Source organism: Brachypodium distachyon, chromosome 2, assembly GCF_000005505.3.
Source record: "Brachypodium distachyon strain Bd21 chromosome 2, Brachypodium_distachyon_v3.0, whole genome shotgun sequence".
In the NCBI taxonomy this organism is placed as follows: domain Eukaryota; kingdom Viridiplantae; phylum Streptophyta; class Magnoliopsida; order Poales; family Poaceae; genus Brachypodium; species Brachypodium distachyon.
The window spans coordinates 14,756,190-14,894,902 of NC_016132.3; the positions used below are offsets into that span (position 1 = coordinate 14,756,190).

The following is a 138,713-nucleotide window of genomic DNA, read 5'->3' on the forward strand; positions in this document are numbered from 1 at the left end:
GTAGCTTCTTCTAGCCTCGGGACTTTACAATCGAATGCATCAATGCAAGAACATATGCATTGTGATGTACTAACAAGGATCGATAAGTAGAATGAAATCTGTGTCTTGTTCCATTAAATGATGATTATATTTATACAAGAGGAAGGGACACCAATACATGCATTGGTGTCCCAAGTTTTGGGCATTCGCATCCCGACACAGACGGTTACAACATTGACTGCCTAATTAACCATTAATTAACTAATAATTAATTCTAATTGATCATAAATAATTATTCTCAACACTCTCCCTTGATCAATTTGCTCCATTGATTTGTATATTCTTGAATCATCATGAAATCTTGTAATTTCCTCTAAAAACCCTATGGGAAAAATATTGAGGAAATAATAATAATATCGATATGTTATGAAAAACTCCCTTTAAAAATCCAATGGGAAAAATAAGGAGAAAATGGTATAACATATTTTGAATATTGTCTCTTGATAATTCATATTGAATTATATGAACAATAAATATGCCTTGTATATTATCCACAAAAATCCCGGTGGGGAAAATATAAAATATGACATATAATCTTATGTTAATATTGTCTCATTAAAAACCTTTTATGAGAAACTAGTGAGTAAAACTCATAATAGGAAAAGAGTGCAATATGATGTTATGAACAGGTTAAATTCAGGTGAATACTCCCCCTAATGCTTGCAAATTTTTAAGTCGTCGCATACCAATCCCATGTACACATTTTTTAAATGTGGAGTTGGGTAAGGACTTAGTGAACAAATCTGCGAGGTTATCACGTGATTTGGTTTGCAAGATATTTTTCTCCCCATTTTGTTGTAATTCATGAGGATAGAATAGTTTAGGTGCAATATGTTTAGTTATATTGCTTTTTATATAACCTGTTTGCATCTGGGCAACACAAGCAGAATTATCCTCATAGATAATTGTTGGTGATTCAATCAAACCAATACCACATGATTGTTGTATATGGTTAATCATTTTGCATAGCTATACACTTTCACGAGATGCTTCGTATAAAGCTATTATTTCTGAATGATTTGTGGATGTAGCCACTATAGTTTGCTTAGAAGGCTTCCACGATATGACTGTCCCACCGTGTAGGAACACGAAACAGGTCTGGGATCTGGCATTCTGGGGATCAGATAAATAGCCAGCATCAGTGTATCCGATTAATTCAGAGTCTTGGTTTTCCTGTTGGAAATATAGACATAGATCTTTAGTGCCTTGTAGGTAGCGAAAAACTTGCTTGACTCCTACCAATGACGTTTTGTTGGAGCTGCGCTGTGTCTAGCTAGTAAATTTACAGCAAATGCAATATCTGGCCGGGTGCAATTTGCTAGGTACATTAATGCTCCAATGACACTAAGATATGGGAATTCAAATCCTAAAATTTCCTCTCCATCACCTTTTGGTCTGAATGGATCTTTCTCTACGTCTAGAGATCAAACTACCATAGGTGTTTTGCATTGATAGGATTTGTCCATGTTAAATTTCTCTAAGATTTTCTGGATATATGTAGCTTGGTGAACCAATATTCCCGAAGGAAGGTACTCAAATTGTAAACCTAAGCAGAACTTGGTTTTACCCAAATCTTTCATTTTAAATTCCGTCATTAGATAATTACGAGCTTCATCTATATCCTGTTTGTTGCCAATGATGTTTAAATCATCAACATATACAGAGATAATGCAAAATCCTGTTTTGAATTTCTTGATGAATACACATAGGCAGTCATCATTGTTAGAGTAATCCTTTTTAATGAGAAACTCACTTAGTCGGTTGTACCACATTCTACCCGACTGTTTTAAACCATATAAAGATTTATTCAACTTTACACAGTACATGTTGCGTCTTGCGTTAGTATTCGGAATTTGGATCCCATCGGGAACCTTCATGTAAATGTCCGAATCTAATGACCCATAAAGATATGCAGTCACGACGTCCATTAACAGCATAGATAGACGATTTTGAACAGACAATGAGATTAAATATCGGAAAGTAATTCCACTCATAACCGGAGAATATGTTTCATTGAAATCAATGCCGGGTCTCTGCGTGAACCCTTGTGCTACTAGTCTCGCTTTGTATCTCACCACCTCATTGTTTTCGTTCCTTTTCTGGACAAAAAACCCATTTGAATTCCACTGGAAAAACATTTGGAGGTGTAGGTATTATTTCTGTAAATACCTTTCTTTTATTGAGCGAGACTATTTCTGCTTCAATTGCATCCTTCCATTTAGGCCAGTCGGAGCGTTTTTCACACTCAGCTATGGTCTTTGGATCATGATTATTTAGAAGGTTGTTTGCAATCTTAGTAGAGAAATAAGTGTCGACAAACGTAGTCTTTCTGTTGTATATTTCTCCAGTGTCTAAGTAATTTGTGGAAATTTCGTTTATCTTTGGTGACTGTTCGCGATTTCCCGTTGCGGTCAAGTCTAGGTTTTCCGATGTCCCAGCATCAGTAATTGAGTGCACTATTGATCTGAGTTGTGGATGTTGGTTATCCACTGGGTGTCTATTACCCAATTGATCTCGGTCAATTAAATGTTGACTCACATTTGTTGTTGTAGAAGGAGGTTCAGAAGGTTTATTCTTCTGTTTTCTTTGCCGCGGCTCCTTCATTTGTTCCTTTTGTTGCTTGCTGGAAGCTTGATCCTTTTTAGTTGTCGTACCTCTCCCCCTCTTCCTTTGAACGGTAGGTGCAGGAGGTTGAGTAGTTTTTATAGGTACCTCCACTCTTTCGGATACGTTTTGTGCATGATTATAGGATTTAGTTACACCTTTGTAATCAACAAATGCGTTTGGTAAATTGTTTGCAATATGTTGCAAATTTATAATTTTCTGAACTTGTTGTTCAGTTTCTTGAGTACGTGGATCTTGAAAGGGCATTTCTTTCCTAGTTAATTTTGGTGGTGATGACAACGTGTGTTGTGGACTAATCGTGCGTTAAGTATTTCAGATTTGATATCAAATGGCGCAAAACGATTCGATGCCCTCAAGTTAGAAAACAAAGAGTAGTGGAGTTTTCGCGGCTTTTTCGGTTATGGAGTCGTAGGAACTCCGTACTATTAAGAGGGAGTTCACATGGGAAGGTAATGGGTGAATCGCTTTTCACGTACACAAACAAACATCTTGCATCCACATAAAGCCTACCCAAAAAATGAGAGAGAACCAACCCTAGAGCCTAATTGGTGTGCATTTGCCTGCCCAGGTCCGGAAGTTCCGGTGGGGTTCCGGTACACCGGAACTTCCGCCCAACCTCCGGACCAGGTCCGCAACGCTACTGGAATCCATTGTGGATTTCCGGAAGTTGAGCCGGAACAGTGCCGAAACTTCCGGTGACCAGCGGAAGTTCCGCCCCTGGAACTCGCAGTGCATAACGGTTAGATTTTGGGGAGTCCAAATAGATACCCCTTCATCCCCAACGGGTTTCTTGTCCGAGCACGAAGCAAAAAACAGCCACCTCTCTCCCAAGAACTTCCTAAGCTTCATTCTACTAGATCTCCCTCCATAAATTAAGCTTCCCCCTTGTTGATTCTTTGAGAATTGGAGGAGAAGACCTAGATCTAGGGTTCACCAAGTCACAAAGTTGATTCCCCTTGTTTCTCTTGTGGATTTCATTTCTCTTGGGCATTTGGGAGCTCTAGACGGAAGTGGTTGCCTTGAGCTCTTCCCTTAGGGATTGTGGAGCTTGAGGATTGGATTGGGAGCCTCCAATTGAGTTGTGGAGCTAGCCTTGGTCAAGTTTGTAAAGGTTCGGTTTTCGCCTTCAAGGAAGTCATTAGTGGAGCTCACTCACCTTTGTGGTGCCGTGAGAGGAGAATAGAGTGAGCCTTTGTGGCGTCTCTACCTTTGTGGTAGAGCACTCCTCCAAACGGAGACGTACACCTACCCCAATCGGTGGAACTCCGGTGAAATCTTCGTCTCACCTGTGGTATCCATTCTTACCCTTCACATTCTTGTTATCTAGTTGCTTCGGCTGCTATTGCACTTCATCCTAGGGTTGCATTACCTTTAGAGAATTTAGTAAACCCTAGGTTAAGTGTTTGTATCTTTCTAGAAAAAAAAGATTAAAATTTTGTTAGTCGCCTATTCACCCTCCCCTCTAGCCGACCATACCGATCTTTCGGATCTGAGGCTGAAATGCCTTGGACATTCCAGTTGATTTCCTGGCATTCTTGTTTTTGGTACTTTAATTCTCCCCCTAATGCCGGGAAATGATCCTCATTAAAAATACAATCAGTGTACCGGGCAGTGAATAGATCCCCTGTGAGAGGTTCTAGGTACTTTATAATTAACGGTGATTTGTACCCCACATAGATCCCCAATTTTCTATGTCGTCCCATTGATGTACGTTGTGGTGGTGAGATCGGTACGTATGTAGCGCAGCCGAATTTTCGCAGATGGGAAATACTTGGTGGATTTCCATGTACTAATTGAAGGGGAGAAGTAGTATGATATGCAGTTGGTCGCAATTGAATTAAATCAGCGGCATGTATAACCGCATGACCCCAACAAGTTGTTGTTAAATTACAATTCTGTAATAAAGGTCTTGCGATAAATTTAATTCTCTTAATAAAAGATTCAGCCAAACCGTTTTGTGTGTGGACATATGGGACTGAGTGCTGAACTTCGATTCCTAATGCCATGCAATAATCATTGAAGGCGCGTGAGGAGAATTCAGCCGCATTGTCCATTCGAATTATTTTAATTCGATGTTCTGGATAATGAGCTTTTAGTTTAATCACTTGGCTCATTATATTTGCGAATGCATGGCTACGTGTGGAAAGTAGACACACAGTAGACCATCTTGTAGATGCGTCGATTAAGACCATGAAATACCTAAATGGTCCAGACAATGGTTGGATAGGGCCACAAATATCCCCTTGAATTCATTCAAGGAATTGGAGTGGTTCCGCTTGTATTTTAAGATAAGAAGGTCTTAAATGAGCTTGCCTTGTGCACATGCGGTGCATAAAAAATCCTGAGATTTTGGAATTTTGCTTTATTAAGATTATGACCAATGGAATTATTAATAATTTTCCATATCATCCCGATACCGGGGTGACCAAGACGATCATGCCAAGTCTGGAATGTATTGACATTCTGAAAAATTATTTTATACGCAACATGGGCTACAGGTTTTATGTATGTATAGTACAATCCGGACGGTAAAGAAGGAATTTTTTCAAGAATTTGTTTACCATATCTGTTATGTTTTGTAAATAAGAGAAATTCCTCATTGTTGTCATCGTGGGTTTCAATATGAATCCCATTTTGACGGATATCCCTATAACTTATTAGAGTACGAGTTGAATCGGGATACAATAAAGCGTTCTCGATTATTACTTGTGTACCCATAGGAAGTATGATGACGGCACGTTCAGAGCCAACAAGTATCGCGTCCAGCGATTGTCAAAATATTCCCTTGCGTTTTAGTAAGGGTTTGAAAATATTTTTATTCCCTAAGTATATGTTTGTGGTGGCGTTGTCCACAAGGCAAAAGTTTTTCGTCCATTTTGGATTGACTCCCGTAGAAAACTATATATGAAAAATGAAGAATTTTAATATCATTCTTAATAGATATATAGAATACATACAAATTTATTTATGTATGAAATTGATAATACAATATCGTAATTTACAATACATATGTCAAATATGTAGGTACCAAAGTGCTGATACAATAATGTAATATTGCAATATAGATGACAACGGTCACTATAATTTATTTACAACAATATTTAGGAACGTAAATATAGATAATATCTATTTCGGAGATAGGTGAACTAATTTAGGTCTCCAAACATATTATTTGAAGTGAATTCAATGATCATGTTCTCCGTGCTCATTAGATCCTCAGACGATCGGATTGTCGGTTTGTTGCTTGGGTCCTCCTTTATATCATGTGAACAACCGGTTTCCTTGAAATTGTCGGATTGGAAATTGAAGTGTGATTCAAATCTTGGTCCTTGATGAGCAAGTCACTTGCGTCCTACGGATTGGAGGTACAGATCTACCAAATGACGAGGGGTACGGCATTTCTTTGTAATATGCTTGTAGCACCCACATTTCTGACAAACTTTAGATTTGTCGTATTATGGTTTGAAAGTGCCTTTCCCCTTTTCCTGTACACGTGGCTTGTTTTTCTTGTAGCCCTTTTGCTTGCCTTTGAAGTTGTTTGGTCGATTAGTCGATCCATTGAACTTGTTGTTTTTCTGAAAATTAGCATGTACTTCAGGCAAAGGTGCAGCGCCTACAGGACGCTGATGATGGTTCCTCATTAGAAGTTCATCATGCTTTTTGGCTTGAAGTAAAACATGGATAAGATCAAAATATCTATTGAATTGGCGTGCACAATACTGTTGCTGGAGGATCCCATCGAACAGAAGCATAGTGGATAAGTTCTTTTCAATCTTTTCCGCTTCAGAAGGTTCCTTCTCGCAAAATTGCAACTAGTTTGGAGGGCAAGTCATAGTGTGTGTGGATCTTCTTCCATGAGATACTCTAATTTGAGATCAGCATGGATGTGGTTTCTTATAGTATATAAGGCATTATATTTGTATAAATCTGCGATGGGCGGTTGTCCCTCTTGAGGAGGTTGTATGGCGCTGAAAGACCACATGACGCAAGGCTCACTTTTACGTCCATTGCCCAAGTTGGATAGTTTCGACCGTCGAGAGCGAGTTCCTCAAACTCTTTCCCGGTCATTTTGTCCTACATGGGGTTGAAAAACCATAGATTTTGTCAATTACTAGTAGGTAAAGCCAAAATATTGTGGTCATTGTTGTAATAAAATTGCAAGAAAATGCATGAGATTTAATCCATGTTAAATTCATATAGTGTATACCTCAAATAACACTTTGAAGATAATCACCGATTTATTGGTGTAGATCTCTCAGCTCTACGCGAAAAATTCGCTGCTTTCAATAAGGTTTATGTTCCCACGGAACATTCAACGCCATTTAGCATTTTACCGTTATTGAAAGACTGTAGCACCTTGTGTTATTTTTTAATTTAATATTGGAAGAGCACGTTGAAGGTAGTCATTGTGTGTATTCGACACAATGTAGACCTCTCAGCACTACGTGAAATAATTCGCTGCTTTCAATAAGCTGTACGTTCCCACGGAACATTCAACACCATGTAGCATTTTACCGTTATTGAAAGTCTACAGTACCTTGTGTTTCGCATATATTAAATTGAGATAGTCACATGGTGATAATTTTTGCTTATCACTAATGGAGATTTTTCTTGAATCAAGTCTAATTTGGGCTTTTTTTATGCCATTTTGGGACTTAATCGTTGAAGCAAAACTCTCAGATATGCAAGAACTAAGATCTCAATTGCAAAGGAGTAAATATCACATGTAATAGGGGATGTGTATCATACAAACACATTGAACACAACAATATTTACATTGACATTTACATAAGAATATGTCTTTTAATAGGAATCCATCCTAAAACCACTGGAATCTAAATAAATATAAGTGCAGGGACCTATAAGTATGTAAAATACTACTGTTAAATAGATACATGGACCAAATCGCAAATAGCCAGAAGTTCCGGACTTTTCTGCAAAATGGCCGTAGCCAGTGGAGGGGGGGCGCGGGCGTGGTCCTGGGCCTCGGCGGCCTTTCGGCTGGCCCAGGTCGGGCCGAGGGGGGGGGGGGGGCGAAAGGGTACAAAGGGGGGTGGGGCGTGCGGTTAGGGTTAGGGTTACCCCGCCCCAACGCTGCCGCCGCCACTGCTCCCCCCAAATCCCGCCGCTGCCGCCCCGTTGTCGTCGCCGCGATGCCGCTTCCGCCGCTGCTTCCCCTCCCCTGCGTCGCCGTCGTTGTTAGAGAGAGGGTGGCCCCCCCTCGTTGGAGGAGGAGAGACCGAGGGCGGCCGGGTTCCACCCGCCACCGGCCGGTCCGGTACGGTTAGCCGCCATGGCGGCCGCGAACTTGCGGAGAAGCCGCCGGGCTTCGAGATGAACATTGTCCAGCACCTCTCCGACGTCGTCGTCGGTTGATGGAGCGGGATCGGCGGCCGGCGTGGATTGAGTCGGGGAGGAGAGCGGCGGCGCCATGCCATCCCGCGTCGGGCACGGCCTGTGCTCGTGGATTGGGCAGTACAGCGGCGGTGGAGGTGGCGCAAGAGCGAGGACGAAATCATCTTCTTCGCCGAGCATGCGCGGTGCCGGTCCGAACAATATCCAATCCATCGAAGGGGTGTAGTGCGGGGAGGCCGGCGTCGTTGTGTCCGTTGGTGCGGCGGCCGGCGGTGTGGCTGTGGTGGGCATGGCGTGCACCCGAACGGGTCCGACGTCAAGGGGCCCACCGGCGAGTCCAGCGGCGGCGACAACCACGGTAAGCTCCCCGGCAAGGTGCTCCTTTGCCAAAGAACTCGAGAAGGGCAAGAAAAACGAGAGGCAGATCATTGATTGCCATGCTCCTCACCTTTGTGATTGTAGAACAAACGTGGCTGATAACGTGTTAGAATAAAATCTGTGTCTTGTCCCATTGAATGATGATTATATTTATACAAGGGTAAGGAACACCAATACATGCATTGGTGTCCCAAGTTTTGGGCATTCGCATCCCAATTTTCCCAAAATTGGGACGCGAACAGTTACAATATTAACTACCTAATTAACCATTAATTAATCCTAATTGATCCTAAATAATTATTCTCAACAATAAGCTCAGATTGTCCAACCACAACAAGACGGCATGGGATCGTCCGTGGACTAGTAGCGCGAATGAACACTTTAACTTTCACCTATAGCTAGCTTAACTTTCAAAAAATGCTTAAAAGGGAACTAAGGAGCCCCTGGCTGATAAGCTCAACAGAAAAGGATTGGAAAAGGAAGCGATGGTTCGTCCACAGCAGGATTCAGACCAGCGCAATCCCAACAGATTCCGAGCCTGTCTCCTTAACCATTCAAACATATCCACAATCGTGTTAGCTGTGACGTAGTTTTATGTATAAATGAAAACTGTATACAAGATTGAATAGCGGACACAACGCAGCAACAGCAGCGGCAACTTTTATGTTACAGGTATGTCGACTTCAAGGTTGTTCCACAATGACCATCCGGCGGGATAGTTGAGTCGGGGAGGTTCTAAGTTGAAATTCCAGACCATAACTCGGTTGCAATTGTCTGGAAGACCCTCTATCTGACGCTCGCTTTTAACAAGCTTCTCAATAAATCGTGACTCCTGCAACGATTAAATATTCAGGTCAGCCGATCAATTTGATATTGGGTCACAAAAAATAGCCATGATGCAGTTCTATTTTCTTCTGATATACTAATGGACTTAGCTGCTTAAAGAGACTATTGGTGGCAGTTTACATTGATTTTGCCTTCATAACAATTTTATCCATTTGCTAACCAATATTATGTTTCATTTCATGCCACACTGGCCATTTCTCAGATAGAAACTGATTGCAGTTTGCTCCATGGAGATCTTGTAGATAGAAAACCAACCAAGCAGCGACAGAATTACACAGAAATATTTCCATTGAATTATTCTAATGTGCTTGACTATGCACAGCGTTGCGAAACAAAACTCACCTGCAAACCGCCTCTTCCACCAGAGTGGACGATGACAGAATCCAAAGCTGGGCGGTTCCACCTCTGAGGATCCCAGAGCATTGTACTGTTGAAAGCAAACCCAGAAAAACCAATAGGGAACCGACGAGGTGCACCCTTCTTCTGAATTGTGTTCCATCCAGTGATTCGATTACCTTTACACACTGGACCTTCTAAAACAACCCTGTACTTACTTCCATCATGGATTGCTACAGGCCATGTGCCAAAGCGCCTGCAGAAAAAAGAACAAGCTTGTAACAGAGAGAAGGAGATTCCTTTCATCTGAAATTTCTGATAAGCAGTGTAAAGGCAACCAAAAAAGTGAATCTGGATAATCCATTATTGCTTAGGATGATGTTTCACCTCCTACAGCAAATTTACTTCACAGGTTTCACCATTTAAAGACTACTCACAACTAATTAAATTCTTTACAAATTATCGCCATTTTGCATATCTTCTCGAGTTATAGCACCTAATTTGGTACTCTCATCAGTCCTCACTATGCTAAACTGAAAACACAGCATAGATTTATAGTACCTTCTATTATATTTTGGCAGTGAAGATCAAATTCAAAACTGCTTTAAAAATAATTAAAAAGCTACTGGCTGGAACCTCATACTGTTTGCCATAACAATGAGTTGGTTTGGAAACAAAGAACTTCCTAGACCTGATTCAGTATCACTCATTAAGCATCTTGGGCGTAGTCCAAACAACTAGTTTAAAATGAATTAAAACTGCAAGACTTAGATTAGGTCCTGTTCTAAGTGGGATTGTCGATCTTAATAATTTTCATACTCCCTCAGATCCATAATAAGTGTCGCTGATTTAGTACAACTTTGTACTGCATCAATGACACTTATTATGGATCAGAGGGAGTTCTTTTTTTACAAGGTACAGCAGGCCCATTCCACTCACATCATAGTCCATAGATAGGAAAGGTTTTTGTGCCACTGATACTCACCAGTATAAGCTAAGTTCAACCATTCAAAGGTAAGGAACTCTAGGAGAGAGCTTTCTGTTGCAATGCAAATACAGAATACAGACCCAGCACACAACTCTAGGAGCAAAGCTTTCTGTTTTGGCTATGGTTTACTAAAGATACCGCTAATTTCCAGAAATCCAAGTGATGGGTATGCAATTTTGAAACCCACTGTGTTGTCTGTTATCAATATCCAACTGCAGTACAAGTGTACATACTAGAAATGCCCAGAGATTCCTTGAGAAGGAAGTATTTAGCACTCTACTCAATGTTCACTAACTTTGTTAGCAAGGAACATGTAACACCCAACCTAGCACTGACTTTTGTCATAAGCAAGGAAGATGTAACGTTTCACTCACACAATATACATGAGCAAAGGAACAATGTTTCTATAGTTTGATAAGCATAATCCCTTTTTCCTGGCAGGGTAATTCCACAGTTTTATTTATACAACAAAAGGGTTCAAATTCCCGTTTTGAATCATCCATGCATTCATAATTTATTCAATATATTGGTAGAGCAAATGATGTTTTGGTGGAGAATTGTCACCTGATTCTCCGCATTTCTTCAAATACATCACCCATGTATGATCGCTCTTCATCAGCGAAATGCACTATACCATCAAGGTGGTGCTTTTTAATATGATAGATTGCATTATTCCTTTGACAGACAGCAATCTTCCGTACACTGGTAATATTCTTCCTGCAGACAAGATGCCTGTACATAACCCCAGAAGACCTCAGGATTTCTTCTGTCTCAAAGGTAGTACCAGGCCATTCCACCACTAACCATAAAAGAGGAGGTGGCACACCTTTCAAAACATGAGCTAGACGATTCAAGTAATACGCCTGTTGTGGCCGAACAGAAGTGACTGTCACCACTATCAGAAGCTTCCTCACTGGGATGACCAAATCATTAATAGCGGGTATTGCACGTGATGCTTCGACAAAATCAACCTCATCATCCAACATTGGAGGAACCGGAGGACTCTCTTCAACCTCAGGCTCGTCAATCACCTCAACCTCTTTCTGCACTACGATTGCATCCAATTCCTTAACTTTACCATCCACCATTTCCCTCTCAACCACCCCATTATCGAATGGAAGCTCTGAGACTATCTTCTGGGAGACATCAACCGAGAAGAATGGCGTGAACCCAATGAAGATGCCGACCAAGAAACATACAAACAGCCGAAATGCAACTCTCTTGCAGATCAGGCACTTAGATTTTGATCTCTCGGGCGATCGCCATGTGGATCTGAGCCTGCTTGACCACAAAACAAAGTCCAGAGAGGCCAACGAAGCCAGCAGCCCCCTCATCACGACGTACGACTGCGAATATAGCAATTTAGGAGATGGCGAGGGGTCAGCAAACTGGGACCAGTCCTTGGCCTGGCCGTCTCGGTGGAATGCCCCTGTGGAATTCCTTCTGCTAGACACCATTCCAATATCATTATGCATGTATGCCTCCTAAATTTCTCAGAAGCGCTTGCGTTTTAGTCCAGGAACACTGCTCTTACTATCACTTCTGATCATGCGGACAAATGAAGCGGAATTGTACCTGCAAAATAACCAGTTGCAAGAATTGCCTCTGATCAGCTCAAAATAAAACTACATAGGCTCATCCATCCACATAACATGCAAAATTAGAACCTCTTCTACTACAGTAGTTCAGCCAGCGAGATCTGCAAGAGCACCGCAGAGACACAGATAGGAGACATCTCCCCACACCAACCGACTAAATCAACTAGCTACTCCAGATTGCCAAAACCAGGATCACCTACCAGGCTGGGGGCGGAGCTACAGCGGCACAAGGGTGCATACCCACTAGTTTTGGCAAATAAAACTAATTAGGAAATATGCTACTATGAAATACAAAGCAATTCGAAAAGGATTTCAACCAAGCAGCCCACTTTTTATTCACCTCATTTTCGCCCCCAAAATCCCATTCATCCAGCCCAACATGCAAAAAAAAAAAGCACAACCGGCTGCTGCAACTCCAGGAACCCCAATTGGAACGGAAATCAATCGGAGGCAAGCAGCCGTGCGGGTTACAGGTGCGGATCTAGAACGTGTGCACCCGGAAATTGTGAAGAGCAGTGGGAATTATCTATTTGGGGGCGGGCGGAGAGGAGAGGAGAGCGAGGTGAGGTAGGAGAAAGGGGATGAAGCTTGACTTACAGCTTGCAACGGCTGAGGAGATCACTGCCGTCGCGGAAGTCACGGAGCGAGGCGGCCGGCCCTGGCCCCTGGGTTGGCGCTGTAGTGACGCAGCGACGCCAGCCGGGCAGGGTTAGCGCGGCCGTCGAGGGAGAGACAGAGCGGCGGCGCAACCGGCCGGGATTAGCACCGTGGAGGAAGGGAGCGCCGTTGAGGGGAGAGAGCACGGCTAGATCGTGGGGAATTTCGGATCGGGACCTCGGCTGTGCTATGCCGTGGTAGGAGGAAGAGGAACAAGCACGCCCTCCCCCAACGACGGGTGCCTTGTGCAGTGGTTGAAACCAAGCTCCAATGATACCGTTTCCTTCTTCGTGTAAATAGCTATGCATTTTTCAGTAGAACTTTTGAACATTATTTTATGTGTTGAATGAAAAATTTACAGGCAAGGACAAAGGAACAATGATATTAGTACTGTAGTAGAAGTTCTCAAAGGACCATATTTTCTACGCTTACGTGTTCTAGAATCAGAAGACGTGTATACTTGTGACTGATTAATTCTTTTATGACCGGATCTTGACACTTTCTCCAATAAATATAATGGGAAGAAATAGTGAGAACCAGTAGTAATCAGCATGGCAACCTCAAGGTCTCTAGGGTAATCACACACCAGAGCACGACTTTCTGCGATATGACATCAATTAACAGCCCAAGCTTATTGTACTAACGTGTCCCTCTCACCAGAAGCCGATGTTTCTCTCCAAGTGCAACCTGACAACAAGAAAAAACCCAAGAAAATTTAGCCAGGAAAATAGGGTCATTTGTGAGTCAGCGATAACGCACAGCTTAAACCGGTGGCGCAGGACCGGTCGTGAGTCGGGCCTCGATCCTCAAGGTTGCTACGTGGCGCTCATCGGAGACCACCAGATGCCAGATTTAACGGCCTCCGTGTCGCCTGGCGGTAGGTGGTGCATGACGGCTGGGCCCCAGTCAGCAGCGCCCTACCTACCTGCGCAATAGTTGGCCCGGTCGGCGGCGACGGCGAGTCGTTGTAGTGGTTACCACGTCGGCTGATTGTATCCAACGGCAAGAAGCATGGATCATTTGTACTGAGACGGATCGCGAGAAGCATGTGGGTCCCGTATGCAGTGACGTGCACGTGCATTCGGTTGTGCTTACTGCTGGCTTTTCACAACGGAATATTCAGCGACCGGCGGGGACAAAGGGAAGAGTGGCCCACGTGCTCAATTCCTTCCGCTTGTGAGTAACTATAACATAATCGTGTTTTTGTTCTTTAGACAAAATGTAACAACCTAATCATGTTGTGGTTCGGCTGCTTAGTCTTTTAGTCGAAATGGCCGTCCGATTATTCTTCCCCTTTGCCAGCCCCATATGATTGGCGTTGGCGAGAAAGAATGTACTCCCTAAGCATTTTCAGTATTGAACTAGAGTGAAGCGTTACTTTGATTCAAAGGATTTTCATAGGGATTTTGGAGGATTTGAATCCTTAGGATTTTTTTCATATGAGTTGTTTGATTTGTAGGATTGAATCCCATGAATTTTTTTCCTAAGGATTTTATTGCATTACAGTAGGAATTTTTCGATCCACTCCAATCTTTTTTTCAAATTCCTTTGTTTTTCGTGTGCTCAATCAAACAAACATTGGTCTAACCACAATCATGTAGGTTTCGAATGGCCATGACATTGCAATTCTACAGTTTTCGTATTCTTGTATTTTTTTATCCTGCGAATCAAAGAGGCCCGAGACCTTTTTTTTAAAGCTTGTGAGTACTAGTAATTGAGTACATGTGGACTATTGATACGTACAGTACTGCCTAAGCATCTTCAGTATTGAACTAGAGTGAATATCTAGATTTTTAGTCGAGTCGGCCGGATACGATGCATATATAGATTTGGCTTTTTTTTAGAAAATCTATAGCTAGCTAGCTAGGTACGCCCTGCGTTTCCTATCTATCTAGTAATAACAAATCTCAGTTGTTGGAGCGACTACAACAACTGATCAATCGGTCAGCCTCCACACGCAGGTCTACCAGAAACAATGTTGTTGGCGTTTCATGATGCATGTCGTGAATGCTTTGCTTAAAGCTCCTCCTCCAACTAATCCCATTAGCTGATGCTGACACTCGTGTATGCACCAACTACGTTAAGAAAAAGAAAAAAGAATCCTTTACAAAAGAATTGAGAAAGGAACCAGTTCTCAGGACAATTTGCACCGACGACGACCGGTTCGTACATCGATCCTGCTGTCTGGTTCACATTTGCACTGGATTAACTGGTATATACCTTTCCTGTTCCCCATTTCATGTATCTCTCTCGATGTTCGATTAGTCAGCATTTTGTGATGTCTTTGTGTGGGGGGAAAAACTCGAGTCTAAAAAAAAATGCAGGCCTTGTGTTACACTGCAATTAAAGATTACTGTTCGTAATTGGTTCGTTCCCATTCGAATTGATCAAGTGATCATTATATTTAACACTTTTAGTTATCAGTGTCTTCTTCCCCGGCGTGCTTCTATTAATTAACCTGATAAAGCATTCACATGTGCACTTTGTATAACATGACTGCAGAAGAGAGTGTTGTTGCAAACAAACGCGAGATTAGATTACTCTGGTGTTGCCACTAACCAAAGGCATGATGCGGCCATGCAGGTCCAGCATGATTGTCATCAAAAGTGACCGGCCATGTGCTCCCTTTTTTTAAGAACTACAGTAAAACAGATGGCAGATGGGAATGCGGAGGCGGAGAAAATGGCTGGCAAATGTTTCGGTGATACTCGTTGTAAGTCTGGGCCTATTCTTGCTAGGCACTTTCAAACGGGCTCTCTCACCAAAAAAAGAGGGGAAAAAACGGCTTAACGGGCTGTATGCCTAGAAAGCTTAATGGAGTCTACTAACTGGGCTTGGGCCTTCCTCCAAAAAAGGTTTTGGGTGGTCGCGGTGGTGTGTGTGGGGGCGCCTGGTGGTTAAGAAAGTTTAATTAATATAAATTGTGCGCCATGGCTCTTCCTCTTCTGTGACGACACTTTACCGGACGAAGCAGAGATATCTTTCATCCACAGGTTCGATGTGTGTGATCTTGCGAACTTTAGGTTCGTTTCCTCGCAGAACCGCTCATACATATATGATGAGTTGTTGCTAGTGTGTCCTAGTGCTTTTATTGGCATGGTTTTTCTATGGCATTTGAGTCTTTCTTTGATGTTCAGATCAAGACTAGACGGGCCAGCGCGCTTCGCTGCGCCGTCGTTTTATGAGTCTTGAGTTATTAATCTTTGAAATTTTGGATTTTTGCTATATTTATACAAGAGCGGGGCTGCTTAAGCACATAACCAACATCGTTTTTCATGCCTGGACAATAAAAGCATAATAAATTAACCACCTTGCATGTAAGAATGCGTGTCTACAATGATGCGTATAGAACGATAGCATATTTCCAAAATTTTCCGTACTTGTTTGGCTCCAAGGTAATTTCATAGTTCTGCAGGAAAGTAGCAAATTCAATAATTAACACAATTCTAGAGCCAAAATATGTAGTGCCATGTCCTCAAAAACAGAAAAAAAAAATGAAGCTTTGATTTCACAGAGCCACCAACAATATCCAACCAAACAATCAACCAATCGGAAGATCTCCGTAAATTAAAACTTCAGAAAAAATGGTTATCTTAAGGAGCATAGTTAACAGAGAAAACTAACAAACGAAAAAGTCTAACTTCTTGAAGTATTTCCCATACAATCGGTATCATTCTTGACCGAAAAATGGTTATCTTAAGGAGCATAGTTACCAGAGAAAACTAACAAAGAAAAACTGAACAATTCATATAATCTTCTGGATGACCTGTGACCTTCAAGATTCATCAGTTAAAACCGAACAATTCAATAAAAGCTTTTGGATGACCTGTAACCTTCAAGATCATCAGTCAATGCTTTACATAGAAGGAACCAACAAACCTGTCTAATGCTTCACCTGTAAAAAAGAGAAGCACCGGGCATTTTAGGCACTTGTGTTCTATTAAACAAATCTCACAGTATTCCTATGAGAAATCAGAATTTTTCAATCAACATAACAAACTGAAAGAAAGCGCGAACATGATGTATTGATTCTTGACACAAGGAAATGAACTCAAATGATACATGCATATGGAACATTTATAGTTTTATGTGAACTCTAGAAAAATATGTACCAAATTAGCATCATTTTATTTTTCAACTATTACAAAAGAATTGAGAAATTTCTTTGATTCCGTATGATCATGAAGTCAGCACCATTAGGTGTTTCAAATAACAGAAGGAACATGCTTAGTAGAAGGGAACCTCTCAGCACTATCTAGCTTCCTTCCAACACAAATTTTCTCTAGAGCAATTACAGGAGTATCTTTAAGTAACATAAATAACCAATCAAAAGATCTAGGAATTGCAAGTTTGTACAACAACCATTACATGCCATTTGGTTTCAATAGAAAATAATAAGAGGAACAACACAACCGATGAACTTGAATTTCATACTACTAAACGACATATCCATGATACATTGGAGCAGGTTAACAAAAATCCGAAGACGTCGAGAAAAAGAAGATAGCTTTCTCACTACGGGAAGAAACAATATAACATGATCACATCTTTAAATGACATATCTCGGCTCTAAGATAGCGCAAACACAGTAGACAGAAGTTTAGGGAAAATAAAAACCACTAACCTTGGTCAAGTGTAAAGTTAAATCATGTTAATAAACCCTGAACCATGTCGTCCTCGGAACTGTGGAATGCAAAGATGTACTAAGCACAGAAGTGGGGTTTGCTTCAGTCATTGTTACACCACAATAATTTGGAGAGCATGAAATCCAAATCCAAATCTTTCACTATTAAACATACAATAATTACTCACAAGCACACGAACTACATAGGAGCATATTTAGCACCATGATTAGCACTGTCGTAATCAGCGAAAGCGGTTGGGAAAGCTAAGGCAAATATTCCAGCAGGCCAGACTACCAAAGGGCAAGCCCAACTAAGGAGAGAACTAAAAATCAAGCACCACCACCTCAAAATAATCATTTCAGCCCATAAGGTCAGGATGATCTCTAGCTAAAACTGCACCGGAGAGATTAGCATCAGTGCAAGAACAGATTAACAAAATTGCACAAGAAAGGGAAATGGTGTAAGGGCTGAATTTGCTGCACAATTGGAGGAAAAGGTTCTTCTCTCTCCCAACTTTGCATACACATAGCAAATTATAATTTCCTAGCAGCACCATCCATCCATCCATCCAGAACCTTAATTCACAGCCTGCAAATTGCAAGAAGCCTCGAACAAACTTGTCAATTTGTCCTATATACACAGCCTGAAGCACTACAGCGAAATCTAAAACAAGGTTAATGCTGTCCTGTGTACACTGAGATTCAGAATCGAAATTCACCAACAATTTTGACTCTAGCTAGTTCTTTAGGACAGAACAAGAAGTAGGAAAGATCCAACCTGAGAGGTAAGCAATGCATCATCTGGTGGATCCTAATGGCACAAAGGAAAAGAAATAGACCACTGACCAACACGAAAATAACTTGGATCTCAAGGAGAAGAGGAGGAGGGAGATCTTGAGGAGCAATAAGAAACAAATTGGATTGAATCTCAAATGGATGGGATGTAGAACACAAACCGGCGGGTTTGGTCTCTCTCGGGCACCCCTGTGCGCGCTCACTGGTGGCCGGTATCCACGGCCCGCTTGTGGCCCTGCCCTGCGCCGACTCTTTCGCTTTGGCGCCGGCGGCGTCACGCGGCCATCTCGCCTAGCCGACCACGACCACCACCTGAACCTCATCGGCCAGTTCAGCCCTAGAAGAACGCCATGGCCAGAACGGGCGGCTACCAAAGTACAGCAAAACAAAAACAAAAGGAAATGGTTTCTTCAGACCTGGGGCATCAACAAATCCACCAAAGTACATCAAAACAAAAATGAATAGTGGAGTATGCACATCAAACACATCGAAGCATTGGTTCCTAAATTCCTTGGGAAAATAACAGCGGAGACATATCCAAAAATCCATCAGAAAACCCCCCAAAAGAACACGGAACACCTCCTCACCGAATTTCGAAAAGTGGTACACGAATTGAAACACGGTCAGACCAGGAGTGGCGGACGGCAACGTTGGCGATGCAGAGAGAGATGATCAGTGAAGAGAGCGTTCGAGGAAGGCTCGGGAAGGATCGAGAAGGGCTTCGAGGCTGATAGTGGGCCACACGGCGATCGGCCAGAGAAAAAGAAAATCAACCGATGGTAGGGATCGTGACACGCTAACGGCATAGATGCAAACACGTGGATGCAAGAATGAGGCCTCAAATCTTTCGCCTTTAGAGAAGGGAGATTTTATGGTTCGATGGCCTGTATCTTCATGGGACCATCCCATCCAAGTACGTTTAATGCTCATGTCCCATCTTTCTTTACGGGTGACTTGAGAGGGCTTTTTGAAACCTTCAAAGGTAATCGAGTTCGTGTAGGTGTTCGAGTAGCGGCGTCCCTACTACAGTCTAATTGCAACGTCTTTACTGAAGCCCCGATGGCACTCCATGTGGCAAAGATAGATACGATGGAGAAGTTTGCTTTTAAAGACTTCAATGATGTTCTTAGTTCCAAGAGTTGCTTTTTAGTTTCTTGCATTTAATCCAAAACACTGTAATAGATGTCGAGTTTGGATAAAACTACATGTGACTCAAAAAAAGCATGGAGATATTTTTTAAAAGGTGTGGTCATAAGCGTCTGATTTTTAAGAAAAAACTTAAATCTCAGTTGATGCATTGAAGCCATTGGATTAAAATCTGTATGACATCCCCACTCTCTCTCCTGTCACACATGTTGTCATTGGATTGAGATCTGACGGCCAAACACGTTGACTGATCTCTAACTAACTAATTCGCAAAAAAAAGTAAAAATTACTCCATGCGATCCTAAATTGTTGTTGTGAATTTAGTTCTAAATTGTTGTCATGAATTTAGTTCTGAACTAAATTAATGACTCAATTAACGACAACAATTTAGGATCGGAACAAGTTGCTGATTTCTCAACAGCAAAATTTTAAAAAATGTACCTACAGCTGATAAACGGGCTGGCTCACGAAAACAAGCTTAACAGTGTTAACAGAATACATCAACACCGAGACACATAGTATATCACTGGCTTGTAAATTGCGCACAAACTTCTTTAGCGTCCAAAAAAAAGATTGTATACGTCTTGAAAACATTTACAAACTACGATAAAAAAAAAGCAGAACGGTTCATCGAGTCGTAGCTATCACGGGCCAGGACAGGCGCGTACGTATGGCAGGTCCGTCCGTTGACCTGTGAAAGCAGCCCAGTACTCACATGCCATCCAGCAAGAGCAGACTCCGACCGACTCCCCCAGCAGCCCGGCAGCACCCACGCGGCCCTGCAAGTCATTTGCCACGCACGGTCACGGAAAAAACGCAGCAGCGCAATGCCTGGGCACGGCACGGGGCCGGGGGACAAGCAACAAACAATTGATTGCCATGGCGAAGAACTGAAGAAGTCTGGTGATGCACGGATGGATGGGCTCGCCATGCACGGGGGCATGGGGCCGGATGGCTCTCACTCCATGCAGTTTGCTCTTTTGTCCTCGCCGATGGGGCGGGCAGCCGGGGCCGGGCAAACGTTGGAAAGGAACATGGCGGGGCTGGATGGATATGGATCGTCATCATGGCTGCCGCTGCACGGGCCTCGCTTGCCGGCCGGCATGCATGCAAGAGCGCCAGGGTTTTTTTGGACGCGCGGAGCTAGACATCGATCCATCCATCGAGTTTGTTGTTCTGCTGCGGCCAAAATCATCAACCGGTCGTTCTAATTTAAAACCGTGTCAATCTTTCTTTATGTAACGGAGGAAGTAGGCTTTATGCATGATCAACACGGATGATGGATGGAGGAAGATCATTCATTCACGTACGCGGCTACTATTGTGTAATTGTTGACCGGTCTGGCGATTTTTATTTATCAAATCAAAGCGTGTGATTAGGCAGTAGAGCAACAGCTGACATAGACTCGCATAGAGTATACCGAAGTTCCTTCATCCTCTTGCGAGATGTTAAATGCATCGATCCGGTAGGCGCTCCATTACTCCTGGCTCCATATCTCGAGTATAGGCTGCAGCTTCACTGTTCTGGTCATCTGTTGTGCAATTATCCTTGGCAGTTGCAGGAGCGATAGAGCAGTACTACGGGAGGTAGCCAGAGCAGGGGAGGAAGGAAGTTAATGCGGGCGCTCTCGAGCACCTGTGGCAATGTATGATGGCCGGCGAGGTGACCGAGCGGCCGGTGCTGTGATGATGCGCGCGTGGAAGGCCGGCCGGGGAGTACGTGTATCAGCACACAGAGGCCAGTAAATGCACTCGCAGCTGCTTGTACTGGTACGTAGTGCCGATCGATCGATGGTCGATGAGCTATAGAGCAGGGCTGCAGGTGCTGCTGGCCTGCTACGGCGCCGCGCACGCCTGCGCAGGCGCAGCGCAGGCTGCAGGCGATGTCGAGCGCGCGGCACGGCAAATCGATCAGCAAATGCTAGTGGTACACTCGTACTACTCCGGTCGACCGATGAGAAGAAGCCCGGGGCCGGCCCTCGTCGCGCGCCGTGCGGCGCCATCAATTCTCTGAACCACCGAGATGCGTCGATTCTTGGTCGCTAGGTCTGGATTAAATGCAGTGCAACGCTAGGGTTGCAACACTTGCAAACCTTTCGCCGGCGGCCGATCGATCATGGAGGTGCGCGCTAGCTGTTCGGTGAGAATGTGCGGTCGCATTGCATGCATGGCGTTTTGTCCCGGGTTTGGTGGCAGCAGCAGCACCACCTACCTAGTGATGAGATTCGTTCCTCATTGGCCAAACAAGGAAACTGTGTCTGTGGTTCCATGGGGAAGCATTTCTCCGGTTGGCATGGATGGCACAGTGGAGTTTGGTACTCCTACGTAGCTGCTGCACACCACAGCGGAAAAGAATGTCGAATACCCCCCCGATTCGTTCGAGAGACGTCCAAGCATGGTGTGTTGGGCAATTATTCTGGTTGGTGGAGGTGGTGTACCGACCAGCTCGTACCCGGGTGCGTGAACATCTTCCCTTGCTTTTGCCTCCCTCCTCCTTCCCCGTATGTACAGTATATGTGTGCCGAGCGATGATCAGCTAGCGCCGACGCGTGCGGACGAGCTAGCGCGCGCGTGGTGAGGAACCCACCCGCGGAGCACGGCACACGGAATGGCCGTGTGCATGGGTTCCGGATGGGTCGGCCGGGGTCCGGAATTAAGATCGAGAGCGACGTGTCTGCGGGCGCTTGTCGGGTGGACTCGCGCCCCCGTGCCGGTCGGTCCTACCCCAACGGCCATCGCCGTGCTCCTGCCCACCCGGCCGGCCGGCGCCTCTTCTCAAGACACAAGTGCGTAGCGTACACACGCCCCGCCAGCCACACACGAAGGCTCGCACGAGTAACTACCAGCCGTAACGTGGATGGTCGTACTAGTGGGAAGAATAATTATGGCACAAACGGAGAGCATGACTAAAAAGAAACTCAGTTATAGTACGCGTTCCAGGGCCACTGTCAGTGTGTCAATATGGTGCGGGTGCGTGTCCACCGGGTACTAGGAAGGAATACGAGAGAGTGGCGCAGAAGCTGTCTGAAATCCTGGAATATAAAACCGGAAAGGGAAATCCACCCTCAAGATCCTGTCGCTGCAAAGGAAAACCGGCTTTACTTCTTTCTTGGTCAAGGTCGACTCGAGGCTGAGAGATGAAATTTGTCACCTTTTCACTTCCGGTACCTCTGTCAGTGTGTTCAGTGTTTCTTCCGATGTGCTGCACCTGCAAACGTTCTCACGGTTGATTAAACAAACACTGTCACGAGTTCGATCTCCACTTTCCACTAAACCACGAGTCACAGCAAGCACCAAATACATACACATGGACACCTTCAAGATACTACATTAATGACAAGGTCTTGTGCCGTTCAGTGTATTGAGGTAACACGAGATCTTGTAGTTGTAGACATGAAACATCTGAAAACTGTTTATTTAGATTATTAGCAAATGAACTGCAAAAATTCAGGTGCAACTTCTTATTCCGAGTTCTTATTTTTGCGAGGAATTTCTTATTCCAAGTTATTCATGGGCACATCAAGCATTAACACTTTGAACAACATAGTTCTAAGAGTTCTAAACTTCAGCCTTTTGCAAACAAAACAAGTACTCTTGTAGTTTCCAACCATTATTTTCTTACTGACCAGTATTCCGTTGATTCAAATCGTTCTATTTTTTCAGACATGTAAGCTAATGATATCGAGTCTGCAGAGTTTCATACGTTCGGCATCCCCGAATTCACCTTTTGACTTTCAAAATGACCAAACGGGTCAAGTCAGCCACACAGTAAAGCAAAGCAAGCAGCCACACAGCCGCAAGACACACACGTTTTCTTTCCTACTGTACCACGGTCTGTGTCCCCTCCTCCGAGGAAAATCACTAGGCGCACCCCGGGCGGGGAACCCAACCCAGCCAACCCAGCAGGCCCCCAAAACCGCGCCCAAGAAAAGGGGAGCAGAATAAAGAGCCGCCCGAGCGGTCGGCCACTTCGCTGCTTTCTTTAACACACGCCCCCACCTTCCTCCCCAAGCGAACAAAAAGAGAGGTTCCTCCTCATCTCTCCCCCACCCACTTCTCCTCCTCAAATCCTCTCCTCTAGCCCCTGCGCCTGCTTCTCCTCTACGGGTTGGGTTCCAAATGCCGCCGCCGCATCTCGAAGCGCGCGACTACATCGGCCTGGGCGCCGCCGCAACCGCGCCGGCCGCGTCCTCCTCCTGCTCGTCATCCGCCTCCGCTGGCGAGGCGGCGGGCCCGCACCTCGCGCTCCGCCTGGGGCTGCCCGGGTGCGAGTCCCCTGGCCGCGGCGCGGACCCCGCAGTCGACGCCGCGCTCACCCTCGGCCCCGCTCCGGCGACCAACAGGGCTGGCGGCGCTAAGCGCGGGTTCGCCGACTCGCTCGACAGGGGCGCTGCTGCCGCTTCCGCTGCTGCTGCTGCTGGGGGTGTGAGGGAGAAGGAGAAGGGGGTCGCTGAAGCCGCCGCCGGAGCTCCACCCGCTGCCAAGTAAGCGCGCCTCGGTCCGGGTTATGAGCTCGATTGGTTTCGTGTTGCTGCACTTTTTTATGAGCTCGTTGGTTAAATCGGAGCATCTGCTACTACATGAGGTTTTAGTTTGTAGCTTGATGTGTGGTTAATACTTCAGATTTGCGTAGTTGGTTTTGTTTTAGATTGCAGCTTACGCAGTAATGTCCAGTAATACGTACTAGTAATGATTCTCTTCATTTTTCTCGATTTGAGCAACTACTTGTGTCAATTAAAGGCAGAAGAGCAGGTTTCTTGCTAATGTTGCCACTTAACAGGGTCATGTAAGCCTGTGTAGTACGTTCTTGTAACCAGCCGGTTGGTGCTTACTTGCTTCTCTTAATTTTCCACCTGGACTAGTATTAGTGCGGAAGACATAACTGAGCTGTGTGATATGGATATATGGAATTAAGTAGTAATCATGTCATGTAGTCTCTGGGTAATTAAAAAGTTTAAAACCTGAGGTGGATGGCGTTTTAAAAAGTAATCATCCATTTTCAGATCATGTTTGGTCCGGTCTGGTTTAATTTAAAATGTTATGCACCAGGGCGCAAGTTGTTGGATGGCCGCCTGTTCGGAACTACCGTAAGAACACGTTAGCCGCGAGTGCCACAAAGACCAAGGCAGAAGGTGAAGGTAGAAGTGAGGCAGAATGCTGCTATGTTAAGGTCAGCATGGATGGAGCCCCATATTTAAGGAAGGTCGACCTCAAGACTTATTCGAGCTACGAGAATCTTTCACTTGAGCTTGAGAAGATGTTCACCTGCTTCATCACTGGTTAGCTATAGTATTTGATGTTCTATCCCATCTTGTTTTTAGATGCCAACCACTATTATGAAATACTCCCTCCGATCCTAAATTCTTGTCTCAAATTTGTCCAAATATGAACGTATCTATTCTTAAAAAGCGTCTAGATACATGTAATATTTCGTCAACAATTTAGGAACGGAGGTAGTCCAAGTTAATATCTTAGCTGCAGTAAGTATGAAGTAGAAATGAGATTTTCCGTTGCGTTCCCTGCTTAGTTGAGCTCAATCAAGTACTTCAGACTTCAGAGATTGGTAACATTCAGAGAATAATGTGTCGTTACTTGGGAATTCTGCTAGCTGAGCTACGGCTATCAGTTTGTTTTGACTAGTTAATGGTCAGTGACTAGGATCCTTTTCAGAAGATAGAAAATAGAGATGGAGTATATTACTAACTAGATGTGCTAGTCTGTTTTTGTTTCTAAATGGCAGAAACACAAAAGGAGACAATGATACATGCCATTAACTATATAAGGAATTGGAGTGTAAAGTTTATATGGAGAATATTTTCCGTTGAGTTGATTTGAATAGTATTTCGTCCTCTACTAGAAACACTTCTAAGTTTCTAACCTTGCTTATGAACCCTACAGCCTAACTTATTCAAAATATAGATGGAAGTGTTTTCTGGTGTCTCTTCTCTAAAATATAGATGTGTATTTCAAGGAAACTGGTTTATGTTTAAACTCGTGGCATTACAGGCAAAAGCAGTTCCTGCAAAACATCTACAAGAGACAGGCTTACTGATGGTTCTAGGGCTGATGCTCTTCAGGACCAAGAGTACGTCCTTACCTATGAAGACAAGGATGCTGACTGGATGCTCGTTGGTGATCTTCCTTGGGAGTAAGTTCCTAAATTTGTGTAGTTTGTGAGATTCCTGCAGCCTAACTTATTCAAAATTTTGAAGGTCTTATGACATTTCTTTTTCTTTTTCTTTGAATACTTGTGCCATTTGGATAACAATATTCCTCTGGCTGCTGATGTAACTGTGATTTATAACTTTGGAGATCTTTCATAACAGACTGATGGAACCTGATAAAACTTGTAATATGGTAGCCCACACTTTTTCAACTAGTGGTTTATGCTATAGACCAGCCCTTCTAAGATGGTACTTGGAAGCAGCTAAAAAAATCTCAAAATTACACTACTCAGCAACTTACTCAAATGTTGATATGTCCCATTTGTAAAAATGATTTTGAGTAATCGAGTCATTCTAGTTCACCAAAAAGCCTGGCTTGCCCTTTTGTGAATCAGGGTTCCGTCTGGCTGATGTGTGGATAGGTCTTCTGTAAACTTTTGGTTATTTGAGGAAATTGTATGAAGATAAATCTATATGCATCATATGCACCTGATTTTCTTATAGTCGATCTGTATTTGTATGTTATTAGTCTTTCTGTTTACACAAGCTTATGCCATATTCTTAAAAAAAAGCTTATGACATATAAATTGTTTGAATGAGTTGCCGTGCACCCTTTTTCTATGTTTCAGTAGCTATTCACGCATTCTTACTATCCGTCCACCATTTGCAGCTTGTTTACCACTACTTGTCGGAAACTGAGAATCATGAGAGGCTCTGATGCTGCAGGAATGGGTATGTGCACAAACACTAGCAATCTTTAATTGTATGTAATACGTGTTCATCTTTTATTTCTGAAGGCTGTGTTAGACAATTATTTTTCTAGCAAAATTTGTTATTCTCTTATTTGCCATGCATTTTGTTTGTTCCGAGCTTCCTATTGTGTTGGCATTGCTGCTTACTAATCAACCCTTGGTGTTGTGGTATTTCACACAATTACGTCGCATGCTAAAGTTCTTCATCACTGTTGTTCAATAACCTCTGAAATAGACTGTTATGTTTGAAATTGAGCACACTTACAATCGGGCATTGTCCTTTATCTTTTGTCATTTTGTGCTATGGCCCTTATCATATATGTAAAATTAATCACTTGTGATGCCAGACCATTTTGGGGAAAAATCAGAACGATTAAGAACAAATGTAGGTATGCTGTAAAATGTATCCATGGTGTCATTAATCAAGCCGCTAAATTCGCATATATTAAAAACAAATGTGGAATATGCATGAACTAGGAAACTTGGCATTCTTTTATGATTTTTTAGTGCTATCTTATTTGACAGTAACCTCTGTTGTTTTTGCAAGAAGTAACTTTTACATTTAGTTACCATATTGGTCAGTTTCAGTGTGTTTATTCATTTGGTCTGAAGTATATTCAATCTACCTGCAGCCCCGAGATAGCTGGAACAGAAAGGTCAGACCCAATAGGTGACCCAGCCTCCTGAACCACGAAAGTATGGGCCGAGTAACTCGAAAGTGCTGCTGAAGGGTGTGATGGTTTTTCTGAAGTATCTCTGCTGCTAAGTTTATCTACGTGTGTAGTGAAATATGTGTCATGCCGTAGAACACCCATTTTGCCGGCAATGTTTGTCTCACCATTGTAGATGGTCCCTTTTGTTTATGAGAGATCAACTCAGGCAGCCTACTGCTTCCTGTATGATACTTTCCCCGATTGTCTTACGTATATCCTTAAGTCGTATTGTTGCATATGAATCTATCTTGTGTTGCACTGTTGTGCATTGAAGCAATGCTAATCACTGGGATGCTATTATGGTAAGATGGTGTTTTGCTGCCCCCATGCCTTCTATGCTGAAGCTACATAGACGAAGTAGACAGGGGTTATTATATTAGCTAACAGTTTGGATGGACCTTGACTCTGGCTGAATAGCGAATACCTTTGTTGGTGATATTCTCAATGTCAGGTGCCTACGGTAAACTACTAATGCTTCCATTACCTACAGTTTTTTCTTTCGAAAAGGAGTATAATCCGGCCTCTGCATGCCATTTCCTACATGTTCTTCAGAAGCTGAGATAACTGGTGTCGTTCTTTAGCATTTTCAGTCCTGTTCGCCAGTTCAGTTTTCAGAAATACTGCTTGGTCAGTCTCTGTAACGGTCGGTTCAGAGGCGGCTGGAGAGCAGCAATTTTCAGCCCCAGAGGAAAACGCGCACACACAATGCAGCGTCTCGTCTACCGGATTCAGATCAAGAGTGCTGTGTTTGTTGGGGGAACGTGCTAGGCTACGCTAGCACAAAATAAAAATTCTACCGATCCCGTTCGGATCAATGCTGTAGATAATGGATCACGAGATTACCACCAGACGCGCAGACCCGTAGTGGAAGTAGATTCGATGATGCGTGTCGATGCCGAGTAGTCGTTTGGCCTGCTCCTCTTCGCCGATCCCACGAACAGTTCGTCCAAGCGTCGCAGGTGCAGCGCCTCCGAGGTATCCACACATACAGGGAGGAACTTCGTGCGGCGAACTGCTAGAACCGATCACAAGGTTTTGGGCGTGGATGTGTGACGGCCAAATATAACTCGCGTCTAGACTGGTGTAACCCTAGCCGGGTTAGTCTCCTCCATTTATATAGACGTCCCTAGTGGGCTCAACACTTGAGACCCGTTAGGAGTCTAACCCCGATACGAGTTGGATCCGATCCAACTTGGTCCCCACCCCTTAAGCATGTGACCCTTCTTCAGGTTCGCGGTCTGTCGGACACGACTACGAGCTCGGACTGCGGGCCCGAGTAACACCTTACTTGTCCACTAGCACCGACTCAAGTCGATAGTTGGTAGCGGCGTCTAGCAGCACGTGCCAACTCCCGAGTGACCACAAAGTATATTTACGAACCATACAATGTGTCATATGCAACATTCCTTTTGCCTCACGATATGTGTGTCGAGCTCAAGGCGAGCGCTTGTCATCCTTGTGGATAGCTCGACTCTCTTCTCATTACTGTGATACAGATTTCTGAACGGGTTAACACTTAACCCAAGTGGCATGGCCATGCTTTCTGAATCTGATCACTCGAGAGGGTCCAGAGATATCTATCCGAATAGGAGGGGCAAATCCCATCTTGATCAACCATGACTCGCAGCATGCTTTTCACCAAACCCGAAAACTACCTTTATAACCACACAGTTACGGAGTAGCGTTTGGCAACCCCTAAGTAGGCCGATTCACATCCCAAGGTTATGCGATAACCTCAGATCTAGGACTGGCATATACATCGTACTTGAGACTAACAAATGACAATCATCTCGTCGTGTCTCAGTGCGGGTCTGTCCGACTCAACAATCTCATTGTTGAGTCCATGTTATTAGTCGGCAACACCTTGCCCTATGACTTGTGAAACATAGTCATCATACTGATTCACATTGCTAGTTTAGGTTATGTGTCCGCATAACCTCAATGACCAGATATAATTAGAACAACATCATAGAATACATAGTATGATAAACAAATCACGTATTTATGATACATATCAGTGATGATGTTTAAGGACAATAACAATAACTCATGCATACATAGGAAATAACATCATCACATGGTTGCCTCTACGGCATATCTCCAACAGTATTCATTGCTGATTGCTAGCACTAGGAGACATTCAACTGAAAAATCCTTTTGGAGATCTTAAAACAGGATTGGGTGGATCATCGCGAAACAGTTGAAGCCGGTGGCGTTGCCGGTTGTGTGGAGAAAAGAAGACGGGATCAATAATTTACTTGGACATGATAAAACAGTATCTCCCAAAACGTGTGTCCTGGATCCTTATCCCAGTCCTCCAGACGTACGGCATACTTTGATTAGAGCTGCCTAGAAGACCCAAAGAATGTTAAAATTCAGGGGCCGGTCGACTGGAAGAGGCAAGATCTTTCTTCGGAAGCACTGGAGACGGTCGTCGACAAGGGAATCAATGTGAGTGCGGCTGGCGCTTGCCGCTTGATTGGGGAGATCTGGTCGGCCTCTCCCTCTCCACGCGATGTGCATTGCTTGCCTACCAGCAGCTCTAGCTCTCGCAAGTCGCAACAGCTCCTGATCATTCTGCCACGCATGCACTTATGGATGTATATTCTCCTCGTCGGACCTTAATCGGTTGGTAGTGACGCGTACGCTGCTACCTTTTGATCCCGACGTAAAGTGGCTTGCGCTATGGCAGTGTGGCTACTTGACTTGAGCAGGCTCGGTCCATCGATTCAACTCCCTGACGAACGGCTGAAGGAGAGCACATGGAGTATGCCGCAGGGTTGCAGATGGCTTGTAGGCTGTAGCGTTTGATTCGAGCTGATCTGCCTGTAACTGAGAGGGACGAGGAGTATACGGGCTCTAGCAGGCCATGTGCTGAAACCCGAGAACGTTTGTGTACGCAGTTCAGTAAATCTGGAGGCAGGCGTCGCGTGGCCGTGTGCTGAAATCCAAGGCAAGCGCTATTGCCGCTGCTGCAGGCTTCAGCCGGTGCCGGCCGGAATGGGTTCACCACGTGCACTGTATCTGCCCCAGGAGGAACTTTTTGAGCATAATCCAATGGGAACTGTAGAAGCAGAACAACTACCCACTGGGCCTGGGCCAGGCCAAAAAGTCGTGACTAAGGCATGCAGGCCGATGGCCGGTGTCCAAGCTCAAAACCAAAGCATAATAAACTTGGGATTTTTCTCAAAAAAAAAAAACTTGGGATTTCCTCCGTACGTGCGTTCAAACGAACACGCATAAATTCGACTCGCCCGTCCGTCCTGCCTAGCTACCCGGCCGGTCATTTTAAATCGCGACCCCATCCCTCGCTCGTTTACGTGCTCGAGCCAGCCTCCATGATTTCGATGGGCCAACACGTAACGCAACAACGCACGTACGCGGTACGCCGATGGAGTGCCTGGCTCGGGGCACCACCGTACGTCACGAGGAAGGAAGAGCTTGAATGTGTGTGGATTGATGATCGATCGAGGCGGGCCCCGACGGCGGGACACCGGGGGTACGTAGGCCATAGATGGTTGGATGGATCGACCGGGACCATCGGCACGGCAACACCGCCAGGTCCAGGACCACCGTACGTACGTTACCCCCGAGACTGATCCAGTGAGCTTGACAACACCTACAGCGCCGGGGGCCCGGAGCCGGACCACACACCCACATCAGAAATTAAAGACTCCAAACCCCGATCAATCGATCGATCCCGGATGCATGGACGCAACGGACATAAACTTCCAACATGAACCGAAACGAAAATTCAAAGTGTGTGCGTTGCTACCTTGTGGTGCCATATATATGCCTGCGTTGTATATGTGATCTCCGTCGTTCGTCAGTCAGGATTCAGGAACCCCATAACGTCTGGCAGCGCGAGGGGGGTTGGACGGGCCTGAACGGACGGAACAAGCCCCAGTGGCCGGGCACCCTCCGTTCACGTGGCCTCGGGTCCCCTCCGCCGCCGCCGGTCCCAAACAAAACAACTCCATCCAGGACGGTGCTAGTGCTATACTACGGGTTGGGGTTGGACGGAATGTGAGTTATAGTATTTGGTTCGTTTGTTTGACGTGACACGACGACAAGACAAGGATGGATGGATGGATCAGTGGAGTTATGGATGTCACGCGCGCGCGCGTACGTACTGCATGGACATGCTGCGGATCTATTCATTCATGGGCCGCCATTGAGAATGTGATGACTTGGATTAAATGAACACCCCCCCGGACATACCGTGCGTCCATAACTTCGTGTCCAGGTAATGAACACGCACGCGGACACGTACTACTCCTCGCGCTACAGTCCGGCCGGGCCTGTTAAGAAAGAAAAAAACATGTGCAATTTGCATCGCTACCACCCGCCCCTGCAGGAGAGGGGCCGGACGAGCTGATGACCTCGACATCGCTCGATCCGATTCATTCACTGGCTTAACTTACGCACAACAAACAAACTGGGACGGATGATCGAAGATCGACCATTGGCTCCCAGAATGCAGGCCGATCGCTGCTACTCTCCTCATCCCCCCCCCCCCCCCCCCCACCCACCCCACACACACACACCAATAATGCAGATCCACTGACGCACAGACGCAGCAGCAGAGCAGCAGTCACTCTCGCGGCCAGCCCCCCAGCTAGCGGCCGTGGCAGGAACAGGACAGCCAGGAATGGCATGGTTGCTTGCTCGATCAGCAGTCACTCTCGCGGCCAGCCCCCCAGCTAGCGCGTGGCAGGAACAGGACAGCCAGGAATGGCATGATCGCTTGCTTGCTTGCTCGATCAGCTGCTCCTCCAATTCGTTCGTTTCAGATCGCCGCCGCATATATGCCTACGTACGTCGTCGGGGCACAAGACGGCGCACTGCTAGTCGCTCCGCTCGACGATCTATTCCAAGGCCTGCTGACAGACAGTGTCACGTCACCGGTCGACCCCGGCCTCTTCACTCCCCGAGGGATTCTGCCGTGATCAGTGGCTCAGCGGCACTGCGAGGCCAATCGGAGGAGCGCGGGGGCTGCCACGTACGTATGCTGCTGGGCGCGGCGGCATGCTTTGTTGCTTGCTAATGCTTTGCTCCAGGGATCGCTAGCTCCCCGTACCCCTCCCTGCCTGACCCGTGCCCATCCGCTGCTGCTGCTGCCTTGTTTGTCCCGCGTTTTCGTCCCAGTAAAAATGTACGCGCTCCACGGGAGCTCCACTGCTTGCTTCCGTGGGAGTAGTAAATTAGATTGTTGAACTCGGTCGTAGTTTATCACCGAATTTAAAAGACCATGCCCATTTATCACCGAATTTGAAAGACCATGACCATTTTTGGGGTTTGGGGTTAGACTTGTCTCTTTTTCTACGCCCAAAGCTGTGTGAACCAACAAACTTGGGTGACTCCAAGTAGATCTCGGGACCCGTAATTTTGCGGGGACTGTAAATCCTCTTTCTCTCTCTCCTTTTTTTTTAGCCGCCATCAATCCAAGCCTTCGTCGTCTCGGGCTCACTGGTTTAAGTACCAACGCGAGCCACAGGGGCACCGCGGCAGAATCTCGTCGACAGCGCAGCAGCCAGAACCCCGCGCGCGCATTCAATTCCGTTGGCATTGGGCCTCCACCAACCTCCATATCACCCGGCCGGCCGGCCACCCCTAGCTCCCCTCCCACCATTACCCGTCTCCTATACGTGGCGGCGCCTGCGCCTCTTTGCGCGCGCGAGGTGGCAGAATGAGTCGCGGCGGCGGCGCGCAGCAGCCGGGCGGGGGCGCGGCGAGGATGAAGGCGTCCCCGCGGGCGCTCTTCTCCTGCGGCATCTTCAGCACCTGCACGCACCCGGCGCTCAGCCCCACGGCCACGCCCAATAACAACGGCAACATCAACAATGTAAGCTTCGGCTCCGCGGGGACTGGCACTGGCGTCGGCGCTTCTTCTTCTTCTGCCAAGGGTGGCTCCGCCACGCCCTGCGCCGCCGACGCGTCGCCCGTGGCCGCTCTGCCCTCGCCCTCCAAGTGGCAGCAGCAGCAGAAGACTAATGCCGGCAACGCCGTGCCGTCGTCGTCTTCCTCGTCCTCGTCCTCCTCCGCCTCGCAGAGCTTCACGCAGTGGCGGCTGCCCGTGCACCACCCGCCGCAGGCCTCGGCTTCGGCTTCGGCTCTGGTGAGTGCGGAGGAGAAGTTCGCGGCGGGGGAGGTGGTGGCGGCGCTGCGGGCGGTGGAGCGGGAGATGGAGTCTTCTTCATCTTCGTCTTCGGCGACGGCGAGGGCGCCGGCGGGGGTGGTGGCAGGGGTGGTCGCGGCGGTGCGGGAGCCGGCGACGGCCAGGCTGGCGGCGAAGGTGCTGCTGGTCGTGCTGCTGGAGGAGGGGAACAGGGAGGCGGCGGTGGCGGCGGGCGCGGCGTCGGCGGCCGTGGAGGCCGTCGCCGCCTCCGGCCCCGCCGGCGCCACGGCGGAGCGCGCCCTGGCGGCGCTGGAGCTGATCTGCACGGCGCCCGGCGGCGCCGCGGCCGTGCGGCGGGAGGCCCTGGCGGCGCCCGTGCTGGCGCGCGCCGTGGAGGGGATGCCCGGCCGCGGGCGGGAGTGCGCCATCGGCGTCCTGGCCGCCATCTACGGCGCCTCCGCCTCCGCCGCGTCGGCGTCGGCGGCGTCCCCGCCGCCGCCGGAGGTGGTGAAGGCGGTGGTGGCGGCGATGCAGGGGGAGTGCAGCGCCCGCGGGCGGCGCAAGGGCGCGCAGCTCCTCCGCGCGCTGCAGGAGGCCGGCCGCCTCGGGCTCGCCTGGGACGGCGTCGGCGGCTCCTGACGCGCCGGGGGGTCTGTCTCTCTCATCACGTCTTCTTCCTCCGGAGCTTAGCGGGCCCGGCCCGATAGTGAGGACAGTGGATCGGATTAGGTGGATTGCGTTGCAAGTTGCATTGCAACAGCAGCCTTTCAGATTAGCGATAATTGATCGAAGGCCCAGTCAGTGGCCCAGGTTTCACTGTAGGCTCCGATGATGATTTGTACCAACTGTTCCGTGAGATCTAGCTAAGGTAAGCAGTCGGTCGGTCCCAGGGCATGACGCATGTTTCCCCTGTCCCTTGGCTGCCTGTTTCACTGCTACTACATCAAAATCCATCTGATGACCTAGTAGAAACTGATTTTACTACTGTCAGATGACGTTCAGCTGCAGAGCATTTGAAGCCAAACAAACAAACATTGCACGTTGTTCAGTTCAGGCCATCCTCAGATATGGTGGGCAATAGATATGTCTTTTGTGAGCCGCGTTACACCATCGATCGATCTTGCCAGAGGTAGCAAAACCCAACGCCGTCCACAGCAAACGCACTGTGCGTGCAGATCAGATCAGATAATTCTTTCCTTCCAACGATCCCATTCATACATTCACGGGCGCTGGCTAGTTAGATTTGTGCCCAAAATCGCCATGCCCGGTAACCCTGCTGCTTGAGCTGCTGAGCTTCTTTTCCTGGAAAGAGTAAGCAGCACAGCGCTGGTTCCGGTTCATCACCCCGCTGCTGGAGCGCCGCAGTGCAACCAAAGCCATTCCCTGTACCGTCCGTCTCTTTCCCATCTATAGCTTTTAGAGCATCTGCTTTTCCATGCAAAGGCGGCCCATGTAGAGGCTAACCAACTAGGTCCAGTTTCTTTCTTGAGTTGACTTCAGCCTCACTCTGACTGACTGCTCCGTGACGGACGGTAGCGTGTGATACTATGGCTTCTCTTTTCACAAGTCCTCTGCCTCTGCATCACCAAAGAAAGCGGATTCCCCTCCCTGCCTGCCTCTGTGGCTTTGCCTTCTCGGCCCCAATTATTGCTGCGGCAATGACACCTGTCTTCTTCTTCTTTTTTCTCGTCAAATCGATCTTCCCTCCAGGGTTCAGTTCAGTGCACTGCAGCAGGGGAAAGAAAGACAGTGTTGGCTTTGGGTCGATCACATCATCACTGCTCATACTGGAACTGAAACTCGAAGGATGGGTGGTGATGCTGGCCGGCTGCAGTGAGGAACGCGGGCCGGTAGACTCCTGGGCCGGGCTTGTACGCTTTCTATGGGCCATCTTGGGTCCAGGGACGCGCGGTCACCGGGCACGTGAGTTACTGGGCCAGGCATGCACTCTTTCAGTTCAGTTCAGTTCAGACTTCAATTTGTACAGAGCATGTTTTTCTTTTTCTCTTTCTGTTGTGCCGTGTGCGTGCAGGGAACGAGGGAAGATCTATAGCTTAGGGTGCATTTGGTTGCCTGGATAGGGGTGGACGGGACAGGAATATCCATTTTTTTTGGCTGGATGACACTCATTTGGTTGACTGGATGGGGTGGTCGAGGGCATCCAACAAAAGAGAATATTTCTCAAATAATATCCTGGCCAGCCATATCCCGAAAATTCGGCCGGATGGGCTCATCCACTCTCTCCTCCCGAACCGTTTTCTCTATTCTATTTCTTCCTCCGCTCGCCGTTTGCAGCTCCGGCTCCCGAGCCTCGCCGCCCGACAGCTGTAGCCCGCCCGAGCCCCGCCGCCGACTAGTCCCGCGCCCCTTCGCCGGCTCCTCCGCGTCTCCTCCCTCTGTAGCCCGCCCGATCCCTGCCGTCGACTGGTCCCGCCCCCTCCGTCGGCTCCTCCGCGTCTCCTCCCTCTGTAGCCCGCCCGATCCCTGCCGTCGACTGGTCCCGCCCCCTCCGTCGGGGCCCGCCATCTGCAGCTTCCCTCCCCGCGCGACTCATCGCAGCTTCCTCGAGCGAGACGAAGTGCTGTACGGGATTGATTTCCTCGATGACTTCCTCAAGGTGCTATACGAGATTGATTTCTTTCGCTTAGAATCCCTCCGCGCAGCGCCGTTGCTGCCGCTCTCCCCTTCTGCCGGCTGCTCCAGCGCCTGCCGTCCCGTCCGGCCCAGACCGCCACGGCCGTGAAGCGACCGTCCCGTACAAGCGTTCGATGTCTGTGATTTTAGCGTTAGTCCCTGAATCGATTCACTGGCACACACAGTTTTAAGATGTAATATTATAGAACAAAAGTCTCAAGTATTACAACGCAATATCCAGAATTTAAGAATACTTACAAACTGGCATAACCCCTGGGTTAGCTCGAATTAAAACAAAAGCTCAACCGCGGAAAGCGAAAAATATAAGGGTCACATCAACACCACGGTGAGAGCATGTTGGAATGTAGGCCCGTAATCCCACGGCAAATACGTACCCTCACTCTTCGTCAGAGCTTCCTGCATCATCAAACGATTCAACCAAGGATCAATACATTGAATGTATTGGCAAGATCACTAGTTGTTTTATCGGAAACTATCAAGTACATGCAAAATCTGGTAAGGTGGAGTTCAGACTATTTGCATAAAAACATCTTTGTTTCATCCTATCATTTTAAACAAAATAGTTTTATCACTATTGGACATGAGGTAGACACACCCATGCTCCTATTAAAATAAGGACATCGAATAGACAACAACGAGTGCTCCTATCCCAAGTTCAAACCATCAAGTTTTATTATGAAGTTGGAATGAGTGAGACTATCCTTACAATTCCACTATCCAGTTGCTCATAATTGTCCATGACCAGGGACACGGCTAAGTACTTAGTTTGACACTCTCGAGAGGTTGTACACATTTCCCACAAGAAATAGACGTGTTAATTCTTTACTGTCCTCAGGATAGAGTAGCAACGGCATCGATTACATGAATTTCAGAGGTAATTCCCCAAACCGCCTGAGGGACCCGCGCTCCCACCTACACAGCTACATCATCACAATCCCTCGGATCTGGGTTCATACAACTTACTCGATCAAGCCAGAGCCCATTTAGCATGTGGTTGTACTGGAAGCTACTAAACAGTAAACTAGTCCAGTCTCGGTTACCCCAGGTGGCATTTCACATTTGCAACGCAAGCGCTCCCCGAATCCACGGGGAGACGTCCATGGATGCTCCCCGAATACACGGAGAGACGACTCAGAGGGACCCATAGAAATGGACCAGACGCCGCATAACATCTCAAGAACTCAAAGCCGCCCACCCAGGATGATTCATTAAAGTTGTGTTTGCCAGGTTTCCAAAATTGTAACATCTCAATTTTTAAAACTCTTCATATGCATTGCATATCATAAGTATCATGTCACCCTTGCATTTGATCACTTTCAAAACCCTAAAGTTTTGCCTAGAAAACCCTTCTGCAGAAACGCCTTTATTTCATTTTGGTCGTTGATCTTGCTTTTGAATATTTGCATTTTAACCCATGAGGGTATTGTGATAAAAGGGATTTAATGCATATATAGAGCTATCCCATAATTTGGCTTTTGAAAGTACTTTGAAAAAAATAATTTGTTTCGATAGCCTAAGGTCCCTAAAAGCCAATTTATAGGAAAATGTATTTTTAAATATTTTATTTTGAGAAAATTCTTGTTCCAAAAGTTAGATCATATGAAAAATATGATTTTACAAATTTTGTTGCATTTTATTTGGAGTGATTTGGAGCTCCGAATCAATTTTGAGGTTCAAAAACAGAAAATAGATAAAAGAAAAGGAAAAACCGAGGAAACCGGCCGAACCGGACCGGACCAGCCGACCCGGACCGGACCGACCGGCTCAGCCCAGCCGAGCCGCCCGCTCTCACTGACCAGTGGACCCCGCCGTCATCTTCAACCTCCGTCCGAGAATTCCGGCCATGCACGCCCGCGAACTGCCCACGAATCCACCTCCGATTTCTGCGCGCACGAACCTCCAAATCCGAAACCCCGCGCGTCATATCGAAGCCCCCGAACTCCTCTACCACTTCCCCCCAACGGCTCGCCCGATTTCGCCTCGGTTGCAATTTAATTGCTCACCGGAGTTCGTTGTTGCCACCTCCGTTCTTCGCGTTTCTCCGCCGTTCCGGTGAGTCTCCGCCCGCGCCGACCCCCTAATCTTCCTCCTCTCTTCCTTGCGCACGCTGTGACGCGAGCCGGCCGCGATTTGGAGCTCCGCGCCTCCGTCCGCCGTCTTCCCCGGCGCCGCCCGCCGCCCGTGCTCTGCCTGTCCGCGCACCGCCTCCGCCTCCCGCCGCCCGCCCGCGCCGCCCCGCGCCGCCGCCGGCGAGCTAGACCCCGCCGGCCGGATTCCTAGCCCCGGGCCTATCCCGCGCTGCCACGTGGCAGAGCATTTTTTTTATTTTTTTTAGTTTATTTTAATTCGGCCGAATTAGTAATGCACTTTTGCAGAAAAGCCCCTGTAACTTTAAAGCCTCATATCTTTCAAACCGTTTGTCCAAAAATTGTGATCCGCACCTTTCTGGAATCGTCTCAACGTGTAGAATATTTTGGCACTGTTTAATTTTAGTTTTGAACAACTTAGACAGTAGCTATTTACAGAATGGTTGAATATGATTTAAATTTCAAATGAATTGTTTCAAAATAGTTTTGAGCATGCTATCTTGCTATAAAATTAATTAAACTTGTTCTCTGTCCATTGGGACCAGAAAAGAAATTATTTTGTGTATAATCATGGTATGCAAGTTAAATATTGCTCTATGTTGCAAAAGCCGCACAATCTTTTGTTTTACACCCTATCCTTGTTTCATGCATATTAATTAGCACTTTGTTGTTGTATAGTCCATCCAAACCATTTGAATTTTTTTTCAAAACAGAAACGAAACTTTTTACTTTAGAAGTAACCTTTGCGTGCATCATCATGGCATATGCATCATGGCATGATTTTTTTTGCATTGAATGTTGTGTTTATTGTGTGTATGTTTTTTTTATTTTAGATTGTGTGGAGTGTAATTCCTTGTTGTTGCGAAGAGTGCGAGAACTATCACAACCTTGGACAAGGCAAGTTCACTTTGATCATATCCCATTATTATTGTTGTTTTAAAATACTTATGCATTAGTGTTGTTGGTAGAGATGCATTGATAGGACTATTACTCGTACTTCTATGCTAGTTATAAATCCTAGGTAGTATAGTTTACCCTCGCGATTACCTTGCTGCCAAATTGCTATCGATTGTAGTTGAATGCTAAGCTATGATAGTATCGTGGGGGAAATAACTACATTATGATATTGTTATGCTTTTGGCTATATGAAATGTTTTTGTTAAATGTAAGGCAAAACAACTAATTCAATGAACCATCCTGGGTGGGCTGCTTTGAGGATTTTGAGGATTAGCGGCGTCAGGTCCATTTCTATGGGTCCCTCTGAGTCGAGTTCCTGTGGATTCAGGAATGGATCGTCTATGGACGTCTCTCCCGTGGATTCGGGGAGCGCCTACGTTGCAAATATGGAATGCCACCTGGGGTAACTGAGACTGGACTAGTTTCTTATTTAGAAGCTTCTAGTATATCACAATGCTATATGGGCTCTGGCGAGACAAGAGTAAGTTGTATGAACCTAGACCCGAGGAATTGTACTGAGGTAGCCGTGTAGGGGGAGTGTGATTCTCTCGTGGTTTAGGGAATTACCTCTGAAAATCTCGTAATCAATGCCGTTGCTACTCTACCCTGAGGACAACAAGGGATTAACACGTCGGTTTCTTGTGGGGAATGTGTACAAACTCTTGAGAGCGTCAAAACTAAGTACTTAGCCGTGTGCCCGGCAACGGACAATTTGAGCAACTAGATGTGGAGCTGTAAGGAAAGTCTTACTCATTCCAATTTCTTAATTAAAATGAATGGTTTGAACAGGGTAGGAGCACTTGAAGAATCCACTTCAATGTACTCTAGGTTAATAGGAGCATGGGTGTGTCTACCCGTGTCTATTAGTTAACATTATTATAACATTCCTTTGTAGTAGGGTATTTTATGTTCTGCTTCCACGCAAACAGCCTGAACTCCACCTTGCCAAATACTGCATATACTTGGTAGGTTCTATTATAACTCCTAGTGAATCTTGCCAATATATTCAATGTATTGACCCTAGTGGCTGCATCGTTTAATGATGCAGGAAGCTCCGACGACGAGTAAGATGTACGTTCTGCATGTTTGGGTTACGGGCTTACATTCCAACACGCTCTCACCGTGGTGTTGATGTGCCCTTGTATCTTTCACTTTCCGCTGCTAAACAGTTGTTTTATTTCCAGCTAACCCGTGAGGTTATGCGAGTTGTAAGTACCTTTTAAATTCTGGATGACTCATTGTAATATTGAGACCTTTGTTCTATGATATTACATCTTGAAACTGTGTGTGCTAGTGAGTCGATCCAGGGACTAGCACTAAAGCACAGAGATTGAACCCGTGTACGGGGACGGTCGCTTCAAAAATACTCCACAATATCAGTTTCATGGTAATTGAGATTCCCTCCCACGTATACTAACATAGCATAGCAATCAACTACTTACGATGGCAATTGGTGGAAGGGTAATGGCACAGATATCCTACTCTCTACTAGAACAAAATATAGCTAGCATAGATACGAATAATATTCCTAATGCAACTAATAAAGCAACTAGTGCATAGTAAAAATATTAGGAAAATGATCAAAGTGAAACTTGCCTTGTCCAAAGCTGTGGCGCACTCTTCGCAACAACAAGGTTCACACTCCAAACAATTTAAAATAAAAGAATACACACACATAAACATGCTATTCAATACAAAAACATGCCATCATGCATTAGTCATGATGATGCATACTTAGGTTGGTTTTAAAGTTAACAATTTTAGCTTCTGTTTTAAAGAGCTTTACAAAAGGTTTGGATAGATTATAAACTAATAAGAAAAATAAATACTTTGTATCAGACATAGGTGAGGTTAATTAAAAGCTTATTTGATTTTTATAAGAAATGGAGCAAGATTAATTTGGTGAGGCAAGATTATTTACAAAAATAACCTTTAGACATTTTACAACATGCTAGCAGGTTCAAAATCATTTTAAAACAATTCATATGAATTTTAAACCATAACTAAGCATTCTGTAAATTGGTTCTGTTAAATTTGTTCAAAATCAAAATTAAACTGTGCCAAAAGATTCTACATGTTGTGAGGATTTCAAAAAGGTGCGGATCATAATTTTTGGCCAAATGGTTTAAAAGATACCAGCATTTGAAGTTTCAGGGGCTTTTTTGCAAAGTTACCATTTAATTTTCGGCCGAGAAAAGGTTTTATTAAAAAGGGTGACACGTGGCGCTTTCTCATTAGTTGGTACCAGTTCGGTTAAGTTAAAACATGGGCCATCGGACGGACGGAACGGATCTGGGGCGTACCGGCGGCGGTGGCTTTCTTCTCCGGCGAGGCGAGGCGGCGGCGGTGGCTCGAGTACGGCGGCACGGGCGTTCCGGCGAGCTTCGAGCTTCGGGAAAGGAATGGAGGGGTGCGGCTTGACGTTGCGAACTCGATGGTGGCCGCGCTTTTGCCCGGGACGGACGGAGGCGGGGCCTAGGACGTCGGACGGTGGCTCGACGGCGAGCTTCGGGTGAGCTTGGTGGCGACGGCCTTCGGTGCTCCAAAATAAAAAGTAATCGTGTCAAAAACTGCGCAAGAGGAAGAGGAGAAGGAAGGGGTAGGTGTCGTCGGCTATCTCTTCGGGGTTCGTCGGCAGAAAGCTCAAGACGGCGGCAGCAGTGGCGAAATGGCGGCGCGCTATTAGAACAGCCTGGGGGCGAATCGCGCGAGAGAGGAGGGGGGAAAACTAGAGGAGATCGAGGGCTTTAATATGACGCAAACGGCTTCGGAGATGGGGTCGTGTGCGCGGAGGAATCGTGCGCGTGGACTCGGGTTCATGGCTGGGATTCTTGGTCTGGGCAGTTGGAGGTTGAAGGCGATGCCGACAGGTGGGTCCCACCTGTCGGTGGCAGGGGCGGCGCGCTGTGTGGAGATGGGCCGCGGCGCCCGGGTAAGTGGGCCGGTCTGATTGGGTCGGTCCGATACCCCCCTTTTTTTCTTTTTTTTTTCTATTTCTATTTTCTGTTTTTGAATGCAACTTTTGATTTAAAACTCCAATTCGAGTCAAATAAAATGCAACAAAATTTGTAAAATCATATCTTCATATGATTCAACTCTTGGGACAAGAATTCCCTTAAGATAAAATATTTTAAAATACTTTTGCCTATAAACTAGCATTTAGGACTTTTTAGCTATTAAAATATTTTAGTGTTTTCGAATTCAAATCCAACACCAAAATATGGGGTAGCACCTTTATTGCGTTAAACCCTTTTATGACATCACCCTCGTGGGTTAAGATCCAATTGACAAAAGAAAGGTAAAAGAAAAGATTCAAATAAAAGGGCACATTGTTCTTGAGTTCATCTGAGTTTGAAAATTATGATTTTAAATGGGGTTGAATGCAAAGGTTATATGATGCTTATGAAATGCAATGCATATGTATATGTAGAGTTTTGAAAATCGGGGTGTTACAGGCCGACCGCCACCCTCCGGTTCCTCTCCTGCCGCAGGACAAGCACCCCGTGCCTCCTCCTCCTCTGCTCCAGCGCCTGGCGTCCGGCCCCGCCCGCCATGCCTGCCCTCCGGCCTCCGGTTTCCGTCAGGCTCCTGTCCGGCCACGCGCGTCTGCGCGGCGACGAGGAGCGCGAGAAGCTGTAGAGAAGAACACCGGGAGCTCGTCACCGAGAGAAGCTGTAGGCGGGGCGCGGCTCGTTTGAGCCCTCATCTCTGTCTGGTGCCCCACTCTGTGCTCTGACGGCCCAGCTCTCTCTCGATCTCTCTTCTGGTCCAGTGGTCCTCTCTGGATCTTTCTTCTTGTTTAGAGAGTAGTCCTTTGCCGGTGATTACCATGTTGATTGATGTTAAGAAATACCACGACGATTGCTATGCTGGTTGATCTCACCGTCTGATCTCAAATGAGGCAGCTACTGCAACTACCATGCCACATCCACCTATTTCTTGTCCATCCTATCAAATAGAAACCTGGCTCATCCAGCTTAAGCAACCAAACGCGAAAAATGGATATCCCTGTCCATGCCATTCATGGCTATCTCTATCCACCTTTGCTCGCCCCTAAAACAAACACACCATTAATTTTTAAGTCAAACCAACGACGGAGCACGGTCTCTTCGAGACTTCAAAAGATGCCAATGTTCAACACGCTGACACACGCTAATACCCTGATTAGTCCTTGTTTGGTTGTGGTTTTCCCGCTAGGGATTGGCGGGGATTCTAGGAAATTTGAGCTAGAAACTAAAATATCCCGGTTTATCCCGGCCGGTGTGAGAGTAAACGAACGGGGCCTTAATTAATTAATTAAGGCCTGTACATGTCGATAGACTTGACGTGATTGATGCATGGCACGAGGGGTTGATCGATGATTGATGGATCCATCAATCCATCAGATGGAACATATGATAATCAAGGCGCTATAGCAAAACTACTTAGCACACGATGGCGCCACTCGAATTAATCATGAAAAATGCAGAGACGACTTGAACTACGGCGTCAGAAAGTTAGCTAGCCAGCCAGCTAGGTTCGTTCACATTAGCAGCAAGCAGCTTAGCGGTTCTGAGTTTTCTTCCTTTGTTTACTCTCCTCCAAGGTTGCTTTCTCTCCATATGTCGTGCCCCTTTAAAAAAAAAATTCCTTTGGCGACATGCAAAACTGTTTAGCATGACAACTCGATCAAGGCTCCATTTGATTTGGTTTTTTAAGGGCTTTAGCAATTTCATATGTGTTTTTTTTACGAAAAGCTTCATTTGACATTACAAAATAATTTCATTTGTCCAGCGAGGTTTTGTCTATCCATTGCTTGTTTCATCATCTTTCTTTTACTTCCGCATGGTAGTTTTGTTATAGAAGGTTTTTATATAGCATAACACAATTGAGTAACTGCAAACGAAACCTAACATGGATGATGTTCGTGTTCGTGAGAGGAACACGTATATAGCTAATCCAAAACCACACTGCTAAGTATTTACTCATGTTTTGTTTTTGTTTAACTTTGTTCCTAAAATATAAGATGTTCTAGCTTCGTAGCAAGTCAAATTTGACATAGATTAGTATTGTTTATAAATACAGTTTGACATAGGACAAACTTTGACATCTTATAAAAGGGAACAGAGTGAGTAGATAGGAAGGGAGATGCGCAACATGCTTCACGGTCTCTTGGTCCAAGCTAAACTATAGGTAACTACAGGATCATGATTAAAGAGCAAACTTAATTACACTTCATCTCATTTCATCTTTCCTACACTTGTAGGCTGGCCGGGCTAAGGTAACTTTTATCAAAGAAATTAAACTCCAAATTGGTGCTGACTTAGCTAGTTTATTCTCATGCCTAACCAATATAATTAACTATAGTCTGGAAACTAAAAGCTGCTACACACGCAACTAGAATATGGAGGAGCATGCATTGCATGCTGCTGTTTTCTAATCAATCACACTAGCTTTCATATTGCTCTCGATCACTATCGATCGATCCCTATACCTACTCAATACGCATGGAGTTCTCACTAATTAGGGAACAATATTGCATAGTAGTACTATCTTTAAGGAGTAGTACTCATTAACTTGGCAAAGAATTGACAATTAAGATCGCCATGCATCAAGGATTAGGTGCTGTCCCCTTTAAGGAGTTCGAGGGAGCCGGTGCTGGCCTTGCTAGCTGCAAATCTCCACACATATCCTTTCCTTTAATTAATATATAAACTGAAAATCATATCAGGCCCCGGCCGATCGATTGGCCGGTCCTTGATCTGTATATAACTTTTGTTTCATGTAGTTTCGGTTGCTAGCTGGCCGATCCATTTGCACGCCTGCATTTGTAAGTGGAGTGCTATATATGAAGTGAACCTGAAATGAATTCGATGACCGGCAGAGCAAATGTTGCATGATACGCTAATTTCATACAGAATGCAATTAACTAGTACCGGCCCCTCCATTCATGAATATAAGATGTTCTATTTTATCAAACTTTTTAAAGTCTACAGAAAAATGCACTAATATCCATGATATCAAATAAATATACTACGGAGTATATATCACACAGATTTAATAAAACTAATTTTCGAGTTATAGATGCTATAAACTTGGTTAGCTTTAAGAAATTTGACTTAAGACAAAATATTTCGGAACGGACATGCCACACAAGTCGCCGGCACTTCGGTTGAGAGCATGCATGGAAGCTGATCGATTAACCTATATCATCTTGATGCTTAATTAGGGTCTTTTTGATTCACGCGCGGGATAGGAAAAAACACAGAATTGAAATGGCATGTCCAATTGAATTAATCCAACATGATAGTGATTCATTGAACACAGGAAAAACAAATGAATTTGAACAAGGTGGTTGGAGTGCATGAAATTTTTCCTATAAAATGTAGCGCAGTTTTTTTTAGGAAAATAAAACCATTTAGATTCAATCTTACGAATCAAACAACCCAAGTATAATTTTTTTATTGGAATTCAAAGCCTCCGAGCTTCCTTCTGAAATCCTTTGAATCAAATGGGCGCTTAGCTTTCATGGAACAGAAAACCAATTCCACGGGTGCATAATCGTAGTATATATATGTGCCTCGAGTGTTGGCTGATGCTGCACACAAGCTAGCTAATTGATTATCCAGGTCACGCGTGAAACCATTTAAAAACCATTTAACAATGAGATGGTTGCAGTGGGAGCCGGGAGAGTGTGTGGTTTGTGTTCAGTCGAGGAGGATCCTCTTCACCTAAACTGTGATCCCACCCCACCCACGGTGCCCCCTGCCCCGGCCGTATATTATGCATGTATGTCTGATCGAGCCTCTGATCAGTCTGTCTGATCCAAGCGCAGCCAGCGAAGTTTCTGATTCCCCGAATCGCCAACAAGATCTTGCACGCACTGACGCACAGGACCTGCACCTAAGGCTAAAGGGTGTCAATCTTACATGTAAGGGCATGTGCAATTCTTGATAAGACTGTTTTTTTTTCTTAGTTATAGGTTATATACTCTTTTACACATTGGCTTCGTACATGGCATCTGCTTCAGCTTGCTAAAAACCAAGAGTTGGCTATGGTGGTGTGCGTGCTCGCTGCTAGAGCGCGCGGGTGCCTAAGGAGGAGTTCTTCACGTAACATGGATGTCGGTCTAAACTGTAGACAGAAGCCCCTTTGCCTCATAGTTCTTATTTATTTCGGTTTAGTTATATCTAAGTTGCATGAATTTTAGTCAGAGATAAGTTGATTCCTTAGCCGTTGGATATTATTTGTGTTTTAAGATTCGGAACGGATGATGAAAAAGAAGGGTAAAATGAAATCTAGATACTAAGCCAACAGCTTTTGATTCGTCAATGGCTCTAGATTTAATCCTTTTACTTAAAAATCAGACAACTTAGCTATTTATTTTGCTTCGGTCATATCATATAGGAGTATGCGCAAAAAAAAAATTTACAAATGTGTGTACTCTTATGTTTGTTCGGTCATGTGCATCTTAATTGCTATGCAGAGACTAGATGTTGAACTCTTTTGCACTTGCACTGGCTTGGTACAACGATTCAAATCGATAAAACACCCATTTTCGTAGAAGAAAAGTATGAGTTGTTCAAGATTATTCAGGTTTTACTATCACTCAAAGATTTGACACATCGTGAGTCCCAAATTCTAGGTTTTACGGGTTATAGACCAGGGATCCAACGCTCTCCGGGGACACAGTACTTTTCTTTAGTAGTAATTAGCTGCCTACCTTTCCACTTATGTGCCAGTGCTGAGTAAATTAAAAAGAGCAGAACCTTATTGTAAATTACTTTATAAAAGTTATCAAGCAGGGAGCACTTTGATGACAAAGATCCTCCACGATCATGTCCTAGCAAATCAAAACCGTGGAACACATAATCTAATTAAATCCATTTTATCCTTTTGTTTTAGTGATAGGGTTTGGGGTCACATGGTGCTGATTGCCTGATTACATAAACCAATGAAGGCCACGCCACTCCATATAATATAGCTCCTTCTGCTAATATAAAAATGGAGAATTGTTTTTTGCTCCCGGCCACACATCGCTATATACATATATCTAGCTTAAAAAAAGAAAGGAGATCAATTTTTCTTTTAGGCAGGCTGGAGTCTGCATTCAATAAGAGGGAGATACTGGGCGTGTAAGGCGATCTCTCCCTTTCACTTTAGATCAAGGCCGGCCTCTCCACATCACCCAGGCTTCTCCTTTCTCCAGCTCTCCTTCTGCCTTTTTCTTGACCCCCATTATTCTTGGTCGTCTTGTACCTCGCTACCTAGGTCTCCTGGTCTGCTGGTAGCTGGGAAGGATCCATCCATGAGTGCAAGCAACTCAGGGGACAGCATGGAGTGGGGCAGGGTGAGGTCGTCGCCGGGGTCCAGGAGGGGCAAGAAGGCCACCGGCGCCGCCGCCGACAAGCCGAGGCAGCCGCAGAGGGGCCTCGGCGTCGCCCAGCTGGAGAAGATCAGGCTGCAGAGTGAAATGGCCGAGTACCTGCACCACCCGCCTCCTGGTGGCATCAACCTGGTAACCGATCGATTTAATTGCATGTTCACGCATATATTTGACCTCTTAGTTTTGTGATTTCTTGGTTGATATAGCTGTAATTAAATTACTGATTCGATGTTGTTTTCCCTTTGGGGTTCTGCAACTGATTGATGGAGAGCAGGAAGATGCACGGTCGTCTAACTCGGTTTCGTCTTCGTGTCCATCCAACTCCTTTCATGCTAACATCAACGTTTCTTCGCCCTACCCGATCCATCCAAAAATTTTGGTATATATATGCAGCTTTTTCGAATATTTTTTCACTAAGTGTTAATATATCGACTAAGTAAAGAGTGCTAGCGCTATACGTTCATACCGGTTCCTGTAGGCCTAATTAATTTACCAAAACATTGATCGCCGAGTGTTCTAATTTTCTTGCTAACTAGCTAGGTTAGTATGTACTATATATATTCTCAGACACATCCGTGTACTTAAGAAATGAAGCATGCAATTTTTATTTTTTTAAGATAATCTAGTTGTTTAAATAGTTTGATAACTGATACCCACGAGATCTTAAAAATAGACAAACTTGATCTGTATGTTAAAGGTCCATCTTCATTATTGCGGTTATGATTCGGGTGCAATTAAGGATCGAATGACATAAAAAAATATCGAAAAAATCGATCGTACCACAAAATTGATGTGTATATTAGGCTAGCGAAAATACAAAAAGATCATCCATGACATGTGGGTTAAATATTTCTCTGGCAAGGATATGCATGATTAAATCTTGATCACCTGTATGCGTGTGAAGCCGCAGAGAAGAACAATAGTATCATTGCAACTAAAGATCTCAGATTTTATTCTTCCATGCACGTGATCGAAGGCCTTAATTATTAGCTAGGCTGCATAAATTTATGCCCAAGTGTACGTGCAACCTAACCAGCCTCTCATGCATTGTAATGTCGACGTGTACACAGATGGCATATAATGGAGGCAGATCAGGAGACAGGAGATACGGAGAATCCCCATCAACACCCTTCATCAGGTATATATCATATCTACCGTTAACCTGTGTGTTAATTCAAGGATCGGGGCGATCTAAGCAGAAAGTTAATGCGGTAATTAAACCTTCAGATCGCCGCCTAATTACCATGGAGCGGCTATCTATGGAGCACCATACCAACCGAGCAGCAGCGCCATCACCTTGCCTCTATTCGAACCGGAGGTATATATTCCGCCGCCCTGATCATCCATTTGTTAGAAATGACAGATTGAATCAGATTGTTTAAGAAATATACTCCCTCCGTCCCATGTTAAGTGTCTCAAATTTGTTCAATTATGGATGTATCTACACCTAGATATATGTAATATTTCGACACTTAATATGGGACGGAGGGAGTATATCACTTCAATGCAAATCATGATTTGAATATATGGATCAAACCAAATTTTTTTGCCTCTATATATTCGGACCCGAGCTGCCTGACCATATGTTTGTTAGAAAATATGGTGCACAACAATTGTTAAAATTCTAAATTCTAGCTAGTTATCTCAACATGCCATCTATATATATCCATGTATCTACAGAAAAGAACATGTGATGACCAAGGTACCACATTGACTTGAGGGATATAAATTCCCAGCGTAATGCTAAATTCTACTAATTCTCTTTTCTTTTTCTTATACTAGTCAAGAAAAAATAATCTAAATACAATGTACTTATTTTTGTTGAGGGCAAATTATTGTGGTATATATTAGTTTCAGAGAACAAAAAATACCTGCTGACGTACCGCTTATTTTGGTGGGACTGGATATTAATTATAATGATATCTATAGTGCACGGGCTATAATTTGACGCTGCTAGATTATAAAGTAAAATTAGTCAAATCATATTGTAAAAATGAGACCAAAATATAGCTTGGGTGGTAAATTAGTGGGATGGTTGAAACCCCAACCCACTAATTAAAGATCAAACCTCAAGTGATAGATGATTTACTCGTCAATGGAAAGGTGCATGAATATGGTGATTTCATTTCTTCACTTTTATAAAAGACTCAATTGGTGGCAGCGGTCCGACAACTTCAGATTGTGTCACTTGTTGATTTCACGATAATAATTGGAAAGAGAATGAATATGGAATTTTTTTTAAAGGATGTCGAGACCTCCGGCCTCTGCATCAAAATGATTCACACATCCATAATGAATATGGATTAATTATATATATGACCCGACCTAAATTGGCTGGACATACACTTCACTAATTTTTTTTCCAACAAATACACAAGGACCTGAATCTTATGCAATCGATTAATCAAGTGTGCTAGCTAGTGCTGTAGGATCAATGCATTAATGTTCGTTCAAACTGATATCTATCTATCGTCTGCAGGATTCTGTTTGCTTCAGGGGACATTATGATCTAAACCAGTCGGTGCCGGTAGACTCACCATCCCCGAGTATGAACTCAGATGATCAACAAGATGTGGACCTTGAGCTCAAGCTATGATGATCCTTTTCCTACAGTTAAGATCCTAGCTTGCATGCATATCCATTGATGCCACATGATGTGAAGGGTTTGGCTCGTGCATGCAGTGTGTCGATATCCTTAATTTGGATTCTTTGTGTGTAATGCAATGCATATGCAGGCGTACGTGCAGATTAGATTGAGACTGGTCATTGATTTGGTGAGGTCGATGCTGGCTGGCTAGCTAATATATGTACTCTATATACCATTTCTGAGTTTCAGTTGCAATTTGCGACGGCCATTAATTTCAGATCTGGAGTGTTTCTGGTGCAGAATCTCACTCCCTCCGTCCAACAAAAGATATCAGTTTGTTAAAATTGAGACATCTTTTGTTAGACGGAGGGAGTACAATATTCAGCAGCTGGTCTTGCTAACTAAGCTAGGCTAGCAAATATACGTAGTCAGAGCTACCTGGATCAGGCATATATGATCTTGGTGCACTACATACGTACAGTACGTACGTATGCATCTCATTTGATGGTGATCAACTGATCATGGGCTGCATGCATGCTCTCTGTCAACAGGGATCCTTCGGACCCGGTTACATTATGGAATGGAACCAAACAGGCTTCATGTCCTGCATATATACTCCCTCCCTCCGTCCCATATATTAAGCGACTTTTTATTATATGTTTAGATGTTTTTTAGGTATAGATACATTTATATTTGAACAAACGTGAGTCACTTGATACGGGACGGAGGGAGTACATACATGGATGCATGTAACAATTAATAACCTATATACAAATGCAAATTAATCCTGCGAAATCATAAGCACGCGTCATGAGAAAAAAAAAACAAGAACGAGCTTTAAGCTTTCTTCAACAGGATATCGTCCTTAATTTCATGCCTCCCCTTTCCTGTACATGATGATCATTGCTCGATCGATGCTAATTAATTAAAAGGCCAATTGGATACTGCAATATTATTGCCTTGTGATACGCAGCAGTGGACCAATATCGGATCCGGCATCAATCTCAGTATTTAATTCCCGTAGTAGCTTGTAAATAACGTAGACCAAACTCTCGTGATAAAAAATATGATTTATTTTTACAGTTTCGATACAAATCAGCCTATCGTGTCACGTAATATGGACTCGAAATTCAATATTGCAATTTGAGAAACAAAAAAAATTATACTGCAAGCAAATTGGAAAGGGAAAGGTTCAATTACTCCGAGCGTACTACACCCGCGTTCTACAGTGCATATACAGAAATTGCAGAACCTAGAGAGAGAGAGAGAGAGAGAGAGAGGGGGGGGGGGGGCATGGCGCCGCGGCGTGGTAGCCGATAGCCGCCGCCACCATGCCGCCGCCACGGGCTGAGAATCGCCGGGCCGCCACATATCGCGGCCACATGGAGCATATGTATGGGGTAGAGAGAGAGTGGGGGAGGCCATAGATGTGGAGGAGAGAGGAATAGACAGGGAGAGATGTGGAGGAGAGAGAGCTGCGGGCTGCACCGCTCGCGAGCTGGTCTGCCCCAGCCGCCGTGGCCTACGCCAACAGCGGCCGCGAGCAGCGCCGCCCGTCGCCATGACCTGGACGAGGACAGAGAACAACGGGGAAGAAGGGATGGGGAAGAAGAGATTTTTATGTTGCCGGGCATGAATTTCAATGCAGAATGTGGGGTCGAGATAGGAGGTGTGGTGCGGCCGGGAGTAAAAAATGCCCTCTCAATTGGAAATCATAGGAAAAAGGAAATTAGGGGCTGTCTTTTTGTTGCTCCTGATGTACATTATTTTTCCAATAAAGGGAGGTTTGTTGAATTGAGAAGTCATATCAAGCCAATAAACAAAGTTTACACATGGCCTCTGCCTAACGAGATGCACATAGCCAAAAAAAATCCACGACCTACAAAGCGACAAAACATGCATCAAGGAGCCGACAGACGCAGGTTATGCTGCCATCCATTACAGGTAATAAAAGTTTTCTTGACCGCTTGCTACAACTGCAAATATGCAGCCTCCACCATTGGCTTGTCTTCTACTCTCTAAAGCAACAACCAGGTACAGAGCCGGTGAATACAATGTTAAATTCTATTAAAAAAAAATACAATGTTAAATTCATAGTGGGCGAAGATTAGATGCCACCTGAATGGTTAGACCATACAAATAATGTAATAATGTTGATCTCTCCGCCCGTCAGGCTCCGATCTCCCGATCCACACCGCCGCCGCCATATCTCCGACCACAGGTAGCCATAGCAACACCTGTGTTTGCTTGAAGTGCATCAATATTACATGATGATTTTAAACTGACTGCTCTGTTTCAATCTTTTGTAGGCAGCTATGCTGGTTGCTGACGGCGGCATGTTTTTATCTTTAAGCTGACATATGATTTCTAGATTTCCCCATCCAAAATCTTAGCAATTAAGTTTTTTTCTAGATGGGTTAGCAAATACTTCCTCCGTCCATATTAAGTGACTTTCTATTTACATGTATCTAGACGTTTTTTAGGTATAGATATATCCATATTTAAACAAATTTGAGTCACTTGATATGGGATGGAAGGAATAGGTAGGAGGCTGGTAAACAGGCCTACTGATTCTGTTCCCCTTGTTGGCTGCCCCGACTAATTTAAGCCCAACTGTCCTAAGCCCGGATCCAGGAAACTTGCAAGCCCACAGACCGCGTGCCCACAACGGAAGAGAACAATGACGTTCTAATAAACAAGAAAGGTTTTGCTAAAAAAAAAGAAAGGAAGAGAACTACGACAAGGTAGGGCAAATTTAATTGTCTGTTCGGTTGTTTGTTGCCTTGTTGTCAGACGCCAGGCGCTTCCGCTTCGTCTCGTCGCCGCCTCGCCGCCGGCCTACTTATTGCTCGCCTCAACTGCTCATCGAAATTGTGTTTCCGTGATTCCGTCCCTGGTCGCATCAACCGCCGCCACAGCTTCCGTCAGCCGCCGCCGGGCGCCGTATCCACTTCGCTTTCTGGGTGCCCGACCTCCTTCTCTCTACCTCCTCCTGTTCTCCCCTTCTCGTCCGTCGTGGAGCGGCGGTGGCCCGGTCCGTGTAGCCGCGTCTAGTCCGGCGGCAGCGGGAGCGCGAGCCAGAGAGAGGAAGCAAGAGTATACCTTGGCGGGAGGGAGCTTACCGTTGGAGCCGTTTGGGGATTGGGGAGCGCCCCGAGCTGCCCGCCGAGTTTGAGGATTCCGGAAGGGATATCCGGATATGTGAAGCGGCTGAATTCTGGGAGTCGGATGGGGGCATCGGATAGGGCGGCTGCTAGAGTTGCTCATAGAACCTTCGTTTGCTGCTTATGCTTTTATATGCTTCACCGCTGCAGAAAGATTTATCAGTAACGGTCAAAAAACAATATCAGTAACGGTCGGGGCCGCCGTTACTAACTTCGTGTTACTGATAATGGGTATCATCAGTAACGGTCGCTGCGACCGTTACTGATGTGTATATCATCAGTGGCGGGCGGCCCGACTCGACCGTTACTGATATCAGCAGCATCAGTGGTGGTCTCAATTCCCCGACCGATACTGATATTGATTTTGAGAATTAAAAAAAAAGCAGGCACCAGGCCTGCGTATTCACTGGATCACAAATCAAATGACACAATTAATAACACAACATTTGTACATACACAAGCAGCATTATGGACACCAATGCATTAAATCCGACATCAGATATTGCATACAGATCCTATATTACCAAAGCAAAACACCAAATCTGCTTGCCAAAAATGCTGCGTGAGCGAGCCACGAAGAAATCTGCGAGAGAGAGAGAGGGGGCTTTAGAATGAACCGAGAGAGGAAGAGAGAGGGAGAGAAGCAAGAGAGGGGAAGAGTACAAACTGAGGTCGATGGAAGCAGATCTGGAGGCAGGCGGGCTCGTGGGCGGCGGCTTCCTCGTCCCCATGAGGCGGCGGCCTCCTCGCCTCCCGGCGGTGGCGGGGATCGGCTGCACTCCATGGAGGCACTCCATCTGCAGAAATTAAGAGAGAGAACTCAGTGGGAGAGAAATCAGAGAGAGAGATCAGAGAGAGGGAGAAAGAGAGAGATGGAGATACTCAAGATCCTCTGGCTCCATGGCTATTGCTTCTCCTGGCGTCGTGCGAGATGGAGGAACGGAGAGGAGCGGGCGCTGCTGTGGAGGAAGCGAGAGGGGCGGGGGAGGATCGAGGAGGAGGGAGCCAGATCAGGGAGGAGATCGAGGAGGAGGGAGGGAGATCGGGGTGGAGGAAGGAGAGAATCGGGGGGCGGTGTCACCGTGAGGAGATGTGCGGCGGGGGAGGAGGGATGTGCGGGAGGAGAGGAGCTAGGGCTTTTATAGGGCGCCCTCCAAACCCTACGATTGGGAACCGACTGGGCCTAAATTGGTGTTTCAGCCCAGCATTAGTGGCGGGCTCTAGCCTAAGGCCCGTCACTGATAAGTGTCATATTATTCTTTTTAATTTGTTATATAATATACAGGTATTATATATAACTAATTTGGTCTATAAGTTTAAAATTACGGTCTACTTTGTGTGAAAATTGACATAGGTCATTTTGAACCATATAAATTGTACTTCCTTCACAAAACACGCACAAATCACCCCATTTCTTGCACCATTTATCAATCTTTTATATAACACTTTGGTCATTTGGTTTGAAACACATAAAAGTATCTTGAAAGCTAGAAAATTCAAAATCTTTGGACATTAACATTGAAACAAGTCCTACTTTGTTTGAAAATTGGTTAAGTGCCATTTGGAACAATATTAAGAGCAATTGCTTCACAAAATACCTCATTTTTTGTATTTGGAAAATAGAAAATCATTTTTTGACTAAAAATTTGTAAACCCCTTTAGCAATATTGTTTGTCATGACAATATGCACTGTTGTACAAAAAAATGGATACATTATCATGAAATGTGGCATAGGAATGGACAAAATTTTGGTCATTTGGCCTAAAAATAAACTTCAACTATGGGAAATAACAAGTTTGTACTACATAGGTCATTTTTGAAATGTTAACATCTGATATTATTGTTCCACTATATTAAGAACAAAAAGATAAGACTTTATAAAAAAACACATTTTTATGATTTTTTATGAATTAGTTATAATTTTTTCAATCTTCAAAGCTTTCCAGGGGTCATCACTGGCGGGCCTAGATGTAAAGCCCGCCACTTGTTATTTTCGCATTGAACCATTAGTGACAGGCCTCCCGGGCCCGTTACTGATGATTGATCATCAGTGACGGGCGTACGACGCCCGTCACTGATGAGAGTTCATCAGTGACGGGCCTAAAAGGACCGATACTGATGACGGTCATCAGTGACGGACGCGAAAGGCCCGCCACTGATGTCTCGTCACATATGCACCGTTTTGTAGTAGTGGCTTACTTATTCATTTGGAATTTCTTTTGTGCTGCTGCAGTGTTGGAAATATGCCACGCATTAAAAGAAGTGGTGATTACCTGACAAGAAGCTCTGATAAAAATAAAAGAGCTTACGATGGTGGAGAGACACTTGAGTCTACGATTTCCCTTTCCAAAAAAAAAAGTCTACGATTTCAGGTCTGCTGGTTCTTTCTTTTCTCCAACATGTTTTTGTAGCTATGGTGGAGCACTCATAATTGTGTTGTATCATTTTTCGTTGATTAGGTATCTTGCATTCGGATTGTATATTTGAAGAGCAAATAGACAGCTTTCGTGACTTTAGTCAAGGTGTCTGGAGTGAGCTAACTGAAGAAGTTGCTTCAAAATTGTCTAGAAGTGTTGTCTCCCTTGCTTTGTCCAATGGTGACTATGCTTTTGTACCCTTCTTAGTTCTCTTGAAACATATTTGAAGTTTAAACTAGTTATAAATTATTAAAGTCATGAATCTTGCGTAGGACAAAGGGTGTTATTTGCTTGCTCGGGCATAGCTATAGAATGCCAGCCGAATGATACAAGGTTTCTGACTTCAGGTTCGTGCTGCTAATCATCTTTTACTTATTTTTCTTCTTTACTTAGGATAACTCTGTGTGTGTGTGGGTGTGGGGGGGGGGGGTGGTTTGATCCCGAGTAGAGTTATGACGACACGCTTTAGCCGAGATGACGAATGCAAAGTTGGCATAATCATGTATGCCGGCATCGTTAAATCAAACTAATACCAAGCCGGCATACCAAATATATGCCGGCATGACTATCTTGTCTTATAAGATTGCAGGATAAGGACGAATACTCTGATCTCGCCGAGATGTCTCAACGGTTTTGCCTAAGAAGATGAAATTAATCAAAGCTCAATCTTTCATGCTGAGATTTGCAATGCTCTCACGAACAGCTTCTCCTCACCTCCTTCGGTATAATTTGATAGTTTTGGCCAGAGGTAGAAGAAGACACACAAACATAATGAACTCACAGAGGCTTTGGCACACCTCATGCCTTTTTTTCTCTTGTTCACTTGTAAACTCAGCTGATTACAAGTCTTAAGTAGAGAGGAAAACACACGCACACACTACTGCCCTGATCCGCTAATTGCTCTCCACTAGCCGGTAGAAAGCCATGAATAATCATGTTGGATACGGCCACACAATTCAGCCGGAGTCCTCCTCAACTTGCTGATTACTCGGTCCACACCTGAAGCCTCTAACGGCCATGCAACTCGGTCAGCAACAGCACACCTACCTACATGCTACTTATCCTATCGATGCCCACACATGCATCCATTCTCCACTGGACTAGCTAATTCAACTAACTAAAGTACTAAACTCACTTAGCTTGCATGCACACACGTGAACACATCTCTGCGTGTGTGTGCTGCCACAGCTTGCTATCTGAAGGGCACAAATAAATGAACATGATGAAAAAGCTCTAAACAACAAGGTTAACTCCAACATAATTGCCTACAAGCAGGTCTGTGAGAAACCGTGGAACTAGAGCGAGTAATGCATGGAAGCTGTAGGAGGACAAGCTGATCTGTACCTATCTGGGGAAGAAGCTGGAGGAGGGGCTGGGTTGATGAGCTCCGGAGGAAGCCCTTGGTCCGTGTGCCCTCCTTCTCTTCTCTGTGTCACTGCTATCTCCCTCGCGATGAAGACCTAGGGTGGAGGAAGAGGAGGATCTCTACCGTTGCCAGGGTGGACAGAGAAGAAGGCTGCGGCGGCGGTTGCGGCGGTGGAGGCAGCAGCAAGGGAGGCGAGGGCGTGAGACATCGCCATCGCATTCGCGAGAAGAAGGGAGCAAGGCGCGGGGAGAAATTCCACTAGTGCGGAGGCGTGGGCGATTCCATGGGGAAACAGAGGGGATAGGGACAGCAAATCCCTTTCACGTGGTCTCCTACAAAATAGCATTTACGTTGAAACATTGGCCAAAGGAATTCTCACAGATTCCATGTTTAATATTTGAGGGGTCTTTAACATGTGTACTTGCCTGAATGTTAAGGTTGTGTTGTTCTGTTTTCAGAGCCACAGAGAGATAACCTTCCAATTCTGTTACTCAAAATGAACGAAACCACCACACCCTTATCCTGTCTACAGAACGAACTAGCACAGCAGCCCGCAATGATGCTTGATATACATAATGTGAAACTTTTGCACCCTAGCTAACCATGTAGGTAATTTGCTTTTGCAAACATGTTTGAAACCTAATCTATTTGTTTTTTTTTCTTGCTTTCTGCAGAATATCGCCTTTGTGTTGGTGATCATCCTCTACATTGTCCATGTGGTCGTCTACTACAATGCTAGTGAAGTTTGGTGGCAAGCTTGTGTGGCCGCTGCTATAGTATCACCTCTATTTATACCTGATGCACCGGGCGTCATCTGGGCTTTTATCTATTGTAATTTAGTTAAACCATTTCATTGCCCTAAGGAAACAGAAGAGATTGATGGGAGTAAGATGCCAACTTAAGTTACTGCTACTATAGTTTTTCTTGGGGATACAGTACATAACTAACCAAATATTGGAACTGACTGGTCATGTTATTTTCCTGACTATTATCCTTGACAGGTTGGGGCTTGGAAGCACTGAATCTGTGTGCTACTCCCTCTATTCCACAATATAACGTGTATAGGTTTTTCCCATTTGTTTCACAATACACCTCATTTTCTATTGATATTCGCACCCGGCCAATAACTATTTACATCCATTTATTATTAACCCAATATGAGTGGTCAGACACTAGAAACGAGACTTGCATTGGTTCAAGTGCACAAATCTATATGAGTTGTATTTTGGAATGTAGGGAGTACTGCATTACTCTAAATTACCTTTAAAAGAATGGATCGTCAATTTATTTATTTTGAGGTGGATCATCAATTTTTAGTGCCACATGACTTTCCCCCGAATTCACCCCAGACTGTCTGGACACGGTTAACACGTGGGACGACTTGGTCAACCACATTGGCTTTAAAAGTTTAAGGACGGAAGTCACCGAAATTCAAAGATAAAAAATTTCGCCGTCTGTTCAGATCTCCGATACGACGCTAAGAGAAAATTGTGCTCGAGCAGGAGCGAGATATAAAAGGGCGCATGCTCACCTGCGTTCCTCCAAATAAATCCGAATGTCATCTATATCTATACTATTTTTTAATTTCCAGTTTGGGTACCTTTGTCGTCCCCGGTACTCCGAGAATCAAAAGTACAGATTGCTGTCAACTTCAGTGTATGGCATTGGCAGCTTTGCTATCATTGGTTCTTACAAACTTTCGCCTAAATAAAGAGTAACTTTCGCCTAAATAAAGAGTGTCCTTAACAAGCCAAGGTTCAGTTAGAACAATGTCAAGCATGATACCTACCATCACTGAACAATTAGGACAGGCTATATGGAGATGGTAGGCTGCAAGCAAGAAGCTATGACATGAGCTAATGAGTGATTGATAATGGAGTACCGATAGAAGCTCGGAGTAATCTGCTGTTAGTGGCATGGTAAAAGCATGGTAAAAGCATCTGAATACTTATATTCATAGTTACTATGATTGATTGTTCCCAACAAATAAAGTTGCATCATTTTCTTTTCGGTGTAGCTTACTTCTGCTCTGATATGCCATCTCATTTCCTTACAAAGCTCTCCTCTATCATATTAATGGTTTATTATTTTCATGATTTAAATTATTTGATATCTGATTTCTCGTCAATATTGACACTATGTTTAGGTAGATTATGTACTAGATGCCATCTTCCCATGGGATATTGACACGAAAGTTTCCTTCCTATGAACAATGATGTCATTACACCGTTCATTTTCGGCATTGATCGGTGTCCTTGTTACGTGAAGGGGAGTAAAAGGCCATCGGAGAGGGCGGGAAGATGGCCGGTGGAGGGCCGTCGCCGACGCACGGAGGACGACGAGGCTTCATTGCGTCGATGAGCGAGCGACGTATCGTTTTGCATGCCAATCCTTACATGAAGGGGAGTAAAAAGTAAGAGGTTTTCTGTTAAACGTGTTTAAGTGGCTTGTGAGAATTTTACCTTTGACCTGAGCCAAATGTTTTGATCCAACGGCTCATGACGGAAGTTTGCAGGTTTTCATTGAATGGACGTTTTAATTGTATACGATCGCCGCCTTGTTAGCGATATTTCTTTCGTCTTTGCGCTTCTTTTCACTAAACAGATAGTATTTATTATCCGTTGCAATCTTGTTACGGCACGAACCGGTGGGGACTTGCCCTATCTGAACGCCGGCGAGCCGAAAATGCACGCAGCCGCCAGCAAGTTTTTTTATTATTATTATTATTATATTATTATTTTAAGAATAGCCGCCGGCAAGTTGTTTCGAGCATAAGTCCAACCCGGCGGCACGGCCCGCCAGCTTGTTCCAGGCCTGCATCAAGCGAAGCCCCAAGCCCAGCCGTGCCCAGGCGCGTCGTCGCCGGCACCTTCCTTGTCAACTGCCCCGTCGAGCTCTGCTCCCTCAGGCCTTCTCGGGCCTCCCGCGCAACGCGCTCCGGCCCTTCCGGCTTCCGCTCCCTGTCCCGCCCCAGCGCCTTCGCCTACAACACCGCGCTCTCGTCCGCTTCCCTCGCGGGGGACCTCGATGCCGCCCTGCAGCTGCTCGATGAAACGCCCGAGCCGAACGTCGTCTCATAGAAGTATGGAACACCGTCGTCGCCGCCCTCGCGCGGTCCGACTGCCGCGCGGATGAGACGCTGGAGCTCTGCCACCGGATGCTGCGGGAGATCCTCGTGCCCTCGCCACGTGGCCAAGGTCGGGGCGGGCTCGAGAGCAACCTCTTCGTGGAGAACACCAAGTGCGGAAGCGTCGCCGACGCGGTGCGGCTGTTCGCCGGGATGGCTCGCCCCAACGAGGTGCCATTCACGACGATGATGGGAGGGCTGGTGCAGGCCCGATCCGCCGCGGACACGCTGAGACTGTTCGCCAGAATGTGCAGGAGCGGGGTTCGTGTTGATCCCGTGGCCCGTGGGCGTCTCTAGCGTGCTTGGCCGGTGAGGAGTGAGGACAACGTTGCCGCCCGTGCATTCCGGCTTGGGCAGTCCATTCACGCCTTGATCATTGCCAGAAAAGGCTTTGGATCGGACCAACACGTGGGGAACTCGTCAATCGATATGTACGCCAAGTTCAAGCAGATGCACGAGGCTCTCAAGGTCTTGAAGCGTTGCCCAGCGTCAGTATTGTTTCTTGGAACATCCTTATAACCGGATGCAAGAGTCAGGCTTTGAGCCTGACGAGGTTACTTACAGTAACATGCTCGCTTCTTGTATTAGGGCGAGGATGTTCCCTCTGCTCGTGCAATGTTCGACAAGATATCAAGGCCGAGTGACCACATGGAGCACACTACTATCTGGTTACTGCCAGGGCGAACACTCCAGGACAAAGTCGAGCTGTTTAGGGGGATGCAGATAATGTTCAGTCTGACTGGACAACTTTGGTTGTGATCCTCAGTTCGTGCTCTAGGTTGGGGATTTTAGAACTCGTCATGCAGGTGCATTCTGCTTCAGCAAGGCTCCTGCTACATAACGACATGTTCGTCGCTAGTGGTCTGGCGGACATGTATTCATCTTGCCCAGAGCATTTTCAGCAGGATGGCCGAGAGAGATGTGGTGTGCTGGAATTACATTATATCAGGCTTGGCCATCCATTCTTTGAGCAGACAAGCCTTCGATTTCTTTACAAAGATGCGAGAAAAGGGATTCATGCCCATAGAATCCTCCTACGCTAGTAGGATCAATTCAAGTGCTAGATTGTCTTCAGGACCTCAAGGTAGGCAGATACATGCGCAGGTTGTGAAAGACAGTTATGATCAGAATGTCTATGTGGGCAGCGTCCTGATTGATATGTGTGCCAAGTGGGGCAATATGGATGGCGCACACCTTTCCTTCGACTGCATGATGACAAAGTACATAGTTGCATGGAATGAGATGATACAGGCATATGCTCAGAATGGTTTTGGAGAAAAAGCTGTTAACATTAAATCGGATGCATATATTGTTAGTGCTTGGTGAATCTTTAAAACTTGATGGACATCCATTATCTTGTTCTCCTTTCTTTGTGATCATTTGAGAGTTAATTAAGGCCATGAGTAAAGTAAAATATCGGACTAGAACAGTGAGATCAAACCAAAATCAGACCTGCTTGCTTATCCCTTTTGCATAGCTCGTGTGCAGGGAGAAGGGTGCATCATCAAATATCTGGGACAAAACCAACGACGTCAATCGCTAGAAAGTTGTGGTCATTATTAGCAGCTTGGGGTTATTCAAGTGTCATATGATATATTGCATTTTTGCATCATAGGCACTTCAGGGCATGGAACACATTTAGCTCCCGGTATGTGTCCACTTCTTACTTCTTTCCTTGGTTCGGGTGCTATAGCATCAAATCTGTGTATGGACATTGAAGTTCTGGGAAATTGTCATCCAGGGCAAGGCAGCAGCTGCTTTGTTTGTCCTGTTTTTATTTGCAATGTTTCGATATGTTTACTGTTGAAAAGGCATTTCGATCCTTAATGAGTTTTGGTGTTAATGACAACTTTATATGTGGACTAACCGTATGCTAACAGAATCAAGCAAAGCGGTTCGTTGCCCTCAAAGAAAAGAAGCGTTGAAGTATTTACGGCTTTTTATTTATATTGAGTCGTAGGAAAATCCGTACTATAAAGAGAGAGTCTATATGGAAAGGCTTGGATGAATCAATTTCACGTACACACAACCACCAAATTGCACCCACCAGATAGCCTCAATCCCACCGGTGAAGATTAGCTAAAACCTATTCTTGAACCAAAGGGTTCTGCCAGTTTTTCTGTCCATGGCGGCAGTACCGGTCATCCCAGGCCGGTAGTACCGGTCGCGGTAGTACCGCCTCGGTACCGCACCAGTGCTATGAGGTAGCAAAACGCTACTGACATATAGCGGCACTGGTACGGTAGCGGTGCTGCACTACCGCTCGCGGTAGTATCGCTTGAGCTAGCGGTAGTACTGCCCTGTGCAGAAATTGCACATAACGGGCAGAAATCGGGGATCCCTATAAAAGGGGGTCTTCATCCCCAACGGTTTAATGCTCCGTTCTTGAAAGCGTTCTTCATATCCAAAGCTTCTAATCTCGAGATCTCTCTCTCTAGTGCTTCCCCCTAGCTAATACTTTGAGGAAGGGTTGAGAAGAGCTCGATCTAGGATTTTACCAAATCAAAAGTTGATTCCCCTCGTTTTTCTTGGTGGATTTTGTTACTCTTGGAATTTTAGGATCCCTAGCCGGAAGGTGTCTCTTCAAGCACTCCGATCTTGTGAGGAGGTGTTTGAGGATTTGGGAAGGAGTCTCCAATTTAGTTGTGGATTCGTGCCCTTCTCTTTGTTTGTAAAGGTTCAGCATTCGCCTTCAAGGAAGCCATTAGTGGAACTCACTTCGCCTTTGTGATGTTGTGAGAGCTTATCCCACCTTTGTGGTGTGGTGAGTTGGAGAATAGAGTGAGCATTTGTGGCATCTCTCCCTTTATGGTAGAGCACTCCTCCAAACGGAGACGTACACCGATCTCAATAGGTGGAACTCCGGTGAAATCTTCATCTTCCCATGTGTTATCATACTTGCCCCTTTACTTACTTGTTTTACTTCATTGTCTATACTTTGCTTCGGCTATTGCACTTCATACTAGGGTTGCATTCCTTTTAGAGAATTTAGTGAACCCTAGGATTAAGTGTTTGTATCTTTCAAGAAAATAAAATTAAAAAGTAAAATTTGTTAGTCGCCTATTCACCCCCCTCTAGTCGACCATACCGATCTTTCAATTGGTATCAGAGCCTCGTCTCTTAATTAGGGCTTTACCGCTCTTAAGAGTATGGCCGGCGATGATGGGGAACCCACCGTGAAACCCCAAGAAACCGAGGTGATAGATGATAATGCTCCACTAACTTTTAAATCCATCAAATTGCTTTTGGATAGCATGCAAAAAGTGATTCTAGATAGTGTGGACAAAAAGATTAGTGAGCACCTACCTAACAAAGCCTCGTTTTCTTCTATCGAGTCCTTCCATGCCAAGCCACCAAGTGCGGTGTCGCACCAGTGGCACCCGGGGTGCCACCATTGCGCAACGTGTGGGTTGCCTCGCTTACTCCTCGCAAGGACTGCACCCCGGGCAGCCCGGTGCAAGCTGAGTGTTCCCTGGCGTAGGCGCTTACAACAGGGCCGGCGCCCAGAGCAAGCAGAGTATTGGCACCACGTGCACCTTTTGCACAGGGCTGGTCAGGGCATGGAGTGTGGCACAAGCAAACATTAAATGCTCCGACAGAAGGATGGTTCCTGTCAAGTCAGCCACAGTGAGTGGCCCGCTGTGAATCCAAGGCACGTACCGCCCGAGTTACAGTGCTTCGTACTATGCATGCATGCCAGCGCAGCAAGGGCAAGCTGCCTAGGGTTTTTGCTCGACACTTGTCCCCCATGCACCAAGGCACTTGTGGTATCCCTTGAGTATAAAAGGAGGACCAACGCCAACGGTTGGGGGGTTGGGTTCTCTCTAGATTTCACTCCAGTGGAGTTAGAGTTCGGGTCTTTAGCCGAAAGTAGCAAGTAGCCACTTAGCAGAAAAGGAAGAGAGCGCCCGGGGACTCCCTTGGCAACCTGTAAACACTTGTTCATTGGCTAATACAAACTCAGAAGCAGGATGTAGGGTTTTACACCTCCAGGTGGCCCGAACCTGGATAAACAGGCCTGTGCATTGTACGCTCGTCATTGGCCTCGCCGGCGATCGCCGGAGCGATCCCCACCGCCCACTGCCGAACCAAAAAAGGGGGTGCCTCGCATCCCCGGTGTCTAAGCCCCGGGCTACGACATCTGGCGTGCCAGGCAGGGGGGGCGTGTGGAGAGCTCGCCGGAGACCGCCGGCGCCGTCGTCTACAGCTACGTCAGCTTCGTCTTCTCCGATGACATCGTCGCTATGCCTCCCAAGCCTACTGGCGACTCTCGGATCAACCCGCGTGGTGCCCCAGCGGCACACACGTGATCACACGAAATGCAGCCCACGTTGCAGGGCCAGGAGAACCCTGAGCCCTCCCGGGTGCAGCAGCAGTCGCAGCTGCCACCTCCGCCTCCTCGGCCGTCAGCGGACAACCGGCTGAGGGGGCTAGCGGCGCCCAGCATTGGAGCCAGGCACGCGCGCATGACGCCGCCCGCGCCGGCCAGCGAGTCCACTCGCAGGCCGAAGACGCGCCGCGGCAGCTGCGCCAAGAGCACCGCGCGTCTCGTGCGACGCCGACGGAATCCCGCCCCACTCACCCGAGGGCGCCGGGGGACAGGGGGGAGGCAGCCGGTCAGAGAATCGGCAGCCTCCCGCCCAAACCCCGGCAGAGGCCATCATAGCCGCACGTGTCATGGTGCGCTACGAGCCACCGCAAGGCACGCCGGCGCATGAGGCATGGAGTGCGGAGCTGTACGCGCTCCTTGCGCTCGCCGCCTAGTAGCCGCAAGGCGAGGGCGCCCTGGCTGGTTTAGGCCGAGGGCAGAACCCGGGACGCGGAGACGAGCCCCGCGTCTCGGGGTAGGGAGAAAACCCTCCCCCGCAAGGAGGGCAAGGAGGCGAGGATCCTGAAGGGTCCTCGGATTCGTCACCGACCGTTACACGGGGTGATGCGCGGGCCGTCCTGAACGCCCGTCAGCGAGAAGACCTCCGCCAGCGCTTGGAGCGCCGGCGCCGGCGTGAGGCAGAATGCCAGCGCCCAGAGGAGCAGGAGGATGCTCCCATGGGCGCGGAGGACGACTGCACCGCGTTTACCCGCGAGCTGCGCTGGGTGACATGGCCCCGCAAGTTCCGAGCACCGGCGCTTGGAACGTACGACGGGACCGTGAACCCCAAGGATTTCCTCCTGACCTACAAGTTGGGGATGCACGCCATCGGCGCCGACGACAAGGTCAGGGCCAACTGGTTCCCGATGGTCCTTAAAGGATCGGCGAGGACCTGGTTGCTCAACCTGCCCGCCGGGTCCATAGTCTCCTGGGCTGACCTGCGCGAGCAGTTCGTGAGCGCGTTTCGGGGCGGCTTCAAGCGCCCGGGAACAATGGCAGAGCTGCACACGATTGTGCAGAAGCCAGGAGAGACGTTGCGGAGCTTCGTCAACCGCTGCTCCAGTCTCTTCTACTCCATTCCTGATGCGGAGGTTGCCGCCATGATCAACACCTTCGCCATCAAAGTCCGTGACCCCAAGATGCGTGAGAAGCTGAGCACGCACCGAATCCGGACGATGCAAGAGCTCTACGCCTTGGCGCACAAGTGTGCCATGGCCGAGGAAGGGCGCTTGGCGCCCGAACTTGCAGCCAAGGCTGCCGCGAGTCCCAATGAGGGCTCGCAGAAGAAGGGCTCCCGGAAGCGCAGCGGGAAGCAAGTGCTTGCCGCGGAAACGGGGGCTGCCTCGAGGCCTACGAAGAAGGCCTCACCCGCTGGCGGGTCTGGTGGGAAGCCGGGCGACGCGCCCCGCTGCCCCATCCACGCCAACGCCACCCATGACGCGCAGGATTGCCGCATCCTGCAGGGTATCAAGCAGAGGCGCGAGCAGCGCCACAAGGAGCGCCGAGCAGCCGGTGCCTGCTTCAACTGCGGGGACATCGGGCATCTCTCCCGCGACTGCCCAAATGACCCCAGAGCTGGAGCGAAGCCTGCCGGCGGGGATGCCTGTAGAGAGGAAGCCCAGGGGGGTCGAGCCCAAGCCCGCGTCGGCAGGGAGCGGCCTCCCCGGGGGCGAGACAAGGCTCGTGCTGAGGAGCAGCGCGGGTCTGACTACAGTGAGGACGACGAGCCTGGCTTCCAGGCGGGGACTCGCTTATTGATGACTTGCGGGAGACGTTTGATAATCTCCACAGGATCAAGCTCAAGCTAAACCCTGAAAAATGCATCTTTGGTGTAGACTCGGGGCAACTTCTGGGCTTCTTGGTTTCACACAGGGGGATTCAGGCCAACCCAAAGAAGATAGAAGCTATTGAGAAGATGGAGGCTCACCGCAGGGTGAAGGATGTCCAGTGCCTAACCGGCTACATAGCCGCGATGGGGCGTTTCATTTCAAGGCTGGGCGAACGCGCCTTGCCTTTCTTCAAGGTAATGAAGAAGAAGGGAAAAATCGATTGGACCCCCGAGGCCGAGGCGGCGTTCCAGGACCTGAAGCGATACCTGAAGTCGCCGCCAATCCTCGTCGCCCCCAAGCCGGGCGAGCCGCTGCTACTCTACCTAGCGGCGACTGACCAAGTGGTCAGTTCGGTGCTTGTTGCCGAGAGAGAAGAAGATCCCCCGGGAGCTGAGCTTGTGGGGCCGGGGGCTGAGTCAGCCCTGGCAATTGCCTCGGAGCCGAGAACCGCCCTCGAGCCGGTGGCGTCGACATCACGCAAGCGGCTCGTGCAGCACCCCGTGTAATTCGTTAGCACGGTGCTGCGCGACGCCCGCGTACGGTACCCGCAAGTGCAGAAGCTCTTGCTGGGGATTCTGCTTGCATCACGCAAGCTGCGCCATTACTTCCAGGCGCACTGCGTCACGGTGGTGTCCGGGTTCTGCCTCGAACGGGCCCTCACCAACCGTGAAGCCACCGGGAGGGTGGCTGAGTGGAGGATGGAGTTGTCCGAGTTTGGTCTGCACTTCACGAACACCAAGAGTATCAAGAGTGCCGCTCTGGCAGATTTCGTTGTAGAGTGGACCTCGACGGGCATAGAAGAAGAGGAGCCAGAGACCAGCCTGCCCGGCAAGCTGCACGAAGGCCACTGGATCATGTACTTCGACGGCGCGTTCTGCCTGAAGAGGGCTGGCGCCGGAGTCGTCATCGAGTCACCCACGGGCGACCAGTTGAAATTTTCCATCCAACTCGACTTCCCCAACTCCACCAACAACATGGCTGAGTACGAGGGGTTGCTCGCCGGGTTGCGGGCAGCGATCGCCCTCGATATCAAGCGCCTGGTTGCTCGCGGGGATTCCCAACTTGTGATCAACCAGGTTAACAAAGACTACGACTGCCCGCAGATGGCAGCGTACGTGGATGAAGTCCGCAAGCTGGAATGCAAGTTCAAGGGTTTGCGATTCGAGCACATCAAGCGCAAGCATAACTTCGCAACTGATGAATTGTCCAAGTGGGCAGCAGAGCGCCGGAAAGTCCTGTCGGGAGTGTTCTGGCACAGGCAGACTGCACCTTCAGTCACTCCCAAGCCGACTGCCGGGGAAGCCCCCCCGGCAACCAAAGGAAACCCCGCAACAGCGGAGGTCCATGCCGCCGATGTGGCAGCATGCATGAGTAGGGAAACCCCGCCTTGGGTGGTGGACATCGCCGCTCCCTCAAGGAGGGAGCCCTCCCTGAAGACGACGTTGCCACGGAACGCGTAGCCCGGCAAGCCAAGATGTACGCTCTGGTAGACGGGGATCTCTACCGGAGGCGTGCAAATGGAGTAAAGCTCCTTTGTGTGCCCCAAGACGAAGGGCGCGCACTTCTGGAAGGCATACACCGAGGCACGTGCTCGCACCATGTGGCCTCCCGGGCTCTAGCCGGCAAGGCTTTTCGGCACGGCTTCTACTGGCCTACAGCGCTAGCCAATGCCAAGCAACTAGTCAAGACATGCAAGGCGTACCAGTTCCATGCAAAGAAGAGTAACCAGCCGGCACAAGCCCTGCAAGTCATTCCATCCTCCTGGCCGTTCGCGGTCTGGGGGCTGGACATCGTCGGCAAGTTGCCGAGAGCGGTTGGCGGCTACGAGTTTTTACTCGTGGCCATTGACAAGTTCTCCAAGTGGGTGCAAGTGGAGCCAGTGCGGAAGGTGACCGCTCAGGCGGCCATCAAATCCTTCAAGGGCATTGTGTGCCGGTTTGGTGTGCCTAACGGCATCATCACCGATAATGGCACACAATTTACGAGTGCCGTGTTCCAAGCCTCCTCCGAGGGCATGGGCACCAAGATCCACTTCACTTCTGTTGCTCACCCGAGGAGCAACGGACAGGCGGAGTGAGCCAACGCAGAGGTGCTGCGGGGGCTCAAGACGAGAACCTTTGACAAGCTCAAAGACGAGAACCCCCGATTGTAATCCGATAGTTTCTATGAATAAAGATAAGTGTTTTCCTCTGAATTTCAAGTTGTCTCGATTATTGCATGTTCTTTCTTCTGTCTCCTGCTCTAGGTGCACAGAAAGCTCTTTCCATCCTTGGCTATGAGCAGGGGGCTGCCGGAGCCTCGGAAACGAAAATCCTGTTGCCGGATCACTCCGGCACGGGGTCGTGCCGTTGCCGGGTTCCCCTCAACGCACACCACGCAGTAGCTGCGTCTTGGGAATGGAAGAGTGCTCACACCCAAGTTTGGTATCGACCCTTCTATGCCCGGGGGCTGGGAGGCAGGAGGGATGTCTGTGCTGTACCGGTTTTTCGTGCATTTCGAATTTTTTTTGCAGCATCTCGGGCTTGGTAAGAATCTGACATGCAGGATAAGGATAGAGGTCGGACACACTGTGATGCTCGTGGAGTACTCACGGGCCGTGTTGTCTAGCAGGGAGCCACTGGTGCATGGTGACCGCTTCAAGGTTCTTACCGCAAGAGGGTGTCGCCACGGGTGCCGTGGTAGCTCGGCGCGCGCGGCGGTAGGATTCTTCGCCGTGCCTAAAAAGGGCATGGTGGCCACGAAGCAACTCAGAGCAAAGCTAAGGAGATGGCTACAGAGGCGAGGGAGGCCGCAGAGACACGGTGGTGGCGCATGCCATCCGTGCTCAGCACCGATGGGTGCACTACCACCGTGCCCTTGCTGCATCCCTCCAGCAGGCGGTTCCAAGGCGAGGGTTGCCGCGGAGACGCTGTGAGGGTGCATGCCATCAGTGCTCAGCGCCGATGGGTGCACTGCCACAGCGCCCCTGCCGCACCCCTCCATCAGGCGTTCCAAGTACAGAACTGATATGCTCGACATGAGAACAGACAGCTAAGTGCATTATCCTAGGCGCCTAGCTTTCTAGTACTCAACGCTGGCTCGTTGGTGTGGGTCGGGTCTTGCGTGTGGTTGGAGTGTTAGAAGGACGCTTGCGGGGGGAGTGTGCTCCTCATGCGGCTTGCGGGTCCGTCCCGTAGGCGCGTGCTTGGGGGTAGCTAACCTGCAAGCGGAGTGGCTCGCCGCTGCCACTTGGCCCCAGGTTGGCACCGCGGGTCTATCCCGGGTCCCTGGTCTGGTTAAGTGGGAAGCGTGCGAGTCCCCGGCAACACAAAGCGCAACACACGGGGACGGGAAGACCCACCCCACGAGTCAATTTCAAGAACAAGTACCAAGTAGAACCAGAAAGCAAGATTCCTAAAAGTCGCAAATGATTACATGGACTAATAAAACCATAATTGTTCAACGGCGCCAAGCGCCACTTGCAAGAAGCAAAATGAAAACAAAGCTTGCAGGGGACTAAGACGGCTGGTTGCCGGGGGCTTCCGCTGGGGGCTCCGGCTCCGGCTTCCTCTGCATCCGCTCCACCACTTCTTCGACGAACCTGCTTACCGCCCTGGTGTGGGAGGGGCCGTCCTCGCTGTCCGACCACGCGTCCAGCAGCATCTCGAAGGGGAAGTCGAGGTGGTGGTAGTGCACCCGGGGGAGGATCTCTTGGCGATCTGCCTGGCGCACGACGCTATCTCCCCGTCGCAGAACTTGGAGATCCACACGTCCAGCGCCCCGAGCTTCCCCACCATGTCGGAGAAGAACGGGATCAGGGTGCTGACGTCCGTACCGTCCACCTTCGCGGCTTGCAGCTCGAACCTTGGCAGCAGCTCGCGTACGGCCTGGGCGATCTCGTGCAGCTTCTCGGTCTCCCTCCGCCGCTGTTCCGCCAACTTGTCGTGGTTGCCGCGCGCCAGCGCCACCGCATGCTTGGCCTTGCGGAGGAGTTCCGCGAGCCGCGCGATCTCCTTGGCCTTGCTCACATTGTCCTCGCCCATCTTGACGAGCTCACCCCGGGCGACGGACAATTCGGACTCGAGATGGGCGCTCTTTTCCTTGGCGGAATTGAGCTCCTTCTCTCGCAGCGCCGACGCCGCTGCTGCGTCCTCCGCGGCCATGGCTTGCTCTCCAGCTTCGTGCGCAGCACCTGGATCTGGGAGGAGTAGCTGCTGACCTGCTCGCTCTTCTCGTTGAGGCGAGCTTGAGCTGTTGCGAGCACCTCCTCGTGCTCCTTGTTGGCCTTCTCCCGCGCCGCGGCCAATGAGTCTAGTAGTTGCTGGTGCTCGGTGCGTTGGGCCTCCAGTTGCCGTTGGAGCTCTGCCTCGGGGATGACCGGCGTTGCGGCCTCGTCCCGGGCCAGCCGAGCCAGGTGGGTCTCCTCCCTTAGCCGGGAGAGCTCCTGCCGCTCCCTCTCGACATCCCGCCGCACTTCGCCCAGCTGGCCCTTCACGAGCTCGTGGTGCTCCCTCACCTTGTTGAACGAGGTGACGAACGCCAGTTGCTGCTCCTTGATGGCGTCAAGGAACTGGTGCCCCTGATCGTAGATACTTGGGTTCCAGGTGATTGGGTCACAAGTCGCCCCGGCAAGGATGCCGAGGTTTGGGCTGGAGGTAGCGACGGACGATGACGAGACCCCCGCCGCCATGGTTTGGCCGGGAGGAGCATCGTCCCCTTGCAGGGGAGCCGCCTGCTGCTCCCCGGCCACGTCTTCCTCTACCCTCGCGCCAGTGGGTTGCGGGTCTGGTGGGGGTCCACGCCCTCGGCAAGAGTCGCCTCCTGCTGAGCGGTCCGCGCCTCCGGCCGGCGGGGCCGGGGACGCACCGTCGAGCCCCACTCCGGTAGCAACGGTAGGTGCCACCACCATCGTATCTCGGGCGGCGGGGCTTGGCGTAGGGGCCACCTCCGGCTCGTCCCTCAGCGCTCCGTCCTCGGCGTCAGAGGTGAGGTGGATCACGGTGTCGTCCGCCCCTGTGGTGGGCGCATCGGGACCTACGACAAGAGCAAAATGACTATCTCAAGCTAAGATGGGGTACCCGGCGATGAGCGCAAGGGAGTTCTGGGTGATTACCTTGCGGGGTCGCTGTGCTTGTGGGGGGAGGCTTGTCCCCCTCCGTCCCGGCTTCTGCTGCCGGACTGTCCCCCGCAGGCTGGGTCTCGCTTGCAAGCCAAGATAAACACACGGTTAAGGATCAGCGTGCAAAAGGAGCGTGTACAATGGAATCAGGAGAGGGGACCGTACCTGCTGCGGGCTCCTCCTCCTCTGGGACGGGGTCGGTGGCGGGCGTAGTGGCGGCGTCGGTGGCCCGCGTGCGGGCCTGGTTGGCACTGGCACTGGCCCGGGTGAGCGGCTTCTTGCTAGACGCGGCGGGTGCAGTGTCTGTTCTCTCCCTCTTGCCGGCTCCGGCCAGAGCGTTGTCCCTGCAAGGCGTCAACGAAGAAACAAAGGAATCAAGGCAAGCACAAACTCGTAAATAGAAAGGGGGAGGAACCGTCAGCTTACCTTGGGGGGTTGAGCCTGAGCGAGTAACCAGTGAAGATCCCCCGCTTTGGTGGGTCGCGGACCCTCGTGGAGTTGGCGCAGCCCCAGTTGCCGCGGCAGCCGTTGCAGAGGAAGCTGCTGCCGCCGGCGCCCGCGGTCGTCACACTAGCGACACGTCGTCCTCGTCCTCCGCCTCCGCCTTGGGGAGGACCGTCCTGGCCCCAGCAACGCCGCCAGCCTCGTCGCCGGAGGACTCGTCGCCGGGCCAGCTGGAATCTGATCCCCCCTCGCTCTCCTCGGCCACTTGCTTCCCACGGGCTGCGGGTGGCGGAGGCTTCGAGGCTGGGACCGGGGGATCGGACATCAGCCCCCACTCATTGCAGGATGGCCGCCGATGATGTCGTGGAGGCCCGCGACACCAGCGTGAAGGGATGGAGCCCCCGGGGGCAGCTCCGCTAATGGAACGTCCTCGCCGATAATTCCCTTCACCCACTCCTGGATCACCTCCGGTGTCACGCCCACACTATCTAGGCGCGTGGAGTCGCCGGGCCCCGTGTACTTCCACGCGGGGCGGGACCGCAGCTGCAGCGATGCGATGCGCCGGCTGATGTAGGTGCGCACCACATCCAGATCGGTGAGCCCCGCTAGCCGCAGGGCCTTGATCTTCTCTATGATGGGAAGGAGCTCCTCGTCCCGGCTGTAGCGGTCCCGCCAGCTGCCGTTACTCACGGCAACTCGGTGGGCGTGTGAATGAACTCGTCGGGCTCATCCACACGAACCCAACACCAGCTCCCGCGCCACTCCTTCTCGATCTTCTTCTCGCTCCGCACGATGAACTTCGACTTCATCTTGTCGCGGGCACGGAACGAGATCCCCGACGACATCGCTCCCGACTGCTCGACGCGCGGTAGAAGTAATGGCAGAACAATGCTACTGATGGCATCACCTCGACAAACCTCTCACATAGAAATTGGAAGATGGCGAGAAGGAAGAGGGAAGTGGGGTGGCGCTGCGCAACCTTAAGCTGGTACGCCGTCATGAGAGCATGGACGAAGAGGGAGTACGGAGGTACAAACCCAGCAAAGATGAAGCAGTCGAACACACGGAAGTCGTTGTCTTGGTGGTCGCCGGCGGCGGGGAAGATGAGCGTCTCGCCGTACTCGTTGAACGAGTGGCGACGACGTGCCGAAGCTTGTCGACCCCTTCGCCATTGTAGCCGGGCTTAAAGAAGGCCCGCGTGACCCTCATCTCCCGGTTCTTTTGGTCCTCTTCCGACAAGGGCTTCTTGGGGGCTTTCTCGCCCTTGTCGACCGCAGAGCTTTTGGAACCCTTCCCTCTCTTGGGATCCGTCGGCGCCATGAGGAATGTGGGCGGCGATTAGCAAGGTTCAGGGGCGCAAGGAGGAATGGGGATGAGGAGGAAGGACCGAGGGCTAAGTGTTTGCCCCTCAGCACAGCGGTGGGGTCTTATACCACCCTAACTCCGAGCAACTGTTACATCCGCACCCTACGGGTGCGCTAGGGATAACTACAATTTAAGAGGAGAATGCGGGACGTGGCCATAACCACCCGCAATTAAACGGGGGTTAGGGCGGAAATCTCGCCCCCACTACTCTGCCTGTAACGGCGGAGCCCTTGGAGCAGCACATGAACGGGAACCCGGAACGACTCGGGACCGACGCTTCCGTTAAGGGCATAGCCCGGCAACCGACCAAGGATGACTTCGCCGGGGAACAGGCGTTGCCGGCCCATGCCCGGGGGCTACTGTCGCACCAGTGGCACCCGGGGTGCCACCATTGCGCCACGCGTGGGTCGCCTCGCTTGCTCCCCGCATGGACTGCACCCCGGGCAGCCTGGTGCAAGCTGCCCAGGAAGCCAACAGCCCGGCAGGGCTAGCCGGGCTGCGGGGTTGCCCCGGATGGCAGCGCGAAGGTTCCCGTCAGGGCGCCCTCCGAGAAGGTCACTTGCCGAGGAGAGTGTTCCCTGGCGTAGGCGCTTACAACAGGGCCGGCGCCCAGAGCAAGCAGACTATTGGCGCCACGTGGCCGCCCGGTAGGCACCTTTTGCACAGGGCTGGTCAGGGCGTGGAGTGTGGCACAAGCAAACATTAAATGCTCCGACAGAAGGATGGTTCCCTATCAAGTCAGCCCACAGTGAGTGGCCCGCTGTGAATCCAAGGGACGTACCGCCCGAGTTACAGTGCTTCGTACCATGCATGCATGCCAGCGCAGCAAGGGCAAGCTGCCTAGGGTCTTTGCTCCACACTTGTCCCCAATGCACCGAGCCACCTGGAAAGGAAAAGGAAGAGAGCGCCCGGGGACTCCCCCGGCAACCTGTAAACACTTGCTCACTGGCTAATACAAACTCAGAAGCAGGACGTAGGGTTTTACACCTCCAGGTGGCCCGAACCTGGATAAACAGGCCTGTGCATCGTACGCTCGTCATTGGCCTCGCCGGCGATCGCCGGAGCGATCCCCAACGCCCACTACCGAACCAAAAAAAGGGGGTGCCTCGCATCCCCGGTGTCTAAGCCCCGGGCTACGACATGCGGTGGATTTGACTAAGGAAGATTCGGATGCCGAAGCCCGTAACAAGGCTAAGGCTATAGAAGAGAGTGCCTCTAAATCCCAAGGTAGGGGTGGCTATGGGTTGTATAGTGTGGTGGCTCCACCACCTCAATATAATCATCGCCACCATAATTTGCCACCTATGTATAACCAAGGTGATTCCCCCATGCTAAACTCCACTAACTACGTTGATTGGTTTCATTCCATGAGGACTCACTTCAAGAGCACATCTTCGGAGTTGTGGAGAATTGTTGAAGAAGTTTACTTTGTTCATGATCCAAAGAACTTGTCACCAAGAAAGTATGTGGACAATCAACTCAATGAGCATGCCATTGGAATACTCCTAAGGCTTTACCCTTGGAGTATAGAACATTTGTCCGTGGTGTTGATTCCGCTAGAGACGCTTGGAAGCTCATTGGTGACCACTTTGACAACAATGAGAGTGTTAGGAAGTCAAAGTTTGAGGTGGTCATCAACAAATGCAAAAATTTCTTCATGAAGGATGGAGAGGTTCCGATTGAGCTATATAGGAGAGTCAGCACTCTTGGAACCAAGATGAAGGACCATGGAAGTCGTGACATCAATGATGAACTCAAGCGTCTATTCATAGAAGCCATCTCTCCATACCGAGAGGTTCATGCCGCAATGATGAGGCAAAGAACGAACTACTATAGCTTGACTCCAAGTCAAGTAATGGGAGAATTTGTGGATATGGATATTCTCAAGAAGACATCCGAGGACAACCTCATACGCATCAAGTTTCTCTCACAAAGCTCAAACCTTGCATTGAAGGCCAACGTGACTTCCACCTCAACTCCAAGTGAAGCACCCCAACAAGAAGAAGTTGAGGTCACGGAAGAAAATTGCAACTATGAGTTCAATGATCACATGGCTCTTGCGACTCAAGCTTTTTGGAAGAACAAGAAGTTTGTCAAGTCCAACTCCTTCAACCCCAACTACTACAACAAGGGAGCCAAAAATCTCGTAAATGTTATAACTGTGGTAATAATGACCATTTTGTTGCTGATTGTATCTATGAGAGGAGGGAGGAGAATGGTGGTCGTCTCATCCTTAAAGGGAAAACCAAGCCCTCATTCAACAAGAAGCCAACGAAGAAGAGGCAACCAAGAATGCTTTTTGTTCAAGAAGAATATACTTCGGGTGACGAAGATGATGTTGAGGAAGAGTCCACGGAGAGGGCGAACATTGCCATTGCTCCTTCACTTCCATCTCTCTTCGACTCCCCAATGAGAACAAGAACAAATCACCCAAGTGCCTCATGGCCAAGACCTCTTCGGTAATCCCTTCTCCCACCAAGCATGTCATTCCTAAGAGTTTATCTCTATTTGATTGTGTGGAGGAGAGTAATGTTGTTAAGCACAACATGAATGAGTTCGAGATCTTCATGGCAAGCTTGGAAGGTGAGACCAAAAAGAGGTTTGAGTACCTCTGGAAAAACTAGGTGAAGCTCAAGCTACTATTGAAAAACATGATGAGCTCATGGATGAAAAGGTAAGACTTGAGTGCGTTGCCGCTTATGAGATTGCGGAGCTTAATAAAGCTCTTGAGGAAGAATAAGCAAATAGGGAAGCAATTGAGTAGTCACTTTCTAAGAAACTTGCTAAAGTTAAAGATTTTTTATGATAATGCTATTTCCCTTACTAATGAATACTTGGGTAGGATAAGTGAAGTTGACAATGGTCATAGGAACCTCCTTGAGGATTTTGACAAACTAGGAAAGGATCACAAGTCCTTGACAAATGAGTACAAGTCTCTCAAAGAGTCTTGTGATCATCTTCTATATTCTCTTGTTAAGGAATTAATTTCTAATGATAAAGATGCTTCAACTAACCCTTGTTGTAAGCATAAATCTATGATTGAGGAGAATGCTAGGTTGAAGGCTCAACTTGAAAAGGGCGTAGCCACTTGCTTCCAAGGCGAGAAGAACCTCCATGATCTTTTGAATGATCATAGGAAAGCTTTTAAATTGGAGGGAATTGGGTACAACCCCAATGAGAAGAGCAACAACAAGAAGGCCAAGGCACCTCCCCACACTAATGCTTATTTTGTGAAGGAAAGGGAGGCGGCATAGGAGAAGCCAAAGAACAAGAAGGGTGGCAAGACCACCTATGATAATAGTGCCAAGGATTTCAAAATGGGCATGTTTATGCCAAATTTGTATGAATATGTTCATTGGTCTATTTGGGTTCCTAAGACCCTTGTTGCTAACGCTAAAGGACCCATTCAAAGATGGATACCTAAAACCAAAGCTTAAACTTGTAGGAGGCCACTTCCGGTGGATCTTCATGGATAGTGGATAGTGGATGCACTAATCATGTGACCGGGAGCAAAGAATTTCTTGTGGACGCTAAAATGAGTACATCAAGGTCCAAGCAAATTACATTTGGAGATTCTTCACAATCAATGGTATTGGGACTAGGTAAGGTTGTCATCTCTCCGGATACATCCATTGAGAATGTCATGCTTGTTGAGTCACTTTCATACAATTTACTTTCGGTACTTCAACTTGCACATATGGGTTTTCATTCCTTCTTTGGCACAACTAGTATGACCCTTTTGTGGAGCAAGACTCTTAAAGTAGCCTTTGTTGGATATGTGGAAAATGGTCTCTATGTGGTAGATTTCGGTAAAAAACCCACTAGAGAAGAAACATGTCTAATGGCTAAAGTCGATGTGGGTTGGCTCTGGCATCGTCGTCTAGCCCATGTCAATATGAGATCTTTGCAAAGTCTCCTCAAAGGTGAACATGTGCTAAGACTAACCAATGTTTCTTTTAATAAAGACCGTGTGTGTAGTGTTTGTATTGAAGGGAAGTTACATGAGAAGGCACATCACCACAAGACAATTATCACTTCAACGAGGCATTTGAAGCTCCTTCGTATAGATCTCTTCGGTCCTCCTACGTATGATAGTCTTGGTGGTAAGAAATATTGCTTGGTTATTGTTGATGACTATTCTAGGTACACTTGGGTATATTTCTTCAAGCACAAGAGTGAGAACAAACAAACCGTCATCGACTTTGCCAATGAAGCCCAACACCAATACAATGCAAAGATTATGGCTATTAGGAGTGACGATGGCTCCGAGTTCAAGAATTACACCTTGATTGAGTTTTTAAGTGATGAGGGTATCAAAAGACAATATTTCGTTGCGTATACCCCACAACAAAATAGTGTAGCAGAGAGGAAGAATAGAACTCTCATGGATGCGGCAAGGACAATGTTGGCGGAGTTTAAGTCTCCATACAACTTTTGGGCCGAAGCAATCAACACTGCATGCCATGCTACTAATCGCCTCTTATCTCCGCAAGATATTGAACAAGACACCTTATGAAATTCTCACGGGACGCAAGCCCAACCTCAAGTACTTTCGGGTATTTAGTTGTAAGTGTTTCGTGCTTAAGAAAGGTATTCGTTTATCTAAATTTGAGCCTAAAACTTATGAGGGCATATTTGTTGGCTATGCATCAAACTCATGTTGATGAACAAGTTGATCAAGGACAAGTTCAAGCAAATGTTGATGTTGGTGATTTTTCACCAAATGATGTCCAAGATCAAGATCTTCAAGATGTTCACGCTTCCATTGAGCCTCAAGATTTGTCTCAAGAAGCTATGGAACATCGGGCCATGAAGATTGCCTCACGACTTCAACGTCAAGAACATACCTTGTACAATGCCCTAGGAAGTGTGAGAAAAGGGGTAACTACTCGTAGACAATTAGCTAACTTTTGTGAACATCATGCTTTTGTCTCTTGTGTTGAGCCCCAAAAGGTACAAGAAGCATTCGAAGATCCGGATTGGCTTAATGCCATGCATGAAGAGTTGAATAACTTCGAGCACAATATAGTATGGTCATTGCTGGAAAGACCAAAAGATTGCAAAAATGTCATTAGCACCAAATGGATATTTAAGAACAAGCAAGATGCACTTGGACGAGTGACAAGGAACAAGGCAAGATTGGTGGCTCAAGGTTTCTCCCAAGTCGAGGGTATTGACTACGGTGAAACTTTCGCTCCCGTTGCTCGCCTTGAATCTATTCATATCTTGCTTGCATATGCATCGCATCATAACATTACTTTGCAACAAATGGATGTGAAAAGTGCATTTCTAAATGGTCCACTAAATGAGTTGGTATATGTCAAACAACCACCGGGGTTTGAGGATCCTCAATTTCATAACCATGTGTACAAACTTGATAAAGCCCTTTATGGCCTCAAACAAGCACCTCGAGCTTGGTATTAGCACCTAAAGGAGCTACTAGTGGATCGTGGCTTTGAAATTGAGGTTATTTACCCCACTCTTTTCACTATAATGGTTGGTGGTGATTTGTTTATATGCAAACTATATGTTGATGACATCATATTTGGTTCTACTAATGGTGTGTTCAACGATCAATTTGCTAAGCTAATGACCGAAAAGTTTGAGATGTCTATGATGGGTAAATTGGAGTTCTTCCATGGATTTGAAATCAAGCAATTGAGAGGAGGAATCTTTATTAATCAAGCGAAATACACCCAAGACATGCTAAAGAGATTCAAGATGCATCACGCCAAGAGTGCCAAGACCCCAATGCCTACATCAAGCTCTCTTGATCTCGATCCCAATGGTAAAGATGTGGATCAAAAGGTATATCATTCTATGATTGGTTCTTTGTCGTCGCACGGAGCTCCGACACCGGGGGTGCGCCGACACACCATTTCTAGGTTCGGCAGTGGGCTGCGGGGATCGCTCCGGCGATCGCCGGCGGGACCAATGCGAAGCGTAAAGTACACCGGGAACGCTACTCAGGGGTGCATGCACACACCTTTTACCCAGGTTCGGGCCACCTTGCGGTGTAAAACCCTACGTCCTGCTTGCCCGAGCTTATATTACTGATCAATCAGCTGCTTACAGGGTTGCCGGGGGAAGCCCCGGGGTGATCTCTATTTGGCTAAGTATTCCTTTCTACTTTGGGCTACTGCTCGTGTTGCCTTAGGCTGATCGGAGTTAAGAAAAAAGGAACCCTTTGACCGTGGGCGGGGGTCCTCCTTTTATAGACAAAGGGATACCACAGGTGCCACGGTGCATGGATTACAAGTGGTGAGTCAGGAGCTAGGGCAGCTCCTCCTCAATGCGATGGTATGCACGCATGAACGCCAACTCCGTTGCTAGGTGTCTAGAGCCCTACAAGTAGGATTGGACAGCCACTGTTTACCTGACTAGACAAGGGGATACCACAGGTGCCATGGTGCATGGATTACAAGTGGTGAGCCAGGAGCTAGGGCAGCTCCTCCTCGGTGCGATGGTATGCACGCATGAACGCCAACTCCGTTGCTAGGGGTCTAGAGCCCTACAAGTAGGATTGGACAGCCACTGTTTACCTGACTAGACGGGTAAATCCCCCCCTGTCGGCTCATTTAATGCGCCGTGCGCCTCACTCCTCGCCCTGGTGGGACGGCGCACTGGGCACCTGGCGCGTGCCCACGTGGCGCCGCTGCTCTGCTCGCCCGGCCCCGCCCTCACGACGGGAGCCTCCGCCCGGGAACACCCCCTCCCGGCAAGTGACTTCCCGAGAGGCGGCCAGGCAGGAATATTCCCCGAAGCCCCGCTAGCCCTTCCGGGCTGGTGGCTTGCCGGGCAGCCCGTTAGCTGTCGCCCGGGGCGAGACCCTCCGGGGAACTCAGCGATGCGACCCACGCGTTGTGCAACGGTGGTACCTCGGGTGCCACTGGTGCGACAGTAGCCCTCGAGCGTGGCCGGCAACACCTGTTCCCGGGCAAGCTTTTCCCCTGGTCGGTTGCCGGGCTACGCCCCAACCGGCACGTGGGTCCCGACTCTCCTCGGGCCCGCGTCTCTTCGCTGCTCCACGTACCCTGCCGTTACGGACGGGGTAGTGGGCGCGTGTTTTCCGCCATAACCTCCCGCTTAAACAGGAAAGTTAAGGCCACTCTCCGCATTACTCCCTTTGATTAGGAATTATCCCCGTGCACCCGTAGGGTGCAGAACCGGCCGTTACCAAACGGCCGGGTGCTATAAAGTTTTTACTGCTGCTGCAAGGGGAAAACACTTTGCCCCCCACAGCCTTCGTCTTCCACCTCCTTCGCATCCTGCGCCCAAGTGCTCTTGCTAACTCCTGCCTTCGTTCCCCATGGCGCCTCCCACCACCAGGAAGGGAAAAGAGGGGAATGCCCCCAGGAAAGCGGCGGCGGGCAGAAGCGAGGTGGCCGCCAAGGCCACCGCCGACAAAGACCGAAAGAAGCAGGAGATGAGGGCCTCGCAAGCCTTCTACCGGCCGGGTTACAACGACGAGGCGCTGGCCAAGATCCAGCACGTCGTCGCTTCCCGGTTCAACGAGCATGGGGAGACCCACATCCTCCCCGCGGGCGCCGACCACCAGGACAATGACTTCCGGGTGTTCGGGCGCTTCCTCCTCACCAGGCTGGTGCCGCCATTCTCGCTGTTCCTCCACGTGCTGATGGAGTCATACCAGCTGCGGGTGGCGCAGCTCCACCCCACATCGCTCTACCTCGTCGCCATCTTCCAATTCCTCTTCGAAGCATTCATGGGGGTGATGCCGTCGGTGGCGCTCTTCCGCCACTACTTCTACCCACGGATTGACAACGCGAACGCGATGTCATCGAGGGTGGTATTTCGCGCCCGCAGCCGGATGAAATCTGAGTTCATCGTCCGATCGGAGAAGAAGATCGACAGGAGTGGCACGGGGACTGGTGCTGGGTCCGCGTAGAAGACCCCGAGGAGTTCATCCTCCCGCCCACCGAGTTGCCGCAACCCCACGCCGGCTGGCGGGACCGATACCACCGCGACGCCGATCTCCTCCCCATTGTGGAGAAGATCAAGGCTCTACGGCTGGCGGGACTTACCGACGTCGATGTGGCGCGCACCTTCATCACCCGGCGCGTCGCGCCGCTCCAGCTGCGTTCCCGGCCCGCGTGGATGTACACGAGTTCCGGGGACAGGACACGCCTCAACCGCGAGAGTGTGGATCTGGAATCGCTCCAGGTGTGGGTGAGGGGGATCTCCGGCGAGTACCTTCCCGCAACGGGGTTCCCGCCGGGAGTCACCTCCCTCCACGCCGGCGTTGCAGGGCTCAACGACATCGTCGCCGCCTTCCCGCCCTGCAACGAGTGGGAGTTGATGGACGATACCCCCACTCGGACCCCTCGCGCTCCCCCGCCAGCACCTCGCGGGAAGCAGGTGCTTGAGGAGAGCGGGGCGAGTCGGAGATCAGCTGGCTCTCCCTCCAGTCTCTGGACGACGAGGCGGGCCAGCCGGCGGCGTCCCAGGCAGTCATCCCCATGGACGACGACGATGAAGACAGCAATGACGCGCCCCTGGTTGTGCGGAGATCAAGGGCGTATGCGGCGGACGAGGCTACCTCCATGGCGGCTGCGGCGGCATCTTCCCCAGCGGCGACATCCGCCCTAGCGGCGGCTGCCAGCTCCGCCGCCTTAGGGGCGTCCGTCGGTACCTCAGCGGCGGCCACACCCGTGGGGGTCGCCGGAGCCAAGGTGGCGACCATCCTGGCGACAACCGCCAACGGCCCGACGGCGGCTGCCTCAGCAGCAGCTGCCGGGGCCGCAGCGGCATCTACACCGGGGGCAGCCCCCGACGCCGCAGCAGCCTCGTCGTCAGTTCCCGCGGCGCCCCAGGCCGCGGCAACTCCCCGGGCGCCAACGGCCCCACTCGCCCGGGGGGTCTTCCGGGGCTTCGCGCTCCGGCACAACCCCCCAAGGGCCGACTCGCCGTCGAGCACCAGCAAGAGGGGGAGGGGCGACTCCCTGCCCGCCACGCCGAGCAAGAGGGCGCGCGCGGACGCTGGCAGCGCCGCTAGCCCCTGTGCCGGTCGGGTCAGCGGCGCCGTCACCACACCTGCTGACGACCCAGCCCCAGCAGAGGTGGCGCCGGCGACAGGTACGGCTCCTTCCTTCCTCCTTTGCCGCATTTCAAATTGGCAGTTGGTCACACTACCTTACCTTCTCTTTCAGCAGGCGGCACTTCGCCCGCGGCAAGCCTCTCGGAGGCTCCCGCTGGGACAGAAAAGGAGGGGGAAGCTCCCCCCGCAAGCCCAATGGCCTTGCAAGGTAACCGCCCTGATCCCCCTCGTTCGCCTCTGGCTACTATTTCGCTTGCCGCTTCTCACAATTCTTGCTGCTACAGGCCCAAGTGCACCCGCACCGGGGGCGGGCGCTACCGTAGTTGATCTAAACTCCGATGTCGAGATCACGAGAGCGGCGGAGGAGCCGGCAACGGCTCCCGTACCAAGCCCTGCCGCGCCGGCCACAGCGGCCGCGGTGACCGACACCGGGACGGCACCCGGCGACGCGCCAGCAGCCGCGGATGCAGCTGGCGCGGATTCGCCTGTCGCTCAGCAGGGGACGGCTCCTGCCAGGGGCACGATGGCTTCTCCAGCCCCGGAGTCCCAGGGCGCGGGTGAAGGGGAGGTTGCCGGGGAAGGGCAACAGGACGCCCCAGCACAAGCAGACGACCCCCCGCTTAGCTCAACGATGGCGGCGGGGGCTTCGTCGTCATCGGCTGCCTCCCCCAACACCGACCTCGGCACCCTTGCCGGGGTGGCTTGGAATCCCATCAACTGGGATCCGAATGTCTTCGAGCGAGGGCACCGGTTCCTGGACGCCGTCAAGGACCAGCAACTGGCCTTCGTCACCTCTTTCAACGAGGTGAGGGAGCATCACACAATCGCCAAGAGCCAGCTTGGCGAGGTGCGGGAAGCCGTGGAGAAGGAGCGGCAAGAGCTCTCCCGGCTGCGTGAGGAGACGCGCCTCGCCAGAGAGGAGGCACGCCTTGTTTGGGAAGCCCTGGAGGACGCCGAGGAACCGGTCGTCCCAGAGGCTGAGCTCTACCAGCGACTGGAGGCTCAGCGCGCCGAGCTTCAGGGGGCGCTGGACTCGCTGGCGGCGACCCTCGAGGAGACCAAGAAGGACCACGCCGGGGTGCTTGCGACAGCCCAGGCCCGGCTTGACGAGAAGAGCGACCTGATCGCCAACTACCGCGGCGAGATCCAGGGCCTGCGCGTCAAGCTGGAGGTGCAGGTCAAGGCCACCGAGGGCACGGTGGAAGCAGCGGCCCGGCATGAGGACCAGCTCGGCTCTGCCAAGGACAGAGCGGCCAAGCTTGAGACCGAGTTGGCCACCGTCCGGGAGGAGCTTGCCAAGGCCGGCAACGACAGCGCGGTCAAGACCGCGGAGCTTGCGGTGCTGGAGAGCAACCTCCGCAAGGCCAAGAAGGCAGCGCACGACGCCCGGCTCCACCATGGCACGCTAATCGGGCAGCGGCAGCTGAAGACTGAGAAGCTGCTCAAGATCGCCGAGGCGTTGAGCCACTTGCTACCCCGGTTCGAGTTGCAGGCCGCGGCGGTGGACGGCACGGACGTCTCGACGCTGATTCCCTTCTTCTCCGACTTGGTGGGGAAGCTTGGGGCACTCGACGTTTGGATCGCCCAGTACAGCGCCAACGAGGTTGCCAACTGCGCCCGGGAGTTTGCCGGGATGATCCTCCCGAGGATACACCTCCAAGACCCGGAGTTTCCCTTCGAGTCCCTGCTGGATGCCTGGTCGAACAGCGAGGACGAGCCCACTCACACCCAAGCAGTGCGTGGGTTCGTTGACGAGGTGGTCGAGCAGATGCAAAGGAAGCCGGACCCCGTGCCGTCCCCGGAGCCCCCGGCTGAAGACGCCGGCAACTAGTTGCCGTAGCCCCCAGCCGTCCTTGCTGCTTTCTTGTTTTTCCTTCTTTTGTTTTTGTCCTGCAAGTGTGGTGCTTTGCGCCGTTTGAACAATTACATTTCCATGAGCTCATGTAATCATTCTCTACTTAGTCAATCAAGCTCTTTTATTCGCTTAATTCTTTTTCCTTGTTCCCGGGGCTGTCTCGCGAGGTGGTTCCCTTAGCCTTTGCATGTTGTGCCTTGTGTTGCCAGGGACTCGTACGCCTCACCCTTGACCAGACCAGGGACCCGGGACGGACCTGGGGTCAAACGGTAGCGGCGAGCCGCTCCACTTGCGGGGTAACTACTCCAAGCAATGCCCTCCCGGGACGGACCCGGAAGCCACACGGGGAGCGCACTCCCCCCGCAAGCGTCCTTCTAACACTCCGACCACGCACGGGTTCCGGGGCCACACTTGGCAGGGTAGCGTTCAATTTCGTTCATTTCTTAGAGAATTTGCCGTTCAGGTGCAAGCACTTAGCTTTTCGTTTGGTCTCACGCTCTAAGCGTTTGCCAGAGGTGCTCTCCTGGTTCGCTGCCCTTGCAAATGCCTGATCAAGGGATGCGGCGAGGACGCTGCGGCAGGATCGCTGCCGGCGTCAAGCGCCGATGACGATGCTACCGCCGCGTCGCCGTGGCAACCCTCGCCCTTGGAGGAGCCCCTGGTCTAGGGGGAGCCAGTTCCGAGGGATGCGGCAGGGACGCCGTGACTTCCTCGGCACCGCCGCTGAACGCGGGCGACGAGGACGTCACGGCGTCCCCACAGCAGCCTTCGCTGCTTGGGAGAAGCTCCGCCTGAGGGCCGTAGCCGGGACGTCGTGGCTTCCTCGCCACCACCGCCGGACGCGGGCGGCAAGGATGCCACGGCGTCCCCGCAACAGCCCTCGCTGCCTAGGAGTAAAACTGCCCGAGGGCCGCAGCAGGGACGCTGTGGTGGGCCGGGGCAAACGGCGCATGCCGGCACCGGCGCCATCACAGCGTCCTCGCGACAACCCTCGCCTATGGAGGCACCCTCTGGAGGGATGCGGCAGGAGCACCATGCTGGTGCACCCGTCAGCGCCGAGCAATCCGAGGGTCACAAGCCCGCTTGGGGGGCATGGTGGCCGGCTCTGCCGTCAAAGAAGACGAGGCCGATGTCGATGTAGACGCTGCCGCCGGCAGCCACCGGCGAGCTCTCCTCTCGCGCCAGATGTTGTCGCACGGAGCTCCGACACCGGGGGTGCGCCGGCACCCCCTTTCTAGGTTCAGCAGTGGGCTGCGGGGATCGCTCCGGCGATTGCCGGCGAGACCAGTGCGAAGCTTAAAGTACACCAGGAACGCTACTCACGGTCGCATGCACGCACCTTTTACCCAGGTTGGGGCCACCTTGCGGTGTAAAACCCTACATCCTGCTTGCCCGAGCTTATATTACTGATCAATCAGCTGCTTACAGGGTTGCCGGGGGGAAGCCTCGAGGTGATCTCTTTTTAGCTAAGTATTCCTTTCTACTTTGGGCTACTGCTCGTGTTGCCTTAGGCTGATCGGAGTTAAGAAAAAAGGAACCCTTTGACCGTGGACGGGGGTCCTCCTTTTATAGACAAGAGGATACCACAGGTGCCACGATGCATGGATTACAAGTGGCGAGCCAGGAGCTAGTGCAGCTCCTCCTCGGTGCGCTGGTATGCACGCATGAACGCCAACTCCGCTGCTAGGGGTCTAGAGCCCTACAAGTAGGATTGGACAGCCACTGTGTACCTGACTGGACAGGTAACTCCCCTCCTGTCGGGGTTTAATAGGCTCTTTCTAAATCATCAACCATATGTGATCCACTGGTAAAGATGACATGTGAGGGTACTTAACAACAAAAATGGAACTTCATGTATGTTCAGTTATTGCCCTCCTCAATCACAAAATCAGGACAATTTCCAGGGTAGCTAAACCATTTTAAATTTTGATAGAATCTAGAATTCAAGTGCACATACCCAGAAGCGCTCTACCATCGGAAGTATACATATAGTGGATCACCATATCTTCGCTTTCGTTTATGAGCTTCTTGCTTGCAGAATGAATACCTACAGGAAACAAAATTACTGAACAACCGTGTGGACATGGATACGTATGCTATGAACTTTTAGAAAAATATTGTTGCCTATTACCCAGGTGTCACGTTGTTATATTTATATCATTGTTCAAGAAATCGGCCGATTCAGCGATTAATCGGCCGGCAGACCACCGTGCAGATTAACAGTTATCGCCGCAGTTAATCGCCCAAGCCGATTAATCGGTCTGACAACCGATTAATCGGGATTAATCCGCCGGGCAGCCCCTGCTCGAAGCATTGAAGAGCTTCACTGATGCCTTTGCTTTCTCCCAAGCTGCTGCTGCTCCCATCCATTTTCACTGATACCTTTGCTTCTCTTGATTTGTTTTAGATGGCTGCACCTTCCCAAGGTTCTCATGCGGCAAGTAGCCCAATATATAATTATATATACTATGTAATATAATGGTCGACCGATTAAACCGACTAATCAGTCCGATAACCGATTAATCGCTAATCCCTACCCGACCGAGTAGTTACCGATTACCGACTTCTTGAACAATGATTTATATCAATGACTTGCAGCAAATATTTTGTATCAATCACTTGAAGCAAAACGGAAGAATATTGCCTTAAAATAATAACTAAGGAGCAGCAAAGTATGTAACTTTTAGTTGATTCTCTGATGCTTATTTCAGCTTTTGAGAGCAGGAAAGCAAATCAATCCAATACGCGTATCGAGATTATAGTATGGAGAAGATATCTAAACCCAAATGTTGCAATAGCACATAAGAACAGGTCATCTAGTATCAGGGCAAGAAGGTTCAGACAAAAACATGAATCACCCTGGTACTTGTACTCTGTTCTTGCACTAAATCGCTGTCAGTAGCTTCACTTGTTGCAGCTGACCATGCGGCCATGGCAGCATTGTATACTAACCTCACAACAACAAAATTGTGATAAACCGTGAACACACAAGCAGAGATCTGATGGGGAGAGAATAGGAGGCCGGTGGCAGTTTCTTACTTTTGTGGGTCGCCGGATGGGAGCAGAGGAGAGCACAGAAGAGGAAGCGGACAGCAGGCCCGCATCATGGGGCCTTCGAATCCCTCCTGACTCTAGGGGCTCAGGGCGGGGTGCGCCGTGGGGAAGCATACCTAGCGCCACCGGTGGTCTCAGCCTGTTAGAAGACAAAGAAAGTTAGCGCCTTTGGAAAAGGACGCCGGCTGTAGGAGGAGGAAGACATGCATCGGTTGCCAGAGGAGAGTGCTAATGCTGGAGCCGATGGTGGAGGCGACGGCGGCGGCCTCCGTTCTAGGGCTAGAAGATACGGAGTAATTTCTTTTCGGGTGGATGAGTCTGGGATAAAAGATGAGATGCGGCCTAAAAAAAAAGTATGGAAAATAATTCTACTGCTGCAGCTGCAACGTAGGGACAGGCGTGCGGGTTAGAGACGAAGTACCAAACGTCACAACATAACGTGTCTAAGTGCCATAGGATTGGGATTGTGAGACGAAGTCGAAATCGTTGCATGTAAAACGTCTCTACGGAGCCAATAACCACACGGTGGCACCCAAGTATATGCCCCCTTTTCACAGTTATATACATGTCCCATCCTTCATTTAATATTTTTTTTTTAATTATGTCTTGCCTAATTAACTAAGAGAGTGAAGAGAGAAAAGGCCAAATATGTGACTATGAAGGGGGTGCAAATACTTGGAGTGGCACAACCACCGCATTACTCTACGGAGCTATTTTGTTGTAGTGTGAAGCCCGGCGCTGCTCTTCCAGCTTGCTTCGTGAGCGACTTGGTACCGTTGTCATGCTTGGATGGCGGAACATCTGGCTCGAGCGCAATTAGAGGGTTTTTCATTTCAAATCCCTCTCTATCCGCAAGCTCTGTGAGCTAGCGCTCGATGAGTTTATGACCTGGAAGTTTGCAGGATGCAAGTCGGCTGCCTCTTTCTAGATGATTGGAAATTGTTGGTTTCATAGGGTTCGTCCTCCCGAGTGTTCTTTCTAGTTTATAGCTGCCCCCCTCCCCCTCTCGGCTTTGTAATTAACTCTGTTAAATTGTTCTTCCGTCTTAATTAACGAAAATTAGAGCTGCTGCCTTTTCGGAGAAAAAAAAATGAATTGACTCAGCTGGGAGTAGCAATACAGCATTTGGGGGCTATGCTTTTGGAGCTTCGGCGGACAATGATGATGCTTAGAATGCGGCATCTAATGTATGCATTCTTCTTTTCTGCCGTGTTGCAGAACTGAGTTATGCATGTTCCGATTATTCTGAAAGCCTGTCCTTTGCAGGCTGATGTTTTTGTAAATTCTGGGTCTGCTGTTTATATAAACCCCACAGGATCAACTCCAATCGTGTTTCAGGTGACATATAGAGACACTTCTTCATGTTCGTTTTTATGTGTTGTGCTATTCCGATGATAATAACACATTATCTTACTGTACAGCTGTATTTGTAGAATACACGTGCTTTTTTAGTTTCGACCATACCAATTCTGACAGGAGTTTCTGGTGCATTTGGTGTCATTGGTCCTTCTCGAATGTCTGGTGGAAAGTTAACACTTCCAAGTAATTTTCGTTTCTGTTTTGAGGGTTTTGAGCTGAACAAGAAGCTTCCACAAACTTAAGCTCCTCTGGAAATACTGATTTTAATGTGTGTTGTTGGACAATATTGAGATCTATTTATACTGAGGAACCGAAGGTGCCTCCTTATGAAAATAGATCTGTTTTGATCATGCAGTCAATAGATATGCTGGCATCTGACAGAAAACAATATTATAATTAAGATCTTTAAAGTTCAAAATAGTTTTTGTCAAGATAGCTTTTAGATGTCACGAGTATCTGTTATAGCTTACTAGTACAGTGTCCGTGCGTTGCCACGGCCGCTTAAACATGCGCACACGAAAATTCATGTTTATACAAAACATAACAATATAATTGGACATTCAATCAAAATGATCTCGGGGCCGATGCTAGCAGCCGCGGCCATGGACATGGCACCCAGTCCACACCGCCCGCCGGCCGTGGCTGGTGTCAGAGCACGCGGTGGTGCAGTGCACGAGGAATGGTGGATAGCGCCGATCAGCTCTGGACCCCTTTGCTCGTCTCTTGCACGATAATCTAATCCGGCACCGACACGTATCGAGAGCGGTCACCGCAGGGAGGTGCTGCGCGGGCAGTTGAGTCGGCGACGGCGGCCCGAGAAGGCAGCGCTGTGGAATTCGAAAAAGGAAGGTTCGATGGACCGTAAGGAGACACGGAAAATCAGAACATGCATGAAAATTGATGCACGGCGGACGACGACGAAGGAAACCTTCCTGCTTTTATTATTAGGGATTAGGGATAGATGTATTGTCTAGAATACTCTTTTGTTGTGGGGCTTACAAGCAGCTAGGGATATCACATTGAGATACTGCAGCTTGTGTTTATGTTCATGCAAGTAGTATTTCTTGTGTGACAAGCCAGTGATTGAATTAGAAGGCTCAACAGTTAGGCTAGATTGGTTTCATGAATTCTGTTTATAATTAGTTCATCTGTTAGTTTGAAGTTTTTCTAATGAGTGATTTTCACGGTTTGATATCTCCCGACTTCCTGAGCTTCCACCGACTCTTTTTATCCTGAGCTAAGGTGCTCCTGCAACAAGTGGTACAACTGCTTCTGGTGGGGTTGCCAATGAAGACCGCCTGCTACACCAATCGCCGGCACCATCTTCTGCCTTCTCCTTGGACGCTGGCGCCTTGCCCGAGCTGCCTACGGTTGCCACCACCTCCCTGCCCCTAATGTGCTGGCGCCGTCAACTGAAATCATCCACCTGGTTTTGAGAGTTAAAGATATATTTGTCGGTTTATATATAGAGTTGAAATGTGTAATCTGTATTCAGATACAAGTTGAAGGGTGGAAAACATGTTTTTCTGAACAAGAAGGGAGTGTTGACTTGTGTACATGTTTTCCTGCACAAAACCAGAGTGTTGACTTGTGTACAGAGATGGAGAGATAGAAACTACCAATAGGAAGGATCTTTGTTGCAATATACTCTGTAGTTGAAGCAGGCTTTTTGGATCGCTTATCTGCATATTATATGTTATGGGCCAAAATGTTGTATGCCGTTCCGGGCTTTTGGCTCGAATGGAATCCTGTTTCATTTCTCTCCTTCCATCTTGAGATTGAGATGGAATGGAATCCTGTTGATAATAATAAGAAAAAGCGGTAATTCACTAAAAAAATAAAAATAAGAAAGTGGTAATAAAAAAATTCTTATATGTTTAGAGCTATTAGGACAAATTGAGTCTCATGAGTAAAGCGGCAGTTTTTTTTTTTGCAATAGGTAGATTGAAATTTTTGCCCTTTCATCAGCCGGGCAATTGAACAGCTAGTCCTTTGTGTTTGATTTCACAAGTAACCATTTGAATTTGAATGTCTGCGTCTGGACCGGTGGACCGACCCAGATTGACCCGGTCCAGCCGGGTCACCGACCCACCGCAACACGAGTCGAGTCACGCACGCACCACACCCGTGCCCGCAAAGCCCCATCCTTCCCCAACCCAAACCCACGCCGTCCCCTAAACCCTGTCGGCTCTCGCCGCCTTCTCGCCCCGCTCCTCCTCTACAACACCACGGCGGCAGCGGCACCCACGGCGAGGGGCCTCGTCCTCGCCTCCCCTCGCGGAGGCCTCCCCCTCCCCCCGTAGCTGAGCCCTCTTCCGCTCCTCCGTCGCCTCGCTGTTGCCGACGAGGACGATGGGGAATTCCCAGGTGAAAAGGAACGAGGAGGCTTCGGATGTGAGCCTTCCCGTCTCATCCCCGTCGCGTTTCGTTCGCAGGATCACCTTATCCATGTGTATTTTTCTGATTGTTTGATGCCCTTTCTAATCAGCTCAAGGACGCCTTGCTCCACCGCACGGGAGCGGCCGATGCTCGGGCCGAAGGGCGGGGGCAGGACAACGGGGCCGGCATGCCTGGTGGAGGAGAGCCACATCATGATGGTGGCGCAGCGAACGTGAGCGGGACGATCACGGATCCGTCGGTCGGGGCGCAGGAAGGGGAACCCATGGTGAGTCCCTCTCCTATCATGCTTCCTGGTCCTCGTCGTGGGGATGCCCGCCTTCTATTCTCGATGAGGAATTTGTGGGTGAGCAACCAGATCCAAAACGACATCGTGGTCATTAACTGCTTGCAGAGTCAGTCTACATCGAAACTGATTTCAATGCATTAATTACTACTCCACCAATATTGTGGAATAATAGCGGGAGTAGTATATCCGATGGTGCACAGAGAGAGTGTTGGAAGGGCATGTTGTATGATCTGCTTGTTTTTGAAACTCGACACGTACGATGCTGAGATGTCCGACTTAATTGTACTGAGATATGTCGTATGTATAGCATCGTTGGCTTGTTTTATAAGTAGTATATACCCCTCCTTTTCACAAAGGCTGACGTATTTTGTTTCGTTAAAACAACCCTTTGACCAAGAATTACGAAATCATGATCATTAGTAAAAAAAATTAAAAATGAATCCATTGATATAAATTTCATGTATGAAAAACCACATATCAATAGATTTTTCATCGATCAAAGGTTTGTCTTAACAAAACAAAATACGTCAACCTTTGTGAAACGTAGAGAGTAATTTGATATACATTCAATTTGATATATGCATGCATGGACCACAGAAACCCAAAGTCTGGTCGAGTGTCGGCTCGTGAACAAACAGTCCCTTGTGTTGGCCTAGTATGCTTGCTTACTGTTTCTGTGGCCCCCTCTCTTCTGATGGTTGTTTCCGTTGCGTGTCACTTTTTCTTTCGAACCGGAGTCCGAAGGACTGAATCCATTAATTAAGATGAAGAGAATTGCCTAGTTAATTGAATGGAAAACCGGGCGAAAACCATAACAAACGTCCATGGCGCAATCAAAAGACCGCACACAGGACACCCTGGCCGACCTGGCCACTCACTCCACGCGCTACTGAAAGAAAGCTGCCGTCGAGATTGCACGCAGAAGTCATGTCATCACACAAACACTCCTCTTGAGCTGGCGACGCTGACTCCCTCCACCAGCGCCCACGAACAGGCCCCAACCCCAGTCGCCCAAGCTCGTGTCGGCCCATGCCAAACAGGCGACCATCATGCTAGCGACCAAGAGGCGTGATTCTGATGGTGAGCTTCAAAGGGTCAATATGCAAGGCTTGTGTCGAACAGAACACCCACCGACCGGACCACCCATCACCAAGTCATCGTCATCACACATCACTCCTCAGAGATGGCGACTCCGACTTCCCAACGACGAAGCAAAAACTGATAGCGGAGAGTTGCCGAACACGCCGGATAGGACCAACTACCAAGACCATCGCCGCAGCCCAAACTCTTCTCAACATCGTCGTCGCAGCCGCAAAAAACGCCAACGAACCACGCGCAGCCCCACAACCACTGATCCCACGGCCGTTGCAAACTCCAAAAGCGACGCCACCAAGGAGGAAATCAACGCAGAGAGCGCCGCCATCGCCGATCCATGCCACTGAATCTGAGGTTTCCCCCGGAGCTCGGCCAGCATGGGGAGAAACGGAAAATGCCATTTCAACGATGCCTCCAAGGAGGTAAATGACGCCCACGGGCGTTGCCATCGTCGGCCCCGACCAAGGTCGGAGCACGGCTTTCGCCGAGACATGTTTCACCCACTCCACGTACCAACGCTCAACCCAACCTGCAACACGGCTACGCACGCCCACGAAGGAGCGGCGCCACATGCCATGGCCACAAAGGTCGCCCAACCCGCAGATGCCAAACCTCCTCAAAACTGCAAGAACAGCGGAAGGAAGCAGCCAGCAACGCGAGCTGGGAAGACAGAGAGCACATCCAGCGAGGTAGACGACCCGCCGTCTGCCGCCACACCGAAAGCACACCGAAAGCAAGGCCGACCACCCACACAGCACCACCGCCAGCAGCAGGCCCATCCGGGCTAGATCCGGCCGGATCGAGCCCAACCGACGAGCACAGCCGCCGGATCTGCGCCACCGAAGCACCTCCAAGCCGTCGGAGAGCACGCACCGGCGGCAGCGCCCGAAAGGGCCACCGCGACCACCGCTGCTCCGCAGGCCGCCGTGCCTCCAGCCGCGGACCGCCGCGCGCCTGCCATCGCCTCCTGCCGCGCGCCCGCGCCACCAGCCGCGCCCCGCCGCCCGCCATCGCCTCCAGCCACTCACGGCCGCCCGCCATCGCGGCGCTAACCGCCGTCGCCGCCCGACCTCGACCGCATTGCGAGCACCCCGCCGCCGCCGTCCGCCATACGGGCTTCTCCCGACAGCATCATCCGGCGATGTTGAGGGAGAGGGGAGCTCGAGGAGGGTGGGGGGCGGCGGCGGCTAGGGTTCCGCCCGAGCCGCCCCTGAGAGCGACGCGAGCATGGTATAGATATTTTGTCCCCTTGCGTGTCATACTTTGCTGGCATCTCACTATATTCTGGCAATGCTTCCTGGGTTAAGTTTGTTGATCATGTTTTATACACAGGTTTGTATGCTTTTGTTTGCCTGATCTTTTTATCGTAGCCGTAGTTCCTACATTTCCTTGCATGCCCTTTGACTCTAAAGCATTGAATTTCTGGCACGTTATTATAAGCTGCATCTTATATTTAGATGATTTTTGCTTACTTTCTTGTTGACAAAATTTTGCAGTTAAAGGATGAACGGTACGAAAAGGATGACTGCAGCGAACTTCTTCACCCATTGCTTCCGATTCTAGAGGATTACATGATCGAGATGCTTCCGGCCTATGCTACTGTCGCATTTTCTGGGTTGACCATGTTCCATTTGATGGTGGCAAACAATGTTTGCCCAAGTGGCTCAACCAGGCATCGTACAGTCCCTGTTGTACATGTGTCCTTACACGTACATCCCATTTGGAGTAGCATCAACAATCTTGGCGACCGTTGCTACAAAATGTCGGCGGTTTGCAGGAGCAGCGGCTGGGTTCTTGCTGGGGCAGTTGCTGTATATTCTCGTGCTTGGAGGATTTACAACTATGATCAGATTGCAGTCTAAGTTCTACCTTGAAGACACAGGATATAGATAAAGACAAGGGCTCAAATGCAGTTTTGGGGTTAACTATTGCTTTGTGTTCTATGGTGCTTGTTGTTTGGTCCGTACTGCTGCCCTATCCCAAGGTTAGTTTTGCTACTCCCTCCGATCCATATTAATTGTCGAAATATTACATGTATCTAGACGCTTTTTAGGCATAGATACATCTATATTTGGACAAATTTGAGACAATTAATATGGATCGGAGGGAGTACTAAACCTGCTCAGGTATATTACAATTGGCTTGTTTTACCTTCAAGATGCAGGTTCTAGTGATGTTGGTATACTTGCTCATGACACTATTCATGACTATTTCAAATTGTTGACAACTATCTCCTGTGGTAATGACTTTGAGTAGAAGGCTCACTCCCATGTTGCATTCAGTTGGAAACAAAGAATCTATGCTTTTAGTATGCATAACATGGGACATAATCAAAATATTTCCAATTGTTTTGTAAAAGAAAAACGCAATTCATTATCACTAGACAATCAAAGAATGTACTAGTAGTAGAAATAAAAAACGAGGGAATTTCTAAGAGAGGAAGTGTGCACTTAATTACAAAACTTGCAGAAAATCAAAGCGGGTAAGAAAAAACAAGTAAAAGAAACTTAGGTGGTACATTTTTCATCTGTACAGCTTAGCCTGCTATTTGATATATGCTCATGCCACTATGCCAGTCAATCAACTTGTATGCATACAACTTCCTTATGTCTGGTATGTGACTTCGGTCAAACCACATGACCTTCCTTCCATCCCATGATTCAAAGAAATCCAGCATGAAAAACCCGCAATAGTTGTGTATTTTTTTCTCCGAAAGCAATGCATAAGAAGTTGGCATTTGGTAAAATAAAGTTACTCCCTCCGATCCATATTACTTGTCTCAAATTTGCCCAAATATGAATGTATCTATGTTTAAAAAGCGTCTAGATACATGTAATATTTCGACAAGTAATATGGATCGGAGGGAGTAAATAAATTTGCGCTTAATAGGTTCAGACTTACAGGCTAGTTTGGTGTGGGCACTCAGTCTATTTGAATGGATTTAGGTTTTTTTATATGCCAATGTTTGATTGTTTGTATTTCTTAGTCCATAGGTACATGATTGATGCAACTCCATAGAGAGATGCACCCCTGAGCATTGCTATAAGTCAATTCGCTCCTGTTGTCTCTTGATTTCTTTTTTTGTTGTTCTCTCACTATTTTGGAGTTCACTGTTGCAGCAAATCTCACCCAGCATAAGAAAGACTGGTACCATAAAACCAGGTGTTTCCTGTTATTAGGATCTGCTTGGAGTTCACTGTTGCAGCAAATCTCACCCAGCATATTGCCTACTCCGTTTCAAAATACATGTTTTTATTTATGGTCTTTGACCTGTTTCAAAATACATGTTTTGAATATTTATGGTCTTCGGCGTCAAACTTTAGGACGTTTGACTTAAGACAAACCTAGAACTTCTTAAATCTATGAACGAATGGAGTAGTTGATTTCAATAGCTTGTTACTTTTTTGTGCTTGCAGTGGCTTTGTCTCTGGAGTTACATTCGCTCAGAAAATTCAAAAGGTGTTGCTGCAGCCCTTGCGTGTTCGGCACAATCATCTGAAGCAGCAACTGTAGCACTCAGAGCTGCGAAAGGTGCGGTAGAAGCTGCTAAGGTGGCTAATTCTGATGCCAAAGCTGCCAAAAAAGCTGCAGATGCAGTTATTGCTGCAGACGGTGCTAAGGATCGGGCTCTTGGTTGTAAAAGAGATGCTGAAGAAGCTGCATCTGAAGCTAAGCTAGCTGCCAAGGAAGCAGATGAGTGTGCCGTTGTTGCGGAGAAAGCTGCCGCTGAAGCAGGTGAGAGGTGCAATCGAGCTCGAGTTGCTTGCGATAATGTTGAGAAGCTTTTAGAGAATGCTCGAGTCTTTGAAGACAAAACTAAAATTCTCTCTGACCCAATCAACACGGTCTGAAATCGAACGAATCCGTTTTCTTTTCGAGCAAAATCAGATTTTCTCGGCATGATTTTGCAAGTCAGATGCCCACTCTAATGATTACTGTTGTTGAGGTGCTTTGCCACATGCTCATGAGATTTAATTAATCAATAGTGAATTTGGAATCAGCATATGTGGTATGTGCCAATCTGTGTGGATTTGATTACAATTTTGCATCCAGTCTTTCGATGTGTTTTGTGAGCATCCCTGGTGCAGTTTCTGCCTCGTACTAGCTCTCCCCCATCTATGGTTAATTTGTTGTGGTTACTGCATTTTAGTGACTGAGTGTTTTCTGTCTTACCATTATTATTGCTAGAGCTTTAGGGATTTTATTCGTGGCCTCTGCATTTTACCAGCATATAAGTACAATGAAGCTCCTTTTTTAAAGGAAGACTTTATTTCTCCCGATCTAAAAGCCATGAGTGAGATGTATTTGAAGAATTTGGTCCAAATTAACATGAGCAAGAGTTGGAGTCGGGTCCCGTGTTGTGTCACAATTGCCCTCTTGTCGGAAATCCTATCGTGTACAAGTACGTGACGGAGTTGAGCTTTTTAGGGAATTATTAAGGACTGTACGCGTCAGTCTCTTTTTATTACGTAGTGTCGGCTAGTTGATAGCATATACGGAGTATTATTGATCGATCTGCCACCATGGGGAGCACGCGCTAGCAGCTAGCCACGACGAGATAACGACGAGCGCCGACGCCGGCGTGCTGAGGGTGTCGGGCACGCACGACTTCACCATCCGGAACTACAGCCGGACCGCCTGTAAGGGCATCGGCTTCGGCGAACGCATCCAGTCGGACGAATTCACCGTCGACGGCCTCGCGTGGAACGTGGCCTTCTTCCCCGACGGCTGCAGCATCTTCGACTGGCGCGACCCGGCCGTGTTCCTGAAGACGGCCAAGATGCCCTCCGTCGCCGTGTACGCCGACGTGACCTTCGACCTCATCAACCCCGGCAACGGCTGAGCCGTCTACGGCGTCCGCTCCAAAAAACCCTGCAAGTTCGACGCCTCCAGCTACAGCCGGGGCTTCCGCCGCTTCGTCCCGCGGAAGCGGCTCGAGGCGGAGGCCCTCCACGACGACTCCGTCACGCTGCGCTGCACCGTCAGCGTCCTCAAGCCGGCAGACGAGCCGGGGCTCGTCGAGGTGCCGGTGCCGCCGTCCTGCTTCGCCGAGAACGCCGCCAGGTTCCTGGCCAGCGGGCGGGCCCAGTTCGACGTCAAGTTCAACGTGGGCGGCGTGCTCCTGGAGGCGCACAGGCTCGTGCTCGCCAGCCAGTCCCCGTGGTTCGACACCCTTCTCTACGGCCACTGGGAGACGACTACGACGAGCGGCAAGGAAGTAGACATCGTGGGCACGAGCCCCGAGGCGTTCAAGGCGCTGCTCCACTACGTGTACAACGACCGGATGCCGCCTGACGCGGACGAGGCGATGACGCGGCAGCTCTTCGTGGCCGCCGACATGTTCCTGTTGGAGAGGCTCAAGACGATGTGCGCCGGCAGGCTGTGCCGCCGCTTCCTCCACGACGGCAATGTGGACAGCGTCATGCGGCTCGCGGAGGCGCACTCCTGCGCCCAGCTCCGACAGGCCTGCGAGAATTACTTGGCACGTCGCCAACGCGGATTGCCAGTTTTTCTCGATAAAGGAAACTAACGCGCCGTCAATTACTTGGCCCGTAGCCGACGCGGATATTGCCACTTTTTCGCTTATAATTTCTAGTACAATCTTATGTCCAAATATAAGGTACACATGCATAATTAAACTTTCTCTCCCTCTCTTTCGCCCTCAATTTATCTTCCCTATCTCATCCTGATAGAATCCTCGCACCTCGAATCTGAAGGGCCTAGCTTATACATGAACCGGTAGCTGCTGCTTGTTATCTTTTCATGCTACCGGAAGAGATGACCTTAGCACCATTTCTTTTGCCTTAGTTGCCTGAGAAGTTATAAAGTAAGAGGATGCATCGCATATGTTGCAGTGATACACAGGCCTCCATATGTGCGCATAATAAACTTACCTCTTTCTCCCAGTTTATACACATTGTAATCCACATAAGTAAGAAAAGCTTGGTCATGCTACCGCAGAGGATGCCTAGCCAAAGACCCTGTTACAAGCATAAACGTTTTCAATCTTACATATATATATCCAGGTTTGAGCACTTATCCATGTGCTAAACAAGTTGGATGCTGACAAAATTTTACTCCCACCGTGGCATGAATTTGAACTAGAGATAATTCAAATCTGTGTCAATCTTTATGAAACGGAGAGAGTAGTACTCGGTACCATTCCATTCAGACGGAAGACAAATGCAAGCAACACTGCCATGGGAATGCCGGCCAAGTAGAATGCGCCGAGGCTGACACGTGCGCCGATCTTCTGCTTGCCACATCCAGTTAGCACACCTGAAAAGTTCAGGGAATTTCCATTGCCACCGCCATTGTTTTTCAGAGTATCAGAAACATTGCAAACTCACAGGATTCAGTTCATTTCCCACAGAAAATAGAAATTACTTACCTGAAAGAGAACTGTGGAGCCCATCTATCAAGTATGAAATCGCGAGAATCGGTATCATTCGAGCAATGTAGCTGATAACGTCCTCCTCGTTGCTGTACACATAACCCCAGTAATTGCGTAGGAGAAACATTGTTATGGCAATCACCAATCCTTCAGACAAGGCCATGCATAAGACTAGGTTGGTTGCCCGCTTTGCTGCCTGTGGATGACCGGCACCAAGTTCATTGGAGACGCGCGTGCTTCAGAGGAAAAACAGAGAGTTCAGTTGAGCAGAAAAAGATAGTAATAGCTAGGTGTTGGCATGTTGCTGGACACCACACCTTATGGCAGTGCAGAGACCAGATGCCACCATGAAGATGAGATCGCCAGTGTTAAGGCTGCAGATTTGAACATGCACACAACTTAGAGACAAGGATTGCAGTAAAAGCTCGGCCCCAAATGCAAGAAACAATGTTGCTGTTAGTTAATTATTACCATATCGACAGTACGGAGGTTTCAAGTGCAGGATTGGGCAGAAGACCAGAGAGCAGTACAAGCAGTTCAAACGACCACTGCTCCAAGCTGCACGTATATGGTATATAAATTGAATATATTGAAACATGGAAGCAATTTGTCATTGATCAAGTGAAAGATGAAAGCATAGACGATGCACTAGCTAAGAGATCGGCACCGACCAGACCATCATGGCGGAGGAGAGGGCGAGCTCGGCGAACCGTGGCAGCTCCTTAAACGCCTCCATGGAGAACCCTGTCCACGTCCGCTTGCAAGCACCCGACACCCTCACATAGATGGCCAGTATGGCCAAGTTGACGCAGTAGGAGACGGCGTTGCTCAGCGCGGCGCCTTTGCTCCCCATGCCGGCCTTGTGCACAAGCGCCCAGCACACCAAGACGTGCCCCAAAGCCGTGATGGCGGAGCTGGCCATCACCGGCACAACGATGCTCTGCGCCTGCAAGAACCTGATGTGGCACACGAGTGGCACGTACGGGACGAGGGACGGGATCAGCCACCACGCGTAGGAGCCGGCCTCGGCGGCGATGGCCCGGTCCTGGCCGAGGAACACCAGGATCTGCGAGACGCAGGCCCAGACGAGGGCGATTGGGACGCAGGTGAGCGTGAGCGCCACCATGGCGCTCTGCTTGTAGACTCCCAGGAGGTGGTACTGCCCTGCGCCGAACGCCTGCCCGCACAGCGTGTCCAGCGCGCCCGACATGCCAATGAACAAGGTGAAACCGGTGACGCTGGTAACGGAAGTTGCTAGAGAGGCGCCGGCAAGGGGAAGCTCGCCGAGGTGGCCAACGAACATGACTGATACCATCTGGAGCGCGCTCCGGAGGATGCCGCTCGCCACCAGCGGCCCTGCCAGCCACAGCAGCCGCTTCGCCTCCGCCGCCACGGCATTCTCTCTGTCCTCCTTGTCGTAACCCGTGGCGAGCAGGGGCTCTTCTACGCTCGTCTTCATCAGCTTGTCTAGTCTGAGCGCTAAGATGGTGTGGTGCTGAGAAGAAGGGACGAGCAGCTCCAAATGCTATTTGGAAGCTAGCACTAGCAAGTGGGCCAGTGTATATTCTTTTGTAAATTGGCTATAGGTTACTGCCAAGCATTAGAACTGGTCGTACAACAGCTACATCTAGGCACAGGCACCAGACAATTTACTGGTGGACATAAAAGAGACTCAAAGTTTTTCCAACCGTACATTCACACGGGCTAGTCTATAAACTAGTTTTTTAGAAACTGAATGGTTTAAAAACAGCATATGTTTAAACAGAAAACCAGAACATGGGTGTCACACAAGAATGCCATAGGTGGTAGTAGTAGCAACAGCAGCACTGAAGTTCATACCACTCAAATCACCTACTATCAAGCCTCACCCATACAGCTTAAAGAGATCAACGAATTTCATTTTTTTTTCTGGCTCAGTTACTCAAAATATGACCAAACGTTAAATTCAATCGTAAGCAGAATGTTGCGATAGTATATTGACTCATGTTACTACTTTACTTCGATGAGAAAATATCGACAAATTATCATACCTTAGAAAAAACTTATTGGAGAACACTAATGCGCATGTGGAAAAACATGATGATGACAACATGGTGATGATAGTATAAGTAAAAGGTACTGTGCAATTTGGTTCATGATGAATCCCTTTGATGACCCTTAGAGGCTACAGTAGAATGTCATATATCATATATACAAGTAAAATCATACAACCCACAGACTGTGGGGGAGTCAGCTAAAAAATATTGATAACTGGAAGGCACTCTTTGTCTTTTAGAACATCAATTAGAAGATACTCGCATGCAAGTAAAACCTGACTGCAAGCTGAAGCATCCATCATGTATGATCCATAAAATTCTTCATTACCTCGCACTGATGCCACTCAACATGTGTTTTTGTTGCCAACATCTCCCTCGCAACGAAAGACAGCAACTCCAGGGCTTTAGCCTTTGCCCCATTAGAGATACTACCTATTACCCGGTTAGCAGCCTCCCTGACACAAAAGAAACCTCGAAAATGCTAGTGCTGAATCAAGAACATGGACAATTGTGAATCATTGTCGCACACGGTTCAACATGTTTTGCTCATCTCCGGAGGGCCTAGACAAGCATAATGGGAGTAGATTGCAGGAAACATTGCAGACGTTAAAAGATAGGCGTAGTAATTACGTTGTGCTAATGAGTACTTGCAGTTGTCAGCACCACTTAAGAACATTTCCAGAACAAAATTGCCGTCAATCATACAGTTTAAAAATATTGTCGTCAAGCAAAACCACAGTAATTAGCCTTGATAAATAAAAAGAGAGCCATCACCGTATAAATTCTAAGAAAAAATAGTTGAAAGATCGGTATGGTCGACTCGGGAGGGGGGGTGTTTGAATAGGCGACTAACAAATTTTATTTTTTAATTTTTTTTCTTAAAAGATACAAACACTTAATCTTAGGGTTCACTAAATTCTCTAAAAGGAATGCAACTCTGCTAGTATGAAGTGCAATAGCCGAAGCACCAGCCGAAGCAAAATATAGACAATGAAATAAAACAAGTAAGTAAACGGGCAAGTATGATACCACACGGGAAGACGAAGATTTCACCGGAGTTCCACCTATTGGGATCGGTGTACGTCTCCGTTTGAAGGAGTGCTCTACCATAAAGGGAGAGATGCCACAAATGCTCACTCTATTCTCCAACTCACCACACCACAAAGGTGGGATAAGCTCTCACAACACCACAAAGGCGAAGTGAGTTCCACTAATGGCTTTCTTGAAGGCGAATGCTGAACCTTTACAAACAAAGAGAAGGGCACGAATCCACAACTAAATTGGAGACTCCTTCCCAAATCCTCAAACACCTCCTCACAAGATCGGAGTGCTTGAAGAGACACCTTCCGGCTAGGGATCCTAAAATTCCAAGAGTAACAAAATCCACCAAGAAAAACGAGGGGAATCAACTTTTGATTTGGTAAAATCCTAAATCGAGCTCTTCTCAACCCTTCCTCAAAGTATTAGCTAGGGGGAAGCACTAGGGAGAGAGATCTCGAGATTTGAAGTTTTGGAGGTGAAGAACACTATCAAGAATGGAGCATTCAACCGTTGGGGACGAAGACCCCCTTTTATAGGGATCCCCGATTTCTGCCTGTTATGTGCAATAATTTCTGCACAGGACGGTACTACCGCTAGCTCAAGCGGTACTACCGCGAGCGGTAGTGCAGCACTGGTACCGTACCAGTGCCGCTATATGTCAGTAGCGTTTTGCTACGTCATAGCACTGGTGCGGTACCGGGGCGGTACTACCGGTCTGGGATGACCGGTACTGCCGCCATGGACAGAAAAATTGGCAGAACCCTTTGGTTCAAGAATAGATTTTAGCTAATCTTCACCGGTGGGATTGAGGCTATCTGGTGGGTGCAATTTGGTGGTTGTGTGTACGTGAAATTTATTCACCCAAGCCTTCCCAGATGGACTCTCTCTTTATAGTACGGATTTTCCTACGACTCAATATAAATAAAAAGCCGTAAATCCTTCAACGCTTCTTTCCTTTGAGGGTAACAAACCGCTTTGCTTGATTCTATATAATTTCTGAAAACACTTAGCGTACGGTTAATCCACATATAAAGTTGTCATTAACACCAAAACTCATTAGGGATCGAAATGCTCTTTCAATCTCCCCTTTTTTGGTGCTTGATGACAACACAAAGATTTGCAAATAAAGGTATATCAATAAGGCTTAGTAAAGATATGCAATAGGCTCAACACCTAGCAAATAAAATATAGGTGGGCTCCCCCTAGCTCTATGCACTATTTAAATTTTACTTTTGGAATGCACAGTGCATATATAAGATAGGATCAACACCCCCCCTAGATTTTATAAGCTAATACTCAATTGCAAAGGATTAAAGATATTTCAATTTGCTCTTCACAATGATATGAATGATTCATTCAAGTATAATGAAGATCATACCTCCTCGAGGCACAAGGGTAAGAATGAATCACTCATGGAATTTATCTATCACAAAACATAGCAAAGCTTCCAAGAAGCTACATGAGTTAGATAAACCCACAAATTGACAACTTACCTTTGCAATGAGATCTTGAGATGGAGCAAGTCTATAAGGGCTCAAATAAACAACATCTCCACACAAGATTAGTAAGACATGATTTAGTCAATTAGTCACATTTCATAGTAAACTCATATAGAATAAAGCAAGCCACAAATATAGCAACACACAATACAAAATAGTGACTAGCAAAAACCAACCAGCATAAAGGTTCACCATGTCTCACACAAATACCACGAAGGATATTTCACACACATTAAGTCTCTTACAAACTCACAAAAAGTTCAAATACGAGCAATAAAACCATGCAAATCCCCGCACTACTCTAACTCCTATAACTACTCTCCCCCTTTGGCATCAAAGACACCAAAAAGGGAAGAACGTCCCAAGGAGCACACAAAGCAGGAGCCAGGGGATCACTCGTCGCCGCTGCCCTCTTCTTCTTCATCTTCATCTTCACTGGATGCTGAAGGGGTGGTCGCAAAGGTCAAGCGCTCTTCCCACTTTGCAGTGCTCTCGGAGCGCCATTCATCCTCTGGAGTAGTCTCAGCCTCACGCCCTGAGCTCGTGAAGGGAATGTCCAATTTCTCACAAATGGCCTTCTGGGTGCGGCGAATCTCCTTGCTAGTGGAGTGGAGCTCATACAACATGTGCTCATGATCTTTATGGATGCAAAATAGCTGACCAAGCTTGCGATGAAGTGCAGCCATCCAACTCTCTTTCTTGCTCTTCTTCTTCTTCTTCTCGGCCATCTTGCCTTTGCCTTTGGCTTTGCTACGGGTCTGGACCACATAGTCCTCATCCTCGGTCTCATCATCAGCAGCCTCCTCTTCAGTAATCTCATCATCATCTCCATACCTTGACTTGGCATGTTCCTTGACCAACAATTTCCTAGCAGTATGAATGGTGAATCTGAAAGTAGGTGGCAAGAAAATCTTGGGAGGATCAAAGCCATCACATAGGGAGCAAAGGTAGGAGTCCTTCTCTGAATAGTCACAACAAACATCTCATGCCAAAGGAAATTCATTACGTTCAGCTTCTCATTAGAATCCTTCTTCTGATGTGTCATGACGAGCAAATCAACCATGTAGCCATGAATCTGGTCCAAGTTGCCACTACGACAAGCAATGGTGTTCCGATACACCCGGTGCATGATGTCATAAGAGCGCAAGAGAGCTTTGGACTTACCAGCCTCGGCTCTTCCCAGAATGTACAGGTGAGCCATGTCATCCTTGGTCACTCCAGTGCCAATGCGAGAGACAATCCAACCACGGTTGCGGTAACCTAGAACGACACCAAACTCATCCCAAGTGCAGCTGTAGATGCAATCATTAGACATCCAAGTGATGGTCCAATCCTCATCCTGATGAAAGTGCACGGTGGCAAAGAACTGAGCAACAAGGTATGGATCAAAGTGTTGCTTGAATTGCATGATAGGGAGCAAGCCAAGGTTCTCACAAATCTGATAAGCCTCATCAAAGTAGCGCTTATCTCTCATATGATCCACATCAATGTGATGTTGCACCACAAGGTTAATCTCTCCACCTTTCCTATACTTCTCATTGAAGATCTGTTCTTGAAAGTCCGTATAAAAATTCCTTCCAATCCCGATACCGGTGTTGACTTCCATATCCTCAGGATAAGCGTTCTTGTTCCTTTCCACCACAAAATCTTGAGGGTGCCATTTATCAATCCTCTTAGGGGCAGGTGGTGGTGGAGGGGTTGGATCTCTGTGAGTGCGAGGAGCCTTGCGAGGACGCTCATACTCTTCATTGATAATCTGCTGCCTTTGAGCCTTGGTAAGCCCCCTACCGGAGGCTTTCTTGGTTCCTTTTCTCCCTCCGCGACTAGAACTAGCACCTGTGACAGAAATAGGGTCCGAGGGAACAGATGAGCATACACAAGTTCATGAAAAACAGGAATTAGATATGTGGTGGAAGCAATATTGAAGCGAGATTCAGCCCAGGCCGGTAGTGCCGCCTGACCCAGGGCGGTAGTACCGCCAGCGGTAATGCCGCTGCGGTACCGCCTCGTGCCCGAAGGCATGAAACTACCTAGGGTTAGGGACTCAAACCACAGATCGGGGCAAAACTCACCACAATAGTACATTAACTACACATCTAAAGCACAAACCCTACTCCAAAACTAGGATTCATCCACTTGACAAGATACATTCTCAACCCAACACCTAGGGATTCAAAAATTGAGCCCTAGAACGTGAGGAAACAAGAAAAGTACCGGTCATCTTGGATGAGAGGACGAAGGAGAACGATTTCCTTGGAGCAGATCTGAGAAGAACCGGTAGTACTGGTAGATCCAAGCTTGAGCTTGGGGAGGCCTCCAATGCGGAACACTTGGAAATTAGGGTTTGGGGTCGGGCGGAATTGGGAAGAAAACTCCTCACCCGGCTGGCCCCACCCTTTTAAGTGGCTGTGTCGGTCGGTACTGACCCGGTACCGGACCGGTAGTACCGCCACCGGTAATACCGCTCTGAGATGAGTGGCAGTGCTGCCATGGAACTGCAGGCACTCCTAGATAAGAAAGGATACTTGTGTATGGAGTAGAATAGAGTGATTCCTTAGATAAGAGACAGGCTTAGGTTGAAGCACACACAAAGGGTGATACATTTGGATCTATATATACACTCACTCTTGCAAGATCCAAAACTAAATGCCAAGAGATGAGTGCTCTCCAATAATAAACATATATAGAGTCATAAATAATGACTTATAAGATTTGCAATGAATTGAAAAGAACCAACCTCACAAAAGTGAGGGCAGTGGCCTAGGCCACCATATTTGAGTATGCATGAGCTTGACACCGCGAATATAGATTCTTGGGCTCAAGACTAAAAACTCACATTGAAGCTCAATCTATGAAATTAATGTTAGCATAGTAAGGGTAGCACTTGCCCATGAATTGAGCAATGCTCCCCCTACATCCATGCGCACATACAAACTAGACAAATGTTAACCGTGGGTACGGGTACAAGTTTATCAAACCACAACACTAGAATCTAGGATATTTAGCTCATGCCTTAACTCCCGAAATCTTGCTTCATCAAGTGGCTTTGTGAAAATATCCGCAAGTTGCATACCGGTGGCAACATAAGAGAGATCAATATCACCACAGGCCACATGCTCTCGAATGAAATGATGACGAATCTCAATATGCTTCTTGCTATGTTGCATGGGGTTGTGGGCTATTTTGATTGCACTCTCGTTGTCACATAAAAGAGGCACACTTTCACAAGTGATTCCATAGTCCAACAATGTTTGCCTCATCCATAATAATTGTGCACAACAACTTGCGGCGGCTATATACTCGGCTTCCGTCGTGGAGAGAGACACAAAATTTTGCTTCTTAGAAGACCAACTCACCAAAGACCTACCAAGAAATTGGCACGTTCCGGAAGTTGACTTCCTATCCACTTTGTCTCCCGCCCAATCCGAATCCGAATACCCCATGAGCTTGAAACTTGATCCTTTAGAATACCATAGGCCAAAGTTTGGGGTATGAACCAAATATCTAAAGATTCTTTTGACCGCCACTAAGTGACTTTTTTTTGGTGCGGATTGATATCTTGCACAAATACCCACACTTAACATAATATCCGGTCTAGATGCACAAAGGTAAAGCAAAGAATGTCGCACCAGTGGCACCCGGGGTACCACCGTTGCATGACGCGTGGGTCGCATCGCTGAGTTCCCGGGAGGGTCTCGCCCCGGATGACAGCTAACGGGCTGCCCGGCAAGCCACCAGCCCGGAAGGGCTAGCGGGATTTCGAAGAATATTCCCGCCTGGCCGCCTCCCGGGAAGTCACCTGCCGGGAGGGGGGGTTTCCGGGCGGAGGCTCCCGTCTTGAGGGCGGGGCCGGGCGAGCAGAGTAGCGGCGCCACGTGGGCGCACGCCAGGCGCCCAATGCGCAGTCCCACTAGGGCGAGGAGTGAGGCGCACGGCGCATTAAATGAGGCTAAACATTGTCTCAATTTGAAGTGCTTAACAAAAATTGCGCAAGGCATAAACCACATTTCCGTGCAAATATAAGAAATATATCAATTGAGCACAGGTCATGAATCGAATGACCTGTTCCAAATCATGTCTTGCATGGTGGGCACAATATTTAATCTTCGTATATATATACTCCCACCGTCCAAGAAGGGATGTCTCAAGTTTGTCAAAATTTGGATGTATCTAGACATGACTTACTGTATAGATACATTCAAATTTAGACAAAGTTGAGACATCCTTTGTTGGACGGAGGGAGTATATATATCTTGTCATGCATCTTAAATTGCTATTAATTTATTAGTATAATTTATTCCCTGTTAATTTATTTATATCTTATCTTTCTGTTTGCTTTCTTTGCAGGGTAAATGTTTGCCAGGATTTTTTAAGTAACACGGCAGAAGGTCGTAAGACAAAACATCAAGAGTAGTGATGATACGGAGCTCCTGTGCCATTATCTCCATGAACAATAGATAGATTCCAAATAGTTAGAAGAAAATGTAAAGAATTTTACAGATTTGACCATTAAAGTGCGTATTCTTTCTTATTAATGTACAGCTCAATTGTATATTGTAAACTACAGTTGCTCTTCAGAAATAAAGAGAAAAATTTCTAGTCATGCTGTATCATGCTCTATAGTAAATTGTGGTTCTGGATATATAAAATAGCAACGATTGCTTACAATATTTTAAAAGTCAGTTTTGTAGCCAAAAAAAATGTCTGTCTACAATATTTTAAAAGTCAGTTTTGTAGCTGTCGTCGCACGGGGCTCCGACACCGGGGATGCGCGGGCACCCCCTTTTTATGTTCGGCAGTGGGCTACGGGGATCGCTCCGGCGATCGCCGGCGAGACCAATGCGAAGCGCAAGAACGCACCAAGAATGCATGCACACGCTTTTTACCCAGGTTCGGGCCACCTTGCAGTGTAAAACCCTACGTCCTGCTTGTCTGAGGTTGTATTATCGTAAGATCGAGAGTTTACAAGTTACCGGGGAAGGGTCCCCGGGCACCCTCTTTTTGGCTAAGTGCTCCTTGCTACTTTTAGCTACTGCTAATGGTGAGCTGCTTGCTGGTTGAATGAACCAAGCCAAGACTGAACTAACTGTCAAACCAATCGAGAAAGAACGAACCAACCAATCCCTTGACCGTTGGCGGGAGTCCTCCTTTTATAGCCAAGGGGATACCACAGGTGCCACGATGCATGGTTTACAAGTGGCGAGCAAGGAGCTTGGGCAGCTCCTCCTCGTTGTGCTGGCATGCATGCATGAGCACCAACCCCGTGGCTAGGGGCTAAGGCCTAAGAACTAGCCCTGAGCGGCCACTGTTCGCCCGACTAGACGGATAACGCCCCCCCTGTCGGCTCATTAAGTGCGCCGTGCGCCTCACTCCTTGTCCTAACGACTCTACACACCGGGCGTCTGCCACGCGCCCACGTGGCGTTGCTGCTCTGTTCGCTCGGCCCCGCCCTCGCGGCGGAAACCTGTGCTCGGGAACGCCTCCTCCCGGCAAGCGCCTTCCCGGGAGGTGCCCAGGCAGGATTATTCCCCGAAGCCCCGCTAGCCTTGCCGGGCAGCCTGCACGCTGCCGCCCGGGGTGTGATCCTTCCGGGAACCCAGCGATGCGACCCACGCGTCGTGCAACGGTGGCACCCTGGGTGCCACTGGTGCGACAGTAGCCCTCGGGCGTGGGCCGGCAACACCAGTTCCCGGGCTAACCCTTCCCCCCAACTGACGCGTGGGTCCCGATTCGCCTCGGGCCCGCTTCTCTTCATCTTCCAATGACCCTGCCGTTACGGGCGGAGTAGTGGGTACGAGATTTCCGCTGTAACCTCCCCCTTAAACAGGGAAGTTAAGGCCACTATTCGCATTACCCTTTTGATTGGTAATTATCTCAGCGTACCCGTAGGGTGCGGAACCGGCCGTTACAAAACGGCGGAGTGTTATAAAGCTTTTACTGCGGCGCTGAGGGGGAAACACTTAGCCCCCCAACCTTCTTCCTTCAGCTTTTCGTATCTTGCGCCCAAGAGCCTTGCTAGTTTCCGCCCTCGGTCCCCATGGCGCCCCCCACCACCAGGAAGGGGAAGGAGGCGAAGCCCTCGAAGGGCAAGAGCGCGGCGGCCGCCAAGGCCGCCGGAGAGAAAGAGCTGAAGAAGCAAGAGATGCGGGCCACGCTTGCCTTCTTCCGACCCGGCTTCAACGGCGAGGCGGTGGGCAAGCTCCAGCATGCCGTCGCCTCGGACTTCAACAAGCACGGGAGGACCCTGATCTTCCCTGCCAGCACCAACGTCGGGTCCACCGACTTCCGGGTGTTCGCGTGCTTCATACTCACCAGGTTGGTGCCGTCGTTCTCCCTGTTCCTCCATGCGCTCATGGAGTCGTTCCAGCTGTGGGTGGCGCAGCTTCACCCCATGTCCCTCTACCTCCTCGCCATCTTCTCCTTCCTCTGCGAGGGATTCGTCAGAGTGATGCCATCGGTGGCATTGTTCCGGCACTACTTCTACCCCCGCATCGAATCCAAGAAAGCGATGTCGTCGGGGGTGGTGTTCCGGGCCCGCGACCGGATGAAGTCAGAGTTCATCGTTTGGTCGGAGAAGAAGATCGAGAAGAAGTGGCGCTCGGACTGGTGCTGGGTCTGAGTGGATGAGCCCGAGGAGTTAATCTTCCCGCCCACCGAGTTGCCGACGGAGGCCCCTGTTGGTGGGACCGGTACCACCGTGACGCCGACCTCCTCCCCATCGTGGAGAAGATCAAGGCCCTTCGGGTAGCCGGGCTCTCTGATCTTGACGTGGCGCGGGTCTACATCACCCGACGCATCGTGCCGCTTCACGGCGTTCCCTCCCCACGTGGGCGTACACGGGGGCCGGAGACAGGACGCGCCTCCGCGAGGAGGGCATGGACAAGGAGTCGCTCCAGGTGTTGGTGAGGGGAATCTCCAGCGAGGATGTTCCCATCACGAATTTGCCGTCGGGGGTTTTCTCCCTCCACGCCGGCGTCGCTGGCTTGAGCAGCATCATCGGCTCCTTCCCACCCTGCAACGAGTGGGGGCTGATGGACGATACCCCCACTCAGTCCCTGTGCTCTCCTCCGCCCGCACCCCACGGGAAGCAGGTGCGGGAGGAGAGCGGGAGTAACTCAGAGGCCAGCCAGCCCCACGACTCGTCCTCCGACGATGAGGCGGGTCGGGTTGCTGCCTCCCGGGGGGTCATCCCTGTGGACAACGAGGAGGAGGACAGTGATGACGCGCCCCTGATTGTGCGCAGACCAAGGGCGCACGCAGCGGCCACGGCCACCTCCACGGCGGCGGCGGTGGCATCCGCCCTTGCGGCAGCTACCAGCCCCGTGACGGCGGCCGCCTTGGGGGTGTCCGCCGGCACCTTAGTGGCGACCACCCCCGCAGCGGTTGCCGGAGCCACGGTGGTGACCACCCTGGCAGCGACCGCCATCGACCCGGCGACGGCTACCTCAGCAGCAACTGCCGGAGCCGCGGCAAAAGCCACACCAGCGATGGCCCCCGACGCCGCGGCTGCCCCTTCGACGGTTCCCGCGGCGCCCCGGGCCGCGGCACCCCCTCGGGCACCCACGGCCCCACCCGCTCGGGGGGTCTTCCGGGGCTTCGTGCTCCGGCGCAACCCCCCGAAGGCGATTCGTCGGCAAGCGCCGGCAAGAGGGGAAGGGATGATTCCTCGCCCGCCGCGTCGAGCAAGAAGGCGTGCACGGGCGCCGGCAGCGGCGCTGACCCGGCCGACACGGGGGCCGCTGGTGCCGCCCCCGCATCCGCCGGCGAGCCAGCCTCGATGGAGGTGGCGCCGGCAACGGGTACGGCAACCCCCCCCCCCCCCGCTTACTTACGTGCACTTCCATTTGCCAATTAATCCTGCAACTGTACCTTATTTCCGCAGGCAACGCTCCACCCGCAGCAAGCCTCCCGGAGACCCTTGCCGGGACGGAGGAGGAGGGGGAGGCTCCCCCTGCAAGGTAATCATCCTGAGCCCCCGCGTCTGCCTCCGGGCAATTCGTTTAGTTTCCCGCTTCTCATCCTTCCCGCTGCTGCAGGCCCAAGTGCGCCCGCACCGGAAGCGGGCGCTACGATAGTTGACCTCGACTCCGACGTCAACATGACGGGGATGGCGGAGGAGCCGGAGGCAGCCCCCACGCCAAGCCCTGCTGCGCCGGCCGCAGCGGCAGCGGCGACCACCGTCGTCACCGGGACAGTGTCCAGCGACGCGCCCGCGGCCGCAGACGTTGCTGACGCGGATTCTTCTGCCGCCAAGCAGCGGGCGGTCCCTGCCGGGGGCGTGGCACCCTCACCAGCCCCGCAGTCCCCGGGCGTGGGTGTGGGGGAGGTTGTGGAGGAGGAGCAACAGGATGCTCCGCCGCAAGCGGACGACGCCCCGCCCAGCTATACGGTGGCGGCGGGGGCTTCGTCGTCGTCGGCCGCCACCTTCGACACCGACCTCGGCACCCTTGCTGGGGTGGCTTGGAATTCCATCACCTGGGATCCGAGCGTCTTCGACCGGGGGCACCGGTTCCTTGACGCTGTCAAGGACCAGCAGCTGGCCTTCGTCACCTCCTTCAATGAGGTGAGGGAGCACCACGCAATTGCCAAGAGCCAGCTTGGTGAGCTGCGGCTGGCTGTGGAGATGAAGCGACCGCCCTCGTAAAAGGGTTCGATCTCTGTGCTTTAGTGCTAGTCCCTGGATCGACTCACTAGCACACACAGTTTCAAGATGTAATATCATAGAACAAAGGTCTCAATATTACAACGTATCATCCAGAATATAAAAGGGTACTTACAACTCGCATAACCTCACGGGTTAGCTGGAAATAAAACAATTGTTTAGCAGCGGAAAGCGAAAGATACAAGGGCACATCAACACCACGGTGAGAGCGTGTTGGATTGTAAGCCCGTAAACCAAACAAGTAGAACGTACATCTTACTCGTCATCGGAGCTTCCTGCATCATTAAACGATGCAGCCATTAGGGTCAATACATTGAATGTATTGGCAAGATTCACTAGGAGTTATATCAGAACCTACCAAGTATATGCATAATGTGGTAAAGTGGGGTTCAAGCTATTTGCATAAAAGCTTAGTTATTGAATCCTATCTTTTAATCAAATAGAATTTTATCACTATTGGACACGGGGTAGACACACCCATGCTCCTATTATCCTAGAGCACATTGATGTGGATTCATCAAATGCCCCTACCCTGTTCAACCATTCATTTTATTTAAGAAGTTAGAATGAGTGAGACTTTCCTTACAGCTCCACATCTAGTCGCTCAAATTGTCCGTTGCCGGGGACACGGCTAAGTACTTAGTTTTGACGCTCTCGAGAGTTTGTACACATTCCCCACAAGAAACCGACGTGTTAATCCCTTGCTGTCCTCAGGGTAGAGTAGCAATGGCATCGATTACGAGATTTTCAGAGGTAATTCCCTAAACCACGAGAGAATCACGCTCCCCCTACACGGCTACCTCAGTACAATTCTTCGGGTTTAGGTTCATACAACTTACTCTTGTCTCGCCAAAGCCCATATAGCATTGTGGATGTACTAGAAGCTTCAAAATAGGAAACTAGTCCAGTCTCGGTTACCCCAGGTGGCATTCCACATTTGCAACGTAGGCGCTCCCCGAATCCACGGGAGAGACGTCCATGGACGATCCATTCCTGAATCCACAGGAACTCGACTCAGAGGGACCCATAGAAATGGACCTGACGCCGCTAATCCTCAAAATCTTCAAAGCTGCCCACCCAGGACGGTTCATTTAATTAATTGTTTTGCCTTACATCTAACAAAATCATTTCATATCGCCAAAGGCATAACAATATCATAATGTAGTTATTTACCCCACGATACTACCATAGCCTAGCATTCAACTATAACCGATGGCAATTTTGGTAGCAAGGTAATGGCGAGGGTAAACTAGACTACCTAGGATTGATAGCTAGCATAGAAGTACGAGTAATATTCCTGATGCATCTAATAAAACATCTAGTGCATAGTAAAATATTTAGGAGAATGATCAAAGTGAACTTGCCTTGTCCAAGGTTGTGGTAGTTCTCGCACTCTTCGCAACAACAATGATTACACTCCACACAATCTAAATAAAAGGAACACACACAATAAACACAACATTCAATACAAAAACCATGCCATGATGCATATGCGATGCTGATGCACACAAAGGTTACTTCTAAGGTAAGAAGCTTCGTTTCTGTTTTGAAAAGTTTTTCAAATGGTTTGGACAGATTATACAACATCAAAGTGGTAATTAATATGCAAGAAACATGGATAGGGTTTAAAACAAAAGATTGTGCGGCTTTTGTAACATAGAGCAATATTTAACTTGTATGCCATGATTATACACAAGATAATTTCTTTTCTGGTCCTAATGTACAGAGAACAAGTTTAAATAATTTTACAGCAAGATAACATGCTCAAAACTATTTTGAAACAATTCATTTGGAATTTAAACCATAAACCACCATTCTGTAAATAGCTACTGTCTAAGTTAATTAAAACTGAAAATAAATAGTGCCAAAATATTCTACACGTTGTGACGATTCCAGAAAGGTGTGGATCGTAAAGTTTGGACAAACGGTTTAAAAGATATGGGGTTTTGAAGTTGTAGGGGCTTTTCTGCAAAATTGCATTATCCAATCCGGCCGAATTAAAATAAAATAACATAAAACAAAATCTCGCCACGTGGCGAAACCTGACTGGCCCGGTTCTAGGGTTCCGGCCGGCGGACGAGCTCACCGGGGGCGGCGCGGGGCGCAGGACGCGGCGGGCGGCGCGCGGGCAGCGTGGGGTGGCGCAGGCGGCGGCGCGGGCACGGACGGCGCGCGGAGGGCGACGGGCGGCGGCGGCGCACGGGCGCGGGGTGGAGCGCGGGCGGCGGGCACGGCGCGGCGCGCGGGGCAGAGTGCGGGGCGGCGCGGGGGGGCTCGGGGCGCAGCCGAGCGGCACGACCGCGGGCGGCGCGCGGGTGCGGGCGGAGCGCGGGCGGCGGCCGGCGTTGGGGAAGACGGCCGGCGCGGGCGGCCGGAGGCGGCGGCGGCGGCCAAACGCAAAGGCGAGCGCGTCACGGCGTTCGGGACGGGGAGAGGCGAGAGGCTAGGGGAGTGGCGCGGGGAGAGCCTCACCGGAACGGCGGCGAAACGCGAAGAACGGCGGTGGCAGCAACGAACTCCGGCGAGCAATTACTTTCTAACCGGTGCGAAATTGGACGTGGGGTTTGGGGGAAGTGGAGGAGAAAAGCGAGGCCTTCGGGGTGACGCGCAAGGATTTGGAGAAAACGGCCCGAGCGCGGAGAAATCGGAGGTGAAGTCGTGGGCAGTTCGCGGGCGTGCGTGGCCGGATTTTTCGGACGGAGGTTGAAGATGACGCGTGGGTCCCACTGGTCAGTGAGAGCGGGCGGCTCGGGCGGGGCGGAGCCGGTCCGGTTCTCCTCAGTTTTTCCTTTTCTTTTATCTATTTTCTGTTTTTGAACCTCAAAATTGATTCGGAGCTCCAAATCACTCCAAATAAAATGCAACAAAATTTGTAAAATCATATTTTCATATGATCTAACTTTTAGAGCAAGAATTTTCTCAAAATAAAATATTTAAGAATACATTTGCCTATAAAATGGCTTTTAGGGCCCTTAGGCTATCGAATGAAATTATTTTTTTCAAAATACTTTCAAAAGTCAATTATGGGATAGCTTTATATATGCATTAAATCCCTTTTTACCACAATACCCTCATGGGTTAAAAATGCAAATACTCAAGAGCAAGATCAAAGCCCAAAATCAAATAAAAGCATTTTTGCAAAAAGGGTTTTCTGGCAAACTTTAGGGTTTTGAAAGTGATCAAATGCAAGGATGACATGATGCTTATGATATGCAATGCATATGAAGAATTTTGAAAATTGGGATGTTACAGGAGAAGGAGCAGCAAGAGCTCTCCCGGCTGCGGGAGGAGACACGCCTCGCCAGGGAGGAGGCGCGCCTTGCCCGGGAAGCCTTGGAGGACGCCGACACATCGGTCGTTCCCGAAGAGGAGCTCTACCTGCGACTGGAGGCCCAGCACGCCGAGCTCCAGGGAGCTCTGGACTGGCTGGTGGCGGCCCCAGGCGGAAACCAAAAAGGAGCACGCTAAGGTGCTTGCCGCAGCCCAGGCTCGGATCGACGAGAAGAGCGATCTGATCGCCAACTATCTCGGCGAGATCCAAGTTCAGATTGTCAACCCTTTGCTCGTGTTGGCTGGAGTTGCCGTACGCGCGTACTCGGGGAAATCCGTGCATGAGCTCGAGGGGCAGCACGGCTTCTGCCTCGTAGACAAGGGCGAAAGGGGTTTTGCCCGTTGCCCGACTAGGTGTGGTCCTGATTGACCACAGCACGGGCTGGAGTTTTTCGACTCAGTGCTTCCCGTGGCCTTTGAGCTTATCAAAGGTTCTCGTCTTGAGCCCCCGCAGCACTTCCGTGTTGGCTCGCTTCGCCTGCCCGTTACTTCTTGGGTGAGCAACGGACGCGAAGTGTATCTTGGTGCCTATGCCCTCGCAGTAGGCCTGGAACACCGCGCTCGTGAATTGCGTGCCATTGTTGGTGATGATGCCGTTATGCACACCAAACCGGCACACAATGTTCTTGAAGAACTTGATGGCTGCCTGGGCGGTCACCTTCCGCACTGGTTCCACTTCCACCCACTTGGAGAACTTGTCGATGGCCATGAGCAAGTACTCGTAGCCGCCAACTGCTCTCGGTAGCTTGCCGACGATGTCTAGCCCCAGACCGCGAATGGCCACGAGGACGGGATGACATGCAGGGCCTGTGCTGGCTGGTTGCTTTTCTTCGCGTGGAACTGGCATGGCTCACACGTCTTCACCAGCTGCTCCGCGTTGGCCAGGGCCGTGGGCCAGTAGAAACCATGTCGAAACGCCTTGCCGGCCAGTGTCCGAGAGGCCACATGGTGGGAGCATGTGCCTCGATGTATCTCCTCCAACAGTGCGCGCCCTTCGTCTTGTGGCACGCAGATGAGCTTGACTCCATTTGCACGCCTGCGGTAGAGGTTCCCGTCCACCACGGCGTATATTTTGGCTTGCCGGGCCACTCGCTCCGCGGCGACGTCGTCTTCCGGGAGGGCCTCTCCCTTCAGGTAGCGGGCGATTTCCACCGCCCAGGGAGGGGTCTCCCTGCCAACACATGCCGCGATGTCAGCGGCATGGATCCCTGCTGTTGCGGGGTTTCCTTCGGTTGCCGGAGGGGCTTCCCCGGCAACCGGCTTGTGGGCGACTGGAGGAGCCGCCTGCTTGTGGCAGAACACCCCTGCCGGGGGCTTCCGGCGCTCTGCTGCCATCTTGGACAGCTTGTCAGGCGCGAAGTTGTCCTTCCGCTTGACGTGCTCGAATCGCAAACCCTTGAACTTGCGTTCTAGCTTGCGGACTTCCTCCACGTACGGTGCCATCTGCGGGTAGTCATAGTCGTTGTTAACCTGGTTGATCACGAGCTGGGAGTCCCTGCGAATGACCAGGCGCTTGATGTCCAGGGCGATTGCTGCCCGCAACCCAGCGAGCAAACCCTCGTACTCTGCCGTGTTGTTGGTGGAGTTTGGGAAATCGAGTTGGACAACGAACTTCAACTGATCCCCCGTCGGTGATTGATGACGACCCCGGCGCTGGCTCCCTGGAGGCTGAACGCGCTGTCAAATTAGAGGACCCAGTGGCCTTCGTCTAGCTTGCCTGGCATGCTGGTCTCCGGCGCCTCCTCTTCTACACCTGTCGACGTCCACTCCGCGACGAAGTCCGCCAGGGTCGCACTCTTGATGCTCTTGGAGTTGGTGAAGTGCAGATCGAACTCTGACAGCTCCATCCTCCACTCGGCCATCCTCCCGGTGGCTTCACGGTTGGTGAGGGCTCGCTCGAGGCAGAACCCCGACAACACCGTGACGCGGTGCGCCCGGAAGTAGTGGCGCAGCTTGCGGGACGCGAGCAGAATCCCCAGGAGGAGCTTCTGCACCTGCGGGTACCTCATACGGGCATCATGCAGCACCGTGCTGACGAAGTACATTGGGTGCTGCACGAGCCGCTTGCGCGGTGCTGATGTTGCCGGCTCGGGGTTGGTCCCCGGGTCCGAGGCGGTTGCCGGGGGCCATTCAGTCCCCTGCCCCGCAGACTCAGCCCCCGGAACGCCTTCCTCCCTCTCGGCAACCAGCACCGAGCTGACCACCTGGTCAGTCGCTGCTAGGTAGAGTAGCAGCGGCTCGCGCGGCTTGGGGGCGACGAGGACGGGCGGCGACTTCAGGTATTGCTTGAGGTCCTGGAACGCCGCCTCGGCCTCGGGGGTCCAATCGATCGAACCCTTCTTCTTCATCACTTTGAAGAAAGGTAGGGCGCGTTTGCGCAACCTTGAGATGAAGCGGCCCAGCGCGGCAACGCAGCCGTTGAGGCGCTGGACATCCTTCACCTTGCGGGGAGCCTCCATCTTCTCGATAGCTTCTATCTTCTGTGGGTTGGCTTGTATCCCCCTGTGCGAAACCAAGAAACCCAGAAGCTGGCCCGAGTCCACACCAAAGGTGCACTTCTCAGGGTTCAGCTTGAGTTTGATCCGGCGGAGTTTGTCAAACGTTTCCCACAGGTCATCAATCAGCGAGTCCCTGTGCTTTGATTTGATGACGATGTCGTCCATGTAGGCCTCCACGTTCCGGCCTAGCTGGGGTGCCAAGCATTCGCGCAACGCGCGCTGGAATGTTGAGCCCGTGTTCTTCAACCCGAAAGGCATGCATGTATAACAGTAGCAGCCAACCGAGGTGATGAACGCTGTTTTCTCCTCGTCTTCGACCGCCATCTTAATTTGATGGTAGCCGGAAAAAGCATCTAGAAAACTCAGCAAGTCACAACCAGCGGTGGAATCAACTATTTGATCGATACGGGGTACAGGGAAGGGATCCTTGGGACATGCACGGTTTAGATCAGTAAAATCTACACACGTGCGAAGCTTATTCCCCGCCTTGGGCACTACTACAGGGTTAGCTAACCAAGTGGGGTACAGAACTTCCCTGATAGCCCCGGCAGCCTTGAGCTTGTCCACCTCTTGCTTGATGAAATCTTTGCGCTCCTGCGCTTGCCGTCGAATCTTCTGCTTGAAGGGGCGGGCATCCAGGCACACCGCGAGTCGATGCTCAATCACCTCCCTAGGGACTCCGGGAAGGTCCGACGGCTCCCAAGTGAACACGTCGGCATTCTCCCGGAGGAAAGTGATGAGGGCGCTTTCCTATTCGGCAGTAAGGTTCGCACCGACGGTGACGGTGCGCTCCTTGTTGCTGGCTTGGAGGTGTAGCTTCTTCACCTTGGCGGCCTCCTCCCTGAGCTTCTGGCCCTTGCCGGGGCACGAGCTAGAGCCTACGCTTCCCCTGGCAAGCTCTTGCAGGGTAGTGCGGGCCTTCTGCGTTGCCGGGCCGTCACCTGCGTCGGCTACGACGGCAGCCCTGACGACCTCGCCGACGCACCAGGCCGCGTCCTTGAGGTCGCACCTGATGGAGAGGATGCCGCACACGGACGGCATCTTCATCATGCCGTAGGCGCAATGCGTAGCCGCCATAAATTTGATCAGCGCCGGCCGACCAAGGATCCAGTTGTAGGGTAACGGGGTGTGCGCCACGTCGAACACTATGTGCTCGGTCCTGAACGCTTCCCGGGACCCGAAGGTCACCGGCAGCATGATGCGCCCCAGGAGGCGCACGATCCCGGGGTTTACTCCCCTTAACGGGTCAGTGGGATTCAGCTGCTCCATCGGCAACTGCAGCTTCTCCACCAACCTGGCGGACAGGAGGTTCAGCCCCGCTCCGTTGTCCACCAGCACCTTGGTCACCGTCATGTTGCTGATGATCGGTGAGACCACGAAGGGTATGACCCCTGAACCTAGCTGCTGCGCTGGGTGATTGTCGGCGCTGAAGGTGATCGGCACGTGCGACCACCTTAGCGGCTGCCGTGGCTTCGCGTCCGGCAACAACACGCACACGTCGCGGGTGAGGCGCTTCACCGCGGCATGAGATGGGAGAGCGTAAGCTCCCCCATGGATGCAGGCGAGGCCGCGGGGCTCCTGGAAGCCCGGCTCGTCGCGGCCAGTGCAGTCAGACTCGCGCTGCTCCTTAGCACGAGCCCTGTCCCGTCCCCGGGGAGGGCGCTCCCTGCCAGCGCGGGCCTGGCCGCGTCCTCCTTGGGCTTCCTCCCTACCGGCGCCGCTCTAGGGTCGTTCGGGCAATCTCGGGAGAGATGCCCGATGTCACCGCAGTTGAAGCAGTCACCGGCTGCTCGGCGCTCCTCGTGGTGCTTTTTGCACCGCTGCTTGATACCTTACAGGATGCGGCAGTCCTGCGCGTCGTGGGTGGAATTGCCGTGGATGGGGCAGCGGGGCGCGTCGCCCTGCTTGCCTCCAGACCCGCCACTGGGCGAGGCCTTCTTTGCAGGCCTCGCAGCAGCCCCTGACTCTGCAGCAAGGACTTGCTTCCCGCTGCACTTGCAGGAACTCTTCTTCTGTGAACCCTCTTTTGGGCCCGCGGCAGCTTTAGCTGCAAGTTCGGGTGCTAAGCGCCCTTCCTCGGCCATGGCGCACTTGTGCGCCAGGGCGTACATGTCCTGTGTTGTCCGGATCCGATGCGTGCTCATCTTCTCGCGCATCTTGGGGTTGCGAACATTGATGGCGAAGGTGTTGACGATGGCGGCAGCCTCCGCCTCCGGGATGGAGTAGGAGAGGCTGGAGAAGCAGTTGACGAAGCCCCGCAGCGTCTCTCCCGGCTTTTGCACTACGGTGCAGCTCCGCCATGGTTCCCGGACGCTTGTAGCCGCCCTGGAACGCGCTCACAAATTGCTCGTGCAGGTTTGCCCAAGTGGCGATGGACCCAGCAGGCAGGTTGAGCAGCCAGGTTCTCGCTGATCCTTTCAGGACCATCGGGAACCAGTTGGCTCTGACCTTGTCGTCGGCGCCGATGGCATGCATCCCCAACGTGTAGGTCAGGAGGAAATCCTTGCGATTCACGGTCCCATCGTACGTGCCGAGCGCGGGCGCTCAGAACTTGCGATTCACCCGCCGCAGCTCGCGCATGAATGCAGTGCAACCGTCCTCGGGGCCCATAGGAGCATCTTCTTGCTCCTGCGGGCGTGGGCGCTCTACCTCACGCCGACGCCGGCGCTCTAGGCGCTGACGCAGATCCTCTTGCTGGCTGGAATTCAAAATGCCGCGCGCGTCACCTCGCGCGACGGTGGGTGACGAGTCCGAGGACCCCTCCGGGTCCCCACTTCCCGGGCCTCCCTGCGGGTGAGGGTTTTCCCCTTGTCGCGAGGCGCGGGGCGCGTCTCCGCGCTCCGGGTTCTGCCCGCGGCCAGAGCCTGCCGGGGTGCCCTTGCCCTGTGACTGTTGGGCGGAGAGCGCGAGGAGCGCGTCCAACTCCTCACCCCATGTCTCGTGCGCCGGCATGCCCTGCTGCGGTTCGTACCGCACCATGACCCGCACGGCGATGATGGCCTCCGCTAGGGTTCGCATGGGAGGCAGCCGGTTTCCCGAGAGACTGCCCTCCGCTCTATCCCCAGACGCACCCGGGTGCGCGGGGTGCGACCCCGTCGGTGTCGCTCGCGACGCAGTGTGCTCGTGGCGCAGCTGACGGTGCGCGCCTTCGGCCCGCGATCCGACTCGCTGGCCGGCGCGGGCGGCACCATGTCCGCTCGCTTAGCTGGCCCCAGCACTGGGTGCCGCCGGCCCCCTCAGTCGGTTATCCGCCGACGGCCGAGGAGGTGGGGGCGGCAGCTGCGATTGCTGCGCTCATAAGGGTTCAGGATTTTCCTGAACCCGTGACGCGGGTTGCGGGTCATGGAAACGCGTGTGTGCCGCTGGGGCTTCACGCGGATCGATCCGAGGGTCACCAGCCCGCTTGGGAGGCATGGTGGTTGGCTCTGTCGTCGAGGAAGACGAGGCCGATGTTGGTGTAGGCGCTGCCGCCGGCGGTCACCGGCGAGCTCTCCTCACACACCCCCGGGGATGCGCGGGCACCCCCTTTTTAGGTTCGGCAGTGGGCTATGGGAATCGCTCCGGCGATCGCCGACGAGGCCAATGTGAAGCGTAAGAATGCACCAAGAACGCGGTGTAAAACCCTACGTCCTGCTTGTCTGAGGTTGTATTATCATGAGATCGAGTGTTTACAAGTTACCGGGGAAGGGTTCTCGGGCACCCTCTTTTTGGAGTGCTCCTTGCTACTTTTAGCTACTGCTAATGGTGAGTTGCTTGCTGGTTGAATGAACCAAGCGAAGACTGAACTAACTAGAAAACCAATCGAGAAAGAACGAACCAACCAATCCCTTGACCGTTGGCGGGGGTCCTCCTTTTATAGCCAAGGGATATCACAGGTGCCACGGTGCATGGTTTACAAGTGGCGAGCAAGGAGCTTGGGCAGCTCCTCCTCGTTATGCTGGCATGCATGCATGAGCGCCAAACCCGTGGCTAGGGGCTAAGGCCTAAGAACTAGCCCTGAGCGGCTACTGTTCGCCCGACTAGACGGATAACGCCCCCCCTGTCGGCTCATTAAGTGCGCCGTGCGTCTCACTCCTTGTCCTGACGACTCTGCACACTGGGCGCCTGCCGCGCGCCCACGTGACGCTGCTGCTCTGTTCGCTCTGCCCTGCCCTCGCGGCGGAAACCTGTGCCCGGGAACGCCTCCTCCTGGCAAGCGCCTTCCCGGGAGGTGCGCAGGCAGGATTATTCCTCGAAGCCCCGCTAGCCCTGCTGGGCAGCCTGCACGCTGCCAGCCGGGGTGAGATCCTTCCGGGAACCCAGCGATGCGATCGACGCATCGTGCAGCGGTGGCACCCCGGGTGTCACAGGTGCGACAGTAGCCAAAAAAAATGTCTGTCTAAAGACGGCACAAAAGCGACTCAATCAACGTAGAGACGACAATGCACACATGGATCTGTTAAAATGTGTCTAGGCGGATAGACACGCTTGTACTGCATCTCTACAGATCTTGAGACGGTGCGGGACGAGACGCTCGTGAGACGCTTTGCAAAGCGGCTCTACTCCTGTGTAGTGATGCTTTTAAGCGTCTTTAGCATACAAGTTGGACGTCTGTACACGGCCTTTTTGTTGTAGTGTCATCAAACCACCATTCAGAGAGAGAATTATCAGAGAGGTGAGGCAAACAATGAATGTTGACCTTGGCTTGTCATAGGAGCAGATCCCAGAACTGGGAGGCAAAGGAGCAAGCGGCAAAAAGGTGGTTGGCAGTCTCCGATGAGGTTCGGCACATCTGACAGATAGGATTAGCAGGGATATCTTTTAGAGTTAAACGATCGGTGAGGCATCTTTGGAGAGCTACGGTCCAGGAGAAAAATTTGACTTTAGCGGGGATCTGAATTCTCCAAATGAGAGCAGCTTCCAAAGAGGAAATTCTTCCAAAGAACTAAAAGTGGTAAGCAGAGGCAGCAGAGTATCTCCCAGACGACTCAAGCTTCCAAGAAATTGAGTCTGGCATGTCGGTGAGGGAGATGCTTTGAGTATAATTCCACAGCTTAATGAATTGCAAGAGAACTTCATGGGAGGGCTCACGCTTGATGTTGCGGATCCAGCAGTGGTTATGGAGCGCCGTCTTGACACAATTGCCTCAGGCCCGTGAATGATGAAAGAGGGCAGGCAGATGCTCAGCAAGCGGTTGATCAAGGAGCCATGGGTCATTCCAGAAAGAACACTTTGAGCCATCTTCGAGATGAAATTTGGTAGCAGCATGAAAGATAGCAAGAGTCGCCTTATCTTTGGCGAAGTGGCTGAAAAGCTCCTTATTAGCCCCGTCCCAAGTAGAAAATAACCATCGAGCTCTGAAGGCTCTTCCATGCCGAGCAAGATCAGGAATTCCAAGCCCACCATAGTCTGTAGGAGCACAAACTTTCTACCATGCGACAAGATTTTTAGCTCCTGCCGGGGAGTCTGAACCAGACCAAAGGAAGGAACGGTGTAACTTATCAATTTGTTTAATAACCCATGTCGGTTGTTTGATGGAGACCATTTGGTAAGAAGGCAGCGCCGAGAGGACCGAGTTGATGAGGACCAAACGTCCCGTTTTGGAGATAAATTGGCCTTGCCATCCGGCCAGCTTCTTAGCAATCTTGTCAATGATTGGTTGGAAATCACTTCTCTTGAACTTTGAAGATTTGGTCTGGTAAGTCAATTCATTTTGGATTTGGCTTCATATAGATGCATCACTAGTGGCAGCATCTCTCTGAATATGCTGAGCAAGATGCTGAAAGAGAAACCAGGCTAATGAAGATCATAAATAAATCCAATGAAAAGCTTGCCTCTATCAATTAAGATATCAAATAAGATATTTGACGGTATATCTGTTGGGGAACGCGGTATGCTACGCTAGCACAAAATAAAATTTTCTACCGCTTCCGCCCGGATCAATGCTGTAGATAATGGATCACGAGATTACCACTAGACGCGCAGACCCGTAGCGGAAGTAGAGTCGATGTAGCGCGTCGATGCCGAGTAGTCGAACAGCCTGCTCCTCCTCGCCGATCCCACGAACAGTTCGTCCAAGCGCCGCAGGTGCCGCGCCTCCGAGGTATCCACACGTACAGGGAGGAACTCCGTGCGGCGGACTGCTAGATCCGATCGCAAGGCTTTGGGCGTGGAGGTGCGACGGCCGAGTCTAACTCGCGTCTCAACTAGGGTTACCCTAGACGGGTTGGTCTCCTCCACTTATATAGACGTCCCTAGTGGGCTCAACACTTGAGGCCCATTAGGAGTCCAAGCCCGATACGAGTTGGATCCGATCCAACTCGGTTCCCACCCCTTAAGCGTGTGACCCTTCAGGTTCGCGGTCAGTCGGCCACGACTACGAGCTCGGACTGCGGGCCCGAGTAACACCTTACTCACCCACTGGCACCGACTCAAGTCGATAGTTGGTAGCGGCGCCTAGCAGCACGTGCCAACTCCCGAGTAACCACAAGGTATATTGACGAACCATACAATGTGTCATATGCAACATTCCTTTTGCCTCGCGATATGTGTGTCGAGCTCAAGGCGAGTGCGTGTCATCCTTGTGGATAGCTCGAGTCTCTTCTCGTTCCTGTGATACAGATTCCCGAACGGGTTAACACTTAACCCAAGTCGCATGGCCATGCTTTCCGAATCTGATCACTCGAGAGGGCCCAGAGATATCTCTCCGAACAGGAGGGGCAAATCCCATCTTGATCAACCATGACTCGCAGTATGTTTCTCAGCAAACCCGAAAGCTACCTTTATAACCACCCAGTTACGGAGTAGCGTTTGGCAACCCCTAAGTAGGCCGATTCACATCCCAAGCTCATACGATGACCTCAGGTCTAGGACTGGCATATACATCGTACTTGAGACTAACAAATGACAATCATCTCGTTGTGTCTCAGTGCGGGTCTGTCCGACTCAACAATCTCATTGTCGAGTCCATGCTATCAGTCGGCAACACCTTGCCCTATGACTTGTGAAACATAGTCATCATACTGATTCACATTGCTAGTCTAGATTATGTGTCCGCATAACCTCAATGACTAGGGACCATTAGAACAACATCATAGAATACATAGTCTCACAAACAAATCACGTATTTATTGATACATATCAGTGATGATGTTCAAGGACAATAACAATAACTCATGAATACATAGGAAATAACATCATCACATGATTGCCTCTAGGGCATATCTCCAACAATATCACAAATGAACAGACACAAATTGCATCCTGTCAGTGCATGATCGCTTGCCATAAAACAAACCATGAAGTGTAGTACACCAGAAAAAAGGTCAGCGACCAGCTCTTCAATAAACAAATAATATCATTAACATATAGTAATAATGCTTCAATCCTAGATACTGTATATGAAGCATATAGCAAAAGTTAAATTGTACTTCCTCCAATCCATAATAAGTGTCACTTATTGTGGATCGGAGGGAGTACTAATTAACTATTTTAATACTCCTATATTAGTAAGATTGCAGTATAGGTGCCTGTGGCCAAGTAAGTCCACACCGGCATAAAATGCACTCAAGGGAGGGGAAAGCGGAGGGGTTGGACGGTGTGGACCGCGGCTTTCTCATTTGTACCACAACCAGGACATACCATGTTCCAGGTAGCTATGGGCAAGGGGAAAAGTTTAAATGGTTAGCTGATTTATGTTTCCCTAGTGTTGGCCTGAAAAATGAAACAAAGAAGTACTAAAATAGAAAAATATTTGTATTAATAGGACCATAATAGAGGGAAATCATTATTAAATATAATGATTAACCAGGAAAGGTTAAATTACACACCAACAAGATAACAGTCAAAGGTGATTAGGTGGTTGCAAAGGTTAGAAGCATATAGCACAACTGCAGGAGAGAAAAACTAACATACAAAAAGAGCAGAAGAAGCACTGAAACCAAGATTGTAGGACTCTTTCAGTGACTGAAACGAGCACCTCAGGATAAAGTAAGCATAGTTTGTTCTTGGTGTCTGCTGAGCATTTGTACCCACGGATGGGAATGCCATACATGGTATAACTCTTGACAAGCAACGAATTAACCAGCTGTAAGAAAAACACGTACTGTTATTCTCTAATATTTGGTGCATGCGATTGATGTACTCCAAAAGAGTCATCAGAGAAATAGGAATAATCTGTCATCAGTGCTCAAAATTACAAGAATCTATAAAGGTGGCAAAACAAGAGTAATAAACCGAAGGAGCAATATATAAACCATGTTGCGAGGAATAGCCACCGGTGGCTGAAGTTGTGATGCATGAATTTGATGGTCGAGAAATGACATCCCAGGTTGAGCTGGGTTCCCAGGCTGAGTTTCTCACCCTTCAGGTGGAGTGGTTAATGGCAACTGATTAAGCAACCAGAGAAAAGTTATATAGTGAGATACTGAGATATCTCAGGAACCTTAAATAGACCTAAACAAGAACCCTCATTACCGAAAATGCAGCTGTCATAATTCCACAAGTCATTCTATGTCCTAACAAACCAAGGATATTCTGAGCAATCTGAACATAACACATGGAAGGAAGTTATACCAACGGACAACTAAAGCACCGATGATCAGTCAGGCAAATAATACAGAATGCTCGAAGAAGCATATACCCCAGTCATGTCATCTATTTTCTCAGAAAGCATATCATCCGGAATGTCCTAGAAGAGCATAAACAGATAAATAACTCGAGCAAAAGAAACCAAAATCAACATTCGACCATTGCAAAAAGGGAGGGAGAACGGTCAATTTATAAATAGCATTCAACAACGGCAGAATTATACCCTGCATATCTCCTGATGTTCCTCCATTTCCAGCAATATTAGCTGCACCGAAAACAAAAATGTAAGAATTACATCACGCCCAGACCATGAATAATGAGAAGTAAGTTGAATTCAACATGAACTAATTATATCCAAAAGAGCAAAAGTACAGACAAACATACTCCAGTAGCAGAAACGCTACACAAAATCATATTATCCAAGTTGATCAATAGTGTCTATACTCTGAAGAGACTCATAACTAAATTAACTTTCCCCCGATGTTAACATAAAAACAGTTATACTGTCATGTTTATAGTGTATATACTCCCTCTGTCCAACAAAAGATGTCTCAAGTTTGTTAAAATTTGGATGTATCTAGACATAACTTAGTGTATAGATGCATTTAAATTTAGTCAAACTGAGACATCCTTTGTTGGACGGATGGAGTACTAAAAAAAATATCAACCAGAGGATTATTCAAGTTCTTCTTCATTTTTGGTAGCCTCTCTACTAGCTACTTTCGTCCAACTAGCAAGAACAATTTTCAGCCCATCTGAACGCGCATGCCATATATGGCAGTTTGTGTAAAAATATTGAAGATTCTTTTGTGGAAAAATAGCATTTGAGAGTAAAAATGCAAACATTACTTTAGCTCCTGTAACACCTATGGAGTGTAGTCTGTAGAGCAACAAGTAGGTACAAGAAATCATGGCATGTCGCCATGTCCAAATATGTGTTGTGTTCAGCATCAATAGTGCAGTCGTCAAAGCAGCTACAGATCTGACTTACCATTAGCATCGGAGTTCAGTGCCTCAAGCAACCAAGTGCAATGTGTATCCATCTTCCACAACTAAAGATTGTCAAGGATATAGATACACATAGCTGTGAGCCTGTGACCATGAGCAATAAATACAATCTACATATAAATGTGTCAGCAAAGCAATTTAAAAGCATCCATCCAAGTATTGAGCAAAAATGTATGCAAATGACAGATCACGTGAAAAAAAAAACTTTGGACAACTACAAGTCCCAGCATGAGGTGATGGAAACCAATAACCAATACCAGCCTCTCACCATCCATGTAATGTTCTACAAATCTAGTGAGATCGCACCTACTAGTGTTGTACCGGTCAAGCTAAGAAATATATGTATACCCAGTTCCTATAATGATTTGAGGTTCTCATCCATATTTCTGTGAACCAAAGCATAGCAATTTCAATAACATACTTAACATTATGCCTTTATCTCAAGTTAAGGCCATTAGTCAAATTGGCACCAAAAAGAGCTATATTTCCATCAGAAGAAGCAAACTCATTCTTCTGCTAATCAGAAAAAGAAAAGGAAAATAACCATTTGCTGATCTGAAAATTTATGTTTCTGCTAACCCCTACAATGTGCAAGTAAACAATTACAACAGCAATGCATACAGAACTCATCAAGATAATAACTGAGGGTGCAGATACAGATTGTTCAAGAACACACTTGGCAGCGTCATATAAAATGCAGAAACAAAAAGGATACGGTACTCATACAAGAGGTGGTCATCCTTTGAGGTTTGAGCACATGCCGCTAGCATCAACATGCTGTAGCAATCAATCAAGCGCATGGCATTGCAATCACACAACGCAGACACAGCAAGCAAATCGACAACAAACAGGATGGATTGGATACGGCAAAAGAAATTATTGGGGCTTGAGGGTTATCTTGGGACATTCGAAAGCAGAATTACAGTTCTAGATAATATAAGCAGTGCGCAACAAAGACCCAGTAAATAAATCCGCCACGAACTCGATGGATTGTCGAAGAAGAAAGAAAATTTTGGACGACACTTGAAGCGGCCGACCCCGTACATGGGTTCGATCTCTGTGCTTTTAGTGCTAGTCTCTGGATCGACTCACTAGCACACACAGTTTCAAGATGTAATATCATAAAACAAAGGTCTCAAGTATTACAACGCATCATCCAGAATTTAAGAGTACTTACAAACTCGAATAACCTCATGGGTTAGCTGGAAATAAAACAATTGTTCAACGGCGGAAAGCGAAAGATACAAGGGCTACATCAACACCACGGTGAGAGCGTGTTGGAATGTAGGCCCGTAACCCAAAGACCAGAACGTACCCATACTCTTCGTCGGAGCTTCCTGCATCATTAAACGATGCAGCCACTAGGGTCAATACATTGAATGTATTGACAAGATCACTAGGAGTTATATCAGAACCTACCAAGTACATGCATAATCTGGCAAGGTGGAGTTCAGGCTATTTGCATAAAAGCCTAATTGTTTAATCCTATCATTTTAGTCAAATAATTCTATCACTATTGGACATGGGGTAGACACACCCATGCTCCTATTAATCTAAGGACATTGAGTAGATACAACAATGCTCCTAAACCCAAGTTCAAACCATTCATTTTATTAAGAAATTAGAATGAGTGAGACTTTCCTTACAGTTCCACTATCCAGTTGTTCATAATTGTCCATAACCGGGGACACGGCTAAGTACTTAGTTTGACACTCTCGAGAGGTTGTACACATTCCCCACAACAAATCGACGTGTTAATCCCTTGCTGTCCTCAAGGTTGAGTAGCAACGACATCGATTACAAGACTTTCAGAAGTCATTACCCAGACCACGGAAAAATCACGCTCCCCCTACACACGCTACCTCAGTACAATTCCTCGGGTCTAGGTTCATACAACATACTCTATTCTCGCCAGAACCCATTTAGCATGTGGTTGTACTGGAAGCTTCTAAATAGGAAACTAGTCCAGTCTCGGTTACCCCAGGTGGCATTCCACATTTGCGACGCAGGCGCTTCCATAGACATGGAGAGACGACTCATAAAAATGGACCCATAGAAATGGACCTGACGTCGCATAACCTCTAAATCCTCAAAGCCGTCCACCCAAGATGGTTCATTAAATTAATTGTTTTGCCTTACTCTAATAAAACATCTCATTTCTCCATAGACATAACATTATCATAATGTACTAATTTCCCCCACGTTACTACCATAGCTTAGCATTCAACTACAATCGATGGCAAATTGGTAGCAAGGTATTGACATGGGTAAAACTATACTACCTGGGATTTATAGCTAGCATAGAGGTACAAATAATATTCCTAATGCAACTAATAAAGCAACTAGTGCATAGTAAAAATATTTGGGAGATGATCAAAGTGAACTTGCCTTGTCCAAGGTTGTGGTCGTTCTCGTACTCTTCGCAACAACAAGGCTCACAATCCACACAATATAAAATAAAAGAATACACACACACATAAACATGTTATTCAATACAAAAACATGCTATGATGCAATTGTCATGATGATGCACACTTAGGTTGGTTCTAAACTTAACATGTTTAGTTTCTGTTTTAAGGAGCTTCACAAAAGGTTTGGACAGATTATACAATAATAATAAGATGTTTTCTTTGTACAAAACAAAGGTGAGCTTTAATAAAAAGCTTATTTGCTTTTTACAAGGCATGGTGCAAGATTAATTTTGGTGTGGAAATATTATTTACAAAATAATTTATCCTCTGGTCCTAATGGACAGAGAGTATACTCAAAACATTTTTCAACATGCTAACATGTTCAAAACTAGTTTGAAACAATTCATATGAATTTTTAAACCGTAGTTAAGCATCCTGCAATTTGGTTCGGTCAAGGTTGTTCAAATTCAAAATTAAACTATTCCAAAAGATTTTACATGTTGTGAGGATTCCAGAAAGGTATAGAACTTTAAATTTGGTCAAACGGTTTAAAAGATATGATGATTTGAAGTTCCAGGGGCTTTTCTGCAAAACTACTAAATAAATTCGGCCGGGAATTAAGTTTTAATTTTAATGGGCGACATGTGGCGCGATTTTACTGGCCGGTACCTGTTCGGGTAAGTGATTTAATCACGGCCGTCCAACCTAGATCGAACGGATGAGAAGGATTGGGGCTTACCGGCGGCGGCGCTAGGGATCCGGCGAGCGGCGGCGGCGGCGACGCGGTGGTTCCGGCAAGGCGGCGGTGATGGGAAGCGGTGGGGATGACGCGGCTCGCTCCGGTGAGGAATATGACGGCGGTGGCGAAGCTCGGGGCTGGCGGCGGCGACGTCTAGGACGACCGGAAGTCGGCGGCGGTGGCGGAGCTCGGGCGGACGACGGGCGACGGCTGCGGAGCTCCAAAAACAAAATCAACCGCGTCACAAGCAGCGCCAAGGAGAGAGGAAGAGAAAGAAGTAGGCGGCGGCGCGAGGGACTCACCGAGTCGTCGGCGGCGAGGTCGTGAAGGCGGCAGCACTGGCGAAAAACGGCGAGGAATTCCAGCAAGGTGGGAGCGCAATCGGGCGAAAGTGGACGGGGAAAAGAGAGAGGGGGTCGTGGGCTTCGGGGTGACACGCTCAAAATCAAAGATGGGACTGCGTGCGCGGAGAAAATGGGTGGAGTCGTGCGTGGTTCGGACGCGGTCGTGGCCAGGAACTTCGGAGTGCAGTTGGAGACGAAGACGACAGCTGATTGCGAGGGCCCACTTGCAGTGGCTGGCGGTTCGGGCGCACGCGTGCTGGGCTGCAGCCCGGTGCGGTAGGGCGCGTTAGGAGGGCCGGTTCGGCCCATTTGGCCGGGCCGGCCGTTTCTTTTCTTTTTTCTTCTTCTTTCCTTTCTCTTTTTCTATTTTCTATTTTTGAATACCAATTTTTGATTCAAAGCTCCAATTTAAACCAAATAAAATGCAACAAAATTTGTAAAATCATATTTTTATATGATTCAACTTTTGTGTCAAGAATTCACTCGAAATAAAATATTTAAAAATACTTTTGCCTATAAACTAGCCTTTAGGGCTTTTTAGCTATTAAAATAATTGGTGTTTCAAATCAAATTTAATGCCAAGATATGGTTTAGCTTTATAACTGCATTAAACCCCTTTTTATGCCAAAACCCTCATGGGTTAAAATGCAATTAACCGAAGCAAGAAGAAAGCCAGATTCAAATAAAAGTACTTTTGTTAAAGAGTTTTCCTAGTTAAACTTTAGGGTTTTAAATGTGATTAAATGCAAGGGTGACATGATGCTTATGAAATGCAATGCATATGAAGGGTTTTGAAAATTGGGATGTTACAACACTTTCACATCGAGCGAAGTAGAAAGAAACCCAACCTCGCGACTCGCGAGGGGGGACGCTAACGCCGGCTGGAGCTCACCGCGCCGTTGCCGTACCGGCTACCGCGGGCGGCTGATGAAGGGGGAAAGAGAGAGGAGAAGACGAGCAGCGGCAGAAGGAGTGAAGTGCGTGGATGTCGGCTGGTGGTAGAGAAGTGGACTCATTTTTTCTAAGGGGTAGAAGTGGGCTCGTGGATAAGAAATGTCGAGTGGGTTTGTTTCACTCTGATGGGCCGGGCTGGAACGTCCAACAGAGCTTAGCTCGGAATTTTTTTTAGACTAGCTAAGTGTCCATTCGTTGCAACGGATAATAAATATCTGCTTAATGAAAAGAAGCGCAAAGACGAAAGAAATATCAGTTAACAAGACGGTATTCGTATACAATTAAAACACCCATTCAATGAAATCCTGCAAACTTCCGCCATGAGCCATTGGATCAAAACATTTGGTTCAGGTCAAAGGTAAGATTCTCAACTTAAACACATTTAACAGAAAACCCCTTGCCTTTTACTCCCCTTCACGTAAGGATTGGGATGCAAAACGATACGTCGCTCGCTCATCGACGCAATGGAGCCTCGTCGTCCTCCGTGTGTCGGCGACAGCCGGGGGCCCTCCACCGGCTGTCTTCCCGCCCTCTCTGATGGCCTTCTACTCCCCTTCACGTAACAAGGACACCGATCAATGCCGAAAATGAACGGTGTAATGACATCATTGTTCATAGGAAGGAAACTTTCGTATCAATATCCCACGGGAAGATGGCATCTAGTACATAATCTACCTAAACATAGTGTCAATATTGACGAGAAATCAGATGTCAAATAATTTATATCATGAAAATAATAAACCATTAATATGATAGAGGAGAGCTCTGTAAGGAAATGAGATGGCATATCAGAGCAGAAGTAAGCTACACCGAAAAGAAAATGATGCAACTTTATTTGTTGGGAACAATCAATCATAGTAACTATGAATATAAGTATTCAGATGCTTTTACCATGCCACTAACAGCAGATTATTCCGAGCTTCTATTGGTACTCCATTATCAATCACTCATTCGCTCATGTTGTTTGACGAGATTTTGTACCAAATTTGGCGCAAAATTAGATCAACACAAGAAGAGCCTAGCGCAAGTTAGCATACTTGTGCAGGTGTTACCGGAAAGAAAAAAAGATCAAGTGTATGCGTGCATCAGCCAGCTGTACACGTGAAGGTGTTCAATATCAATTAATCCATGTGTCACACATGCTCGACATGCATTAGTGCCCATATCAATCCTACGTGCATGCTGGACATGCGCACGTATTTGTACAGGAAATTGATCATCAGGTGGTTGCACTTGTAGCCGTCGTTGATGCGCGACCCGCGTCCAAGCTGATCGATAGGCCATCGCTGCCTTGGCCCACACGCGTGTGTGCGCGGCTGCACCGTTCTGATCGGCGAGCCAGCGCGCGCCGTGCTAGAGATAAGCATACAAAGGGATATACGATTTAAGTTTAAACGAGTCCTTATCTTCTAATCAGAACTAACAGATCGAGCCTGAATATAGGACGCCAGGTCGAGCGGCCGTAACGGCACAACGCGTGATGCTTGGCCCTGCCTGCTTATAAAAGGCCAAGCCATCATGTAAACGGAGGAGGGAGGGCGCCCAGGATGGCGGCGCGGCGCACCCCACAACATCCCCAAACCAAGACCCGGTCATGAATGGGCGAACAGTTCCAGAGATCGATCGGGAGCCTGAAGAAGCAGTCTCTGCAGAAGGCGCCGCCGGCGGCGACACACGCCAGGGGCAGCGAGCAGACCGCATACGGCGTCGCGGCAAAGTCACACGATCCACATCAATCAGACGGGAAGGCAACGGAGGTCGCACCCAGACGCACGCACGAGGAGATCGAGGAAGAAGGCAGCGCTCAGACGCCCCCAAGTCAAGGCGAACAGGTCCAAGACTCCATCGATCGATCGAGGGCCAGACGCAGGGCAGCGCAGAGAGTGAGCCTAAGTCGGCGGCAACGGGACTAACAGGGATCCAGAAGGCTAGACGCACGACCGTGCTATACGCGCTCAAGCCTCAAGACGACGTACAGGAGGACCACGAGGGCTGCGACGGGCGCGCCCATGGCGGCAGCACACCACTTGTGCACCCAGGCACAGCCGCCCAGGACGGCGAAGACCTGCACGGCAGCACAGCGGCGCCTTACACGTACGAAGAATCTACATGCAGGGCAGCGGGCCGGGCGCGCCCAAGACGGCGGCGCACGCCGCGCACAAGGTCATGTAGGAGATCGCCATGCATATCACATAAGATCTTCTTTCTACTCGTTTACATCCAGATGCAGGTCAGGGTGAACAGGAGAAGATCCCGAGGTAGGACGCAGGTGCGGCGCCCACGTGCCCAAAGATGGCCGGCGGCGCACGCCGTACATAAGGATGGGTTCATTGAGGTGTACATGACCAAGAGGGAGGTCAGCGAGACGCCGCGTCCAAAGCATGGCGTCAAGCAATGCATGCATAACAAGAGTACAGGTGTCCTTGGACATCAAGGACAGCGGCCGGCCACGTGCTCGTCCAAGGGGGACGCTGTACAGGGAGATGAGTTCTTCTTTTATGATGGTACGTAAAGAACCCTCTATCTTCCTCTCTTCCTCGTCTGTGCAGGTGCCATGGAGATAAAGCAGGCAGGAGGCATGCCGTTGTCTTTAGAGATTGGCCGCGTGATTTTGCGACCACCTTTTGACGTGGTCCTGATTGCTGTCGCAGGCCGTGCGCCATGTTACGGCGCCCGCTTAGTGCGGGACGCCGTCTTGTCAATAATCAGCACACGTCCGTCCATGCCGTTGGTGCGCTCGTGGGCGATGTCTACATATTGCACGCCCTAGGCCGGGCGTTCTTCATCAACAAATGCCATCATCAAGGCATGGTAGCCATGCCCGTGTGGTGTCCACTGAGACACCGCCATACACGGCGCCAGGCAAGGGCAGCATGCACGTACAACGCATGTTGTAAAGCATGCGCTCTTCTTTCATCATGGTAAATACATATTTCTCTATCTTTCTCTCTTTTCTTCTACCCAGGTGCCATGGAGGTGCATGCAGGAGGCATGCCGTCGTCTTCGGAGCTTAGCAATCTTGTGATTGCCGTCCGGGCCGTGCGCCACATTTTGGTGCCCGCCCGAGCGATGCGGGACGCCGCGTCTTCATCAACATCCTGTCAACATCAAGCACCATCGTGTGCGAGGACACGATGTACATGGGCATCGTCTATACCTTGCTGAATGGGGCATCGTCTCCATCTACAAGCTAGCCGACATCCATCTGAACGCCGCCGCCGGTGGCGGCACAGTTGTTGGCGATTTCTGCATCGTTCGTGTCATCGGGAGGTGCCCATCGACCCGCAGCTCTCCCCCATTGTCAAACGACACCGCTCATGGTGGCCTTCTACGTGGTGTCTATCAATACACCGCAATACAGGGCGCCCTGCTTACATGTCCTTCATCGACCCGGCGTCGTGACGCCGCCGCACATGGCAGCCTTCTACCTGGTGTCCGTCGAGACACTACCGTACAGGGCGCCCATCTTGGCGCATCCTTCATCGACCCGACGTCGTCGCTAACGGCGGCCTTCTACGTGGTGTCCGTGGATACATCGCCATACATGGCGCCCGCCTTGGCACACTTTTGAACAACTTCATGTCATGCATGTCACCGCTCGTGGCGGCGTTCTACGTGGTGTCCGCTGAGACACCGCCGTACGGGGCGCTCGTCTTGGTGCATTCTTCACAGGTTAATGCTGCTCCTGGCAGCCTTCTACGTGGTGTCCGCTAAGACACCACTATGAACATGGCGCCCGCCTTAGCGCAGTGTTCACCAACTTGGCATCAATACGATGTCACTCGTGGCGGCCTTCTACGTGGTGTCCATTGAGACACCACCATACACAGCGCCTGCATTGGCGCACTCTTCACCAACTTCGAATCAGCATGCCGCTACTCATGGCGGCCTCCTACACGGTGTCCGTCGAGACACCTCTACACGGCGCCCGCTTGGGCGCATCCTTCATTGACTCATGGCGAGGTCTCTTGCACCTCCGACAGCATCTACATCATCGTCTTCGACATCAAGTCTACTCCCTCATCCGCATTTGCCGATGGAATTCCGGCATCCAAGCATCTTCTCCAACACCGACTAAGCACCGGCGACGCGAATCCACTCCACCGACATGTCCTTGTATCGATGAAGTACATCACCACACCACATGCTCTTGCTGGGCACCGACGCTAGGTGACGGCAAGACATCCTGTCCGGTCCGACGAGGCGGACATTTTACAGGCCGGGTACCGACGAGGCGAAGGCCACTTCATCAACCTGTCCAGCTGAGAAGGCGCGTGTCAGCTAGACACTTCATCGTACATCGACAAGACAGCGCAGCACGCCATTCGGCACCTGCACGGTCGAACGGTCGTGGCTTAGTATCGACGGAGCGGGGTCGTTCCACCCCTCTCTTCCTATTCATCACCACCATCTTCTGCACCAAGCACAAGGAGAAGACAAGACTTGAAGACGACACCATTGCATCAGCTTAATCGGAGGTGGTCTGCAGGCTTGACCTGCGGACGTAATTAAGCGGGAGCTTTTCGAGGCCCCGTGAACCAAGAAACCGCAATCGCCTATGTCATGTTGGCCGTGCTAGCAGGCCACACAGAGCGCATGATGTATAAGGGAACTTGCAATTTCGTTTCTCCATGTTGAGATTAATAAAATACATGTTTTCCTACTTTGTTTTATTTATTTGTGTACATTAGTACAATGGCACGCCCGCACCTTTTTCTTTCCCATGGAGCGTTTGAGAAAATACACTCTCTGCCTTAGAGTTTCATTATTTTTCTCGCCAAACACATGTCATAGCTTCTTGTTTGCAGCCTACCATCTCCTTATAGCATGTCCTAATTGTTCAGTGATGGTAGGTATCAGGCTTGACATTGTTCTAACTGAACCTTGGCTTGTTAAGGACAGTCTTTATTTAGGCGAAAGTTTGTAAGAACCAATGATAGCAAAGCTGCCAATGCCATATACGGAAGTTGACAGCAATCTGCACTTTTGATTCTTGGTGAACTATTTCAGAATTGTACTGAACTCTAGAATTTACCATGCCTTTTCAGTTAAATTTAACATTAATCCTTTTCGGTGAAATCCTATATGAAACAGAGTGTACGCATCATAAAAGCAGAGGGATGATTCTTATAGTAAAATATCAAGATATTTACAAAAATAAATAAAAGATGATTGGTTGAGTGACACTAATTCTATAGTAACTGTGATAGTCCCATGCACGCCAAACATACTGTTTTTCAAGAATGTAAAGCTAGTTTATTGTCAATATATTGTCACGACCCAAGAGGCCCATGACCCAGGAGGACAAGAAGGCCCAGCACCTATGCAGCCCAGACGTGGCACCCGAGTAAGAAGGGCCATAGTCCGTGATTAAACGGCCCAAGGACAAACGTCAGCTAGGGTATATGACCGTCATCGTCTCCATCGAGCTCGGCATGTAGAATCAGAACTCTTAGAGCACTGCGTGCTTTCCCTGTAATCTCTTCTTCCTCCTCCAGATCGTCCCTCTTCTATGCGATTCTGTGTATGGGAACTGATTACCGTCTAGTGTGGCGCTAGAGAATGTCATTCCTGTGACATTTTGGTATCAGAAAGCCATCTCCCCAAAAAAAATTCCGCTGTTGCTCAAATTATCTCGAGCGATTTTTGAAATCCTTGGCGACGGGTGTTGTTTCTCTTTGAGATTCGACGCAAAACACCTCCGGTGTACCCTAGCTCAGTTGAATCGCTTTGGAGCGAGCCGCCACGGTGAAATCAAGCAAGCCCACACTGACGGTGAGGATGACGACCGCCGAGCTCTCGCTTCAGTAGATCCAGCAATTGGTCACCTCGGCGGCGACGGTGGCGCACAACAACGCTATGACGGCACAGGAGCACACCAAGCAGATCGATCTCCTCACCAGTAAGATCGATTATGTGCTCACAACTCAATCGACGCTGCTGACAGAGGCGCGTCAGACTAATTCCACGGTGACGCGGTTGGTCAACTCCACCAATTCGCATCACACGGAGTTTGCGGGGCTGGTGCATCGGGTGGACAGGCTGGAGGCCATCCCATCGGCTTCACCCATCCACATCGATGATGATCAGCGGGCCAAGGGCCACGGCGATGAACATCCAACCCAGGGGCATCCCAATCGAACTCACCAGGTTCGTGGGCGTCCCCTGGAACAAGGTGAGCGTGCTAGTGCTCAGTTTGCTCCACATGTTACTTTTCATGCTGATATTGATGCGCATGGAGAGGGTTCCCATACTGGCAGTCAATTTGGTAATGCTAAAATGCCAATGACAGATTTCCCTCGCTTTGATGGTGAAGATCCAAAATGGTGGAAGGATTGTTGTGAAAAATACTTTCATATGTTTTCTGTTCCTTCCCAAAATTGGGCCGGTTATCCCACTTTACACTTTCAGGGTCTAGCTAAATCCTGGTTACAGAGTCATGAATCTCTGTAACATTCCAACAATTTCAAACTCTTACATGTGCATTGCATCCATAAACATCATGCCACAATTGCATTTTTGAATTCAAATTTGAATCTCAAAAGGCTTTGGAAAGATTTTATTTCAATTTAAACCTTAGGGTTTACACCCATTTGAGCTTTGGATCTTCAAACCAATAGGGTTTATTTATAAAAGGGGTTTATTGCATACATAAGCTATCCCATAATTTTTGATAATTATTTGGAGTTGAAAAATTATTTTATTTGAAAGGCATTTATAGGGCAAATGTATTTTTATATATTTTATTTTGAGGGGAAATTACTCCCAAAAGGGAATCATGATAAAACATGATTTTACAAATTTTCTGGAATTTATTTGGACCAATTTGGAGTTCAAAATAGAAAGATATCAAAGAAATAAGAAAAACAGAAAAAGAAAAGGGCTAAAAGAAAAAAAAAAGGAGAAAACCGGACCGGACCGGCCTGGCCAAGTGGGCCGCACCGGCCCCGTCCGACCGCGCTCGACCGAGCCCGACCGGCCCCGCCGCACGCGCGCGCGCCCGCAGCCACTAACAGGTGGGGCCCACCTGTCAGGGCGTTCGTTCCCGAACGAAAGCGCCCGTGCCGCTGCCGCTGAGTCCGCGCCGGATTCCGCCGCCGCAATCTTCGGAATCCCGGCGATTTAGGCCTTCCAGAAGCAAGCCGAGCGCGGCACTATAAAT

The 138,713-nt window shown here is 49.2% G+C and overlaps 9 protein-coding genes, 1 long non-coding RNA gene and 1 pseudogene across 14 annotated transcripts; 7 read left to right on the forward strand and 4 right to left on the reverse strand.

Annotated features, from left to right (window-relative positions):
* Nucleotides 1-8,815: 8,815 nt before the first annotated feature.
* LOC100827153 (probable glucuronosyltransferase Os05g0559600) lies at nucleotides 8,816-13,100 on the reverse strand. Its single transcript, XM_010232736.3, has 4 exons — nucleotides 12,763-13,100; nucleotides 11,132-12,142; nucleotides 9,586-9,835; nucleotides 8,816-9,229 (listed from the first exon to the last, which is right to left on the reverse strand). The coding sequence occupies exons 2-4, from the start codon at nucleotides 12,040-12,042 to the stop codon at nucleotides 9,059-9,061; spliced, it is 1,332 nt and encodes a 443-aa protein (XP_010231038.1). The 5' UTR covers nucleotides 12,043-12,142; nucleotides 12,763-13,100; the 3' UTR covers nucleotides 8,816-9,058.
* A 10,259-nt stretch (nucleotides 13,101-23,359) lies between these two features.
* On the forward strand, nucleotides 23,360-27,321 carry LOC100827467 (auxin-responsive protein IAA19). Its single transcript, XM_003567866.4, has 5 exons — nucleotides 23,360-23,870; nucleotides 24,436-24,665; nucleotides 25,393-25,534; nucleotides 26,221-26,282; nucleotides 26,935-27,321. The coding sequence occupies exons 1-5, from the start codon at nucleotides 23,506-23,508 to the stop codon at nucleotides 26,943-26,945; spliced, it is 810 nt and encodes a 269-aa protein (XP_003567914.1). The 5' UTR covers nucleotides 23,360-23,505; the 3' UTR covers nucleotides 26,946-27,321.
* Nucleotides 27,322-32,427: 5,106 nt separating this feature from the next.
* LOC100837163 (mucin-19) lies at nucleotides 32,428-34,186 on the forward strand. The gene has a single exon (XM_010232737.3). It carries the CDS (start codon nucleotides 32,705-32,707, stop codon nucleotides 33,770-33,772), a length of 1,068 nt encoding a protein of 355 aa, XP_010231039.2. The 5' UTR covers nucleotides 32,428-32,704; the 3' UTR covers nucleotides 33,773-34,186.
* Nucleotides 34,187-46,950: 12,764 nt separating this feature from the next.
* On the forward strand, nucleotides 46,951-50,061 carry LOC112270939 (protein SPEAR1-like). The gene is made up of 5 exons (XM_024459647.1): nucleotides 46,951-47,329; nucleotides 47,472-47,576; nucleotides 48,268-48,335; nucleotides 48,425-48,515; nucleotides 49,677-50,061. The coding sequence occupies exons 1-5, from the start codon at nucleotides 47,120-47,122 to the stop codon at nucleotides 49,791-49,793; spliced, it is 591 nt and encodes a 196-aa protein (XP_024315415.1). The 5' UTR covers nucleotides 46,951-47,119; the 3' UTR covers nucleotides 49,794-50,061.
* A 1,620-nt stretch (nucleotides 50,062-51,681) lies between these two features.
* LOC112270961 lies at nucleotides 51,682-53,077 on the reverse strand. Its single transcript, XR_002963684.1, has 3 exons — nucleotides 52,907-53,077; nucleotides 51,903-52,021; nucleotides 51,682-51,802 (listed from the first exon to the last, which is right to left on the reverse strand). It is a non-coding gene; the product is annotated as an uncharacterized LOC112270961 (long non-coding RNA).
* Nucleotides 53,078-57,379: 4,302 nt separating this feature from the next.
* Nucleotides 57,380-61,207, forward strand: LOC106866029 (annotated as a pseudogene).
* Nucleotides 61,208-68,332: 7,125 nt separating this feature from the next.
* On the reverse strand, nucleotides 68,333-87,314 carry LOC104582593 (vasodilator-stimulated phosphoprotein-like). Its single transcript, XM_014898254.2, has 5 exons — nucleotides 86,913-87,314; nucleotides 85,831-85,920; nucleotides 71,320-71,498; nucleotides 71,149-71,227; nucleotides 68,333-71,069 (listed from the first exon to the last, which is right to left on the reverse strand). Exons 2-5 carry the CDS (start codon nucleotides 85,874-85,876, stop codon nucleotides 70,060-70,062), a joined length of 1,314 nt encoding a protein of 437 aa, XP_014753740.1. The 5' UTR covers nucleotides 85,877-85,920; nucleotides 86,913-87,314; the 3' UTR covers nucleotides 68,333-70,059.
* Nucleotides 87,315-90,425: 3,111 nt separating this feature from the next.
* Nucleotides 90,426-96,123, forward strand: LOC104581339. Of its 5 annotated transcripts, XR_002963373.1 has the most exons (4): nucleotides 90,426-90,680; nucleotides 90,775-90,951; nucleotides 93,564-94,051; nucleotides 95,484-96,123. XR_002963373.1 is itself a non-coding variant. In XM_024459275.1 (3 exons), exons 1-3 carry the CDS (start codon nucleotides 90,639-90,641, stop codon nucleotides 93,927-93,929), a joined length of 585 nt encoding a protein of 194 aa, XP_024315043.1. In that variant the 5' UTR covers nucleotides 90,426-90,638; the 3' UTR covers nucleotides 93,930-96,123. The 5 variants fall into 5 exon arrangements, 4 of the variants coding, with proteins under 4 accessions (XP_024315043.1, XP_024315044.1, XP_010231040.1 ...); XM_024459275.1 differs by having other exon boundaries at nucleotides 93,564-96,123; XM_024459276.1 differs by having other exon boundaries at nucleotides 90,426-90,653; nucleotides 93,564-96,123.
* Nucleotides 95,984-97,597, forward strand: LOC100838078 (BTB/POZ and MATH domain-containing protein 4). The gene is made up of 3 exons (XM_014898531.1): nucleotides 95,984-96,013; nucleotides 96,599-96,874; nucleotides 96,947-97,597. Exons 1-3 carry the CDS (start codon nucleotides 95,984-95,986, stop codon nucleotides 97,595-97,597), a joined length of 957 nt encoding a protein of 318 aa, XP_014754017.1.
* An 11-nt stretch (nucleotides 97,598-97,608) lies between these two features.
* Nucleotides 97,609-99,973, reverse strand: LOC100827770 (protein DETOXIFICATION 16). Its single transcript, XM_003567867.4, has 7 exons — nucleotides 99,133-99,973; nucleotides 98,933-99,019; nucleotides 98,779-98,835; nucleotides 98,459-98,697; nucleotides 98,228-98,346; nucleotides 97,962-98,048; nucleotides 97,609-97,879 (listed from the first exon to the last, which is right to left on the reverse strand). The coding sequence occupies exons 1-7, from the start codon at nucleotides 99,918-99,920 to the stop codon at nucleotides 97,829-97,831; spliced, it is 1,428 nt and encodes a 475-aa protein (XP_003567915.1). The 5' UTR covers nucleotides 99,921-99,973; the 3' UTR covers nucleotides 97,609-97,828.
* A 33,129-nt stretch (nucleotides 99,974-133,102) lies between these two features.
* On the forward strand, nucleotides 133,103-134,397 carry LOC104582594. The gene is made up of 2 exons (XM_014898856.2): nucleotides 133,103-134,055; nucleotides 134,203-134,397. The coding sequence occupies exons 1-2, from the start codon at nucleotides 133,146-133,148 to the stop codon at nucleotides 134,319-134,321; spliced, it is 1,029 nt and encodes a 342-aa protein (XP_014754342.1). The 5' UTR covers nucleotides 133,103-133,145; the 3' UTR covers nucleotides 134,322-134,397.
* The last annotated feature ends 4,316 nt before the right edge of the window (nucleotides 134,398-138,713 follow it).

Excerpts from the sequence above, each read along its gene's own strand:
- LOC112270939 (XM_024459647.1), top strand. The coding sequence starts at position 47,120 with ATGAGTGCAAGCAACTCAGGGGACAGCATGGAGTGGGGCAGGGTGAGG. Across the intron at positions 47,577-48,267 it reads CGATCCATCCAAAAATTTTG|ATGGCATATAATGGAGGCAG; the intron begins GTATATATATGC and ends ACGTGTACACAG. Across the intron at positions 48,336-48,424 it reads CCATCAACACCCTTCATCAG|ATCGCCGCCTAATTACCATG; the intron begins GTATATATCATA and ends TTAAACCTTCAG.
- LOC100838078 (XM_014898531.1), top strand. The coding sequence starts at position 95,984 with ATGCCCACTCTAATGATTACTGTTGTTGAG. Across the intron at positions 96,014-96,598 it reads TAATGATTACTGTTGTTGAG|CACGCGCTAGCAGCTAGCCA; the intron begins GTGCTTTGCCAC and ends CACCATGGGGAG. Across the intron at positions 96,875-96,946 it reads CCGTCGCCGTGTACGCCGAC|TTCGACGCCTCCAGCTACAG; the intron begins GTGACCTTCGAC and ends AAACCCTGCAAG.
- LOC100827770 (XM_003567867.4), bottom strand. The coding sequence starts at position 99,920 with ATGAAGACGAGCGTAGAAGAGCCCCTGCTCGCCACGGGTTACGACAAG. Across the intron at positions 98,347-98,458 it reads GCTCCACAGTTCTCTTTCAG|GTGTGCTAACTGGATGTGGC; the intron begins GTAAGTAATTTC and ends TGAACTTTTCAG. Across the intron at positions 98,049-98,227 it reads TCTTCCGTCTGAATGGAATG|GGTCTTTGGCTAGGCATCCT; the intron begins GTACCGAGTACT and ends TGCTTGTAACAG.
- LOC104582593 (XM_014898254.2), bottom strand. The coding sequence starts at position 85,876 with ATGGTGATCCACTATATGTATACTTCCGATGGTAGAGCGCTTCTGG. Across the intron at positions 71,499-85,830 it reads CGATGGTAGAGCGCTTCTGG|GGACAACGCTCTGGCCGGAG; the intron begins GTATGTGCACTT and ends GACGCCTTGCAG. Across the intron at positions 71,070-71,148 it reads AAGCACAGCGACCCCGCAAG|GTCCCGATGCGCCCACCACA; the intron begins GTAATCACCCAG and ends CTCTTGTCGTAG.
- LOC104581339 (XM_024459275.1), top strand. The coding sequence starts at position 90,639 with ATGGGGAATTCCCAGGTGAAAAGGAACGAGGAGGCTTCGGAT. Across the intron at positions 90,681-90,774 it reads GGAACGAGGAGGCTTCGGAT|CTCAAGGACGCCTTGCTCCA; the intron begins GTGAGCCTTCCC and ends CTTTCTAATCAG. Across the intron at positions 90,952-93,563 it reads CGCAGGAAGGGGAACCCATG|TTAAAGGATGAACGGTACGA; the intron begins GTGAGTCCCTCT and ends AAAATTTTGCAG.
- LOC100827467 (XM_003567866.4), top strand. The coding sequence starts at position 23,506 with ATGCCGCCGCCGCATCTCGAAGCGCGCGACTACATCGGCCTGGGCGCC. Across the intron at positions 23,871-24,435 it reads GGAGCTCCACCCGCTGCCAA|GGCGCAAGTTGTTGGATGGC; the intron begins GTAAGCGCGCCT and ends GTTATGCACCAG. Across the intron at positions 25,535-26,220 it reads GTTGGTGATCTTCCTTGGGA|CTTGTTTACCACTACTTGTC; the intron begins GTAAGTTCCTAA and ends CACCATTTGCAG.
- LOC104582594 (XM_014898856.2), top strand. The coding sequence starts at position 133,146 with ATGAATGGGCGAACAGTTCCAGAGATCGATCGGGAGCCTGAAGAAGCA. Across the intron at positions 134,056-134,202 it reads TGAGTTCTTCTTTTATGATG|GCCGTGCGCCATGTTACGGC; the intron begins GTACGTAAAGAA and ends TTGCTGTCGCAG.
- LOC100837163 (XM_010232737.3), top strand. The coding sequence starts at position 32,705 with ATGAGTCGCGGCGGCGGCGCGCAGCAGCCGGGCGGGGGCGCGGCGAGG.
- LOC100827153 (XM_010232736.3), bottom strand. The coding sequence starts at position 12,042 with ATGCATAATGATATTGGAATGGTGTCTAGCAGAAGGAATTCCACAGGG. Across the intron at positions 9,836-11,131 it reads GAAGAAATGCGGAGAATCAG|GCGCTTTGGCACATGGCCTG; the intron begins GTGACAATTCTC and ends TTTTTTCTGCAG. Across the intron at positions 9,230-9,585 it reads GTGGAAGAGGCGGTTTGCAG|GAGTCACGATTTATTGAGAA; the intron begins GTGAGTTTTGTT and ends TAATCGTTGCAG.